The following is a 144,179-nucleotide window of genomic DNA, read 5'->3' on the forward strand; positions in this document are numbered from 1 at the left end:
GAAACTTTAAAATGGAAGCTAAGTATATTTTTGTTAACAGCTGCTGCTAGAATTATAGAAAGGAAGCTGCTGAAATGAGAAGGCCAGCAAGACAAACTGAGAGAGGAACAGAGAAACTGCTGCAGAAAAAAGAACATGAAATTGTCTTTGACACTTCTGACAAATATCTGAGGCTGCACGTGGTCAAAATCTAACTTAACTTCTGCCTGCCACCCACCCAAACCTTCCTTTATCCCAGGACACTCTTCAGCAAAGGGCATGTTGTATCAGTGGTTGCAAAAATGAACTCTAGCCAGGACCTGCTGATCCGGGGAAATTGGGACACTGATGCTGAGAAATTATTAAATAAGGCAGGGCATTGATTATAATGACCCCAAATAAGTGAGTGGCAATGAGGATGAGGGGAAGTTATGGTAGAATCATGATTTTCTTAATCACATAAGTCACTCACTTAAGGCATATGACTGAATCACTGTAGGATGCTTAGTATATTCACTGATATGTGAAACCACGACCAGAGACAATTTGAGTTCCCTCATCTCCAAAACAAGTCCTCTACCCTTTAGCTACTCCCACCCCCACCCCTGCTCTCACCAGTAAACAACCACTAATCTTCATCTCTCCAGATGTCCCTGTTCTAGATGTTTCACACAAATGCAGAAGACGTGCTTATTGTGACTGACTTTACCCACTTAGCAACATGGTTTCAAGGTCCATCCAAGCTGTGCCAGTATCAGTGCTTCATCCTTTTTACGGCTGAGTAATATTTCACTGGAAGGACAGACCACATGTGTTCAACCTTTCAGCAGTCGCTGAGCAATGGAAGGGGAAACTCTTGGCCTTTGTGATGAGCTTCTCCTACCCCTGCCCAGGAGCACCTTTGTTTATACTGATGGAAACCACGTAGGTCCTAATTAGACTCCAGGTAGGCTGGTGGGTCCCTAACCCATACATACTGCTATGAGGTATGCAAAAGCACATGGGGGGTGCGGAGTAGGGGGCACTGAAGCAAGAAAATGTCACCCAGGCTCAGCTTCAGCCAAGAAGGAGTAGCTGGTCTGGGTTCCTTCAAAGGACAAAGATATATTTTGGATCACAATGTCCACTGGGCCAGGAAGTCTCACTTGGAGACAGGGCTCCGGTCTATGACCAGGAGCTCAGTTGGAGCAATTCCTGGAGGATAGAATGGATGCTAGTGACTGTCTGAGGGCCCCGGGGCAGGCCTTGCCTAGCAACCCTTCCTGTCAATATCCCAGTGCTTGGGATGGATGGGGCATGAGAATCAGGTGCCACTGGAGAAGGGCGGACCGTCAGCATCCTCTCTTGAGATGGGGGCAGTCAGCAGGGCCATCCGAGGCCAGTTGGCAGCAGGAGTGGACCCTCGGGTGTTTTCCGTTTGGGATGTGACAGCATCCCGGGTTCAAAAGAGCCCAACCCGCTTAGTTCCTCCGAGAGGATCACGGCTGAAGAAGCATTAAGAGACCCAGGCTTTATGTACGTTCACTCACAGGATTTATTTGGGCTTGTGAAATTGAAAGCTGCCATGACAAAAGGAGAGAAAAGCAGATAGGATTCATTCTTGAATCAGCCCAGTTAAGGGTGAGTTTCTCGGTCGTATCTTTTCTCTAGGCTATGGCTTTTGACAGTCTTCTTTAGTCACTGTGGTAAAAGAAATAACAGGAAGATAGAAATGCTCCATTTTAATTGTTCATAAAAGCTGTCTAATTTTACCACACAACTACAGGTATACCAATCCATTAGTATAATAAGCCAGTTTAGGCTGTCACCATCTGTTCCTGTGCTCTGCAGAATTGTAAACCCAGGGTTTTGTTCGTTTTGATTTTGTTTTTCCTGAATCGTTTGGGATGACCACATGAAAAGGAAAGGCTCCACACGGGTGCTTACATAGGTCTTGTTTGCACAGACTCTCCGTTTGCCGTGGGTCAAGGAAAATCACAAAGAAGGACAAAGAAGGAAAGAGCCATGGGATAGGTGAAGAAGTAAATGGCTACCATTATTTCCTCCATTTTTGTCTGCACGGCAAGAGTCCTTCCAACAGTCCCCTGTGCATTTCCAAGAGGAGTCCCACAGACACATGTTCAAAGCCCACTCCTTCTGCCCTCTTCTCCAGTCATCACCTCAACACCAAACCGGTCCTCACCTGCCACAGGATGCCTATTAGTAAAGGGTGTCGTTACCCACTGTGTCAGAAGGGTTTGAGTCTCTGTGGTTCTCTTGTGTTCTAACCCACGTACATCATCCAGTCGCCACTTCCATCAAGTCTCCCTCCCTCACGTCTCTGAAATCTTTGATGGTCTCCCGTCTTCTCCAATCCTGCCCACGTCACACCTTCCCCGTGTGTTCCATTTCGCTAGTCTCCAGTTCTGACTGATTCTGACTGAATGTTCTCCTGATTCTTCCCTGTGAAACTTGTAGAGAGTGAACCATATCATGAAAAATCCCTTGCTTCCCACTTAAAACATATTTTGTGTTCCTATTCATATAGAGAAAATTTGAATCCCTTCCTGTGGCATATTAGAAACTTGTCTTACTTAGCTCATGATGACCCGTGAAGAGTATCTCTTTCAACATCCACACATTTTTTTTTTTTGTCTTTTTGTCCTTTTAGGGTCGCACCCACGGCATACGGAGGTTCCCAGGCTAGGGGTCTAACCCGAGATGTTGCTGCCAGCCTACGCCAGAGACAGCAACATGAGATCCGAGCCATGTCTGCAACCTACACCACAGCTCTCGGCAACGCCGGATCCTTAACTCACTGAGAGAGGCCTGGGATTGAACCTGAAACCTCATGGTTCCTTGTCAGATTTGTTTCTGCTGCACCATGATGCAAACTCTATCTGTCATCCATATGGTTTTTTTTTTTTTTTTTTTGTCTTTTTGCTATTTCTTTGGGCCGCTCCCTCAGCATATGGAGGTTCCCAGGCTAGGGGTCAAATCGGAGCTGTAGCCACCGGCCCACGCCAGAGCCACAGCAACGCGGGATCCGAGCCGCACCTGCAGCCTACACCACAGCTCAGGGCAACGCCAGATCGTTAACCCGCTGAGCAAGGGCAGGGACCGAACCCGCAACCTCATGGTTCCTAGTCGGATTTGTTAACCACTGCGCCACGGCGGGAACTCCTATCATCCATATGTTTTTAAATGACTTTTAAAAAAATATGTTAAGAGCACAGCTTGAGAAACAGGGAGGGCTGGGTTTGCGCTGCAGCCTCAATATGCTCCTGCTTTATGGCAATGAACGTCATTTAAGCAGGCTTTCTTACACTCTGTGAGCAAACTGTCAATTCCTTCTGTTGGTTCACCTTCACAACTTATTCCTAAGGCCATCTTTACTCCCCCTGGTCTGAGGTAACCTCCTTTCCCTCCTGGGTTATTGGGGTGGATCTCCACTAACTGCTTTCTCCACGTCTCCCCCCTGCCATCCAAAAGATGACTTTCAGCAAACCAGCCTTTTGAAGTTTAAGTCATGGGCTTGGCATCTGAATCCTTGAACGATTCCTCTTTTCCCTCAGAGTAAAGCACAGACTGTCCCCACAGCTTCCCAGGCCTGATGGGAGTTTGACTTCTCTGACCACAGCCTTCTTTCTGACTCTGCTCCAGATAACCCACATCACTGTTACTCATCAAACACTCCTGACTCTTTTCTTCACTGTATCATGTGCTTGAAAAGCTCCTGCTCAGACACGTGCCTGGACAGCTCTGCCAGCTCGATGCCTATGTCAGGTAGAGTCAATTTACAGCTGGGATGGAAACGCTCCCTTGCTATCTGTGGGGAGCCTGAATGTCTGGGTTCCCTTTTTGCCGAGATAAGGGCAGTGGGATCTATGACGGGCTGTCTAAAATTTAAGATAAGGAACCTTGAATCCTTGTGCATGACCCCCAGTGCTTGCCTATATTCTCTCTTGATGGGCTGGATCCTTCCCCATAAATAAAAGCCTTCCTTGAGTTGAGTTGGCTCTGGGATGGCAGGTGGCTCCTTTCAAATATCTAAACTGGGGAGTGATTTGCACCTCCTCCAATTCTTTGCTCTCACACCCCTTGCTCAGTAGGGCCTACTCAGCCAGCCACCTTTAAAACTCCTCTCCAGTTCCCAAGTACCCCTACTTCGCTCAGCTTTTCCACATGCCTAATCACCTTTCCCTGCACTGTGTACAAAATGCTTGTCACGAATGGAATGGATGCCTCAGCCACTGTGTCAAATTCCTGAGACAAGACCTTGCTCCAACCATGAAGGGCTGCTGGCAGGAGAAGACTGTGAAAAATATGACCAAAAAAAAATGTAAACGAAAGCAAGATATGGAATTCATGGCTTAGAGTTGGGAAGAAATCCAGGAATTGGTGCGTTTGGCCCATTGCTCTATGAGAAGATGACTGATGTTGGGTGGAGGTGAGGAATTGGAGTGTAGACAGCGTGATGATGAAACTGTGATCGGAGGACCTGAGAAGACAGCCAGCAGCCAAAATCTTCACCTAAGATGTGAGCCTTTAGTAAAGTGATCAGAGAAGAGGCAGAGCTTGGTCCAGGAAGAAAGAGGACTACTTTACATTGAGGGTAGGAGGGATCATGTTTTCCTTGGTGACAGTTAAGGGAACAGAGATGCACTGACTTTATTCTTGATCAGATCAGATCTGGCCGGGTAAATAGATGAACTCTCCACCTCACTCTTAGATGAGCTTTTCCTTGTTTTCCCTTTACGCTCAGTGATGTTTAGAAAGTCAAACATCACAATTTCTTTGCACATACGGGCTAGAAATTTGAACAACATGTGCAGAAGCCTACTTTATCCCATCTTAGGGTAACGGATTGTTCTTCTGCCTTCGAGGGTGAGGGTATTTAGCATCTTGCCTGGCATCTGCTAGGGCCTCGATAAATGTAAATTCCATTGCCCATCCCAGCTTATATCAGAAAAGACATGTCAACCTGGTGGAGTTCTTCAGCCTTTCAACCCTGGAGTCTGCTTGTCTTAAACTTGAACTCAGGAGCTTTCTAAAATGCTATACACATGGGGAATTATTTACATTCTTTATGTCTATTTTCTTAGTTCTAAAAGAAGGAGAACAATAGCCAGGGAGTTAGTGTTGGAACATAATTTGTATACATTTTCAGTTAGAAACTTAAATCTACCAATCCAATGCATGCCTGCTCATAAATATTTTAAGAACCTATGTCAAGGCTCTTTAAGAGTCATTTCTTATAACCAGCATGTTGGTTAATAAATCTGTGGCTAATATGAGTTGGCATTAAATGTTTCTAGATATGCATAAAATAAAACAAATACCAAATGCTTTCTGTTAGTCTTTCAGTCTATGATATTACCAAAGGGAGATCAGGATGATGAAACATGGGAACAGTAGCTGTCTTAGACTGAGATACTGGTAAAAAATATTCTTCAAAGTAGTTCATGAATCATAACCTTGTGCCCATAATGTGATTCCTTTACTTCACCTTTTACTGCAAGACAGGTCGCTTTTACTGCTGCTGGCTTCTGATGGAGAGCTAGATACAAGAAACAGAATGAGTTTTAAGGTTAGGAAGCACTGTCATTTAAAGTGGAGAAATGCTAAAAAAAAAAAAAAAAAAAAAGCCAGATTTGTACTAATTGCTTATTTAAGATGTACCAATACTTACTTTATTTCCCACGTCCCACTCAGGGATCATATGGTAAGTGTTTAATCTTTTTCTAGTGTTAGCCTAACTTTTAAATATGTTAAGCAGTTTTAAAATTTCAAAGCCCATCTATTACTTGCTTTTCTCTCTTTTGTCCACATCGAAGACAGGATGAAGTATTCACATAAATATGGTAGGGGTTCTCAAGGTTAAACAGATAATTTACATATACATTCTTAAATTATCATATCTTCAAGTCTATTATTTCCATCCAATGACTATGTGACTACTCATTACTTCACTTCTGTTCATGAGGTCCTTAAGGAGGCCTCTCATCTTCCCACGGTTTAGTTACACTTTTGTGCTATTTATACGGTCTCCATTTTTCCTTTGGCCCTTAGGCTCCCTTTCTTTGGTTCCTACTGAGGAGGAATGTCGTGGTGTCAAGTTCCTATGAAAGGATTACAAGTCTTTGGCCACAGATGATAAAATCAGGTTTGAACCCCTAACTCAGGACTATAAATCCAGACAGAACACTGGCTGCAATCAGATACACTGGCGCAACTATTTCCTTCTGTCTCGTGAGGAGGTGTGGACTAAGAGGCACAGGCTGTGGCCACATTATTGGGATTTGCATGTGCAAATGAAACTAGCAAGACTTGAGAGAGCTCCTCTGGGCCATGTGGGAGCAGAGCAGTCATTTTGGAGAGAATGGACATGGACATGGACAAGAAGAGATGATGTCAATCATACAGCCTTCAGGTGATGGCGCGAATGGCCTAGTTCCTGACCACCCAGTTCATTGTCACCCTTTCGTGTTTCCTCCCTACATCGTTTCTTGCCCCTGCATCCCTGAAACCATTTACTAGTGTTCTAAACTCTAGGCTGTCATGAACAGATTTTGTTATTCATGATCAAAGATACCCGCTATAACATCTCTTCCAAAAGTCAGGTTGATTTCTTGCAACGATTCAGATTTTTCATGAGATGCCTTAAGTCAGAGCATAGGAAGACTGATGCCCAATATCCTTCAATTAAGTCAGTATATAGCAATTTAATGATTATGTAAGTGTGCAAATGAAGCATGCAAATATTACCCCGAATTTAACTGGTGGCTGCTCACTTATTCATAAATGAAGTTAACTAACTTGGTGTTGAGTATAATTTTTATCAACATTTTATCACTGTCTACACAAATGACAAACAAAAATGATTTCCTGTAGTTCCCATCATGGCTCAGTGGTTAACGAACCTTACTAGTATCCATGAAGACGTGGATTCGATCCCTGGCCTTGTTCAGTGGGTTAAGGATCTGTTGTTGCTGTGAGCTACGTTGTAGGTCATTGTAGGTCGCAGACACTTCTGGGATAATATGTTGCTGTGGCTGTGGCATAGGTCAGCAGCTACAGCTCTGATTTGATCCCTAGCCCAGGAACGTCCATATGCTGCTGGTGTGGCTCTAAAAAGACCAGAAAAAAAAAAAAAAAGGAAGAAAGAAAAGAAAAGATTTCCTTTACAATGAGGAAACTAGACCTACCTATTTACCCTAACTTCTGCATTCTCACTTCCTAAATATTGACTAAGCCAAATTGTGGCTTTTATTGGGGGTACAGTAAAGAAAAAAGCTGTCTGTAAGTGCAGTAAGTCAGGCAGTGAAAGACAAATTATGACCCCACTTATATATGGAATCTTAAAATAAAAATTAAAAAAGAAAACCCTTATAGATACAGAGAACAGACTGGTGGTTGCCAGAGGTGATGGGGGCAGGGGGGAGTGTGAGCAAAACGGTAACGAGGGTCAAACTTCCAGTTATAAAGTAAATACGCCATGGAGATATAATGTACAGCATGGTGACTATAGTTGATAATAAAGAATTGCATATTTGAAACTTCTCCAAGAGTAGAACTTTAAAGCCCTAATGAGGAGAAAATCACATTTTTGTACCTATGTATGGTGAGACATGTTGACTAGAACCACTATGGTGATCATTTTGCAATATAAACATGTCAACAAATTATGCTGTATACATGAAACTAATATGTCATATGTTAATTATATCTCATTTTTCAAAAGACCTAATCAAGCTCTGTTCCACCAAAAAAAAGAAGAAAGGAAAAGTTGCACAGGTGCCTTAATTCTCATTTTAGGAGCATATGAGCAATATTAACTAAGTGTAAAATGAGCAGAGTCCTGGGTTTTCTCTCTCTCTTTTTTTTTCCATCTTCTATTTTCTTACCCTCCCCCAAACTCTGTGCTTTCCTGTCTCCAAATCTTAACCTTCCTCATACTTATGCTGCCCTGTCTCTATCAATCTTCTTGGTACAACCAAATGTCAGTGCAAGGAAAATGGGGTTGCCTGGGAAAAAGAACCTTCTAGAGCAACTACAGCCAATGTGGCTTTCCCTTTCCTTTCCTTTCTTTCTTCCTCTTTTTTTTTTTTTTTTTTTTTTTGCATTTTAGGGCTGCCCCTGCAGCATATGGAGGTTCCCAGGCTCGGGGTGGAATCAGAGCTGCAGCTGCAGGCCTGTGCCACAATCACAGCAACTCGGAATCTGAGCCATGTCTGCAACCTACACCACAGCTCATGGCAACATTGGATCCCCAGCCCACAGAGCAAGGCAAGGGATTGAACCTGCATCCTCAAGGATACTACTTGGATTCATTTCTGCTGTGTCACAACAGAAACTCCCCAACACGGTTTTCTATTCAAAAACTACTGAGGGTTTACTGGGTAACTTCAGTTGTTCCTGGGCCTATATGAACATGAGGGATACCAACCTACCTATATTCTGAAAAAAATTGGTATGTGCTAATACTCAATATTTCTAATCATCAAACCAATCCATCCAGGAATCCCTACTTAAAATGTCTCGAAAAACATTTGAATTTTCCCATAAAGCATTTTTAATATTAACTATATAATATAATGATTTAATTTACCCTTCACTTACTGTATCCTCTCTGTTCCAAAATATTTTCTTTTTATTCCATTGAAGAGCAATGACGGTAATTAGAATGAGCAAAGGTAGGAAAAGTAGAAACTGATAAAGAGGGTTTTTTTTGGGGGGGAAATACAACAGCATTTTACCAAAAATTCTACATTTTTACCTTAAAACATAAGTGGACTTTTTAAGTTTTTCAAAAATGACATTGAAAGCAGTTAGTAATTTGAACTATAAAAATTTGGGATCAAAGAATATAGTCATAAATTGAATAAATTTAAAAGTATTCTCCAATATTCTGTGACTATGTCTGAAAGTGCAGTATATATTTATGTAAAATATATATAGATACAAAATTTAATTTTAATTTTTACATGTATATTTAATATTATTTATGTGCTACATTCTAATGTATTTTATTCTGTCATATTCCCTTCTATAAATTGTTCCTTAGAACACACTAAATTGATATCAACTGATATTTCTTCCATTTTAAAAATAGAGCATAAAAAGAACTGTTCTACAAATTATTTAACAAAAATTATTGATGAAACTGAGACTAATTTTTAAAAAAGCAATAATGGTAGACTAGGTTAAATTTCTATAACAGATGCATAAGGTGATATTGTTTTAATTTTGACTCTATTAATTAGAAAAATAGATAACCCTCTAGGTATTATAAAGACATTACATGAAATTAGGCGATAAAATCTATGGAAATTTGGTCCAATTAAGCAGAAGAAATAAGCCAGACAACTGAAATACAAAAAATTAAATTAACCAGAATCACCACCAAAGCCTCTATGATGATATTAAGTATAAATGAAGCTAATGCCCCCTCAAAACCATGGAAGAATCAGTAAATTTGAAACACACACACACTCCAATTATGTGTCGATTAGAGCTGATTAGGTAAATCTAAAAGAAAGTGACTTAGGAAGTTGCATATATTTTCAGAAATAAGTTAGAAATATACACAAAATTTTTGAAAATAATCAAATATGCATCAGTCTTATGCTATGGTAGAACTCAACACCTTCCTGGTCTCATCCATCAGGAAAGGTCAACTCTCTATCCGTCCAATGTCACTCTCAATTTCATATTGGAAGTGGACTGAATTACCCCAAAGTCTGATTAAAGAAACTGAACCTAATTATTACTGGATTAATTGGGAGATATCCATTACTCTATGGCACAAAGGGCTTCCACTTTGGCTGTGATGAGATTATTCCATTCCGTGGTTTCCCACTCACCCTCTCATCATAGAAACAATAAAAACAGGACAAAACACATGAGGCGACTGGTTTCTGGACGCCAACAGGACAAGCAAAACTATAATATAGGAAGCCAGGAAAACATGGTGTTGACTTATGGAAAACCAATTCGATCTGTACAAAATTTAATGATCTCAGCAGAGAGAACTGGAGTCCTCGGTAGTGCACAGCATTCCCACTGTGACTGAGGAGCAGGTGACCGAGTTCACAGCAGCAGAAATGGCTGGCATCTTCAGAGTGCAGCACTGAAGATAAAAGTTGCTGTGTAGATTATGGACCCCAGAAGCATTACGGGCAGACTCCTAGGAGTCCTTGGCAGAAGAAGAAGGAATATATACCTATATGACCGAGTTTTAATTGCACTATTTGTTGTCTTATTGTGGGCTTGGGTTCTTTACAACTTCTGGAGACAAGTCTCCTATCAGAGATGAGTGTTGCAAGTATTTTCTCCCATTCTGCAGTTTGTCTTTCACATTCTTGGATATATCACTTGCAGCACCAATGTTCTTAAATTTGATGAAGTGCAGTCAGTCTATTGTTTCTTTTTTTCCTTATGCTTTGGTGGCTTTGATAACAGAGCCTATGTTGTGAGGTCTAAAGATTTGCTTGTGTGTGTTCTAAGTGTTTTACAGGTTTAGTTCTTCTTTAGACAGATTTCATTCACTTTTTATGAATGTTGTAATGTAGCAATAAAATTTCTGTCCTCAGCCTGTGGATATGTACCTGTTCCATCACTTGAAAAGACCATTGAATTGCCTTGGTATCAAAATTCAATGACTGTAATTATGAGGCTTTATTTCTGAACTCTCTGTGCTGTTACACTGAACTACATGTCTCTTCCTGTTCCTGTCCTTAGGACAGTATTACACTGTCTTAATTATTCTAGCTCTTTTCTTTCTTTCTCTCTCTCTCTCTCTCTCTCTCTCTCTCTCTCTCTGTCTCTCTCTCTCTGTCTCTCTCTCTCTCTGTCTCTCTCTCTCTCTGTCTCTCTCTCTCTCTCTCTCTCTCTCTCATGGCTACACTTGAGGCATATGGAAGTCAGGGATTGAATCCAACCTGTAGCTGCAGCAACGGTTGATCCTGCACCCGGCCTGGGATAGGACGTGGACTTCCGCAGTGATCTGAGCCACTGCAGTCCGATTCATAACCCACTGCAGCGCAGTGGGAATTCTCACTAGCTTTGTAATATGTACTGAGATTCAAAAGTATGGTTTCAGTTTCAAATTTTCTTGAAAACTGTGTTTTCAAAATTGCTCTTGCTATTCAGCATCTTTATGACATTTTCTGAAAAAAAAAAAAAAGACAGCTTGGATTTGTTAACGATTGTGTTGAATTTGTAGATCCATTTGGAGAGAATTTCTGTATTAACAATATTGAGTATTTCAATACACAAACATGAAATATCTTTACATATATTCAGATATTTCTTTCCTTTTTTTGTCTTTTGAATTTTTTAGTGTCTGAGTTCCTTGGTGTGTGTATGTGGTGTGTGTTTGACCTGCAACTTAAAATAGACATCTGGCAGTAGATGTTAAAATAGACAACCATCTGCTAATAAACATATTGTGAATTTCTATTTTCTTTCTCCATCACATTCAGCCATTGCACCAGAAAATTATGACGTGGACTCTTAATACCCCGAAGCACTCCACCAGCAAATGGCTTATACGCAGAGGAGAAAGTGCTCTTATAAAACCTAGGTCACCCGAGGCACGTTAAAAACACCAAATTTCTGGAAATAGAGCACAAGTAGGCAGAATTAGGCAGGAAGCAGGCTCCGAAGCCCCGTGCCGGTCACAAGCAGGAAAGTGCCAGGGGTCTGAGGCTGGGGCCTCCGGACTGGGAGGTGGGGCGGGGCCGGACTTGCAGACACACCTCCACCAACCCCGCCCCCTGTCGCTCTGCTTGTGCGCTCAGCCACCATAGAGCCCCGGGTCCCTCGCGACGGCTGCTGCAGTTTCCAGTCAACGGCCATCCCTGTGGCGAGGCCGGCCACACAATGCTGCCTTTCCTGCTGCTCCTCTCAGGGCTGAGCCAGCTGACATCCGCCGGCCATCGTAAGTGAGGACCCCTCGGCGTGGACGGGGCGGCGTGGCCCTCCTGGCTCCAGAAGCCCAGGCCAGGCTTCGCCGGGGGCCCATGGTGGGGTCACAGCCCGCCCTGTTTCAGAGCTATACTGGCCCTGCTGGTCAGGGGCTCAGTGCACACCAGGAATGGTTGCCCCTCCCTCCCTGACCCTGCCCGGCAGGAGGGGGCGCCCGCCTTCTAGCGGGTGGGAGAAGGAGGGAGCCCTGAAAGGGTCCTGGGACAGCCTTTCTTCCCCGACTCAGGGCTGAGGTCCATCATCAGCCCTGAGGGACTCTGGACGGTGGTTTGGTAATAACACTCCCACTTCCACGGGAGCCGCTTCCTGGAATCCTGCACGGGAAGATTTTGTGGTGAGTGAGTGAGTGTGTGTGTGTCTGTGCGCGCAGGGGTACAGGCTCAGGCGCTTGGAAGGTCGAAGAGTGACCTGATGTAACAGGTAAGAGAATTGGAAGGATGCTGCCATGAGCAGGGAATGCTCGCACTAACACCTGTCTTCCTTACTGCAGACTCTGAAACATCACTTCTGCAAATCACAGTGCCACAGAAGATTGGGACGAACACCAAGGACAGCGGGGCTTCAGACACAAATGTAATTAAGAAATCACTTTAGAAATATGAGAGTTTTATATTTACTGGACCGCAAGACCCAAATCGATTCATGCCTTCATGAACGAATGAAGGGTATCATCCCTTCATGAAATTTTGTGTTCTAAATGAGAGTTCAAGTGCCATTTTGTCTGAGGGAGGGCAAATGTTTTGTTTTGTTTTCATTACTCAACTAATAGGTGAACATTACAAAACAATTTTAAAACACCAACTCAGAAAAAAAAAATTAACCAGAATTCCTGGCCAATGGGTGGCCAATATACACCAATGGCATATGTAGTCTAATATATTTGCTATTTTTTCTAGAAAAGATGTACATTTAAGGATATATTCCTTGCAAGTGGGGTCATACTAACATTCACCTTGTAATGTGATTTTAAAATGATAATATATAAAGAATAGCTTCATGCTTGTATATATGCATATAATATATAAATCTTGGTAAAAATGAAAGTAATATTTTTGTTCTGATTCAATTTGTAAAGCATGTACTTTGTAAAATGAAATCTAGACAGTACAAGGAGTTGTTAAGTACACTCATTTCCCCATTGTCCAACTGTTGTCCACCTCATTTTCCAAAGGCAGTCAATTTGAATGAAGTGAAGTTTTAGAGATATGCCTACACACATGCACATATATTTTTTTTAATTGCCTGGCTTTTCTTTTTTTTTTAATTTTCTTAAGTTTTATTGAAGTATTGTTGATTTGCAAGGTTGTGATGATTTCTGCTGAACAGCAAAGTGACCCTGTCATACATATACACATATCCATTCTGTCTCAGATTCTTTTCCCATAGAGATTATCACAGAATAGTGGAGATTGTTCTCTGTGCTACAGCAGGTCTCTGTGGGCCAGTCATTCCACATACCTCAGTGTGCATATGCTGATCCCAAGCCCCCAGTCCTTCTCTGCCATACCACTCCCCCACCTGTCCCCTTTGGTAACAGTAAGTTTTTCAAAGTCTGTGAATCTCTTTCTGTTCTGCAAATAAGTTCATTTTTATCTTTTTTTTTTTTTTTAGATCCCACATATAGGTGATATCATATGATGTTTGTCTTTCACTCTCTGACTAACTTCACTTAGAATGATAATTTCCAGGTCTATCCATGTTGCTGCAAATGGCATTATTTCATTCTTTTATTTTATGGCTGAGCAATATTCCATTGTATATATATACCACGTCTTCTTTATCCATTCCTCTATCGGTGGACATTTAGATTGCTTCCATGTCTTGGCTATTGTAAATGGTGCTGCAATGAACATTGGGGTGTATATATTTTGGGGAATTATGGTTTTCTCTGGATAGATGCCCAGAGGTGGGATTGCTGGGTTATATGGCATTTCTATTTTTAGCTTTTTGAGGAATCTGTACTATTTTCCATAGTGGTTGCACTAATTTACATTCCCAACCACAGTGTAAGAGGGTTCCCATTTCTCCATACCCTCTCCAGTATTTATTATTTGTGGACTTTTTGTTGATAGCCATTCTGGCTGGTGTAAGGTGGTACCTCATAGTAGTTTTGATTTGCATTTCTCTAATAATCAGTGGTGTTGAGCATCTTTTCATGTGTTTTTTAGCTGTCTGTATGTCTTTGGAGAAATACCTATTTAGATCTTTTGCCCATTTTTTTTTTAAGGGCCACAGCTGTGGCATATGAAAGTTCCCAGCCTAGGGGTCAAATCAGAGCTGCAGTGCCAGCCTATGCCACAGCCACAGCAATGCCAGATCCCAACCATGTCTGCAACCTACACCACAGTTCACGGCAGCGTTGGATCCTCTAACCCACTGAGCAAGGCTGGGGATTGAACTCCCATCCTCATGGATAGTAGTCGCGTTCTTCACCTGCTGAGCCACGACAGAAACTCCTTCATTTTTTAAATTGGGTTGTTTGTTTGTTTGATACTGAGCTGCAGAAGGTGGTTGTATATTTTGGAGATTAATCCCTTATCAGTTGCTTCATTGACAAATATTTTCTCCCATGCTGTGGGTTGTCTTCTTGTTTATGGTTTCCTTTGCTGTGCAAAAACTTTTTAAGTTTAATGAAGTCCCATTTGTTTATTTTTGTTTTTATTGTCATTCTCTAGGAAGTGGATCTGAGAAGATATTGCTGCAGTTTATGTCAGAGATTGTTTGGCCTATGTTTTCATTCAAGAGTTTTATAGTACCCATTCTTTCATTTAGGTCTTTAATTCATTTTGAGTTTATATTGTCAAAATGAGGATACTACCCAAGGGAAACTACAGCTTCAAGGCAATCCCTATCAGATTACCAATGACATTTTTCACAGAACTAGTTCAAAAACATTTTAAATTTGTATGGGAACATGCAAGACCCTGAATAGGCAAAGCAATCCTGAGAGAGAAAAGTGGAGCTGGAGGAATCAGGCTCCCTGACTTCATACTATACTACAAAGCTACAGTCATCAAAACAATATGATGCTAGCAAAACATAAAACAAAAACAAACAAACAAAAAACCAGAAATGATAAGTGGAATGGGATAGAAATAAACCCAAGCACCTATGGCCAATTAGCCTCTGTCAAAGGGGGCAAGAATATACAATGGAGAAAAGGCATTCTCTTCAATAAGTGGTGCTGGGAAAACTGGACAGCTACATGCAGTAGAATGAAAGTAGAACATGCACATATATTTTTAATGATCACCTATGAGCATTGTTTGTCTCTTTCATTTATTTGTAAAGTTATGATTGACTTTTCACGGTAATTAAATACAGCTCTGTCATTATTTTTCCTCACTGCATGATATCTCCTTATATGGATGTTACATTGTGGAATGTTTCAAATTTTAGACATTGGATAGTTTCATAAATGCTCCTCAATAGGCAGCTCAAGAGGATCAGCAGGCAAGCCATTGTAAAACAAAACAAAAACAAAACAAAACAAAACAAAACAAATAAACACTGATAAATATTGCAAAAGATCTGCTGGAAATGTTGCATCACATCTGACTCCCATGAATAAAGTGTAGTGATGCATATCTTCCTGAGGCCTTTCCAGGCTGGCTTCAGTCTTCTCATCTTTGCTTTTTGTGAACATCATTCATAATTAATGCTTGACATTTAATTGGTATTTTGGGGGAAAGCCTTAACAAGAGATACCTTTATATATGTTGACTCTTTGAATCACTTTTTTAGTCGTCAGTTCCTTCCTGATTTTGACTTCTAATAAGAGTTAGCAGCTTTGGACAGGACACTTGGTTTTTTCAAGAAGGAAGAAGTGTTGGTATAAAGACAGACAGGGATGGGATGGGAATCCAGTGATTGGAACCTTAGTGGTGTGGTCTGAGAGGAATGTCAACAGCTGTCAACTGGAAAACTGCTAGAGGTTGAAGCAGGTTTTGGAGACTGAATGGTCTCCTTATGACTGTCTCACTGTGTGGCACCAACAAAAACCGGTGATTATGGATTTATAAATGTTATTATACCCCCAAAATGAATATCTGAAGATGTTGCAATGTTTAGGAGAGTATAATGTACACTGAGAAAGTGCTATGAAAAGAAAATACGAGTATCCATGATAGCAGCAAGAAAAAGACAGCATTTAGTAAATGCACGCATACACACACACCCAACACTATGAGATCTGCAGTGTTACTTAATAAAATGTTCAGATCAGAAGGAACATAGAACAATTAAAATATCCTCAGCATATGTCAAATAACTGATAGTACTACAGGGAGGCATTTTCAAATCCATTTCCAGAGAGAAATCTTAAAAAAGTTTTCTTTCTCAAATGTTGGTTGACAAATCATACAAGTCATCATAGCGATAAAGAAAGTTTGAACCATGAAGGTAAACATTTTATCAGTGGAAAAAATCAACCTGACTGATAAAGCTTATATATTGTGTTCCCCTTTCTGCTCTTTGGAAAGGCTCACTAGACTCTATAGGATATCACACATGAGGCTTTTATTTAATGATGGACCATGTGGCACAGCAAGAGTAAGAGAATTCAGGTAAATATCAGGATATCCAGGAAGCCTGCACAATGAGCTGGCTCCCCATGAACCCAGTTTCTGGGCTCCTAGAACATGCTGAGTTCCTGGCTTCTAGTAACAAGATTTACGGGAGAAATTTTGACTTTCGGAGAGCTCGTAACAAAATTTTCAGCGACACTTTAAGTAGCCAGGCCAGCCTTGTCAAACTAGTTAGGAAAACAAGGTAAGGAGCTAACCTTGGCCAGGGGTGGTTGTATGTGTCTGAGTGGTACGTGGTAAATCTCACTGCCATTATCTTAGCCAAGAATCAGAAACACCAGACTCGTTGGTGTCCCCAGAAATACATAGGGCTTTTCTGAACAAGCTTTACTTATGCTCTATCTCCATGGTAAGTCATGCTTTCCAAGAGTACTTCTAATACTTTTTAAGAATACACAACCTCCTTCAACCAAATTGACCACAGCAAGGAAAATAATGGAAATGGAAATATAGTGCAGAACTCATTACTGGCAACAATACAGCTAAGCTAAGGAGTTCCCGTGGGGGCACAGTGGAAACGAATCCGACTAGGAACCCTGAGGTTGCGGGTTCGATCCTTGGCCTTGCTCAGTGGGTTATGATCTGGCGTTGCCGTGAGCAGTGGTGTAGGTGGCAGATGCGGCTTGCATCTGGTGTGGCTGTGGCTCTGGCATAGGCCAGTGGCTACAGCTCCGATAAGACCCCTAGCCTGGGAACCTCCATATGCCGCAGGTGCGGCCGTAAAAGGACCAAAAGACAAAAATAAAATAAATACAGCTAAACTAAAACTCAACAGAAAGACTAAAAAATGTATTTGAGAGTTTGAAAGTATACTTATGTACATAGTCCATGGGTTGATGAATAAATCAGAACAGATATTAAATGATAAATAATGAACAAGAATGAAGAAACTACAAACAAAAAAAGGAGTCCCATTCTGAGGGTGGTATAGGATCATCATTTGTAACCCTCAAAAATTAACAAGCCAAAGAAAAAGTTGGAACTTTAAAGTCAGAAAAATAATTTATTTCTGTTCCATTTTTCAATTCTTTCCATTTTTCTTTTTCACTATGCCAGTCTACCTTGTTGATTGGATTTCACCTATTTTTTCAATTAAAGGGCCTGTTTCTTATTCCTGGAAAAGTGAAGGATGGTGTTTAGAATCCATTCTTTGCATGCTTGGTGTCCTAATTGCTAGTGGAGTGTTGCTTCTGGTATATAATTCAGTGGTCCAAGCCAGAAAATATGAGTGCATACACATAGAAACACTGATGTAGGTTGTATGTGCACATATGTGCGCATGGGTGTGTTGATATTAAAACCGTAAGTTGATATTGATATATCTAATTCCAAACAAAAGCTCCAATAAATGGGGAAAAAAATGAGGAAAGAACAGATAAACTATCCCCAAACCAAACAGCAGCAAAGTAATCTTGTATGATTAAATAATACATTTCATTAAAAATAGTTGGTGTGAACTTTGCAAATAAATTCAGAGATTGTCAAATTGGGTGAAGATACGAATGCTGACTCCAAGAAATGCCTTTCAAATAAAAAAGGCGCAAGTGGATGAAAAATTAAAGAATGGACAACTAGATTTCATTAAAATTCAAATCAAAAAGCAGCTAGATTGGATACATTGATTACAAGACAATGTAAACTGCGGAACGAGGATTTTACCTGAATAAACAGTGACATCTTGAAAGGGTCAATAACTTAATTTACTAATAGACATAATAATGCTAGCCATATTGGCACCTCATAAGGCACTGCATCAAAAACCATGAATCAAGAATTTATAGGAGTAAAAAATGGTAGACAAATTCAAAATTACAAGCAGAGATTTAAAAACTCTTCTCTCAGTAAATAAAAACATTTCCAAAGCAAAAAACTAAAAAAAAAATCATCAGGGCTACAGAGGGCTTAAAATATTGACAGTCACCTTGGCTTTAATTGACCTATGTAGAACACAAGAAATGGGTATTGAATTTGTCATGTTCCTTTTCTGTAATTATTGATATGGTTTGCTTTAAGTCTGCCATTCTTGATATTAGTCTCTCCCATCAATAGCTGGTTATAAATAAAGCTCAAAATCATAAAAGTATTTAAAGGCGTCAGATAAGTGGTTGACAACAGTCTGCTAGTCAAATGATGCTAAGGTTTTAGACAGTATTCAAGGAAAGAGGATAGGTATCTTTCAGAGATTACAACAGAGAATAAATAGAATATGAAAGTTACCTAATTTTTTACAGCATTTTATATCATGTTAAGAGTACATGTAACTTGATATATAGAGGACAAATAAGTTATGATGAGAAAAAATTGGCACCGACAAAGGATATGTAAAAAGCGAAAATACGAATAAGTGTAAACTATTATGACCAAGTAGGTTTCCTCTTTGTGGAAGGCTGTCTTTTCTTTTTTTTTCTTTGCATGGCTGCATCTGGATCCGAGCTGCATCTGTGACCTAGGCTGCAGTTTGTAGCAATGCCAGATCTTTAACTTGCTGAGCAGGGCTGGGGGATCCAACCCATATCCTCATGGATACTAGTCAGGTTCTTAACCCTCTGAGTCACAACAAGAACTCCCCGAAGACTGTCTTAATATGAGGGAAAAAAATGATTAAATTAACCACATGTTTTAGAAGTAAGTGCATGTATCCAGGAAGAGTGTTACAGAAAATCGCTATGTTACAGAAAATCACTCACACATTTACACACACACATGTACTCGCCAAATTCACACCCAATACTTCACTTTAGAACCTGCAACCTCATGGTTCCTAGTCAGATTCATTTCTTCTGGGCCACGACAGGAACTCCAAGCCTCAGTGTGATTTAAATGGATCTATGCAACAACAACATCACCAGCAAAAGCAGACTACAGCAAATATCATACTTACAGTTTAAATTATTTACGGCATTCATTCTAGGGTCAGAGTAATAGTATAGTGTGCCTCTTAATTGTAATTGTATTTGATTATTTGCAGCATTAAAAAAATCAAGATAAAAGAAATACAGGGCAGGGAGTTCCCTTCATGGCTCAGCTGTTAACGAACCCGACTAGGATCCATGAGGAGGCAGGTTCAGTCCCTGGCCTCGCTCAGTGGGTTAAGGATCCTGTGTTGCCTTGAGCTGTGGTGTTGGTTGCAAATGTGGCTCAGATCTCTTGTTGTTGTGGCTGTGGCTGGCAGCTGTAGCTCAGATTCAATCCCTAGCCTGTGAACCCCCATATGCCGTGAGTGGAGCCCTAAAAAGAAAAAAGAGAGAGAGAGAAAGAAATATAGGACAATAAATTTTTTTGCCTTGATTAACTGTATATATTGTCATGCTGCTATTACCTGATATGCAGACTGCAGAAGACAAAATATGCAGATTTATCCTCACACAAAAATTTATTCTGCAAATAGGATGAAGTAGGGACACGAAAACAGTGGTACTTGTTTGTCTACAAATATAGTTATGAAACCCACCACAAAATAAATAAGATTTAGGGACATCTTTATACTAATAAATCCCAAGAAATCACAGCTTGTTCTATCCTTCAGAATGCTTCTCTAAATTTAATAGGAATTTGAAAAGAAGTTTGAAAAACCCTTCTTGTTAAATAAAAATGGATCAAGAGTTAAAAATAAAGTGAACATATCAAACATAAACTGTTGCAATCATACGAATACTAAAGTAGAATTTAAAGTCAGAAGCAATTTTAGGATAAAAGACACCTTATTCTTGATAAAGTGACCAAGTTACCATGAAGCTATCACTGTACCAAGTCTATTTGCACCCAACAAAAAGGCTCCAAAATACGTAAGGCCAGAAAGTATGGATTCCAAGGAGAAAGAAACAATGTCCCAGTAATTTGGGGGGATGCCAACACACCTTTTTTTCACTAGCCGTACGGTTATAGAAGATTGAAAACAAGAAGATTTAAAAGGCCATATGCAGAAAACTGCACACAATGATGAAAGTCATGTTCTTTGCCCATGCAGAATGTTTTCCAGAATTAACCACATGCTTAAAGAAGGCATATGTTTCATGATGATATCACCAATTGAATTCTTTGGGATTCAATCTCTGAGAAGATTCCTGTGAAGATAGGTTCTTAGGATCTGTCCTTGGAATGAGCTCCTGTGGTAGGGAGAGAGAGAAGCCAGTGGGAAGAGGGAGACTGAACTGAAGCTCAACAAGGTGTGAAGCTGACATGGTCCATCAGAATACCTGGAGTTGGAGTGAAGGGACTTCTCATGAAACGGGGGCTGTCACAGCAAAACTGTATCTTGGTGTGAGGTGACCTTCTTTAGTTCCCTGGTCCTAGAAGATGGGGAGGGGAAGACTGCATGTCACACTCCCAGCTAGGGGGTACTTCTTGAATATTAAAACAGGGACTTGCTCTGTATAATTTAATTTTCGAGGTATTTGTTCTAGAAACTGCAAAAGGTAATATAATGCAAGTTTCTTCTAAGATTACTCAACATTTCTAAATGTAACCATTTTAAATTACAAATTGATTGATACTTAACTGCTAATGACAAAATGCTCTTACTTTGAAATAGATTTAGAGTCCCCTTAATTTTATTTAAGTTTAATTATGATTATTTCTGTCACAATTCCAAGATTGAACAGTCCTATAATCATCTATCTATCTATATCTGTCTTTTAAAATTTTGATAGACTCATGATACAATCTATGTTTTATGGATGAATACATGCATTTTAAGAAATTGGGGCTTTTGACCTTAAGAATTTGAAGTATGTAATTAATTTCTCTCCAAATACTTTGCTCTAGGTCACTTATGACATCAAAATTAACAGGAAAACGTTCACTCTCCATCTTGAAAAACAGTAAGTGGCCATTCTTTTCATACAGTTGTTTTCAGTGTCTTAAATTTTTACAATCACTACCTTAAATTGAGCCCAGGTTTAGAGCCTAAATATTCCAGTGTTTGGATATTATATTTATTTAACATTGTAAGTCTTCTTTGTGATTCGTGTCTGACTAGAATTTTGGGTCTTTATCTTTAGAATAAATCTATCATTCAGACTAAATTCTAAATTGATGATGTCAATATTAAAGTATATCAGAAAGTAAAATCATTTTGTGTAACTTCTTAAAATATATTTACAATTGCCACACTTAAGGGAATAATTTTATTTGTCTATGATGAATTTCGTTGATGTTTTACATACTAACATGATTTAAGCATTTTACTTGATATTACACTGTAGTTTTGTCTCATTTTGCTAGTATATATTTTTAATCTCTCCCACTTTCACTCTGTGAAGAAACCAATATCAATAACCTGTGTGTATCAGTCAATGATTTTCTGTTCAAAATTTTATCTTTATCTCAAGTCCAACATGTAGAACCTTACCAAAAAAAACCTTTTTCTTTCTTTCTTTCTTTTCTTTTTCTTTTTTTTTTTTTTGACACTAATGGAAATAGAGTTCTGCAAGTGTCAGGTCTTGTTTAGTGATGATATTTACATGCTTAATCTATGTGTATGTATTTTTACCCATTTTTACCAGATGAGGTCCCATCGTATGTAGTATTGGTAGGTAATATCCCATAGTATGTAATATTGATAGGTGATGGGCTATTTCCAGGGATTGTTACTATAGACTCCTGGAATAAACATCCTTATCTGTATTCTTACATAACAGAGATTCTGTTTCACAGACTTAATGTCAATAAGTGGGTGTCTGGATCAAGAAGATGAATGCTAATAAGAGTAGGCGATGATGACGATGATGAAAACAACAAAAATAACTGACATTTATTGAGCAGATACCATTTTGCAGACCATTTGCATGTAGTAACTCATTTAATTTTTATAACCACCTCTATGGTAGGCATTCTTTATTGCTCACATCCTGTAACTTGTCAAGATTTGGAGAGATATGGCCAGTTACTGTCTGAAAAGGCAGCCGCAGCTTAGATTTCCAAGAGCATACGTGATTTGCTAAAATATACCCCATCTTAAGGTCAGGTTGTATTTCCCTAAATGATTTCTTTTTTTTGTTTGTTTGGTTTTTTTTTGTCTTTTTGCCATTTCTTGGGCTGCTTTCTCGGCATATGGAGGTTCCCAGGCTAGGTATCTAACTGGAGCTGTAGCCGCTGGCCTACGACAGAGCCACAGCAACTCGGGATCCAAGCTGAGTCTGCAACCTACACCACAGCTCACAGCAACGCTGGATCCTTAACAAACTGAGCAAGGCCAGGGATCGAACTGGCAACCGCATAGTTCCTAGCCGGATTCGTTAACCACTGAGCCACGATGGGAACTCCCCCTAAGTGATTTCTCTAAACATTTCTGGCCATGCGTTTTCCTATATGTGGTTTGCCTATTCATGTAGTTTTTTTATTATTATTTATGAGCGTTTGGATGTACTTTGTTTTTTAGAACAGTTGTAGGTTCCAAGTAAAATTGAGTGGAAGGCACAGAAACTTCCCATATATCCTCAACCTCCACACATGCACAGCTTCCCCCATTATTAACATTCCACACCAGTGTGATATATTTGCTTTAATTGATGATCCTACATTGATACATCATTCCTTGGTCCGTGGTTTATATTAGCACTCTCCTTTTTTCTATTGCTTTTTTTTCTAAGAATGAAAAAAAAATTAAAAAGAAAAATTGTGAGAATAATAGAAACAGATTCTTACCATGAATGTTGGACACATAAACATTGTTCCTATATGTTAAAAAAAAAAAATGTGTACATGGCCACAACAGTGAAGTCTGTTTTTCCTATGCCCATGCCTCTTCAGTCTTCTCACTCCCCAGTGCTAACTACAATTATGATATAGACACATATTCTTCTGTCATATTTTTAGCTTCATTCATCTGTATGTCTAAAGATCATTGCAAATCATAGTATCTTGTGGATTCCTTTAAAGAGACATAAATGGCGCAATACTAGACATTCCATTACGTACTTTATTATGGTAGATCAGAAGGGTAGTAAAGATGGACCTTAAGAGGATGAAGCCCAAGTGTGACCCCAGGTCTTTACCTTTCTCTGTATCTTCACTCTTTGCCATATAACTTTTGTTCCTTGCATCAAGAGGTGGAACATGCACAACTCCCCAACCACCTCACACTCAGCCCCTGGATCTGAGTTTATCTACTCAAGGCCAACTTCATGGGTGAGGTGTGAAGGGCCCAAGGTTAGAAAGGCCCTGTGCTTGGTCTAATGCTCTTCTGTTGGTGTCCTGAGATTCTCAATAGTTTTGAACAGGAGGAGTCATATTTTCATTTAACCTTGGGGAGGGGCTTGCAAATTACTAAGCCCATTTTGTGGCCATGTCACTTACTTTGGCCAGAAAGCTATTAACTGACTTAATTCTTACAGAAACTTAATAAGCCTTTGTGCCTTCCTGCTTTCTAGCTTGTTTGTCTGTCATCCCCATGAAAATATGCTTGGGCTAGCTTCTGTGAGAATAAAGGCATATGAATTACAGCATGGTGCCCTGTTTACTTCTCCATCTGCTGAATCCTGACCAGGGAGCAAGCCTGGCCACAATTAGCAGAGCTGCCATGGCTACCCGCACATGACCCAGAAGTGTGGGCAATAGATATTTATTATTTTATCATATGTGGTTGTAGTTTTGTGGTTGTTTGTTATGAAACATTTTGCATAATATCACCTGTTGAGATACATTCATGGAAATGTGTGCAAAATGAGTTCATCTTTGAAGAATGCATATGTAGCCATCAAGTGAATATAGCTCATTATTTATCCACCCCCATTTACAGCATGAACAGCTGTATTGTGGACATCCTTGGCCATGACTTCTTGGGCATCAGTGAAATTGAGGATTATAAATAAGAAAATTCTCAAGTGCTATATGCTGACAATTTTTTTCTTCAAAAGCCTTACACCAGTTTTTACTCACACCAGTAATTTAAAAACATTTCTCTTTTCTACATTCTCAAGAAAATGAGTATCTTCACTCAGTTAATTAACAGATAGCAGATGCTATTTCATTGTTATTTTCACATGCACTTCACTGATCATTAATAATGCACAGTATCTTTTCCAGTGTTTACTGACCATTCTCATTTATTTGCTTCTCCAAAGCTTTTGGTTTTTTACTCTTTTTTTTTTTTTTGTCTTTTCTAGGGCTGCTCCCATGGCATATGGAGGTTCCCAGGCTAGGGGTCTAATTGGAGCTCTAGCTCCAGGCCCACACCAGCGCCACAGCAATGTGGGATCTAAGCTGCATCCGTGACCTACACCACAGCTCACAGCAACACTGGATCCTTAACCCACTGAGCAAGGCCAGGGATTGAACCTGCAACCTCATGGTTCCTAGTCGGATTCATTAACCACTGAACCACGACGGGAACTCTGGTATTTTACTTTTGGATTTTAATGTGTATTCATTTGTTTTGAGTTACTTCTTTTCAGTCAATGGCTTTATCTTGCTTTTTTTCTGTTGTTGTTGTTATTGTTGTCACCACTGATCAATTTGTAGGGAATTTTGTTTGACACGCTCTCTCCTCTTTGTTGCAAATATGCCAACTAGAGTATTGCTTGTCTTCTTACTTTGTTTTGGAAAAATATTGCTATAAAAATGAAATTTTCATGTAATCATTATATTCATATTTTCTGTTCTCGGAGTCTTCTCTTGTGTCTCTCAGATCCTGAAGTGATAGCATAATATTCCTATACTATTTAAAAAAATTATTTGTCCATTTAAATGTACATCCACTGCTTTCAGTTTCTTTAACGGAATTGCATTTTCCAACTTTCAGCAAGGCTTCTTTTTTTCTTTTTCTTTTTCTTTTTTGTTTTTATTGCAGCTTTATGCTGACAGGTATTGTTTGATTAGAATAGTTTCAAATTATTTTCTTCTGGTGGAATATGCAGATGGAGCATATCTGCAGATGTCTCTTTTGTTCTTGTAATTGAATAACATTTTGGCAATGTGTATAGTTTGTGAGTCATTTATTTTCTATAAAGTATTTCAATTTGATATAGTCTATATTTAGTGAATAATCCAGTATGTTTTTGTGTGGGTGAGTTTTATGTGTGTGTGTGTGTTACATTAATATTTCCTGACGTATCAGAGGTCCCTTAATTTTTTTATTTTAGTTTTAAATCCCTGCACCATTTTCTTCTATGGGAAACCTATGGAAATTTACGCTTTCATCCTGGGTCTTATTTCTCCTCCACATCATAGTTTTTTCTATAAATCTTTATTTTAATTTCTTTTTTTTGGGGGGGGTCTTTTTTTTTTTTTGCCTTTTAGGGCCACACCTGTGGCATATGTAAGTTCCCAGGCTAGGGGTTGAATCAGAGCTGCAGCTGCCTGCCTACACCAGAGCCACAGCAATTCAGGATCCAAGCCTCGTCTGCAACCTACACCACAGCTCATGGCAATGCCAGATCCTTAACCCGGTGAGCGAGGATAGGGATCAAACCCATGTCCTCATGGATGCTAGTCGGGTTTGTTAACCACTGAGCCACGTCAGGAACTCCCAAATCTTTAATTTCGATGTGCATTTTACCAATATTTGTTCTCTTTGTTGGCTAGGCCTAGACTTCTCTTCACAGTAAGGAAATTCTCTTTGCTACATTTATTGAGTCATTGAATATGAACTTTCTTGAATTTCAGTTTGAGGGGGTCCTTTTTTCCCTTGGAATGGTCTGCTTTGAAAGCTTATAGCTTTTCTTGAGATGAAGATGGTTTTTTTAAATCAGTGCTACTTCATTAGGATCTAACGTTTAAGTTTTGCCCTCTTCCTTTTTGATGTCCGTTTTCCTTTCATTGAAGGTTGTTTTTCTTTCAGTGTTCTCTTTGTATTTTCATTATGTCATTGACAAAGTCAGACTGTTTTGCTGTTTCATGTAAAGCAAAAAGTCTGCTTTTGGAAAAGGGCCCAAGAAAAATGAACTTGCAAACTAAATTTGTATTCTTTTAACAGTGCTTGTCAAATATCTGTTAAGGTTTTTTTTTTTTAACCTCTAACTTCTTCCTGGGATCTGCTTCTGGATGCAAATTCTACCACCTCAATTTACGTGCTTAGAGTTCTTAAAATGTGGCTCTGTCGCTATTCCAGAATTTGTGTCCTAGATGCTTGCACCTAAACCATCTCAGTCCATTTCTTGAGTTTTTCCTTGAATATATGTGGAATACTATAAACTGACAAATAGTTTTTCTCTGGAAAGCTGTCTAGTTTTGTTATTTGAATTGAAGGAAGAGTTTTCAGGAATGAGAGGAAAAAGTTATTGCAAGATATTGAATATAGTTCACTGTGCTATATATAGTAGGTCATTGTTATCTATTTTATCTATAGTAGTGTGTATCCATTAATCCCAAACTGCTAATTCATCCCTCCCTCCCTGACCCCCTTTCCCCTTTTGTTTCCTAAGTCTGTGAGTCTATTTCTGTTTTGTAAATATGTTCATTCATATCATTTGTCTTAAATTCCACATATTAATGATATTGACTTCATAGGATATTGTCTTTCTCTGACTTACTTCACAGAGTATGATAAAAGGCTCTGAAAAAGACTTAATCTGTATCCACATCTATAACTGAATCACTTTGCTGTGCATCTGAAATTAACACAGCGTTGTGAATCAGTTACCCATCAATAAAAATAGCTAGAGAAAAATAGTGAGAGGAGATATGAAAAGGAAAGCAGTGGTGAAAAGCATACTTTGTTAATGCTCTAGTTTCACTTCCATTCTGGTCTTCAAATGTGTCTTAGTGTTTGGAATCCTTGAGAAAGCCCCTAATACTGATATGGATTAGGGTCCTTGGGCTCTTTAATCAATAGAAATTGGTAAGTGGTCAGAGGAGGCATTCAAGCAAGACTTCACTGGGACTGGTGCTAAGGCAGGAGTGGGCGAGACCAAGTGCCAGTTCCCTTGCTCCCTCTACAAGGAGGGCAGGCTGGTTCCTTCAGTGTAGTGAAAGTGGGGGTGGATAGGTGGTCCACCCACCCCCTTGGTGGTGCTGTGTTCAGGGATCATGCACAGTCCCCTGCTTTTGCTCCTGGCACCTTAGAAGTAGCAGTTGGTTTGTGACCTTTTTGTATCTTATTGTTCATAATTGCCCAGACTGCTCATGTATGCAGGGTTTTGCTTTCCTTTGTATTCTGTTCCTCCAGGAGACATTTGTCCAGTTGCAAGCACGGCAGCCAAGGGTCCCAGGTCCCAGGTCCCATCCTGTCTCATCCCTATAATAAATAACAGTGTTAGATTGTTCCATGATAATCACCATCTATTTTGTAAGAAGAATAGAGCTTCATATGTTTATATCAGGTTTTCCACGGAAGTAACTTAAGTTAGGAAATTTGGGCAAAACCCTAGAATCCCACGTTTAAGCAAAGGTTTTAAGAACTCTCTTCTACAATTTTCCTCCTCCTGCTATGAAAAAAAGCCTATTTCATGAAGGGACCATGCCTTTGCCTAGGTCCCAGAATGGAGGCAGTATGGAGCTGAACCTGCAGTAACCTTGTGAAAAACATTCGTTATCATTTTAAGACCCTGGGAATTTGGAGGGTTTTTGTTTCTTTGCTTGTTTTTTATAAACACAGTGTAACTTCATGAAAACAAATTAATAAAATAATCACTTTTTTTGTTTATCGATCCATGGCTATTTGTTAGCAAACTTTAACAGATTTATGCCATGAGACGTATTGATGGCTGAATATACAAGAAAACTTTGCTGTGGGAATCTGGAAGACTTGAACATACTAGACATTAGTCTGTGTCATGACGGTGACCACACTGGTATTTGGTTATCCTGGTTATTATTTTCTCTCCTGTACATACTATGCTATCAGAAAGAAAGCTTGATAATCGAGAAAAAAACCCAATAAACTTTTGCATATTTGAGTTTATCAAATGGGAAGTAAATTTGCTTAATCTCATGATTCTGTAAGTTACTTTTGCTAATGCTGTTCTTATGTGAAGTATTCTTATTTTGGTTGATTAGGTCATTTTTAGACTCTAATTTCCTGGTATATTCATACAACAAGTCAGGGGTACTGTATCCAGATTCTTCATTTATAAAGGTAAGTTTTACTTTATGTTGTGTAGATTGATACTTTTCTGGGGTGAAGGAGGCCATTGGTGGGAAGAAGAATAATGTTTTATACTGCACAGAATTATTGGGCAAACAGATTGATCACAAACCCCAATATAATGTGGCAGTTGCTATGAAAGCATGTTGAATAGAATAACTACTTTTTAAACTGAGAACTCAGGAATCAGTTACCTGAAAAGGTCATATAAACATCTGGAAGTATTAGTAAGAGTTTGAGAAGGGGAAAAAAAAAGCGGGAAAAGGAGCTAAGAAGCCACTAAACACAGGGAGAGATGTTAATGGCAGTACCATAGGACCTGAGCAGTGGAAGGAACAGGGGGAACCCCTTCATAGAAAGAGCACAGGAAAGTGAACTTGCAAAAGCATATTGGCTACAGAATCTAAACAGGCTTACATGGGAAACACAAGAATTTGAATTCTATTCCAAAATGCAGAGAGGAGTCAAGAAACAGTCAAAATATGTGAGAAAGTTAGCTTTAGTGTCAGACACTTAGTTTGCCAGAATAGGTGATTGGGAAGAGGCAAATATGAGTGACTGGCCTGATTCTGTTGTGATGTTGCCATTGGGAGAGAATGAAATTTCTAATATGGTAGCAGGTATATTTGTCTTTCTCATCTTCCACAAGAAGAAAGCCGGACAGAATCTGTGAGGCACTTGTTTTCAGGCACTTGACAATTAAAAACCAAATCAGGATTTTCTCTCTTACAGAAAGAAAGCGAGTCTCACATTGAACCGAGCCCTCTGGCTGGGATATAATATGTCTGAACTGTAGCCCAAGGGTGGAACCAAGCAGGCCTCTCTAAGCATTTGGATTTCAAGGCTGCTGAAGCAGTTGGAACTTGCAGGACATAGGACCAGAGATAAAGAGGGGCTATGGGATGCAGGTTTTTTTCAGGGGAGAGGAATCATCCTTGTTTCCTTGACTAAGGATTAGGCTGCATATGCGGAGATTAAGAGTCTACTTAAAGGTAGAGTGTCAGGTGGAGATAATACTAAAGATGAATGAGTGCTGGGAGATGTTGGATTTTCAGCCTAGGCAGGGTCGAGTGGCCCTGCTAAAACCCCAGGCATTCACCTGAGATGGAAAGGCTCAGCTTTAGGAGGAAAGATCAAGTTCCAGAGTAAGAGATGCTCTTACCACCCCATTCTCTACTTCAGAGCCTAAAACCTGGCAAGGAGAGGATGAAGGAGCTTGACCCTTACTTTTGTGTTTTCCAGTTCAAACTGAGATACTCTCTAAAAGGTTAAAACCTAGTCAAGGAAGGCAATAATGCGGTCAGTTCAGAAATCCAAGAGATAGAGAAAGGAAAAAGAATGGCACAAGTGAAGCTCTGAATTTAGTTATTTGGGACTAATACAATCAATAACCCCTGGTAAGACTTGTTTAGATCAAAAGCAAACCCAACCAATATAGGGGTGAAAGGAGATATTTCTAGTCATACAGAAAATAAAATGACATTTTGGAGTATTATCAGAGCTTTATGCCAATAAATTTGATGATTTAGGTGAAATGGACAACTTCCTGGAAAAGTACAACTTATCAAAATTGAGAGAAGAGAATATCTCAATCGCATGAAATCGATTCTTAAACCTTGGATTCCTAAACAACCACTCTCTCACACAGAAACACCAGGTTTAGTTATTCTCCCACTTCGCCAATTGAGAGAGATTTGGGCTCTTTGCAGTCTTTAGGGATTGAAAATAATGCTTCTGTGAACATTCATGTGCAGTTCGTTGTGTGGCAGTGATTTTTTTTTTTTAATTTCCCTGGAATACATGCCCAGGAATATCATTGCCAGATCATATGGTGAACGTATATTTGTTTTTGAAAGAGATTCCCAATTGATTTTTCCAGAGTGGCCGTACCCTTGTGAACTTTCTACTGGCAATACATGAGAGATAAAAGACTATCTACATATTGCCATTGTTTTGGCATTTAAATTTAAAATTGAATTTTAGCCATTATGATAGATGTGAAATTTATCTCGTGTCATTTTGACCCACATTTCTGTGATGACTAATGATGTTGAATAGAGTTTCATGTACTTGTCTCCTTTTGTGAAGTATCTGTTAATGTCTTTTACCTGTTTTCTAGTTGGATTGGTTGTTTCCTTCCATGCTGTTTCCTGAGCAGTTCATATATTCTAAGTCCTTTGCCAGATGAGGTTTGCACATATTTTGTCCCAGTTTGTAATTTGTCCTTTCGTCGTCATTATAAGGTCTCTCATTGGTGAGAATTTAAAAATTTTAATCAGAGCTGATCTATCATCTTTCCCTTTTAGGAATGGTAATTTGGCTATCAAACCTAAGAAATCTGTGTAGTTCTAGAATTCCTGAAGATGGCATGTGTTTTCTTGCCCTAAATCTTACGGTTTTATTTACATGTCATGGTGTGTTCACTTGAGACGATCTTGTATAAAGTGTGATACTTGGATCAGCATTTATCCCTTTGACTAGGGCTGTGTAATTGTTCCAAAACTGTTTCTAAAAATGGCTGTTCTTTGTGCAATTGAGCTGCTCTGGCATTGCCATCAAAAAATCCAGGTGAGGGGGCCATATTTATGTGGATATAACTCCAGGTTCTTTATTCTGTGCGTGACTTCTATGTGTCTATCCTTCTGCCAATCTCCTACTGTCAGTTTGCCTGCCTAGTCAGCATTTTTGGAGACTACAGGGATTCCTCCCACTTTATTATTCTTTGTCAACATTTTTACATTATTCTAGATGTTTTCCTTTTTCTTGTAAATTATAGACTAAACTACCCTATGTGTATGAACAACCTTGCTAGCATTGGGACTGATATCATTCAACCAAAAGATCAATTTGGGGAGAATGGACATCTTTCTCTTTATTCTGTTGATTTTTCCAATCCATGAATGCAGAAAGGCTCTCCATTCGTTTTGTCTTTTTAAAACTGTTGTTCTTTAGCATTTTATATTTTTAGCATTCAGATCCTGTGCATATGTTTGTAAGTTTATTCCAAAGTATTTCAGTTTCTTTGGTGCACTTGTAAGTGGTATTTTATTTTAATTTCAGTTTGCATATGGTTGTTGTTATCTGGAAATGCAGCTTGTTTGTGTTGATTTTGGATCCTTACTAACTTGCAGAAGGCACGTATTAATTCCATACCAGTGTTTTTTGTTTTTTTTTTAATGGATCCTTTGAAAATGTCTCCTTAATTAGTCATGTCTTTTACAAATGTGGACTTCTTTTTTCTTCTTTTTCAATCTGTATACTTGTTGCCTCTTTTCTTTGCCTCACTGGCCTTGCTACAATTACTTGTATGTTATCAAGTAACAATACTGATGGCAGACATCCTCACAATTTTCCTCATCCCCTATAAAGAAAAAAATATTCAGTCATTCACCACTAAGGGAAATGTTAGCTGCCATTTTTGTTTTTGTTTTGTTTTTTAATATATTCTTTATAATGTTGAGGAAGTTCACCATTTCTAGGGAATTTTTGTTTTGAGTGTTTGTTTATTGTGTTTTTCAGCTTTAATATATATTACTTGTTCTTTTTAATGGTTTCTGTTCCTTTTCTTAGATTTTCTCTTCTTTCTATTTTTTTTAGGATAATTTGCAATTGTTCACTGAGGTGATATTATCACAGCTGCCTTAAAATCCATCCAATAGTTCCAACAAATGGCTCATCTCAAATGTTGGCATCGTCTGGTTGCCTTTTCTCATTTTGTTGTCATGTTTTTGGTTCTTGGTGTAGTGTGTAGTTTTCATGTGAGTCCTTGACATTGTTGAAGGAAGTCACCCAGATGTAAGTTCAGATTTCGTGTGGTCTGTTCTTCTTGTGAGAATTTAGCTTTGTTGTGCTTTTAGTGTTATTCTCTTGTGCTTTATTCTCCTGGCTCTGCTGGAGCTCATTGGATCTCTGCCAGTGCAGCCTATGGCAGTAAAAGTTTCTTTTCCTGAGCCACCTTGTATTGGTAGGTGATGTTGGGTGATGAAAGACCCATTGGATATCAATATGCTTCTCGCTCTGTCTCTGATAGGGCCCCTGGGTGAGAAAAGTTCCTATATAGGCTGCTTTTTGCTGCTTCAAGTTAGGGGTATTGGGACTTACTAATACCCCTAAGTTATTGAGGATCATTTGCTCCTACTGGGTGCAAGGCCAGGGGGTACAGAGACTGGAATGCTCTCTGCTTCAGGGTAAAGAGTCGGGACCTGGTTTCACACTCTACATCTTTGTGAAGACTTGTGGCATATTTTGCTGGCACCAGTACAGGCACATGTGGTTGCTGCTGTTGCTTGGCCTGGAGCATGGTATGCTCTGCCACTGTCAGTGGGTGGGAGATAGGAGGCAAGCCTAGTATTGAGATGAGTGCATGGTTACTGATGGAGCTGTGTGTCTGGGGGCTAATGACACATGAACACATTCCTAAACAATAGTATGATGACACCAAAGTTTTCATGGCATGGGATTAACAAAGGAACAAGACTGATTCTAGATATTACTAGGCCTCTAAGGGAAGAGAAGGAAATATTCACTGAAAAAGCATCACTGGGAAGACTAATGTTGTAAAAGTCCATGGAGAGGAGAGTTTGAACTAAGGATGATCAACATGGTGAGATATCAAGGAGAAAATAGTGAGGAAGTGTCAATCAGTGGGCAAGCAGAAAAAAATTTAATGAAATGTTCACTGTTGAAGTCAAATTAATGTTGGTAATTACATTGAAGTAGCATTTATAGACTACATGTTCAAGGAATGGGGCTAAGAAAGAAAAGATGCAGATTAGAGAGATGTCATCAAAAGCTTAGAATTATATATAGCAAGATTCATGTGGTAGAGGATGGGAGTTGTGATTATTTCTGGGCAGAAGAGGGTCAAGAGGAGGAGACTGTAGGTAGATAACAAGGAAGTGGACTATCTGGTAAAGAATTTCATGGTAGTGGCTAAATCTGAATGTTTGCTGATGTCTAGGAAGTAAGGATAAAACTGAAACTTTGATTTTCAAGTCATTCATGAATGTATCTTTATACGCTCCCCTGTAGGGTCATTGCTTTTATCAAGGGTATGCCGGAGAGATTCCAAATTCAGTTGTGACACTTAGCACCTGTTCCGGACTCAGGTAATGGCATATTCTGGAGATGTATGTGATTACAATCCTGTGTACCTTTTTCAGTTTCAGAAATTCCTTGAAGGGTCCAGGGAAGGCAAAGAAAATACTTTCACTGAGTTTCTTCTGATCTACTTTCTTTTCCTGCTTATCTTTTTATCATGTTCCCTATTTTCTTTGTCTGTCTCCTAGGTTTGCAGTCTCAAAATTGATTCAGAAAAAGCTACCACTAGTATGAGGTTTATTTATTTCTGAGCCACACTAGAACTCCAATGACTCTTTTTTTTTTTGTCTCTTTAGGGCCGCACCCATGGCATATGGAGATTCCCAGGCTAGGGGTCTTATCAGAGCTACAGCCACTGGCCTATGCCAGAGCCACAGCAATGCAAGATCTGAGCCGTGTCTGCGACCTACACCACAGCTCATGGCAATGGGGGATCCTTAACCCACTGAGCAAGGCCAGGGATTGAACACGCAACCTCATGGTTCCTAGATGGATTCATTTTTGCTGTGCCATGACGGGAACCCTGAACTCCAATGACTCTTAAATGCTATAATATATAGAGGGATGTATAAAGTTAGTTTTGAAAGTTAATCCAGTAAGATGAGATGATTCTTAGCTATTAGACTACAAAGACCACTATAAAATATCTGGTTTTTATTTAATGTTGATTTATGTTTACCACTGATAAATCTATATTTTTAATTTCCTTTTATGTATTTAAATATTCAGGGGATTATTGCAATTCGAGAACATCAGTTATGGAATTGAACCATTGGAATCTTCAGCTACATATGAGCATATAATTTATCAGATAAAGAATAATAAAAGTGATTTTTCTCCAATAGCAAGAAATTATTCTACAACCCAGTTTGCAGCTCAGCCCTTCAAAATCCTCGTGAAATCAGAAGTAAGTAACCCTTTTTATGAAACATTGAAATTTGTTACTTATGGAAAACAATTTTAAATCGATATCAAGTATAATAAAACAGCCTCGTGTGATATTCATTTTTAATGTATTTTTGTTTAGCCCTATAATGTTTAGAAAATGTAATAGATATAAACTTGTAAATCAAAAATCAAAATTATAGTTTTCCTAATTGCAATTATTTTTATGCAGGTATGCACAGCACTGTTAGTGAATTTGCATCCTAATAATATAATGGTACTAAATTTGCTGATTGTTATTATGGCAACATTTTTGACATGCATTTTTAAAAAGTTTTTATTTTGATAAAAAATTTAAAATTAGAATAGAGGCAAGAAATTGTCTCAGATCTCATTGTCTAGATGATATGGTAACCTTGGAGAATTTGTTCTAATTCTTTCTTTTTTTTTTTTTTTTTGGCTGCTCTTGGGGCATGTGGAAGTTCACGGGCCACTGAGCCACAGCAGCAACTCAGACCACATCTGCTGGTGCCTTGATCTTGAACTTTCCAGGCTCTAGAAATGTCAGAAATATATGTTTGTTGCTTAATCCATCTCATCTATGGTATATTTGCTATAGTCCTAACTGATTAAAATGACCCCTGAGATTAGGAATAAAACAAGCTTGTCTGCCTTCACTACTTCCAGTCAGCATTTTACTGGAGTTCCTAGATATTGTGGTTTCAAAAACAATAATAATAAAGGGTGTACATTTTTGAAAGGAAAAAATAATCCTCTTTCTTTAGTGACCTGCTTCTGCCCATAGAAAGTGCTATAGACTCTCCGTTAAAGCTCTCAGGACTAATAAGAGAGTCTAGCTAAGTCACAGGAACAAAAGAAAGATGTTCATTTCTCCCAAATTGATCAGTAAATTCAGCGTAATCCCAGTCAGAATTCCAGAAAATATTTTTGTAGAAAATGGTTCTTGCTTAAGTATAGGCAAATATCCCAGCAGAGTCAAACAGTTTTGAAAAAGAGAACAAGATGAAGGACTCATGTTACCTTTTTCCTAAGGAGCCAGATAGTAAATTTGTGGGCCACGTCATCCATCGCCTCTACTTCCCTCAGCCTTTGTAGCATTAAATCGGCATAGACACAATAGAAACAAGTGGGTGTGGCTCTGTTCCCATAAAATGTTTTTTACGAAGCAGGTGGTCACATGGGCCATGGTTTGCTGACCCCTGCTATGGTGATACGTATTGTGTTATTAATGTCAGTGTGTACATGTAGAACAACAGGACCAAATGGATCAGGTAAACCCATGTGCTGTTGCCCAGATTATTATCCACAAAGGTGCCAAGGACTTTGTGGTTCCTAATTGGATTCTTTTTTTTTTTTTTACTTTTTAGAACCACATGCACAGCATATGGAAGTTCCCAGACTAGGGGTCCAATTGGAGCTGTAACTGCCATCCTCCACCACAGCCACAGCAATGCCAGATCTGAGCCAAGTCTGCAACCTATACCACAGCTCACAGCAACACCGGATCCTTGACCCACTGGGCAAGGCCAGGGATGGAACCTGCGTCCTCATGGATGCTAGTCAGATTGGTTTCAGCTGAACCACGACAGGAACTCCACTTTTTCGAGGGTTCTAATTATCAAGAATATCAGATAAAAGCTTCTGATTTGTTCTTAACATTTTTATTCATAATCTCTCCTGCTCATTTACTCAGTATCGATCCTCTTATTTTTCTAATATCTATATCTTTTAGGTATCTCTCTCTGTCTATCCATCTGTATGTGTCTGTAGATGTATGTATAAAACAGTATAATGTACATGAAAGCTACAACACAGAAGGACTTTTTAATGTTCTATTTAATTCATGCTCTTTGTTTTGCAGAAAAAATCAGAGGTGCTGTTGAAAAGAATTCTGAAAATTCAAGTCATTATGGATAAAACCTTGGTATGCATTATTGATGTATTTCATTTTATCTTTTTGTATTAAAATTGAAAGGGTATACATAAAAGAATCATTAATTGTTTGCAATGCAGATATATTTTACTCTTTTCAAAATATTTATTTCACGGTAAAAACTGTCATCATTTGCCTTTACATTGGCATAAGGAAACCAACATTTATGGTATTTATTTCCCAATCAGTGTAGAATTCTAGCTATAATGTATAACTTTGTACTTAAGAGAATATTCTATTGCCCTGTGAATTATTGACTAGTTGCATATACTTCTGGATCTAGCCCAAATTGTGGTGAAACTCTTTGTTAAATCGATTTCCATTTTAAAACAAGCTATTTTCATTATTACTAAATTGAAGATCCTTCTTATTACTACTATCTTTGATAAGATTATTTTATGCCTTATAATTGCTTGGGTTGTCTAGAAGTTCCATATTTTAAAAGAGGAAAGACTAATTCATAGGAACACTATATATATATATATATATATATTATTTTGTCTTTTTTAGGGCTACACCCACAGCATAGGGAGGTTCCCAGGCTAGGGGTTGAATTGGAGCTGAAGCTTCTGGCCTTCGTCACAGCCACAGCAATGCCAGATCCAAGCCACATCTGTGACCTACACCACAGCTCACAGCAATGCCAGATCCTTAACCCACTGAGCAAGGCCAGGGATCAAACCTGCGTCCTCATGGATAGTAGTCAGATTTGTTTCTGCGGAGCCAGAACAGGAACTCCTAGAACACTAATTTGATTTTGGAACTTTTTGTTTATGCAACTAATTTTAGCAAAGACATATGGGCAGCAAATTAAAAAACCTGCTTTGTCCATTATCAGTGATGCTTTGCATGAGTGTCATGATGTTTTAATTTTTTTAATGAAAGGAAATATTGGGACCTTTCGGTAACTTTTATAAGAGTAACACCAGAAATTATGATGGATAAAATAATTCAAAAGTATCTGTAATTTTTTTAGCAGGCAATAAATTATGTATAGACATTGGTTGGTTTTAATATATAAACACATGTATGTATATGTTCATTTGGCTTTATTTTATTTTATATTATAGTTTTGCAATGATTTATCATATATTAATGAAATATATCATTTCAAACTCTGCAGGCCAGGAGTTCATGTTGTCTTACTGGAGTGAAGACAAAAGATGGCAGCCCTCTGTAGCAGACCAAAAAAAAAAAGACTTAGGAATTCAGTTAGAGATGAGAGTCTTGGTTCTTATCCTTATGGCTTTTGAAATCTTGGAACCTTAACTTTTGATCCTAAATGACTACCTGTGTGTGTAAAGAGGAAGAAAATCACAACCATCATATTTTAATAGTATTGACTAATATATACATTCCCTAGGTTTACACCTAAAACTTAGGAATCCCTTGACAAATCTTGATTCTACTTTTGACCTTTCACTTGAGCACTGCGTTATTTTCACATTTTTAGATCCATTAAATGTATCAGTTTAGTCATTTTCACTAGTGACTAAGAAGTACACTTTGTCTTTCAGTATGATTATATGGGCTCTGAAGTGGCACTTGCATCTGAGAAAATTGTCTATGTCTTTAGTCTTATCAACAATGTAAGTATTGATGTTCATGTTTCAGTAAGGAGCGTTACTGTTAATACAGTAGCATCATTTGAACAAATAGCATATGCACTTTTGTAAAAAGTATCATCCACTGGTTAATTTTGTCTCCCCAAAGTAGTCAATCAAATGTATTAGCATTACATTTAGAGATATAACATTATGTTTAGGACTATCTAAAACAATATATCTCATGTTTTCAGATGTTTTCCCAGCTTAAAATGACTGTTATGTTAACTTCTCTGGAGCTCTGGTCAGATAAAAATCAGATTTTAACTAATGGGGACGCTAATGAAATGCTACAAAAATTTGTGTCATGGAAAGAAAAGAAATTATTTCAAAGGTCCCATGATATGGCATACTTGTTGATGTAAGTAATTTATTTTCATTGGTATAAGGTGTATCAAATTATTTGTAAGTTAACTAACAAAATTATATCCAAAACTCATTATTTATAATGACAAGACTCCTCCAAAGAAGATTCTGTGAGTACTGAATTGGCAAAAATGCAAGCTGTGAAAAACATCATTGTCAGAGTGGGCTGCTTACCCATGGAACTGTGAAGAACTGAAAACATAAAAAGCCTTGGGAAAACCTAGGGCCTCTAAGGTTTTAACGATTTTCTTTGAGCTCAGTAATTGAATCCATTATTTTAACATTAAAGAAAACATAAGTTAACAAAATCCAATCTTTGCCTATAAAGCTGGTTAGGTTAACAAAACATGAATATAGGAATGTGGTGACCTCATGGTATTTCTATCCTAAGCTGGAGTTATTTAACTGCTTGCACTGTATCTTTCAAGAGTCTTTATATAGGTTTTTTTTTTTTTTTCTGACTTGATTATTTTAGGTGGAAATAGAAACCAAAACATGGTTCTGAAGATCTTAAGCAGTATGGAAGACATTTATAAATCTATGGGCATTCAGGAGCAGAATTCACAAAGGACTAAAGTCTCGACACGTTGCATTTCATCTCTGATTTTCCTAGTGACTGTGCTACATATTGTCTCTTTTGCTTTCTGTCCTCCAGTCCATTCCTTTCCATGCACTCTAAGGGGGTTTACTATGTGCAGATCATGGCAATAAGCTATCTTGATGCTACGTCTTAGAGTGTCACCTATCCAGTGTTGACAACGGTGGTGATTCATTTTGGGAAGCACTAGGCACTGCTGGATTTGGGGCTGTATATCATATAATATTAAAGTTGCCTTTAGAACTTAACTTTGTAGGGACTCTGAGAGATTACCCAAATATAAAATGATTAAAAGCATTAGACATGATATGTAATACTCATGTCTTAGAGAAAAAATCTTTACTGGGGAATACAATTCTTAAAAGGTCATTAAGTTATCAATAATATAAAGTGCTTTTATCCACATGAAAACTTTTCTTATTTAGTTATAGGGACCATCCTAATTACATAGGAGCAACATATCATGGAATGGCATGCAATCCCAAGTTTGCTGCAGGAATTGCTCTGGTATGCATTTTAGTCCCACCTCTTCATTAATTGTATCACAGTTTGAAAGCTGAATTCCACTTTAAGGAGCAAAAGTACATAGAGTACATTTGCCATTTTTATAAAATTTATGTTTTTATAAAATGCTGTATATTTGACTTTAAGTCTCAAGTGCTATAATTGTTAAAATGGTTTTTTATTGTGGTAAAATACACATTACATACAATTTACCATCTTAACTATTTTAAGTGCATTTGTTGTAGTGTTAAGACCATTTACTATTTTGTGAAAGAAACCCTCAGAGCTTTTCATCTTGCTTAAATGAAAGTTTGTACCCTTTGATGAAACGGTCCCATTTTCCACACCTTTGAACCTTGGCAACCATCATCCTACTCTCTGCTTGTGAGAGTATTAGATTTTTAGGCCCCACATACAACATTTGCCTTTCTGCATCTGGCTTACTTCACTTAGAAGTGAAGGTTCATCTGTCTTGTTGAAGATGCCAGGATTTCACTCTTTTTATGGCTTGATAATATTTCATGGTATTTATGTATATGTGAATCACATATACATTATAATATTACATATTATATACAAAAATTTCTTTTATGCATTCATCTGTCACTGACCACTTAATTTGGTTCCATACCTTGGCTATTGTGAAATAATGCTATAACTGGGAATGCAGAATCTCTTTGCGGTACTGCTTTCAGTTATTTTGGCTGGGTCATATGGTATCTCAATTTTTAATATCCCCAGAAATCATAATCATGATTTCTGTAGTGGTTCCACTATTTTATAATCCCACCAGCATTTCGCATTATATATTTTTTATTCATCACATCCTAACGGTTGTTAATTTTTGTTGTTGTTGTGTGTATGGTGATATCACAATGTGTTTTTGACTGCATTTTTATGACTCAATGATATTGAGCATCTTTTCATATGCTTTGTAGTGTTTTATGTATCATTTCAGGAGAAATGTTTATTCAAGACTTATGCCCATTAGAGCTCTTGTTTTCTTAAGGTGAATACCAGGGAGTGAAATTGCCAAATCATATAATAATTTTATTTTAAACTTTTTGAGGAATCTCCATCCTGTTTTCCATAATGGCAGCTTGAATTTTGTATTGACATGGAGCAATAGGAATTCTCATTTCTGTTGATAGGATAGAATGGTAGAGTCACTGTGCTAGACAGTTTGGCAATGTCAAAATTCAACAGTTTTACCATATGACCCAGCAGTTGTCTACTGTACATTCACAAAAATTAGTTGAAAACTTATATCCACACAAACCCCTGGACGTGATTGTCTATAGAAACTTTGTTTATAATTGCCCCAAATTGAAAGCAACCAAGATGTCCTTTAATCAGTGAATGGATCAAGAAACTGTGGTTAATCCATAACCCCAAGGAATAATATTCAGTGGTTTAAAAAATGAACCATGGGAGTTCATGTCATGGCTCAGCAGGTTAAGAATCTGACTAGTATCCATGAGGATGTGGGTTCAATCCCTGGCCTCACTCAGTGGGTTAAGGATTCAGTCTTGCTGTGAGCTGTGGAGTAGGTTGCAGGTGCGGCTCAGATCTGGCTTTGCTGTGGCTGTGATGTAGGCCAGCAGCTGCAGCTCTGATTCGACCCCTATCCTGGGAACTTCCATACACCACAGTTGTAGCCCTAAAAAGGACAAAAAAATAAACATTTTAAAAATTCCAAAAAAGAAAAAATGAACCATCAAGCAATTAAAAGACATGGAAGACTTAGATGCATAGTGGTTAGTGAAAGAAGCCAATTTGAAAGGGCTCCACACTGTATGATTCCAACTCTATGACATTCTGGATAAGGAAAAACTATAACGATAGTAGAAACATCATTGATTATTAACTAGGGCTTTGTGTGTTGCTTATATCACTACTTCTCAAGTTTTATTTTTTTAAGACAAGAATTCTATCTTTAGAAAAGAAAAGAAATTTTTTTTACTCTCCTAAAACTATTGCTGAAGTCAAAACTGATTGTCAATTAAATTTTTAAGTTTATCAGAATTAAATCAGTATGTGTCATGAAAATGTACAATAATATTACTCTTATTTGTTATTTGTCAGTGTCATTTGAACTGAAAGCACTGTTACTCAAAAAGAATAACAAAATTCAACTTTTTTATATTTCTAAAAAAATGATGAGCCTGTATACTAGTATTTTGTGTATATGCATTTAGGTAATATGGACACAATTACTTGAAAAGATTAAAGGTGAAAAAAACAACTTAAGCAAACATTTGTGTGTGTTTTCTTTTTCTATTTAGTATCCAAAGATGATAACCTTAGAAGCATTTTCAGTTATTTTGGCACAGTTGATTGGAATTAGCCTGGGATTAACATACAAAATTGACATCTACAATTGTTACTGTCCAGGAACTATATGCATAATGAATCCTGAAGCAATGTAAGTTGTTTTTTTTTTTTTTTATGAAATCTTTGTCTTCTTTTGGGAGGTATTTCTAGCCTTCCTTGATGTATAATTTCTTTCAATATAACTTGAATAAGACTATTTTAATTAAGTGCATGAGTTATTTTAAAGCTTATTAAAGGTAATGAGTATTTGATATTGTAGGAAGAGTGTCTATTTTCAGTGCCGTTGTATCAAAAGAAAGTGGAGGGAGGTTGGTAATGACTTTCTGTGGTGTAACAGAATCTTGGGATGAAATTCATTCATTCATTCAATCTAGTAAATTTTTAAAGCATGTACTGAGTCACACATATTGTGTTAGTTTGTCTTACAAATGGTGAACACAATTGAAAAGGGCTGCATATCTTATATTAGCCCATCAGGGACATACAATTTAAAAATGGACATAAGAATAAATAAAATTTAAACAGCTATGATAAGCAACAAGAAGGAAATAGGGAATCCATGAGAGGAGGAGAAACTTTCTGATAAAGTGGTCTAGGACATTTTCTATGAGGGAAAACTTATGTTGGGAACTGAAAGAGAAGAAATGAATCTGGGAGTTCCCTTTGTAGCTCAGCAGGTTAAGAACCCAACTAGTATCCATGAGAATGTGGGTTTGATTCCTGGCCTCGCACAGTGGGTTAAGGATCCAGCGTTGCTGTAAGCTGTGGCATAGGTCACAGATGCAGCTCAGATCCTGTGTTGCTGTGGCTGTGGTGTAGGCCAGCAGCTGCAGCTCCAATTTGACCCCAGCCCAAGAATTTACATATGCCATAGGTGTGGTCCTAAAAGCAAAAAAAAAAAAAAAAAAAAGGAAAAAGAACAAAGTGAATCTGGTCATGTAAAGAGCTTGCTGAAAACTTTTCAGGGAAAACAAGTCAAGCGATGCTTGGACAGTAAAAGTTTTAAACTCTCAAAAGACTGGAGGAAGGAGATGCAGGAGGATAAAACAAGAAATAAGCTGTTAGCTATAAGGAAGAATATTCTGGGCATAGAAGTTTTTAAAAGAAAAAAGTCAAACTCTATGAGGCTAAACAACAATGATTCAGAGGAAGAAGTCCAGGAGGTAATAGGAAATGTAGGACAGAGCCAAATTAAAGTCATGATGCAGAAATTGGGATTTTAGGGTAAAGGTGAGACAAAATTTAATTGATTTGTGTAGTATGGATAATAAAATTTATGTTGTAGCATGAATGTGAAATATATCAGAGAGAACATTATAATCTTACTATTACCAAATTAAGTTGTACTACATCTAGGTTCTCTGCCTGGGCAGGGGGAGGTTCTATTTTTGTTATGTTTGAGCAGCAGAATAGGGAGACCTAAGGTGAGATCTACACCGCACAAGCTTTATTGAGCGGATAGAGAGTGGAGGAGAAGGAACTAAATTCGCAAATCAACTTTTCACCCACAGGGTGAGAGAGATTTAATATGAAAGAGTAAAGACAAAAAAGGAGGAAGAATGAGAGTAATGACAGGGAGGCATATGCATTAGTTTACTGGGGAAAGGGCAAGGCTTTTTCAAGGGGGGGCATGACACCCTCTCTTTATCCTTTTATTCTTTTATGTCCAGTTATAGGCACCAGTAGGTGTGTTGTTTTCTATGCTAACATAATAAAAAATCAACGTATAATGAGACTCAGAGTCAGTTGGAGGTCAGATTCGTCGCTGCCTTAGTCCCAGCTGTTTCCCTCAGGGTTTTTTTTTGGTGTCTATAATTTCCTTTCTTATTGATGGACTCTTTACCTTAAAGATTTATTTCAACTCCTGCTAAAGGTGAGGGTGAGCAAGTTTTCAGCAAGGAGACTCCTGCCAAAATTGAGAGCTAGTGAGTTTTGAGGAAAGAGCTGGAGCAGCTCTGGCAACAATATTTGGAAAATGATGACTCTGATATTATCTACAGCAATTTCATACAATTGAGAGAATTATTTATGAGGGTTCTGGTTCAAGATGGTGAGTGAGAAAGAACAGGAACTCTTGTCTTCCCTCAGACAAACCAAATCTATGGCTACATTTTATAGATGGAGGACTATTGCAGAACAAATGTAGATGTAGAACAAATATAGATGTTAATTGTAGATGTAGAACAAATGTCGAAAGAGAAAACAGTTTCCCCAGAAAAAAAATCCTCCCCCAAACCAGAGTAGGATTCCTACAGATAGGACAGTGTCATCTCCTGTTTCTACATCGAAGAGAGTAGGAGAGGATAGGACCGAAATTCACCATAACTCCTACCCCCAGCAAGGTGGCCCACAATCAGGGGCAAACTCAATCCTAGAGATTCTCTTTGAGGATCAAAGGGTTTGAACTCTCATTGGACACCCTAAATTTGAAGACCTACAACTGAGAAAAGAGCCCCCAAAACATGTAGCTTTGAAAAACCATTGGCACCTCATACCAGTCAGAATGGCCATCATTAATAAGCCCACAAATAACAAATGCTGGAGAGGGTGTGGAGAAAAGGGAATCCTATTACACTGTTGGTGGGAAGGTAAATTGGTACAGCCACTATGGAAAACAGTGTGGAGGTACCTCAGAAAACTAAATATAGAACTATCATATGAGCTAGCCATTCCATTCCTGAGAATATATCCAGACAAAACTTTCATTGAAAAAGATACATGCACCCCTATGTTCATTGCAGCACTATTCGCAATAGCCAAGACATGGAAACAACCGAAATGTCCATTGATAGATGAATGGGTTAGGAAGATGTGGTATATATACACAATGGAATACTACCCAGCCATAAAAAAGAACAAAATAATGCCATTTGCAGCAACATGGATGGAACTACAGACTCTCATACTAAGTGAAGTAAGTCAGAAAGAGAACGACAAATACCGTATGATATCACCTACATCTGGAATCTAATATATGGCACAAGTAAACCTTTCCACAGAAAAGAAACTCATGGACTTGGAGAACAGACTTGTGGCTGCTGAGGGGGAGGGGGAGCAAGTGGGATGAATTGGGAATCTGGGGTTAACAGATGCAAACTATTGTCTTTGGAATGGATTAGCAATGAGATCCTGCTGTATAGCACTGGGAACTATATCTAGTCATTTGTGATGGAGCATGATGGAGGATAATGTGAGAAAAAGAATGTATATATGTGTGTGTGACTGGATCACTTCATTGTATAGTAGAAAATTGACAGAACACTGTAAACCAACTATAATGGGGAAAAAATCATTTTTAAAAAAGGAAAACAATTGGACTTATATAGATGAGACACACAAACTTCTGAAGTAGTGAACTGAGAAACAGATCTTAAAATATTGGACTGCCCTGCCACAGGGTCCAGGGCCGAGGCAGCCTATTGAGAGGCACCCAGACTTTATGTGAAAGGGGGGTATTTCCTGAAGCTGCAGTGTTGGCTAAAAGTTGAGGCATCTAATTGCGCAGACATCTAGGGGCTGGCTGCTGTACTCCCCAGAGATGGAGGCTGGTGGATTGCCATCCCTGTGCTGCCTCGCTAGGCTTGTTGGGTTCTCCTGAAAAGGAACTAGTCCCCTCCTCTGGCATCCCAATTTTTTTGTAGTAGTCACCCGGAGGACAGATCTAGATCACTGGGCTCTGGTGGCCAGTTGGATTTAAGGTTGCAGGTCCCACAAGATTGTAACAATGGAGGAATATTTCTTTTTTCTTTTTTTTTTAATTATTTATTATTATTTTTTTCCCACTGTACAGCAAGGGGGTCAGGTTATCCTTACATGTATACATTACAATTACATTTTTCCCCCAGCCTTTCTTCTGTTGCAACATGAGTATCTAGACAAAGTTCTCAATGCTATTCAGCAGGATCTCCTTGTAAATTTATTCTAAGTTGTGTCTGATAAGCCCAAGCTCCCGATCCCTCCCACTCCCTTCCCCTCCCCCTCCCATCAGGCAGCCACAAGTCTCTTCTCCAAGTCCATGAGTTTCTTTTCTGAGGAGATGTTCATTTGTGCTGGATATTAGATTCCAGTTATAAGTGATATCATATGGTATTTGTCTTTATCCTTCTGGCTCATTTCATTCAGTATGAGGTTCTCTAGTTCCATCCATGTTGCTGCAAATGGCATTATTTTGTTCTTTTTTATGGCTGAGTAGTATTCCATTGTGTATATATACCACCTCTTCCGAATCCAATCCTCTGTCGATGGACATTTGGGTTGTTTCCATGTCTTGGCTATTGTGAATAGTGCTGCAATGAACATGCGGGTGCACGTGTCTCTTTTAAGTAGAGTTTTGTCCGGATAGATGCCCAAGAGTGGGATTGTGGGGTCATATGGAAGTTCTATGGTATAGATTTCTAAGGTATCTCCAAACTGTTCTCCATAGTGGCTGTACCAGTTTACATTCCCACCAACAGTGTAGAAGGGTTCCCTTTTCTCCACAGCCCCTCCAGCACTTGTTATTTGTGGATTTATGAATGATGGCCATTCTGACTGGTGTGAGGTGATATGTCATGGTAGTTTTGATTTGCATTTCTCTTATAACCAGTGATGTTGAGCATTTTTTCATGTGTTTGTTGGCCATCTGTATATCTTCTTTGGAGAAATGTCTATTCAGGTCTTTTGCCCATTTTTCCATTGATTGATTGGCTTTTTTGCTGCTGGGTTGTATAAGTTGTTTATATATTCTAGAGATTAAGCCCTTGTCGGTTGCATCATTTGAAACTATTTTCTCCCATTCTGTAAGTTGTCTTTTTGTTTTCTTTTGGGTTTCCTTTGCTGTGCAAAAGCTTTTCAGTTTGATGAGGTCCCATGGGTTTATTTTTGCTCTAATTTCAATTGCTTTGGGAGACTGACCGAGAAAATATTCATGATGTTGATGTCAGAGAGTGTTTTGTCTATGTTTTCTTCTAGGAGTTTGATGGTGTCCTGTCGTATATTTAAGTCTTTTCAGCCATTTTGAGTTTATTTTTGTGCATGGTGTGAGGGTGTGTTCTAGTTTCATTGCTTTGCATGCAGCTGTCCAGGCTTCCCAGCAATGCTTGCTGAATAGACGAATATTTCTTAAATAGCTACCACCCCCAGTGCACAAGAGGCTACAGTCCTAGGAGCCACATTTTGGAGCATAATCTACTCCATGCCAACTAATGTTCAGTCTTTTCTCTAAAAGAAGCCTATTAGCTTCGTAGCTGTGGCCTGACGGTCAGGCTTCTAATTAAGCACACATCCAGAGGCCTACTGTGACCCTTTTTCATAGGCCTTGGAGGATGGGAACTCTCTTCAAGGTCTTCCTCTCCTGTTGCAAAGCACCAGTATTTCCAGGTGGGGAGTATTAAGAGGCTTCTGATGCCTTTGTTTTTATGTTATAGCTGGCTGTGAACTTCCTCTCCAACTACAACTGTTAACAGTCCCATGGGCACCAGGAGCACAAGTCCCTCTGGCCACCAGAGCCAGTGTGCTGCACAAATAGCAGACTGGAACACATCTCAGATGTTCTGTGAAACAGGCCTGTTTGCTTGTCCAGGGGCTTTTTCCTGAGCAGCAGGCTTCTTGTTGGCACACATCTTGGGGGGTACAGTGATTCTGTCAGTAAGCAGAGACTGATAGACATAATTTTTCACTCTCCCCCTGCCTTGCTCCAGCTCGTGGTTCTCTCCCAGAAGGAACCTTGCCTGGCACCCTAATTTTTGTTGCTGCTGCGAAGGAACATGTGTGGATTGCCTGGCTGTGGTGGCCAGCAGGACTTATTCTCCTGAGTACTATAGGTTGGTAACCTACAGAGAAAGACTTTCATTTGGTTACCACCTGCAGGGCACAGCAAGAGACCCAAGAAGCAAAGTCCAGTCTTTCTTTGAAAGAAGTCTTTTAGCTTACCTTCATAATTGCTACATGAGAGTCAAACTTGTGATTGAACACATATCCAATAACTGATCGTGATCCTTTCCAGAGGCCTCAGAGGCCCAATGCTATTGAAACTAATAGCATTAGGTCTGAACCCCAGCCAGAACCCAGATTGGGACTTGAACCCGCATGCAGGGACTTGAACCCAGCCAAAACCCAAATTGGGACTTAAACCCAATTAGAATCATTCACCCAGTGTCTGGACTTACTGAAGTTCAGGTTCTTTATGCCTCTGCACAGAAGGAATTCAGTGAGAGACCAAGTGATAGGCAAGAAATAGATTTATGAAGATAGAACACTTGTGAGAGATGCAAGCAGGCAGGCAAGGAGGCTCTGTCTCGAGGATTGGGTGGGCTAGTTTTTTCACCCAAGGGGAGTGGGGATGGGAAAAGACTGCCTCTTCCTCTTTGAGTAGTAGCTCCTCATTGGTATCCTGTCATGGTGCTTATTCAAATCAGCAGAAGGGTGGTCCTCAAACTTCTGCCCTTGGTCTGAATCTGAATGCAGGCCTCACCGCATCCCTCACTCAATGACCTGAGGCATATCTCATACATCCTCTAGTCAAGTCTTATTCTGATGGTCCTCTTGAGCAGTTATTAATTTACAGTGCTCTCACAAAGTCCCCCAGGTTTCCCTCTCTATCTATGGTCCCTTATTAGGACTTGTACAATTCCCTGTGCCTACTCCATCCCTGTCCCTATCACTGCAATCTCCTCTATCTGCTATACCCTAGCATGCCAGGGCCTTCCATAACGGAGCTTTTGCAGGTGTCTGGTGCACTGTTCTTTGTGGCTGTGGCCTTAGAGACACCCTTTGATCAGGTAGCTCTGGTGTCAGGGGAGCTTGTGTTCCTGGGTTTCATGGAGCTCTAACAGAAAGGCACATCTTGACTGGCTCCTCCACAGGGCACTGCAAAGACAGAAGACTGAAGACCGAAGACTGTCTCCAACTTTCTGTGAAAGGGCCTATTTGCTTGTCCTAGAGCTTTCATCTGAGGGGAAGCCTTCTGAGGTGGTTTGATGCACCTCTAGAGGACTACTGAGGTGCACTTTAGGGATAAAAGCCAGTGTATACCACCTTTGCATTCTCCCTCTGTCTCACAGCAGGTTCCTGGTATCATGACAATCTTTTCCAACTATCTGGTATCCTGGATCTTTAGAATGTCATTCGGCAGACTCCTGTCCATTGCTTGGCTCTGTTGGCCAGTGAAACTTTGCTTTACACCTCACAGGACTGTCTATATCTGCATACTTTAAAGGATGCTAACTTTAAAGTCTGGTTTCCAATCACCCTCATCCTAGGTACAGAGTGAAGTCCTTCTTTTTAGCACAGTAAATGGTCTTGACATTCCCTTATAATACAAAAACCACTATAAATGAAAGAGAATACTTGGAAAATTAGGGAAAAAAATTGGAGAGAAAAACTAAATCTAGGATAGGCTGAATGACCAGTTTCGTCTAATCTATGACCACTCCCTCAAGACTGGGAGAAATGGCCCTTTTATCTACTGCATAGAATTAGATTAAAAAAAAGAGAGAGAATTAAGCTAAATGAAGACAGAGAGGAATACATTCTAAAAAGAATAAGATAAAACATCAGAAGCAAAGACTTGTATCAAATGGATATGTGATTTATCTGATAAAGCTTTCAAAATATGGTCCAAAAATTCTGACTGTATCAGGAGAAGAATGGATGAATGGATGTGAGAACATCCCCAAAGATATTGGATATATAAGGAAATACCGAATTGAAGTCATAGGGCTGAAGAAGACAAACACTGAACTGAAATATTCAATAGAGTGTTTCAATAGTAAATGAAAAGAAGCAGTAGAAAGGATCAGGAAACTCAACAACAGTGCAGTTAATCTCATCCCATCAGAGCAGCAAAAGGAAAAACGAAAGAACAAAAATAAAAGGTAGGGGAGTTATGGGACATCATCAAGTGAACCAACATTCACATATGGGTCCCAGTAGAGAGAGAGAGAAAGAGGAAGAAAACACATTTGGAGTAATAATGATAGAAATGTCCCTCAACCTGGGGAAAGAACCAGATGTCTAGATTTAGGAAGCTCAGAATTCTAAATAAAATGAACTCAGTGAGACCCACACCAAGAAACATTATAATTAAAACCTCAGAAGTTAAAGACAAGGAGAGTCTTAAAAGCAGCTGGAGAAAAACAACTAGTTATATACAAGGGCACCCCAATAAGGACATGAGCAGCTCTTTCAGCAGACAGATTACCTACCAGTAGATAGTGGTGTGGTATATTCATTTTGCTGAAGGTATATGCATTTTGCTGAAGGAAAAAAAAAATAACTCTACCTGGCTAAATTGTCATCCAGAAATTAAGGAGAGATAAGAGTTTTACAGACAAGCCAAAGCTAAATAAGTTGATCACCACTAGACCAGCCTTAGAACAAATAATAAAGTGAAGAATTTAATCTAGAGAAAAGGCACTATTTAGTACTAGGGAAACATATGAAGTATGCATCTCAATGGTAAAGGTAAATACATAGCAAAATTCATAATACTCTAATATGTAAAGTGGGTGATTAATCATTTATAACATGGTAGGAAGGTTAACAGTCAAAGGTAGTGAAAATAAGTAACTATAATATTTACAGAAGATTCTACCCCAAAGTGACAAAACTCTTTTCAAGTGCAGGTGAAACACTCTCCAGGATAGATCATATGCTAGGCCACAAAATAAGGCTCCACAAATTGAAAAAAATAGAAATCATATCAAGCATCTTTTCTAACACCAATGGTATCAATGACAAGGAGAAATTAAAGGAAGAAAACTGGGAAATTCACAAATATGTGGAGACTAAACAAGATGTTATGAACAACCATGTGTCATTAAAGAAATTAAAGAGAAATCAAAAAGTACCTTAAAGAATTGAAATATAACATACCAAAACTTATGGGATGCAGACAAAGCAGTTCTAAGTGGGATGTTCATGGTGATAAATGCCTATGTCAAGAAAACAATAAAAAGAGCAGATAAGAAACCTAATTTATACTTCCAGAAACTAGAAAAAGAAGAACAAATGAAGCCCAAGTTAGTAGACTTGAAAGGAAAAGAGATACAAAAAGATAATAGCAAAATAATCAATGAAACCAGGAGATGGTTCTTTGAAAAAAAATTTTTTTAATTTGACGTTTAGCTAGACTCTTTAAGAAAAAGAGAGTACTCTAATTTTAAAAATGACAAACCAGAAGATATTCTTATATCAACACCACCAAAAAAAAAAAGGATCATAGGAGATTACTGTAAACAATTATCTGTGAACCACTTGGACAACCTAGGAGAAATGGATAAATTCCAAGAAAAATAGAACTTTCCAAGACTGAATCATGAAAAGATATAAAATCTGAACAGTGTGATTACTACTGAGAAGATTGAATCAGGAATCAAAAACCTTAACAGCAGTCAGAAGCTGAGGACCCACTCGTTTTCCTGGTGAGTTATACCAAACACTTAAAGAACAATTAGTAAAAATGCTTCTCAAAGCCTTCCCAAAAATAGAAGAGGAAGGAACATTTTTACTGAGGCCAGCACTATCTTAATACCAAAACGGACACAGATATCATGAGAAAAGAAAAATTATAAGCCAATATCCCTGATGAACATAGATGCAAATCTCTTCAACAAAATATTAGCAAACTAAATTCAAACAGCACATTAAAAGGATCATGTATCATGATCAAATGGGATTTATTCCAAGGATGCAAGAGTAGGTTAACATCTGTAACTAAGTCAACATGACATACCCCATTTGTAAAATAATATGATCATTTAAATAGATTTAGAGAAAGCATTTGAAAAAAGCTCAACATCCATTTATGATAAATATTCTCAACAAAGTAGGTATAAAAGCTTACATAATGAGAAACCACACCTAACAATACTCAATAGTGAAAAGATGTATAATTTTCCTTCTAACATCTGAAATGCAGACAAAGATGAATATTCTTGCCACTTTTATTCAAAATAGTATTCCTACCCAAAACAATTAGGCAGGTGAAAAAGATAAAGTCATCCAAATAAGAAAGGAAGAATAAAACCATCACTATTTGTAGATGACATGACTTTGCACCTAGAAAACCCTACAGACTCCACCAAAAACTTAAAAGTAATAAATTCAGTATAATTACAGGTTACAAAAAGAATGTACAAAATCTGTTGTGTTTCTACACACTAATAACAAACTATCAGAAAGAGAAATTAAGAAAACAGTCTCATTGACAATAGCACATAAAAAAATAAAATACCTAGGAATAAATTTAAAAACCAAGAAGGTGAAAGCTCTGAACTGAGAAACATAAGGCATTGATGAAAGATATTAAAGAATACACAAGTAAATGGAAAGCAATTTCATGCTCATGGATTAGAAGAATTAATATTATTAAAATGTCTATGTTATCCAAAACAATATACACATTCCATAATCACTACTGAAACTCCTATGACATTTTTTAGAGAATTAAAACAATCCTAAAATTTGAAATGAACTGCAAAAGACCCAGAATAGCCATAGCAATCTTAAGAAAGAAGAACAAAGTTGGAGAAATTGGGTTCCTAATTCCAGGGCATCAGACAAAATACAAATGAGCCTGGAACATCTCGTGGCAGAGTGATTCAGTGTTGTCACAGCTGTGATGCAAATTGCAAGTGGGGCACGGGTTCCATCCCTGGCCATGGCCAGGGACCTTCCACATGCCTTGGATGCAGCCACCCTCCACCCCAAAAAAGAAAAAAAAAAAAACACAAACAAAAATTTTTAAGAAAATGTCATTAGAAAGAAGATATTTACATGAAACTTCCCTCCAAATAATTATTAAGTGAAAAGGAAAGAGTGAAGTGTTAGAGTGAAGACTGGCAGACACATCTTAATCGAACAATTAAAGTGATTTTATCCAAATTATAAAAAATCGAAATCATGTGCTGTCTGTTAGAACACAGTGAAGTCAACTCAACACCACCTTTGTGATGAGGTTACCAAGATGCATAACCTCAGCCTATGGTGAAACATTTCATAAACTGAATTGAGGGACATTTTACCGAATAGCCTGTAATACAAAACTTTTCCATGTCACTAAATTCGTCACAAAAGGCTGTCAGCTAATCTAAGGAGACCTGAGAACTGAATGCAACGGTTGATTCTGAACTGGAACCTTTTGCTGTAAAATTGTGATGGAGGGAAATTTGATTGTGAGGATTAGATGTTAGTAACATTGTTATTATTTCCTGATGTTGAAGGTCTGTTTTAAGAGAATTCATTTCTATGTGAGAATTTATACATTAAGCTATTTAGAGTGATCAGAGCATCCCACTGGTGACTTACTTGATTTTTTCAGGAAACATATTTATTGTTTGTACTTTTGTGTCATTTCTCTGTTTGAAATTCTTAGAAATTTAAAAAAACCTATTAAATCATGTACTTAGAAATATAGAAATAACAAAACAAATCTAAGGTTTATACCTTTTATATACTTAGCATTTTTTTTTCTTGCTTTTTAGGGCCGCTCCTGTGGTATGTGGAAGTTCCCAGGCTAGGGGTCAAATCAGAGCTACAGCTGCCGGCCTACAGCACAGCCACAGCAACACAGGTTCTGAGCCATGTCTATTACCTACACCTCAGCTCACAGCAATGCTGGATCCTTAACCCACTGAGTGAGGCCAGGGATCGAACCCACATCCTCATGCATACTAGTCAGATTTGGATTCGTTTCTGCTGCATCACAATAGGAACACCTATACTCAGTATTAAAATATTTAAATTAATTTTATTACCAAAGTATTATTATTATTGTTTTTGCTTTTTAGGGCCACACTTGTGACATATGGAAGTTCCCAGGCTAGGGGTCGAATCGAGGCTGCATCTGCAACCTACACCATAGCTTGCACAACTCTGGATCCTTAACAACTGAGCGAGGCCAGGGATTGAACGTGCATCCTCATGGATACTGGTCAGGTTCATCACCAGCTGAACCACAATGGGAATTCCCAATCCTGACTTTTAATACACTCAAGCCTCATTTATTCCTTCAGCTTTGTGTATTATTCCTAGTATGTGTGATTTTTCTTAGTGATAATTAGTGTTCTTATAATAATTATATGATAATAATTAATATAAAATAATATAATAATGATTATTAGTGTTCTTATAATAATTATGATGATGATATTGACAATAATAATGAAAATAATGACATACTACTTAGAGCTTTTTGTGTACCAAGCACTGTTTTGTTTCAATATATTTTAACTCATGTCACCTTAATTTCCTCAACTTATTAGGTGTGTATGCTCTTGAATTACAATAGAAATTAATATTTGGAGTTCCTGTCGTGGCTCAGTGGTTAACAAATCCAACTAGGAACCATGAGGTTGTGGGTTCCATCTCTGGCCTTTCTCAGTGGGTTGGGGATCCGGCGTTGCCGTGGGCTGTGGTGTAGGTTGCAGACACGGCTCGCATCCCGCATTACTGTGGCTCTGGCATAGGCCAGCGGCTACAGCTCTGATTCGACCCCTAGCCTGGGAACCTCCATATGCCGTGGGAGCGGCCCAAGAAAATAGCAAAAATACAAAAAAAATAGAAATTAATTTTTTATTTACTAATTTTATTAAAAATAAGAACACTCTCCACATCCTGGCTCTTCCGTAAGTGAAGTAGTACAAAATTCATAGCATGTTCTTGAAGGGTGTTTGATACTGATTTTATTCCATTTATCTGAGGAATATAATTTCATTTTAGACGTTCCCGTGGTGTGAAGTTTTTTAGCAGCTGCAGCGTGGATGAATTTAAAAGTACAGTTTCACGGCCTGAATTTGAATGTCTTCAGAATCAGACAGTTCCCAAGGTGGTTCCCCAAGCAAGAACTAGATCTTGTGGGAATGGAGCTATGGAAGAGGGTGAGCAATGTGACTGTGGTGCCGTGGAGGTTAGTGAGAAACATTAATAACTTAGCTAAAGATTTGCTTTTATGTTTGTCGTGTGGTTTTATAAATACAGATGTGATATATAAGGGGTGGGTGTTTTTTTAATGTTGTGCCATTTAGTCAAAGATCTCAGGTGGGGAGATACGGAACATGTCATAACTCACATACTGAATCTGTAGCATTTGAAGAATTGAAGTACAGGGTAAGTGCAGCATGGATTAAAGAAGTAGATTTTCTTTATTGTGTAAACATGAGTAGTGATACCCCCCTTTCTAGATCATAACGATCAGTTCCAGCAGTAATATTGTTAATCACCTAAATCATACCTGAATTCCCCCAAAGTGACTCAATCGGATTCACTGAGCTGTTGGAGTCACTTGTATGCTGCTGTTCACCTCCTCCTCTCCTAACTTCAATCCTTGCATCTGGAGAGCTTCATGCGTTTTAACTTGGTTTCATAGAACTGAATTAATCCCAATCCTTGGCATGTTATTAGTTTATTTTATTTTATTTTTTTAATTACTCAAATGAATTTATCACATCTGTAGTTGTATAATGATCATAACAATCTGATTTCACAGGATTTCCATCCCACAGCCCAGGCACATCCCCTCACCCCCCAAACTGTCTCCTCCAGAGACCATAAGTTTTTCAATGTCTGTGAGTCAGCATCTGTTCTGCAAAGAACTTCAGTCTGTCCTTTTTTCAGATTCCACATGTCAGTGAAAGCATTTGATGTTGGTGTCTCATTGTATGGCTGACTTCACTTAGCATGATAATTTCTAGGTCTATCCATGTTGCTAAAAATGCTGGTATTTTGTTCTTTTTAATGGCTGAGTAATATTCCATTGTGTATGTGTACCACCTCTTCTTGATCCACTCCTCTGTCAATGAACATTTAGGTTGTTTCCATGTTTTGGCTATTGTAAATAGTGCTGCAATAGACATCGGAGTACATGTGTCTTTGTGAATCGTGGTTTTCTTTGGGTAGATGCGCAGGAGTGGGATTGCTGGATCAAATGGTAGTTCTATGTTTAGTTTTCTGAGGCATCTCCATACTGCTTTCCACCATGGTTGCACCAATTTACAATCCCACCAACAGTGTACTAGGGTTCCTTTTTCTCCACACCCTCTCCAGCACTTATCATTTGTAGACTTTTGGATGATGGCCATTCTGGCTGGTGTAAGGTGGTACCTCAGAATGGTTTTGATTTGCATCTCTCTAATAATGAGTGATGTTGAACATCTTTTCATGTGTTTCTTGACCATCTGTATGTCTTCTGTGGAGAACTGCCTGTTTAGATCTTCTGCCCATTTTTTGATAGGATTTTTTGTTTGTTTGGTATGGAGCTGCAGAAGCTGTTTATAAATTTTGGAGATTAATCCCTTGTCAGTCGATTCATTTGCAAAGATTTTCTCCCATTCTGTGGGTTGTCTTTTTGTGTTGTTTAGGGTTTCCTTTGCTGTGCAGAAACTTTTTAGTTTAATTAAGTCCCATTTGTTGATTTTTGTTTTTGTTGTCAATACTCTGATAGGTGGATCTGAGAAGATGTTGCTGTCGTTTAGGTCAGAGAGTGTTTGGCCTATGTTATCCTCTAAGAGTTTTATAATGTCTGGTCTTATTTCTAGGTCTTTAATCCATTTGGAGTTTATTTTTGTGTATGGTGTTAGGGAGTGTTCTAATTTCATTCTTTTCCATGTGGCTGTGCAGTTTTCCCAGCACCACTTATTGAACAAGCTGTCCTCTCTCCATTGTATATTCTTGCCTCCATTGTCATAGATTAGTTGGCTGTAGGTGCATGGGTTGAATTCTGGGCTTTCTCTCCTGTTCCACTGATCTATATTTCTGTCTTTGTGCCAGTACCATGCGGTTTTGATGATTGTTGCTTTGTAGTATAGTCTGAAGTCTGGGAGCCTGATTCCTCCAGCTCCATTTTTCTCTTTCAGGATGTCTTTGGCTATTCTGAGTCTTTTGTGTTTCCAAACAAACTTGAAAATATTTTGAGTTCTGTGAAAAATGTCTTTGGTAATTTGATAGGGATTGCATTGAATCTGTAGATTGCCTTAGGTAGTATAGTCATTTTGATAATATGAACTCTTCCAATCCTTGTGCATGGTATATCTTTCCATTATTTGTGTTACCTTTGATTTCTTTCATCAGTGTCTTAGAGTTTTCAGAGTACAGGTCTTTTGTCTCTTCAGGTAGGTTTACTCCTAGGTATTTTATTCTTTTAGATGCTATGGTAAATGGGATTGCTTCCCTCATTTCCTTTTCTGCTCCTTCATTGTTAGTGTATAGAAATGCCATCAATTTCTGTGTATTGATTTTGTATCCTGCGACTTTGCCAAATTCGTGGATGAGCTCTAACAGTTTACTGGTAGAGTCTTTAGGATTCTCTAGGTATAGTATCATGTCATCTGCAAATAGTGATAGTTTTACTTCTTCCTTTCCAGTTTGGATTTCTTTTATCTCTTTTACTTCTCTGATTGCTGTGGCCAGGACTTCCAGAACTATGTTGAAGAGTAGTGGCGAGAGTGGACATCCTTGTCTTGTTCCTTATCTCACTGGGAATTCTTTCAGCTTTTCACCATTGAGAATGATGTTTGCTGTGTGTTTGTCATATATGGCCTTTATCATGTTGAGGTAGGTTCCCGTTATGCCCACATTCTGAAGGTTTTTTTTTTTTTTTATCAGAAATGGGTGTTGGATTTTGTCAAAGGCTTTTTCCGCATCTATTGAGAGGATCATATGGTTTTTATTCTTCAGTTTGTTAATGTGGTATATCACACTGATGGATTTGTGGCTATTGAAGAACCCTTGCATCCCTGGGATAAATCCCACTTGATCATGATTTCCAATGCTTTTAATGTATTGTTGGATGCGGTTTGCTAGTATTTTGTTGAGGATTTTTGCATTGATGTTCATCAGTGAAATTGGCCTGTAGTTTTCTTTTTTTGTGGTATCTTTGTCTGGTTTTGGTACCAGGCTGATGGTGGCCTCATAGACTGAGTTTGGGAGTATCCCTTCCTCTGCAATTTTTTGAAATAGTTTCAGAAGGAGGGTATTAGCTCTTCTCTAAATGTTTGATAGAATTTGCCTGTGAAGCCATCTGGTCCTGGAATTTGTTTGTTGGAAGTTTTTTAATCCCAGTTTCAATTTCAGTTCTTGCGATTGGTCCATTCATCTTTTCTATTTCTTCTTGGTTTAGTCTTGGAAGATTGTATTTTCCTAAGAGTTTGTCCATTTCCTCTAGGTTTTCCATTTTATTGGCATATAGTTGCATATAGTAGTCTCTTATGATCCTTTGTATTTCTGTAATGTCCATTGTTACTTCTTCTTTTTCATGTCTAATTTTATTGATTTGAGTCCTCTCTCTTTTTTGATTGATAAGTCTGGCTAGGAGTTTATCCATTTTGTTGATCTTTTCAAAGAACCAGCTTTTCGTTTCATTGATCTTTTCTATGGTTTTCTTTGTTTGTTTTTCCTTGATTTCTGCTCTGATCTTTATGATTTCTTTCCTTCTACTAACTTTAGGTCTTGTCTGTTCTTCTCTCTTGAGCTGCTTTAGATGTAAAGTTAGCTTGTTTATTTGACCTTTATCTTGTTTCCTGAGGTGGACTTGTATTGCTATAAACATTCCTCTTAGAACAGCTTTTGCTGCATCCCATAGGTTTTGGAGTGTTGTATCTTCATTGTCATTTGCTTCTAGATATTTTTTAATTTCCTCTTTGATTTCTTCAGTGATCCATTGGTTGTTTAGTAGCATGTAGTTGAGTCTCCACGTGTTTGTGTTTTTTGCAGTTTTTTTTCTAGTTGTTGATTTCCACTCATAGAGCGTTGTGGTCAGAAAAGATGCTTGATATGATTTCAATTTTCTTAACGTTCCCGAGGTTGAATTTGTGGTCCAGGATATGATCCATCTTAGAGAATGTTCCATGTGCACTTGAGAAGAATGCGTATTCTGTTGCTTTTGGATGGAATGTCCTCTAAATATCTATTAAGTCCATCTGGTTTAATGCGTCATTCAGGGCCTGTGTTTCCTTATTGATTTTCTGTCTGGTTGATCTGTCCATTGCTGTAAGTAGAGTGTTAAAGACCCCCACTATGATTGTGTTATTGTTGATTTGCCCTTTTAAGGTTGTTAGCAGTTGCCTTATATATTGTGATAAACCTGTGTTGGGTGCATAGATATTTAAAATTGTTATATCATCTTCTTGGATTGATCCTTTGATCATTATGTAGTGACCTTCCTTGTCCCTTAAAATATTCTTCATTTTAAGGTCTATTTTGTCTGATATGAGTATTGCTACTCCAGCTTTCTTTTGACCCCCGTTTGCATGAAATATTTTCTTCCATCCTCTCACGTTCAATTTGTATGTGTCCCTAGAAGTGAAGTGGATCTCTTGAAGACAGCATATATATGGGTCTTGTTTTTGTATCCATTCAGCCAGTCTATGTCTTTTGGTTGGGGCATTTAGTCCATTAACATTTAAGGTAATTATTGATATGTATGTTCTTATTGCCATTTTATTAATTGCTTTGGATTTGTTTTTGCTGCTCTTTTTTCTTTCCTTCTTCTCTTGTTCTTTTCTGCCTATAGAAGTTCCTTTAGTATTTGTTGTAAGGCTGGTTTAGTGTTGCTGAATTCTCTCAGAGTTTGCCTATCTCTGAAGGTTTTGATTTCTCCTCCAAATCTGAACGAGAGCCTTGCTGGGTAGAGTAAGCTTGGTTGGAGGCTTTTTCCTTTCATTACGTTAAGTATATCATGCCACTCTCTTCTGGCCTGCAGAGTTTCTGCTGAAAAATCTGCCTAAAACCTTATTGGGGTTCCATTGTATGTGATTTGTTTCTTTTCCCTAGCTGCTTTCAAGATTTTCTCTTTGTCTTTAATTTTGGTCAGTTCGATTAGTATGTGTCTCGGGGGTGTTCCTCCTTGGGTTTATTTTATATGGTACTCGTTGTGCTTCCTGGATTTGAGTGAGTGGTTCCTTCCCCATGATAGGGAAGTTTTTGGCTATTATCTCTTGGAATATTTTTTCTGTCTCCTTCTCTCTCTCTTCTCCTTCTGGCACCCCTGTAATATGGATGTTGGTGCATTTAACATTGTCCCAGAGTTCTCTGAGACTCTCTTCATTTGTTTTCAATCTTTTTTTCTCTTTTCTGTTCCGCATTCATAATTTCTACTAATCTGTCCTCCACCTTGCTTATTCATTCTTCTGCCTCCTGTATTCTGCTGTTAGCTGCTTCTAGTGAATTTTTTATTTCAGTTATTGTATTTTGCATCTCTTCTTGTTGAAGTTTCATATCTTGTATCTCTTTGCTCAGTGTTTCCTGTAAGTTATCCATCTTTGCCTCCAGTTTATTCCAGTGTCTTGCATCATCTTCAGCATCAACAATCTAAAATCTTTTTCCTGGAGGCTAAGAATCTCCTCCTCACTTAGCTGTTTTTCTGGGATTTTTCCTTTCTCCCTCCTCTGAGTTATAGTTCTCTGTCTTTTCATTTTTATAGGTTTTTGGTGTGGCACCCTTCTTACAGATAATAAAGTTGTAGCCTCTTCTTACCTCTGGTGTCTGCCCCCCTTGTGGCTGAAGTCAGTATGGTGGGCTTGCTGTAGGCTTCCTGATGAGAGGGGCTGATGTCTTCCCACTGGTAGGTGGAGCTGATTCTAATCCCTCTGGTGGGTGGGGCTTAGTGTCTGGATAGGATTAGAGGCAGCTGTGTGCCTGAGGGGTCTTTAGGTAGCCTGTTTGCTGAGGGGCAAGGCTGTGATTCCACCTGGGTTTTTGTTTGCCCTGGGGCTTCCCAGCAGCTGACTGATGGGTGGGGCCAGATTTTCCCAAAATGGCCACCTCCAGAGAAAGGTATGGCTGCTGAATATTCCTGAGAGCTTTGCTTTCAATATACTTCCCTCACAACAAGCCACGTTCACTCTTGTTTTCCCAGGATGTCCTCCAAGAACCGCAGTCAAGTTTGACCTAGATTCCCACAGAGACTTTGCTTTGCCCTGGGACCTAGTGCAGGTGAAAGCCTGTGTGCGCCTTTTAAGAATGGGGTCTCCGTTTCCCCCAGTCCCGTGGAGTTCCTGCACACAAGCCCCACTGGCCTTCAATGCCAGATGTTCCGGGGCTTTTTCTCCCTGTGCCAGATCCCCACACGTGAGAGTTTGATGTGTGGCTCAGAACTCTCACTCCTGTATGTGAGTCTCTGTGAACCAGTTAGTTTCCAGTCTGTGGAGTTTTCCACCCAGGAGGTATAGGTTTGTTTATATCACGAAATCACCCCTCCTACCTCTAGATGTGGCCTCCTCTTTTTGTTCTGAGTAGGGTATCTGTTTTAAGGTTTCCAGTCCATTTGGGTGAAGAGTGCTCAGCCTTTAGTTGTGAATTTTGTTGTTTTTAGGAGAGAAGTTGAGCTCCAGTCCTTCTATTCCTCCCTCTTAATCCCATCCATTATTAGTTTATTTAGCACCTGGCTGTTAATATCTTTTTTCCAGGTGTACTTGGAAAGGTAGCTAATCATTGAATGTTGTTGTACCTGCCTTCATACACTTAGGCAGAGTGGAGGTTTTTTGTTTTTTTGTTTGTTTGGGAATTTTCTGTAACTGCTTGAGACTCTGAAAGATCAATAATGTTTAGGAACAAAACTCTGTATACCCTGATTATATTGCAATTTTTAAGTTAGTGATGCAAATCTTCTGCATTTTTAACAGTTTTGATTACCTGAACTCTCAGTACTTGAGAAATGAGATTGATAGTCCACGTGTGCAGTCGAAATTGCCTAATTTTCACTGTAATTTACTCAATTCATGCTTTATAAATTTTGAAGTTCTTCCACATAGTGCAAACTATTTACAGTTTTTCTCTTTCTAGAAAGTTAAGTTTTTACCTTCAGACGCCAAATTTCTTTTTTAAAGTTTCTTTCTGTTTTAAAGTCTATCTGGTGTGACATATCTATCTTTTTATATTTATCTGTATCTATATTTATGCAGACACTAGCTTCCTTTAATTGCTACTTTCCTGATACTTTTCTATCCTCATTTAGTTTATTTTACTATTAAGTTTGACAACTAACTACATGGAGTTTTAATTTATGATTTTGTGTATCTGGCTTATAAGACTATCCCCTTAAAATTATTATGATTAAAATATTTGCATATTTTAAAATTAAAGTTCATCATTTATTTTCAGATGATTGCATTTCAGATTTCCTTCGTTTTTACCTAATAGGCCTCTTTCTGTCCAAGGATACCTCATTATGTTTAGCTGTTGTACTCTTCTAGACTGCAATTTTTAAAACTTTAGTTGTTCCCAAATATTTATACTTTCTATGTTCCTTGTGCCACATTTTTTATTGAATTTTTATTTATTTCTTTTGATCTATGTGCTCTCTTTTCCTTTCTTCTGTTATTTCCTTCAGTGATCTATTGGATATATACCTTTTCTTTCCCTTTAGTGATGATTCTTGCATATTCACCTATACCTATTTAAGGTTTAATCATTTCTGGACAAACTTACCCCTAAATATCAGGTTTTATAACCCCATTAACTTACCTAATATTTTCATAAAAATTTTATTTCTGTCATCTTTACTCTTCCCAGTAGATAGCACTTTAAAGACTTTATTCAGAAAATAATTGCCTTATTTTACCTACCATTCCTTTTGTTTATTAGTGAATTTTTATTTAGAGGTTTTTGTGTATGTGTACATGTCAAAGTTTCCTCCTGAGGTCATAGTAATTTCCTTTTGAATTATATTCTATTTATTAAATATACATAGACTTTAGGACAATTCTTTTGATAGGACAGTTCTCTGCCCACTTTTGTTAAGCAATAAATACTCATGAAATGCTCATAATTTCATTGCAGTGTGTAATACACATAAAATATACACATGAAATATGGATGAAGAGTATAGTGAATGGACATTTAACAAGCACCAGAATAATTGGCCCAAGGTCACAACAAGCTTCATCTCTAGCAAAGAATTTCTTTTATGTTCCTTCTCCATCGCTTGTCTGTGCCTTCCAACCACTATTTAGAACTTAATCATTTCAGTGCTTTCCTTTTCATCAGTTTGACATCTTATTTTTTGCATCCTTACATGGTATAGTTGGACTATTTCCTACCTTTCTATAATTTGCAGTCATGTGGTTTTATAATTTTGTAACTTGCTCTAGTACTTATTCATTGTTTTCATCGATTTTAGTATTAATTTTGTAAATATTTAACATACATAAACATACATTCTACATCAACGAAAATTTAAGCTTGTTAAATTTTGCCTGTTAAGACTCAGGCATTTATGACTTTTCTTGCATGTCTCCTGCGGCATGTGCTTGCATTTCACTTGGGTGTCTATATATACCAATAAGTGAAGGTGCTGTGTCATGAAGTAAACTTTGAACTGAAGGTGTCTCATTTACTTTGGTTTTCTAATCCTTGAATGTTTTTGTCGTGTCCTTTACACATTTTTTCCTGTCTTTTCATCAGCATTCAGTTCTGTGAATTATCAGCAATTTTTCATTAGTGTGGTAGAAGTCTAGGATGCATTCTAATTTTCCAGTTACATAAGACTTCTCAGCCTGAGACAAGTTCTGTAGAGAGGGCCCGCAGTGATCTACTTGTTTAGGTAAAACTGGAGGTGGGCTATTTCTGTGTCATGCAGGTGGACAGCCTCCTGTTTATGGAGTTCACCAGTGTCAGAGGCCAATCTATTTATAGTGGCACTTTGAGGGATTTTGTCACCCAGTTGTTTTGGATTGTTTCATAAAGGGCATTTAGCAGAATGGGAATATTGGAATTGTATCTTTTCTTCTCTTAACTATGGATTAAAGTTACTTGGTTCCAAATTGCAGGAGCCAGTGAATATCAAAGGAAATTCAGGGCCAGTGGATGAAATCAGCTGTGTTAAGTGGTCAGAGATGCCTGTGGATGCAGAAGGTCCAAATCGCATATAGTGCCCAGTGGCCAGGCTTTTTCCCTCATTTATTCTGGACTGCTTTCAATAATTCTTGTTGCTGAGCTAGCTACACCTATACCCATTGAAACTTAGCTGCTTTTTGGATAACAATATTAGCAGCATGTCAAGCGCACTATTTGGATGGTAATATCTGTCTTTACTTGTGTATGTTTAAATGGCACACAAAGCAATCAATTTTCTCAGCTCATTATAAAAGTGTTATTATTAGGACACAATGTTTACATACTCAATAACATTTTGCCTATTACAAGAATTAGTATAATCAATAGTATTTTACATTTTATAAGAATTGGTATAATCCAGTGATAACACATCATGTGGGAGTCTGGGATGGGAAAGCTGTGCTCTAAGCCCTGCCTGATGAAATGAAAATAAGTTTGGCCAACTTCCCAGACCTACCAGATAGCCCACTGACCCAGGCTCCTATCAAATGCCTGGGTCCCAGTGTGCATGAGATTTTGTGTGTTCTCTTGAAGAGTAATGTTTCTATTTTCCCCAATCCCATGGGGCTCCTGCAGTGAAGCCCTGCTGGCCATCAAATTCCAAATGTTCTGTGAGTTCACTTTCCTGGTGCCAGACCCCCAGGCTGGGGAGCTCTAGGTGGGGCTCAGAAATCTCACTCCTGTGGGAGAACTTCTGCAATATAATTCTTCAGTTTGTGACAGGCTCACCCACCCAAGGGGGTATGGCATTTGGTTTTTAACATGAGTCCTCCCCTCCTACCTGTCTTATTGTATTCCTTGTGTTTTTTGTTGTGGAACATATTTTTCTGGTAGGTTCCAGTGTTTTCCCTCAACGGTTGTTCTCAGATAGCTGTGATTTTGGTGTACTTTGAGAGGAGGTGAGCACAGGGTCTGTTTACTCTGCCACCTTGGCCTGGGTTTGCTTTGTTAGTGTGAAGTTATTTGCATCTATGTTTGTCAGGGATGTTGATCTGTAATTTTCTTTTTCTTATGGTATTCTTGTCCAGTTTTGGCATCAGGATGATGCTGGCTTCATAAAATGTTTAGTACATGTTCCATCATACCTAATTTTTATGAATTTGAAAATGATAGATATTCAAAATTAGAATACTTGGTAGAATTTATCAGTGAAGCCATCTTTTCCTGGACTTTTGTGTGTTGGGAGATTTTTAATATTTTTGCTAGCATTTGTTCTATTCAGTTTTGTTTGGTTGTTTTGTTTTTCTGTTTCTTCATGACCCCGTCTTGAAATACTGTATGTTTCTGGGGATTTATTCATTTCTTCTAGGTTGTCGATTTTGTCAGCATGTTGTTTGGTTATAGTAGATCATTTGTATTTCTGTGGTATTAGTTATTATTTCTTCTCTGCCATTTCTGGTTTTATTCATTCGAGCCCTCTTTTTCTTGCTAACTCTAGATAAAATCTGTCAATTTTGCTTATCTTTTTAAAAACCCAGCTCTTATTTTCATTGACATTTTCTCTTGTCTTTATAGTCTATATATTTCATTTGTTTCTGCTCTGACTTTTCTAATTTAATTCCTTCTGCTAATTTTGGGCTTTGTATAATTTTTTGATTGAATGTATAATTGAATGTATCTGTAGTTCACTGGGATTGTTGTAGAGTTTTTCTTTGTGGGGAAATATGATAATGCATTTATCAATGCAATTATTATTGAACATTTAGGTTGGGGGGGTTAGTAAGGAAACTCTTTCTAAACAATATTAATGTCCAAGTATCTGTGTGGACTTCTGTTTTTATTTCTCTTGGTAAATATCTAGGAATAGAATTGCTGAGTCTTGTATTAATTATACTGTTACGTTTATAACAAAGTGTCAAACTGTTTTCCTAAGTAGTTGTGATATTAAACACTTCAACCATCTATGTCTAACATTGGCAGTTGATGTTCATCCTCACCAATTTTGTTATTGGCCGTCTTTTTCGTTTTTATCATTTCAGTTTGTGATGGTATCTTATTGTGTTTTTAATGTGTATTTCCCTGATGACTAATTATATCTGACAGTGTTTCATGTTTTTCTTAAATATCCGGATGTCTCCTTTTTATAGTGTAAAAATATCTTGCGTATTTCACTTGAGTTTTTTTTTTTTTCTGCGTAGTTAAAGGAATTCTTGATATATGCAATGCCTTGCTATTTTTTTCACACTATGTGGCTTAGTTTCATGTTTTCTTAATGATGTCCATCACAGAGTTTTTTATTTTATGAAGTCCAGTTTAATTTTTTTTTTCTTTTTTGCATTATGCTGCTTGTGTCCCATCTATCCTAAGTTTGGACTTTTTCTTATAAGTGTTCTTATAGAAGCTCACCAAATTTTGTTTTTGTGTTCATATGTATGTCTAAGAACCATTTTGAGTAATTTTTGTTGACTTTGTCATCAAAGTATATTTTTATCCATATATATATCCAATTGTTTTGTTGAAAACTGTCCTTTTCTTATTGAACTACCTAGGTGTGCTTATTGAAAAACAATTCAGGGAGTTCCTGCTGAGGCTCAGTGGGTTAAGAATCTGACTGCAGCAGTCTAGGTCTCTGTAGAGATGTGGGTTCAATCCCCAGCCTAGTACAGTGGGTTAAAGGATTCAGCATTGCTACAGCTGCAACTGCGTGGATTGCAGCTATGGCTCAGATTCAATCCCTTGCCTGGGAACTTCCATATGCCATGGGTATGCCCATAAAATTGAAATTAAAAAAAAGAAAAACAATTCATCACATGCTTTAAGTTGATTTCCGCTGATCTATATATCTATGCTTACCAATACTAGGTCTCAACACTAACCCAAAATCAGGAAAAATGTGGCTTCATATTTTTTGTACTTCTTTATCAAGATAGATTTAACTATTTTAGGTCTTTGCATTTCTATGTAAAATATTAAATCAACTTCCCCATTTCTACTTACCCTCCCCCTCAAAAAAAATATGAGCTCTATTTTTTTTTCTTTCTACAGTTGCACTTTTGCAGCATATGGACATTCCCAGGCAAGGGGTCAAATTGGAGCTGCAGCTGCAGGCCTACTCTACAGCAGTGCAACATCAGTTCTGAGCAGCATCTGTGACTGAGCAGCATCTGAGCTTGGGGCAATGCCAGATCCTTAACCCACTTGCATCCTAACAAAACACTAACCTGCTGAGGCACCACAGGAATTCCTGAGTTGGAATTTAATTGGGATTTTTCTGAGTCTATAAATGAATTTGAGGACAATTGACATAATCATAATGTTGTGATTTTCAGTCAATGAACATGATATGTTTTCCATTTTTAAGGCATCTTTAATTACTTAATAACCCTAAATATTTCATGTTTTTCAATGCTTTTAAATTTCAATTTCCAGTGTGCTTTGTAGGTATATAGAAACAGAATTTAACCATAAAACTTTTGGGGAGTTCCTGTCGTGGCTCAGTGGTAATGAACCCAACTAGTACCCATGAAGATGTGGGTTTGATTTCTGCCCTCTTTCAGTGGGTTAAGGATCTAGCATTGCTGTGAGCTGTGGTGTAGGTTACAGATGTGGCCTGGATCTGGTGTTGCTGTGGCTGTGGTGTAGGCTGGCAGCTGTAGCTCCTATTCAACCCCTAGCCTGGGAACTTCCATATGCCATCCACCAAAAAATATTTTTTTGATTGCTCCTGCACCCAGCTTAATGTTACTTTGAATGACTGATTCACATTTGAAAAGTATCTGCAGAATGTCTAAATAAAAATTATCAGCATATCACAGTATGTACATGAAAAAAAAGATTGTGTTTCTGGGGTTTATTCCAGAAATACAGAAACATTTCAGTATTTTTCAACATATATAATTGAATTAACAAAGAGATAAAAATTAAATGACCCTAAGTATTGAGGAGAAATTTGATAAAAGGTTGGGAAACTGGGAGTGAGTAAATACCCTTTTGCTTCTCAAATTTCTCCATGATGTAACACAACTATGTATTTTACAAAATTTGCGTTTCCAATCCCATGATGACATTCTATTCCTAAACAACATGTCTGTTTCTAAACCCAGATTTAGTCTAGGTTTCCCTCATACAGTGAACATTTTCAAAATATACTCTCCACTAGAGGCTCTTTGATTGTGGCCTCTGGAATTTTCCCTTTCATGTTACTGATTTTTGCTCTCTTTCTTCAATATTAATAGTTAGTGTGTGTTCAATATTCATTTTTTCACTAAAATCTTTATATTGTGAAAGATGACATAGTCTCCTTAGTTTTGAAACATGAAAATTAAAAAAAATCATCTGACATATAAAAATTAAAACACGATGTATAGTAATAAAGTTTTAATGTACTTTAATAAGAACTAATTTTTCAGTTGGAATACCTGAAAGTATTTTATAACATTTTATATAGGATGTTAAATGATAATCCAAGTATGACAAAGGATCAAGTATAAATTATTACTCCATAAATGCAACTGATAAATATGCTGTTTTCAGGAAATCATCCAGGTTACAGCTTCTTTCACAGTGTTATGTATATGTAATATTAACACTTTACACACAACATATACACTCATATTTACTGAGATTTTAGGGTGGAATAAAGCTTTACCCATAAACTCAAAGAACAAAACCGTGAAAAAGATTGTCCTCAGCTTTCATAATGGATTTCCATTTCTATGTAAAACAATATCAAAAAAATGACCAAAACAAAAAAAAAATACCTACCAAAACAAATATAAGTTATCATGACAAGTTATTCAATGTTATGAAATGTATTAGTGTCTGGGAGTTAGTAGCATTAACATAAAAGTGCTTACAAATGAAGGAAGTACACAGAAGACTACCTCAATGGAGATATAGGCACAGAAATATAAAATAATCAATAATGTGCAGATACATAACATTTCCATCATTAATAAAAAATAATAAAATGGAAAGAAAGGTAAACAGTTACTTGTGCCTATCTACTTTATTAATTTTTAAATATTGCTCTCAGTCTTGAGAAATACCACTCTTACACTAGATAGATAATCATAAAGGAAGAGGGAAATGAGAATATATTATAAAGTACTCTAATATTTGTAACTCTATCACCAAATAACTTATATAATTAACTTTTAATACGAAATCTTAGAGCTAAATGAGATTAAAAAATGTTCTTTGAAATGTTTGAATAATAAAATGTTATTATAATTTAGAACCTCTGTTTTGTCACATCTGTAAATTTTTGTGTATTCTCATAATGTATCCTGAGAATATCTAATAAGGTAGAAAAGTGCTTATGATGTAATAAAAGAAAAAAGTCTAAAAATTACCATGTACACATTTATGAACACAGGTAAGATTGAAATACATTGCATTACCTTTTTAAGAATTTAAATTTTTGAGCATGAAATCATGAATCATTTCTTTACCATCATCTTTCCTATATCAAAATATATTAAATTTAAATGAACTAGCGTTAAAAACAAATACAGACATAAAAATCATACCGTGATTGTAATTAACTTAGAGACATTATTTATTGTGACAATAAATACAAGTATTTATTTGATTAAAAATTTCTATTATTTAATTTGATTATATTTGCTTTTAGGACTGCATTTATACAAAATGCTGTGATGCTGCCAACTGTACACTGATTGGCGATGCAGAGTGTGGTACTGGGCCATGTTGTGACCCAAAAACTTGTATAGTAAGTATTCAAAATAGCGCATTATTTTCTTTAATGAAATTTTTGTGTTCTTGTGGGTGCATTTTTTTTTTTTGGTTTTTCAGTCTTACTTTACTCATCTTTCAAATATTTTGTTAATGTAAACACTCTTCACAAAAAATTGATTTCAGAGTTGAGAGGAGATCCTTAGGTCTTTTTCAACCTCCTTTTAGCTCTACCTCTCACTGTATTGTTTCAATCTCTACTCAAGACCCCTCTTGTGACTGCATTCAATAGCAGTCCCAGATAATTTGGGTTCTGTGAGTTCCTGTTGGTTGTACCTGAATGTAGCTCTTCATGGTCAAAACACCTTATGACCAAATACTAAGTAAGCTACCCAACACACACTTGATGCAATGTTTAAAGAAACAGTCAATAATACTTCATTTTAAAGGTAGCAAAAAAGGAATCCATGTAGAAGAGTCAGCAATACATAGTATATCTGATGTGGAAGATTAGATTTGGCAGGTCCGTGGAAGTGACTGAATCCTTGATTTCCCTTAGGAATTTTCTCCTTAATAGTCCCTCAGAGCCACAACTGAGAGGAGACTGGGTGAGATCTGTGTTCTAGGAATTGCTTCATTTTAGAAACTTACCTTCTTTATGTCATTTTTAGGAGTCTCTGACAAACATAAAAGCTGAAGGTTTTGATTGTTAGATTTTTTTTTTTTCTGACAATGACATCTCTTCCAACATCCTTCCTGTGTGTGTTCTTTTTCTCACTCTAAGCGCTGGGTATTAAAACCAATGGGCATTTGTTTTCAATGCACATTTTTAATGGAGAGTCTAGGGATTCTGCTTCTTAGCAGTAAACCTTGTTATTCTTTCCTTCACCAGAGGTCTCATCTTAGCCTTTGTCTCCAAATAAGTGAGATTGAGCAATAAGACTTTTCTGAACAACCCCTGCCCTCTACCTACATCCCAAAGCATAGTTCTTTAAATGAAGAGAATTGCTACATTTGGTCAAACCAAAATTCACAGTATAAGTTGCTAGAGAGGGCTTCAAGGTAATCGCTAAATGTACTATGCCCTCCATTAATTCATGTTAATTTTATTGTGTGTTATAGCTTAGAATTTGGCCTTTGATGGCATTTAGAGGCTCACAGGTGCCTTACACTCTGCTTTCTTTTACTAGTGGCCATAGATAAAAAGGTTTTCTATTTTCTTCTCAGTCTCCTTCAGTTAGGCTAGTTTTCACCAACATTTGTCTGAAATTTGGTGATTTGATGCAGTTTTTCCTCTTATAAATTTTCAACTTGGATAGATACAAGTACAAGCATGAAGACATGAAAGAGCAATAGTTTAACTGGCTGTTTTTCTGACACACAACAGTAATTAACATGTTTTTAGCCAGTACTCAGACACTCCTATATCAAATTTAAGAAATTGTGGCTGGTACTGCATAAGACCAGTTACGTATTGGTCAGTTTTTTCTTGATGATGAACAGCCAAGCAAAGCATAACAAACAAACACAGGAAGCTTAAGTAAGAGATGATTCTAGCTTAATGCTCAGATGAATCTCTTTAAAACAAGAAGAATAGGATTCTTACCCTGTATATCTGTCTGTTGGATGTCCTTGCCTTTTTGTTGACAGTTCTCAAACAGGCTTTTTCTGCATGTGATTCAGAGAGCTCAATACTGTTCCTTGCTGTTCTAGTCCAGAGTGTACAATATATCAGAAGAGCAGAGGGCCCCCTTCTTTCCTGACATCCATCTCTATCCTGGTAGTGGTGGAAACTCTGAACCCCCCACTCCACTCTAAGTTAAATTTCCCACCATTGTGTCTGGGGAGAGATGTTCCAATTATCATCCTGAGTCACAAGCAGTTTTATGTGATTTATAAACTCCTCATGGTGGAAGTGGAGTAGGTCCTGGAAGGAAAATTACTTGAAATGCAAAAAAGGATAGGAATGTCCATTAAAATTTTTTTTTGCAAATATGGCAGTGAGTTCCCGGGTAGCCTAGTGGGTTAGGGATCTGGTGTTGTCATTGCTGTGGATCAGGTCACTGCTCTGGCATGAGTTTGATCCCTGGCCTGGGAAATTCCACATGCCATGGCGCAGGCAGAAAAAAAGAAAGAAAGAGAGAGGAGAGAGAGAGAGAGAGAGAGAGAGAGAGAGAGAGAAAGAAAGAAAGAAAGACCAGAAATAAAGAAGAAAGAAAGAAAGAAAGAAAGAAAGAAAGAAAGAAAGAAAGAAAGAAAGAAAGAAAGAAAGAGAAGAGAAAGGAAGGAAGAAAAAGAAAGATGGTAAAGACTAGCATCTAGTTAGTTACAGTGTTTCAGGAGGCAATTAATTAATCCCCAAGAATCATAAATTGAATAATTAGTACACGTATTTTTATGTCAGATATTTTCTCTTTATCTTGAAGTAAATATTCAGGATAACCACAGCATTTTAATTATGAAAACTTTCACTACGGCCAGTTTTCCAACTGAAGTGGAAAAATGCACAATAAGAAATTAACTATTTTCAAGTAAACAGTTCAGTACCATTTAGTGCATTCACAGTGTTGTGCAACTACACCATGACCTCGTTCCATAACAGGTTCATCACCCAAACAGGAAGGACACCCCTGACCCATTATGCATTTGCTATTCTTTCTCCCTGCAGTCCCAGGCAGCCAGCAATCTGCATTCTGTCTATGGAAGTACTTTCTCTGGACATTTCAAATAGGTAGAATGATACAATGTGGCAGACCTTTGTGTCTGGTTTTCTTCACCTTAAACACAGTGTTTTCAGCTTTCAGTCGCCTTGTAGCATGTATCAATACTCCATTCCTTTATGTGGATGAAAACATTTGATTGTAGAGACATACTACAATTTGTTTATCCATTGATCCATTGATGGACATCTTCATTCTTTCCAATCTGTTTCACCAGAACTTTTAAGTAAATTCAGCATTTAACTTTAAATACTTACAAATGTGATAATAACATAAATGATAGTTACACATACAATTCTCCTAATTAAATTTTTTACATTTTTTTAACTTCTTTAAAAACAAGTATTTGTTTTTCTTTGTCTCACAGCTATCTCAAAGAGGAGTTCTATGCAGGCGAAGCACAGATCTGTGTGATTTTCCAGAATACTGCAGTGGGACCTCTGAGTTTTGTACAGAGGATATGAGAGCTGCTGATTTAGAAATGTGCAATAATAAGACTACCTATTGCTTTCAAGGAATATGCCGAGATAGAAGTAAACAGTGTTTGGAGTTGTTTGGAAAATGTAAATAGTTGTATCTTTTTTTTCTGCGGCATTTCTTTGCTTGTTTGTTCTTGACCACACCTGTAATATATGGAAGTTCCTGAGCCAGAGATCCAACACACGCTGCAGTCTCAACCTGCACTGCAGCTGCAGCTGCAGCAACGCCGGAGCCTTAACCTGGTACACCACAGGGGAACTTCCTTGAGGTTTATTTTTAAACTGTGTCTTTCTAAAGTCATTAATAGTCCTTGTAACCATAATGAAAATATTGTTTTCTTAAACTGAAACACAAAAGTGCAAGTCAAAGCAACTTTGAATTATATCAAGAGGTAAAATAGACCTAATAAGTACAGAAGAAAAAGATAGGATATTAGTCAATTGGTGTTTGGTGGGAAGAGGGTAGAGGATTAGAATTGTGGATAAGAGAACAAGTGATTGTTTGATTTCTCAATTAATTTTGCACTGTGATACAAGTTTTCGTGTTCTCCAGTGGGTAGTTTTTAGTATGAGTTTGTCCTTCTTATATAGCCATTAGATGCCATCAAAAAAATTTGTAGTAAATAGCACTGCCCAAGCATTGCTCTTGTTTCAATACCTTTATATTAATTTACTATACTTAGTTTTTATTTTCTTTAGCATGAGTAACACACTTTGTTTATGTTTTTAGTTGCAGAAAGTTCTTCTTATTTATGTACACAGGAAGTGAATATGCAATCGGATGTCTTTGGAAATTGTAATGGCGGGAGTTGTAATTTTGTGTCTGTATCTACTTATTTATTTACATTTTACAAATATGTCTGTGTGCGTTTGTATATGTGTGTCCGTGTGCATGTGCACTGCAAATAGTCACTTAATATAAATGAAATATGAACCTACTATATATAGATGAATTTATATTTTGCATTTCACTAGATGTTGTATGTTCTGAATAGCTTTGGTGTTATGATCTTAGTAACATTTTTGAATTATTCTTATATTTTGGAGTTTTGTTTTTTGCTGGTTTTTTTGTTTGTTTGTTTGTTTGTTTGTTTTTATCGACTCTGTTCTGTCCCTGAGACACATAGGCATTTTTTCCTTTTTTTTTTTTTTTTTTTTTTCATATTGGCAGTAATACCCTTTGTGCAAAGCTGGTTTGTCACTGGAAACATTCACAGATCGTACCAAAGACGGATTTTGATATTCAATATACTTACCTTGACGGCCATGTGTGTATGTCAGGAAATTTAAGAAATTCTTCAAGACCGGATCTTACCAAGGTGTGGGATGGCACCAAGTGTGATGACGGAAGGGTAAATAAAATTTGTACTTGACTCTATAATGGCGTGTGGATGTTTGAGTGAATGTGTGCATGTGTGTATGTGTTTGTGTTTATGAGAGAGAGGAGGCGGGGTGGGGGAGAAAGAAATATAGAGAAAGAGAGAGACCCTAAGATTTTTAATTTATAAATGTTTTAAATTTTGGTTATTCTCTAACAATTTTAAAATTCAAGGGGCAGAATTTGTTGAACAAAGGAATATTTGCTTCACTAGCTATCATTTTTATTGTGAATTTTACAATGGATTTTGGAACTTATTTTCTCACACTTGGAATTTAAGCCTTTTTGTTATAGGCAAGGATCTGGTCTTTAGTAGTTTGCGTAAACAAAGAACTGAATCAGATAATACACCTAAAAATAGATAAGAAAAAACAGAATAATAAGTAATGCAAAACAAGCCAATATTTAGTCTTTTGCAGTATTTGCCTAGGAAATTTAATGTGATTGTAATGAAAGTAAAACCTTTTTCATTAGCCTACTCCCCGAATTCTCTCTTCAAAAGCATAATATACTTGTTGAAAACTTGGCCTTCTCACAGGACACATTAATAAAATAGAGTGTGAGCTTATGTCTTTTTCTTTTGCTTAAATATTTTGATAAACATAACAAAGAATGTTTAAACTAGTACCATTTAAAAATTAGCGGACCATGGAATTCCCATTGTGTCTGGGTGGTATTGAACCCGACTAGTATCCATGAGGATGCCGGTTTGATCCTTGGCTCTGATCAGTGGGTTAAGGATCTGGCATTGCCCTGAGCTGTGGTGTAGCTCACAGATGCAATTCGGATTCTATGTTGCTCTGGCTGTGGTGAAGGCTGGCAGCTCTAGCTCCAATCTGACCCCTAGCCTGGGAACTTCATATGCCACAGGTGTGGCCCTAAAAAGCAAATAAATAAATAAATAAACAAACAAAAAGTAAAGTGGTTGTTGTTGATCGTTTTAACATTTTAGTTTTGTGATAATGGACAATGCCGACTTACCCAGGACTACCAAAATAGACCAAATTGTAGCTCAGCAGTGAAATGTGGAGGACATGGGGTATGTAATTGTTATTCCATTTTTATGCATATTAAAACATTCATGTCAGTAAGATTTTCCAGGAAACTAATAAGCTTCAGAATTATTTGTTGTGGAAATTTCTTTGGAAAATTAAAGTTAAATATGGAAAGCAAATGTCATTATTTATATGTACATAAACATGTTCCATGTATTTAATCAAATTGTTATGGGTGTCATGAGCGAATAAGTTTTGAACTTTGTATGAAAATGCAATATGAAACATAATTTACTATTATAATGCTAAATAAAGATTGTGAAATTTTGGAAATAGATTTGAGTTTTATGTGTATGTAGTTATACATACATATGTATAAATATTACTTATAATTATGTGCACATGTACTGATACATATCGATATCACAAACTTAACTATATTTATATTACACATACTACTCACAATCTAGTATTTTTTTGAGAACAGAGTTCCCTGTCCATTCAGATCTGTTTCAGACTTCAGTGACTTCAATTTATTTTTCTCTGTGGCTCTTCCATACTATATTTAAAAAGTCATTCACTGATAGCCTTTTAGATAATGTTAAATTTTTACTTAACTATTGTAAATAGTAGTACAGTATACATTGTCATACATTCATCTTTGCATATTTATCTGATTTTGTAAATCATTAGCTTTGAAATCTGGTAGACCAAATATCTGAATAATTTAAATTTTTATAAATACTATTTGTCTTTAAGAAATATTATATCAATTTTTGCTCCTGCCTATCATGTATGAAAATGTATATTTCTGCAAATTCAGGCCAGGCTAGCTTCTGAGTTTATTGATAACTTCTAAAATGTTAAATCTGTTGTTAATTTGCATTTATTTAGTGATTAGCAATATAGTTCTTAAGTATTTATGGTCACATTTGCCATTTGCATTTCTGTGTCCATTCATATTGAAATTATCTCCTGAACTATAGAAATTCTGTAAATTTTGTAATGTTTCAGAACATGCATTTGGCTTTAAATTTGTGGTTTGTGTCTTCTACCATAATGATACCTCAGATTTTATATAGTAACCTAGGAAAAAATGACCTACGTGTATCTTAAAATTTTCTCCCAAATCACGTGTCCTACTATTTACAGTTTCTTTTCTGTCCCATTCCTTTATTTAATTTTAATTTAATTTTTACATGAACCTATTCCTAGATTCTCTATTCTGCTTCTGACCCTTCTTTTGATTCATCCGTAAAATTGTATTTATGGATATTTTCTAGCCTTCCTCTTTTCTAGTAAAATAGATTTTGCCAAGTATACCTGAATAAGCTAGATTCACCTTTTAGTTTTTTTCCCTTGTGTTTGTAAATTGGTTCTTATCACAGCTCTTTTAAAAAAAAATCTAGCACAATTCATAGTACATTTCAACTCCCACTATACTTTCTAGCTTCATAATTTCTAGAAAAGGCATTTCTATGTTTTCAGTGGTATCAAGAATGTTATCTACTCTTATTTTGGTAACTTGTATTGACTAACAATAAAAAATAATGCATTAAATTTTTATGTTGTTCCTGAAATGTTCTTACTTATTATTTGGCTTTTGGTTTTAGCTTTGCAATACTCGGCTTAATTGTCACTGTGACGTGGGATATGCTCCTCCAGCGTGTGAACCAGAACCCTCATCGCCAGGAGGAAGTATCAATGATGGGTTTTGGATTGTGGAGGGTTAGTATGTAAATCACTGTGCTCCAGGAGAGCTTTCTGCACCTACAGCAATATTAGACATCCCCACGGTCTGTGTGGCTATTGAGCACCTAACCTGTGGAGATGCAACTATGGAACTGAAGTTTCCATTTTATTTCACTTTATTCCATTTAAATTATTTAAATTTAAATAAATAAATTTATTTATTTATTTTTTATTTTTTATTTTTTTTCCCACTGTACAGCAAGGGGGTCAGGTTATCCTTACATGTATACATTACAATTACATTTTTCCCCCAGCCTTTCTTCTGTTGCAACATGAGTATCTAGACAAAGTTCTCAATGCTATTCAGCAGGATCTCCTTGTAAATCTATTCTAAGTTGTGTCTGATAAGCCCAAGCTCCCGATCCCTCCCACTCCCTCCCCCTCCCATCAGGCAGCAACAAGTCTCTTCTCCAAGTCCATGATTTTCTTTTCTCGGGAGTAAATTTAAATAAATTTAAATAAAGCGACTTAAAGTGGCTATTTAAGTCACTTGTGGCTAGTAGCTGCAATATGAGATGACACAGCTCTAGATCATATTGTCAATCAAAATTTTGCATATGATTTTAATTGAAATCTAGAGATGAACATTTTAATAGACCTTCTCTTAATTTTAACCATGGTTCCCCAAACATTTCTATTTATACAGCAGTTTTCTAGATAGGTAGAGTTAAATTATAAACTAGGTGATAGTTTTATTATATAGTCTGAACATTCCAAGGGTACTAATGTTCTAGTTCACAGCAGACTTTCATCTTTAAAGCAAGAAAAAAGAATGTATACATGTATGTGTTACTGGATCACCATGCAGTACAGTAGAAAAAAAATAATGTATTGGGGAAATTTTTTAAAAATTAAAAATTAAAAAATAAATAAATAAAATGAACTCTGCTGTTGAAAGGTAAAAATTACAAAATCTTCCATATCCATAGTATATGGATAGAGGATAGCACAAAACATTTTTAAATTTATTTTGATGAACATTTGTGAACCAAATGGCATACATATTTTTTCTAAACTCCACAGTGTAAAAATCTTACAACAATATAATTCTGTTAATGCCTTTTCATCATTTGTACTTATGTCATGATATATATTATTTATTTGTATGTTGTAAACCTGACAATACATCATTGTATTTGCCTTAAAATCCCCAATAGAATGTTAAAGAACTTTAATGCAAATATTTACATTTACACAGCTGTTTATGGCTTTTGAGGGCTTTTCACTTCTCTTTAGCACATTGAAATTTCCATGTGGGTCATTTTCTTTCAGCCTGAAAACTTTTTTTTGTGTGTATCTTTTTGTGTGTACTTTGTAGTGACCAATTGTCTCAGTTTTTGTTTGTTTTTAAAATGTTTTTATGAGATATGCCTTGGTTTGTGAAGGTTATTTTCACTGGAAGTAGATTTCTACAGTGAGAATTGTTCCTTTCAGCAGTTCAAACATGGAATCTCATTGTATCCTGGCTTCTATTTTTTGATGAGAATGCACCTATGATTCTTATTATCCATCCCAATAATATAATGCTTCTTACATTCTTTGTCTGAGTTTCAGGCATATTTTATATCTTTGATTTTTCCGTAGTTTCACTATGATTCACCAAGATGTGTTTTACTTTGAATTTATCCTGCCTGGATTGGCTGAGATTCTCAAATGTATATGTTGGTATATTTTTGGAAATTTTGGGAAAAAATGATTTGCCATTATCTCTTTTTTAATATTTATTTTTATTAAACATATTTGGCTTTAAAATTTTATATACAGTAACATTTGCTCTGTGGTATACAGCTCTCTGAGTATTAAAAAGTTGTGCAAACTCTTGTTCCCACCACCATAGACAAGGTACACAATCGATCCATCATCTGAAAACTTACTCTGGCTGCCCTTTATATTTACTTATTTCCCACTGCTAGTTCCTTGCATCCAATGACCTGGTCTCTGTCACTATATATTTGCTTTCTCCAGAATGTCCTACACAGTATATATGCATTTGAGATTAATCCTCATTGACATATGTTTTAATAGTTCATTCTTTTTTATTGTTATTATAAAATTTTTTATTGCAATTACAGACGAACTATCTAGTTTGTTTATCTATTCACACACTAAAGGGTATTTGGGTTGTTGCTTGATTTTGGATCTAACTGTTGGCAATTTTGAATAAAGCCACTATAAATGGGTGCACATAGGTTAGAGTTATCTGCATTGAAGTTTTCACTTTTTGATGTGTAAATACCTAGGAATTTTTTCTAGATCATTTATTTAGCTTTAATGTTAGTATTAGCCATTACTTGGTATTACTTAGCATTTACCTAGTCATTTACTAAGTGTATTTTTTAAGTACGTGTATTTTAAATTTTCTAAGGAATAGTCAAGCTATTTTCCAAAATGGCTGTACTGTCCCCTCCATTTATCCATGAGAGCTCCAGTTACTATGCACAGATGATCCATACCTCACAAGCACTTGATATTTTCATTTTTGTTTTGCTTGAATTTGTTTTGCCAGTTTTAGATGTGTAGTGATATTTCATTGTAATTTTTAATTAACTTTTTATGTTGAAATAGTTTAGATTCGCAAAGAGTTGCAAAGAAATGTAGAGGGAAATTTGGTACACTTTACTCAACATCCATCAGTGTTACCCAGGAGAATACTATAGTAGAATATCAAATCAGGAAATAGACATTGGTAAAATGCACATGCCTAATTCAGATTCACTAACATTCATGTACACTTTTGTATATATATTTGTGTGAGTGCACATGTGCATGCATGTGTTTAGTTCTATGCATTTTTACCATGTGTTCAAATTCATGTAACTGCAATCAAAATACAGAACTGTGTCATAACTACATGGCCCCAAATAATATTATGCCTTCATATAGCTATATTTATCTCCTCTTTCCCTTATTGCTCAATTCTGGCAACTGCTAAGCTATTCTCCATTTCTCTAATTATGTTATTTCATGAATGTTATATAATCAGAATCATACAATTTGCATCTCTTTGATTTTGGCTTATTTCTTTTTCATAATTTCTGTGAACTTCATCTAAATTGTTGCACATATGAATACTTCATTCCTTTTATTGTTGATTATTATTCCTTTGCATGATTATATCATATTCATCCCTTGAGGGACATTTAGGTGGTTGCCAGTTTTTAGCTATCTTTACTACATCTGCAGTGAACATTCCTGTAGAAGGTTCTACGTGAAAGTTGAATATTAATTCTCGGGGAAACATACCCAAGAGTGGAATTGCTGGATTGATGGTAAGCCATTTATAGTTTTATAAGTAACTGCAGGAAGTGAGTGGGACAGTCTGGTGGGCCAGGCAAGCAGTGAGCTTTGGGTAGCTGGGATGCCAGGAGGACTTGGTGGTGGTGAGTTGTTATTTAGTAGTTGTTAGTCATTGTCAGTTGCTCTGTGGCAATGGCTGTGGTCACCAGGAAGGGTATGGGACGGCTGACAATGGTGATCACCATAGCAGTGTGTGTGCCCCTCAGGTATCTGCCTAAACTAGAACTTTTGCTGTAGACATTCTGTGTGGATTTTTCTGAAAACTTAAGAACCTCCAGTACAATTCTGAAAAGAAAGAGTGAGAGCAGACATCCTTGGCTTGTTCCTGATTTTAAGGAGGAAAATTTCAGTCTTTCACCATGAAGATATTGTACTTGGGTTGAATAGCCCTTTCTATTTCTTGATTGCTAAAAGACCCTAAAGCCTTAGGTTGAGAATTCTTGGATTAATGTAGTGTTGTTAGCAGAAGTCATATTGCTATGGACTGGAGCATGAATTGGCATGAGGACAAAGACTAAAGGGAAGACACCATGGGAAAAGGATATTTGAGGCCCATTCCTACAGAAAGAAAAGGAAGCAATGGCATGATGCCTAGAGTTTGAGTCAGTTAAACTGGAAATGTAAGAATTAGAATCTCAATTACAGACAAGACAGCAGAGTAGAAGGACTCAAGCTCACCTCTCCTTATGAAAACAACAAAATCACAACTAAGTGCTGAGCAACCATCAACAAGATAAACTGGAATCTACTGGAAATGCTGTATTACACCTGAAGATAAAGAAGACGTCATAAAAAGATGGTAGGAGGGATGCTTTTGTGATATAATCAATTCCATACCTGCTGAGGGAGCAACCCACACCACCAGAAAATAACTATCAAAGAACTCTCCCACAGGAGTGAGAATTCCACACCCCACTTTAGATTCCCCAGCCTGGGGGTCTAGCATCAGAAGGAGGATCCCCCCCAGAGCATTTGGCATTGAAGGCCAGTGAGGCCTGAGAACAGCAGCTTCATAGGACTTGGGGAAACAGAGATTATACTCTTGGAGGATCCACACAGGCTTTCATGTGCAGTGAGCCCCAGGGCAAAGTGGAGACTCCATAAAAATCTGTAGGGTCAGACCTACCAGCAGGTCTTAGAGAGTCTATCGGGAAAGCAGGAGTTGGCTGTGGCTCACTGTGGGGGCAGGGCATTGGAGGCAAAGGTCCCAGGAAATAATCATTGACATGAGCTCCCCTGGAGACTGCAGTTTTGTGACAAAACTGGCCCTGATCAACAACAGCCTGCTGGCCTCAGAAGAGCCAGGCCAAACAAATAACAGGGTGGGAACACAGCCACCACCTCCATTAGCAAACAGGCTTAAAGTCCTCCCTGGAACACAGCTACCTCTAATCACACTCAGAGACACAGCCCTACCCACCAGAGGGACAAGACTGAGCTCCACCTATCAGTTTGACAGGCACTAGTCCCTCCCATCAGGATGCCCACCACAAGCCCCTGATCAGCTTCACCCACAAGGTGGCAGACACAAGCACCAAGAGGCTACAACTATGCATCCTGCAGAAAGGACACCACAAAAACAGAAAGCTAGACAAAATGAAATGGCAGAGAAATATAAGCCAGGCAAAGGAACAAGACAGATCCCCAGAAGAACAGCTAACTGAAGTGGAGATAAGCAAGCTATATGAAAAAGACTTTAATGTGATGATAGGATGATCTAAGATTCCAGAAAAAAACTGGAGGCACAGATTGAGAAATTATCAAAAATGGAAAATTTAAAAACAAAGATGAAGAACACAATAACTGGAATGAAAAATTAACTAGAAGGAAATAATAGGAGGCAGAAGAATGAATAAGTGAGATGAAAGACATATTGGTAGAAATTCCTGACACATAATAGAGAAAAAAGAATGAAAAGAAATGAGAACAGTCTAAGAGAACTCTGGGACAACATTAAATGTATCAACATTCACATTGCTTGGGTTCCAGAAGGAGAAGAGAGATAGAGAAAGGCCTGAAGAAAATATTCCAAGAGATAATAGCTGAAAACTTCCCTAACATGGGAAAGGAATCACTCAGGTCCAGGAAGTACAACGAGTACCATATAGAATAATGGTATCATACAGAATAACGATTCCTCCAAGAAGGAACACCCCAAGACACATATTAATCAAAGTCACCCAAATTAAAGACAGAAAATATCAAAAGCAGCTAGGGAAAAACAAGAAATAACATACAAGTTTCATTGGTCTTATCTATGATTTGCTTTGTTTCTGTTTCATTGTGTGTTATCATCAGAAACTCTACAGGCCAGAAGGGAGTGCTGTGATATACTTAAAATGATGAAAGAAAAAGCCTACAGCCAAGAATCTACCCAGCAGGGCTCTCATTCAGATTTGATGGAGAAATAAAAATCTTTACAGACAAGCAAAAGCTAAGAGAATTCACCATCACCAAATCAGCTTTAAGACAAATGCTAAAGGAAATTCTCTAGGCAGAAAAGAAAAGGCCACAATGAGAGAGAAGAAAATTACGAATGAGAAGGCTCATCAGTAAAGGCAAACATATGCTAGAGGTAGGAAATCATCCACAAATGAATATGATACCAAAAAAGTGATAGAAGAGGAGGGTATGAATGCAGGATACTGAAAATGTGTTTGCAGTGAAGAGACCAGCAACTTAAAACACTCTTGTGTATATATATAGACTCCTATATCAAAACCTCATGGTAAAAAAACAGCAAAATTAAAACCAAATGCTGAACAACCTTCAATCAAATGGACTGGAAACTTTCAAGAAGATATCCTACAACAGAAGACAAAGAGAAGGCCACATCAAGATGGTAGGAGGGGTGATTATGCAATATAAGCAACCCCATACCCACCTGGTGGGCAGCCCACAGACTAGAAATTAATTGTGTCATAGAGACTCACCTATAGGAGTGAGAGTTCTGAGCCCCACATCAGGTCCCCACACCTGGGGATCTGGCATTGGGAGAAAGAGCCCCCAGAGTATCTGGCATTGAAGGCCAGTGAGGCTTGTGCACAGGAGCTCCACGGGACTGGGGGAAACAGAGACCCCATTCTTGAAAGGTGCACACAAGATTTCATATGCACTGGGTCCCAGAGCAAAGCAGAAACTCCATAGGAATCTGGGTTGGTCCTGACTACAGTTCTTGGAGGATCTTCTGGGAAAACAGGGGGTGACTGCAGCTCATTGTCGGGGAAGGACATTGGAGGCAAAGCTCTTGGGAATATTCATCAACGTGTATTCCTTTAAAGGTGGCCATTTTGGGAAAACAAAAACCTAACTTTACATCTAAAGCAGCTAGAGAGAGAAGAACATACAAGACCTAAAGTTAGTAGAAGGAAAGAAATCATAAAGATCAGAGCAGAAATCAATGAAATAGAAACAAAGCAAATCATAGATAAGACCAATGAAACTAAAATCTGGTTCTTTGAAAAGATCAATGAAATTAATAAACCTTTAGCCAGACTTATCAAGCAAAAAAGAGAGAGGACTCAAATCAATAAAATTAGAAATGAAAAAGGAGAAGTTACTATGAACATCACAGAAATACAAAGGATCATAAGAGACTACTACTTCATTATCAAAATGACTATACTACCCAAGGCAATCTACAGATTCAATGCAATCCCTAAAAAATTACCAAAGACATTTTTCACAGAACTTGAACAAAATATTTTCAAGTTTGTTTGGAAGCACAAAAGACCCAGAATAGCCAAAGACATCCTGAAAAAGAAAAATGGAGCTTGAGGCATCGGGCTCCTGGACTTCAGACTATACTACAAAGCTATAGTCAGAAAAACTGTATGGTACTGGCAGAAAGACAGAAATAAAGATCAGTGGAACAGGAGAGAAAGCCCAGAATTAAACTCAGGCACCTACAGTCAACTAATCTGTGACAAAGGAGGCAAGAATATACAATGGAGAAAAGACAGCCCCTTCAATAAGTGGTGCTGGGAAAACTGGACAGCCACACAGAAGAGAATGAAATTAGAACACTCCCTAACACCATACATAAAAATAAACTCCAAATGGATTAAAGGCCTAAATATAAGACCAGATACTATAAAACTCTTAGAGGAAAATATAGGCCAAACATTTTCTGACATAAACCACAGCAGCATCTTCTCAGATCCACCTTCTAGAGTAATGACAATAAAAACAAAAATCAACAAATGGGACTTAATTAAACTAAAAAGTTTCTGCACAGCAAAGGAAACCCTAAACAACACAAAAAGACAACCCACAGAATGGGAGAAAATCTTTGCAAATAAAGCAGCTGACAAGGGATTAATCTCCAAAATTTATAAACACCTTCAGCAGCTCCATACCAAAAAAAAAAAAACCATCAATAAATGGGAAGAAGATCTAAACAGATCATTCTCCAAAGAAGACATATGCTTGGCCAAAAAACATGAAAGGATGTTCAACATCACTCATTATTAGAGAAATGTAAAGCAAAACCACTAGGAGGTACCACCTTACATCAACCAGAATAGCCATCATCAAAAAGTCTACAGACAATGAATGCTGGAGAGGGTGTGGAGAAAATGGAACCCTAGTACACTGTTGGTGGGAATGTAAATTGCTGCAACCACCGTGGAAAACAGTATGGAGATTCCTCAGAAAACTAAAAATAGAATTACCCTTTGATCCAGCAGTCCCACTCCTGGGCATCTATCCAGAGAAAACCATTGCAGCACTATATACAATAGCCAAGACATGGAAACAAGCTAAATATCCATCGACAGAAGAGTGGATAAAGATGTGGTACATATACACAATGGAATATTACTCAACCATTAGAAGGAAAGAAGTAATGGCATTTGCAGCAACATGGGTAGAACTAGAAATTAAACAGTGAGACACCAACATCACATTCTATCACTTATATGTGGAATCTTTAAAAAAAAGGACATTATGAACTTTTTTGCAGAACAGACAGTGACTCACAGACTTTTAAAAATTTATGGTTTCCAAAAGAAACAGGTTGGGGGTGGCAGGGGTGTGCTGGGGGTTTGGGATGGAAATGGTATAAAATTGGGTTGTGATGGTTATTGTACAACTATAAATGTAACAAAATTCATTAAAAATAAAACATCATCATCATCATCATCATTATGGTAACCATAAGCCAAAAACCAACAATTGATACACATAAAATGCAATGCTAAAGATGGTCACAAACGAAAAAAGAAGGGAAGAAAAAAGATCAGCAAAAAACAAACGGTTGCAATACTTGACATTCTAGTGATATATGAATGACTCATTATTTCTGTCACTCTTCCCATACTTATTTTGTCATATTTGCAGAAAAAGTCATACACAATGTCCAAAGACACTGCATAGCCAAAAGCAATTATGAAAATACAGTTTTCAAGAAAATTTGAAACTGAAAAAATACTTTTAAATTTCAAAACATATTACAAAGCTAGTAAGAGTTCCCACTGTGGTGCACTGGGTTAAGAATCTGACTGCAGCAGCTCAGATCACTGTGGAGGCTCAGGTCCAATCCCAGCCCTGGTGCAGTGGGTTAAAGGATCCAGCATTGCTGCAGCTACAGCTTGGATTCAATCCCTGACTTCCATATGCCACAAGTGTGGCCATGAAAGAAGGAAAGAAAAGAAAAGAAAGAAAGAAAGAGAGAGAGAGAGAAGGAGGGAAGGAAGGAAGGAAGGAAGGAAGGAAATAAAGAAAGAAAGAAAGAAAGAAAGAAAGAAAGAAAGAAAGAAAGAAAGAAAGAAAGAAAGAAAGAAAGAAAGAAAGAAAGAAAGAAAGAAAAGAGCTAGAATAATTAAGACAGTGTAATACTGTCCTAAGGACAGGAACAGGAAGAGACATGTAGTTCAGTGTAACAGCACAGAGAGTTCAGAAATAAAGCCTCATAATTACAGTCATTGAATTTTGATACCAAGGCAATTTAATGGTCTTTTCAACAAATGGTGATGGAACAGGTACATATCCACAGGCTGAGGACAGAAATTTTATTGCTACATTACAACATTCACAAAAAGTGAATGAAATCTGTCTAAAGAAGTAAACTTGTAAAACACTTAGAACGCACACAAGCAAATCTTTAGACCTCACAACATAGGCTCTGTTATCAAAGCCACCAAAGCATAAGGAAAAAAAGAAACAATAGACTGACTGCACTTCATCAAATTTAAGAACATTGGTGCTGCAAGTGATATATCCAAGAATGTGAAAGACAAACTGCAGAATGGGAGAAAATACTTGCAACACTCATCTCTGATAGGAGACTTGTCTCCAGAATTTGTAAAGAACCCAAGCCCACAATAAGACAACAAATAGTGCAATTAAAACTCGGTCATATAGGTATATATTCCTTCTTCTTCTGCCAAGGACTCCTAGGAGTCTGCCCGTAATGCTTCTGGGGTCCATAATCTACACAGCAACTTTTATCTTCAGTGCTGCACTCTGAAGATGCCAGCCATTTCTGCTGCTGTGAACTCGGTCACCTGCTCCTCAGTCACAGTGGGAATGCTGTGCACTACCGAGGACTCCAGTTCTCTCTGCTGAGATCATTAAATTTTGTACAGATCGAATTGGTTTTCCATAAGTCAACACCATGTTTTCCTGGCTTCCTATATTATAGTTTTGCTTGTCCTGTTGGCGTCCAGAAACCAGTCGCCTCATGTGTTTTGTCCTGTTTTTATTGTTTCTATGATGAGAGGGTGAGTGGGAAACCACGGAATGGAATAATCTCATCACAGCCAAAGTGGAAGCCCTTTGTGCCATAGAGTAATGGATATCTCCCAATTAATCCAGTAATAATTAGGTTCAGTTTCTTTAATCAGACTTTGGGGTAATTCAGTCCAGTTCCAATATGAAATTGAGAGTGACATTGGACGGATAGAGAGTTGACCTTTCCTGATGGATGAGACCAGGAAGGTGTTGAGTTCTACCATAGCATAAGACTGATGCATATTTGATTATTTTCAAAAATTTTGTGTATATTTCTAACTTATTTCTGAAAATATATGCAACTTCCTAAGTCACTTTCTTTTAGATTTACCTAATCAGCTCTAATCGACACATAATTGGAGTGTGAGTGTGTTTCAAATTTACTGATTCTTCCATGGTTTTGAGGGGGCATTAGCTTCATTTATACTTAATATCATCATAGAGGTTTGGTGGTGATTCTGATTGATTTTTTCTGTATTTTAGCCATCTGGCTTATTTCTTCTGCTTAATTGGACCAAATTTCCATAGATTTTTATCACCTAATTTCATGTAATGTCTTTATAATACCTAGAGGGTTATCTATTTTTCTAATTGATAGAGTCAAAACTAAAACAATATCACCTTATACATCTGTTATAGAAATTTAAACTGGTCTACTATTATTTTTTTTACTTAGTCTCAAGTTTCATCAATAATTTTTTTTAAATAATTTGTAAAACAGTTCTTTTTTGCTCTGTTTTTAAAATGGAAGAACGTATTAGATAATATCAATTTAACATGTTCTAAGGAACAGTTTATAGAAGGGAATATGATAGAATAAAATACGTAGAATGTAGCACATAATCATATTAAATATACATATACAAATTAAAAATAACATATATATATGACATAAATATTTAGTGCAATTTGGGGCATAGTAAGAGAACACTGGAAAACAATTTTCAATTTATTCATTCTGTGACTATATTCTTTGATCCCAAACTTTTATAATTCAAAGTACTTATTGCTTTGAGTATCAGTTTTGAAAAACTTAAAAAGTCCACTTATGTTTTAAGGTAAAAATGTAGAATTCTTGGTGAAACGACGTCGTGCTTCTCAAAAAAAAGGCCTCTTGATCAGTTTCTACGTTTTGCTACCTTTGCTGGTTCTAATTGCCATCGTTGCTCATCAATGGAATAAAAAGAAGATATTTTGGAACAGAGAGGATACAGTAAGTGAAGGGTAAGTAAAGTCATTATTTTTTATATTTAATATTAAAAATGCCTTATGAGAAAATTCAGATGTTTTTTAGAATATTTTAAGTAGGGATTCCTAGATGGCTTGGGTTAATATTTAGAAATATTGAATATTAATACATACCAATTTTTTTCAGAATATAGGCAGGTAGGTATCCCTCATGTTTGTATAGGCCCAGGAACAACTGAAGTTACCCAGTAAACCCTCAGTAGTTTTTGAATAGAAAACCATGTTGGTGAGTTCCTGCTGTGGCACAGCAAAAAGGAATCCAAGCAGTATCCCTGAGGATGTAGGTTTGATCCCTCGCCTTGCTCCGTGGGCTGGGGGTCCGATATTGCCATGAGCTGTTAGGTTGCAGACATGGCTCGGATCCCAAGTTGCTGTGACTGTGGTGTAGGCCTGCAGCTGTAGCTCTGATTCCAGCATATGGGAACCTCTGATTCCAGCATATTCCAGCATATGGGAACCTCCATATGCTGCAGGGGCAGCCCTAAAATGCAAAAAAAAAAAAAAAAAAGGAAAGGGAAAGCCACATTGGCTGTAATTGCTCTAGAAGGTTCTATTTCCCAGGCAACCCCATTTTCCTCGCACTGACATTTGGTTGTACCAAGAAGATTGATAGAGACAGGGCAGCATAAGTATGAGGAAGGTTAAAATTTGGAGACAGGAAAGCATAGAGTTTGGGGGAGGGTGAGAAAATAGAAGATGGCAAATAAAGAGGGAGAGAAAACCCAGGACTCTGCTCATTTTACACTTAGTTAATATTGCTCATATGCTCCTAAAATGAGAATTAAGGCACCTGTGCAGCTTTTCCTTTCTTCTTCTTCATTTTTTTTTTTTTGGTGGAACAGAGCTTGATTAGGTCTTTTGAAAAATGAGATATAATTAACATATGACATATTAGTTTCATGTATACAGCATAATTTGTTGACACGTGTATATATTGCAAAATGATCACCACAATGGTTCTAGTCAACATCTCTCACCATACATAGGTACAAAAATGTGATTTTCTCCTCATCAGGGCTTTAAAGTTCTACTCTTAGCAAAATTTCAAATATGCAATTCTTTATTATCAACTATAGTCATCATGCTATACATTATATCTCCACCACATATTTACTTTATAACTGGAAGTTTGGCCTTCGTTACACATTTTGCTCACACTCCCCCCTGCCCCCATCACCTCTGGCAACCACCAGTCTGTTTTCTGTATCTACGAGGGTTTTTATTTTTAATTTTTATTTTAAGATTCCTTATATAAGTGGGGTCATACTTTGTCTTTCACTGCCTGACTTACTGCACTTACAGACAGCTTTTTTCTTTACTGTACCCCCAATAAAAGCCATAATTTGGCTTAGTCAATATTTAGGAAGTGAGAATGCAGAAGTTAGGGTAAATAGGTAGGTCTAGTTTCCTCATTGTAAAGGAAATAATTTTTGTCGTTTGTATAGACAATGATAAAATAATGATAGAAATTACAATCAACACCTCTATTTCCTGCCGGAGTCCAGTTCCAGCAGCCAGGGTGTTCGTGCAGGAATGGATGTTGTCAGCGGATGCACACGGAGACAACCTCTTTGTCCCTTCTTTCAGGGTGCTGGACTGCTCAAATTTTATTAGCATAAGTAGCAGTATATAGAGAGAGCTTAATTGTAATTTACATCACAGTGCTTAGATCATATTTTTAAAAAGCTAAACTTTTAGATTACATGGTACAGTAGATATACATTGTACTCTAAGGATTTTAAGTAAAACCAATGGATAAAATACATCATATAAAACTATAATGGGTACAAAACATCATGTGGGAAAAACATATGAAAATAAGGCAATTCAGTACAAAACGTCTTGTGGTTAATTTTAGCAAGCACCACTCGTTATTGTTTTAAGCTAATCTTTAACAACTAGAAAGGTCGCAAGCACAAGAATTTGACATTTACAAAAATTCATCTTTTAGATTAAAGCTTGGGGTACTAACTTCAAAGCATTATGGTCAGGGAACAGTATGAGAAAATATTTGTTATATCAAAGCAACTTAATTTCCTAAAACTTAAAAGCTTTCTACAAAATTCATTAAAAGCAAGATTATTATTATGTTTTTCCATGTATGTCTTACCTATTCTTAACCTATTGTACATTCCACAATTACCTAACTCTAAAACCTATTCTTTTTTTTTCCTTTTTTTTTTTTTTTGTCTTTTTGGCATTTATTGGGCCGCTCTTGCGGCATATGGAGGTTCCCAGGCTAGGGGTTGAATCAAAGCTGTAGCCACTGGCCTATGCCAGAGCCACAGCAACTCAGGATCTGAGCCATGTCTGCAACCCACACCACAGCTCACAGCAACACTGGATCCCCAACCCACTGAGCAACGCCAGGGATCGAACCCACAACCTCATCGTTCCTAGTCGGATTTGCCAACCACTGAGCCACGACGGGAACTCCTAAAACCTATTCTTACTTGTAACAAACTAATGAATCCTTTGTTTTTAACTACATTGGATCTGAATGGGGGAATTCCGCCAAGGTGAAGCTCTTATTATTTTATTACTGTTTCAATTTTTTGTTGTTCCAATTTTATTGTCACAAAACAATATAGGAAAATAACAAAGAGTAACAAACAAATAACAGGAAAGACTGAATAATAAGTAAATAACAGAAAAGACTGATTTTTCCAAGAAGCAATTTTTATTCTTGCACTGTTGTGCAAAGCCTTCATTTTGTTATTGTTGCTGTTGTTGTTGGGTTAGCAAGTGAGCCTCATTATTTTTAGAACTTGCCCTTGGAATGGTGCTGCTGGGTAAGCCCTTTCCCTATTTCTAAACCTGCCCTCAGAACTGTGCTGGCGAGTAGGCTTTTTTTCCTTGGTTAGGAACCCTGCCTTCAGAACTGTGCCATCAGGCTAGTTCCCTTCCTCAGCCTCCTGCATCTCCTCCCCACAATTTCCCAAGTTAGTTAACTTCATTTATGGATAAGTGAGCAGCCACCAGTTAAATTCAGGGTAATATTCTGCATGCTTCATATGCACACTTACATAATCATTAAATTGCTATATACTGACTTAATTGAAGGATATTGGGCATCAGTCTTCCTATGCTCTGACTTAAGGCATCTCATGAAAAATCTGAATCGTTGCAAGAAATCAACCTGACTTTTGGAAGAGATGTTATAGAGGGTATCTTTGATAATGAATAACAAAATCTGTTCATGACAGCCTAGAGTTTAGAACACTAGTAAATGGTTTCAGGGATGCAAGGGCAAGAAACGATGTAGGGAGGAAACACGAAAGGGTGGCAATGAACTGGGTGGTCAGGAACTAGGCCATTCGCGCCATCACCTGAAGGCTGTATGATTGACATCATCTCTTCTTGTCCATGTCCATGTCCATTCTCTCCAAAATGACTGCTCTGCTCCCACATGGCCCAGAGGAGCTCTCTCAAGTCTTGCTAGTTTCATTTGCACATGCAAATCCCAATAATGTGGCCACAGCCTGTGCCTCTTAGTCCACACCTCCTCACGAGACAGAAGGAAATAGTTGCGCCAGTGTATCTGATTGCAGCCAGTGTTCTGTCTGGATTTATAGTCCTGAGTTAGGGGTTCAAACCTGATTTTATCATCTGTGGCCAAAGACTTGTAACCCTTTCATAGGAACTTGACACCACGACATTCCTCCTCAGTAGGAACCAAAGAAAGGGAGCCTAAGGGCCAAAGGAAAAATGGAGACCGTATAAATAGCACAAAAGTGTAACTAAACCGTGGGAAGATGAGAGGCCTCCTTAAGGACCTCATGAACAGAAGTGAAGTAATGAGTAGTCACACAGTCATTGGATGGAAATAATAGACTTGAAGATATGATAATTTAAGAATGTATATGTAAATTATCTGTTTAACCTTGAGAACCCCTACCATATTTATGTGAATACTTCATCCTGTCTTCGATGTGGACAAAAGAGAGAAAAGCAAGTAATAGATGGGCTTTGAAATTTTAAAACTGCTTAACATATTTAAAAGTTAGGCTAACACTAGAAAAAGATTAAACACTTACCATATGATCCCTGAGTGGGACGTGGGAAATAAAGTAAGTATTGGTACATCTTAAATAAGCAATTAGTACAAATCTGGCTTTTTTTTTTTTTTTTTTTTAGCATTTCTCCACTTTAAATGACAGTGCTTCCTAACCTTAAAACTCATTCTGTTTCTTGTATCTAGCTCTCCATCAGAAGCCAGCAGCAGTAAAAGCGACCTGTCTTGCAGTAAAAGGTGAAGTAAAGGAATCACATTATGGGCACAAGGTTATGATTCATGAACCACTTTGAAGAATATTTTTTATCAGTATCTCAGTCTAAGACAGCTACTGTTCCCATATTTCATCATCCTGATCTCCCTTTGGTAATATCATAGACTGAAAGACTAACAGAAAGCATTTGGTATTTGTTTTATTTTATGCATATCTAGAAACATTTAATGCCAACTCATATTAGCCACAGATTTATTAACCAACATGCTGGTTATAAGAAATGACTCTTAAAGAGCCTTGACATAGGTTCTTAAAATATTTATGAGCAGGCATGCATTGGATTGGTAGATTTAAGTTTCTAACTGAAAATGTATACAAATTATGTTCCAACACTAACTCCCTGGCTATTGTTCTCCTTCTTTTAGAACTAAGAAAATAGACATAAAGAATGTAAATAATTCCCCATGTGTATAGCATTTTAGAAAGCTCCTGAGTTCAAGTTTAAGACAAGCAGACTCCAGGGTTGAAAGGCTGAAGAACTCCACCAGGTTGACATGTCTTTTCTGATATAAGCTGGGATGGGCAATGGAATTTACATTTATCGAGGCCCTAGCAGATGCCAGGCAAGATGCTAAATACCCTCACCCTCGAAGGCAGAAGAACAATCCGTTACCCTAAGATGGGATAAAGTAGGCTTCTGCACATGTTGTTCAAATTTCTAGCCCGTATGTGCAAAGAAATTGTGATGTTTGACTTTCTAAACATCACTGAGCGTAAAGGGAAAACAAGGAAAAGCTCATCTAAGAGTGAGGTGGAGAGTTCATCTATTTACCCGGCCAGATCTGATCTGATCAAGAATAAAGTCAGTGCATCTCTGTTCCCTTAACTGTCACCAAGGAAAACATGATCCCTCCTACCCTCAATGTAAAGTAGTCCTCTTTCTTCCTGGACCAAGCTCTGCCTCTTCTCTGATCACTTTACTAAAGGCTCACATCTTAGGTGAAGATTTTGGCTGCTGGCTGTCTTCTCAGGTCCTCCGATCACAGTTTCATCATCACGCTGTCTACACTCCAATTCCTCACCTCCACCCAACATCAGTCATCTTCTCATAGAGCAATGGGCCAAACGCACCAATTCCTGGATTTCTTCCCAACTCTAAGCCATGAATTCTATATCTTGCTTTCGTTTACATTTTTTTGGTCATATTTTTCACAGTCTTCTCCTGCCAGCAGCCCTTCATGGTTGGAGCAAGGTCTTGTCTCAGGAATTTGACACAGTGGCTGAGGCATCCATTCCATTCGTGACAAGCATTTTGTACACAGTGCAGGGAAAGGTGATTAGGCATGTGGAAAAGCTGAGCGAAGTAGGGGTACTTGGGAACTGGAGAGGAGTTTTAAAGGTGGCTGGCTGAGTAGGCCCTACTGAGCAAGGGGTGTGAGAGCAAAGAATTGGAGGAGGTGCAAATCACTCCCCAGTTTAGATATTTGAAAGGAGCCACCTGCCATCCCAGAGCCAACTCAACTCAAGGAAGGCTTTTATTTATGGGGAAGGATCCAGCCCATCAAGAGAGAATATAGGCAAGCACTGGGGGTCATGCACAAGGACTCAAGGTTCCTTATCTTAAATTTTAGACAGCCCGTCATAGATCCCACTGCCCTTATCTCGGCAAAAAGGGAACCCAGACATTCAGGCTCCCCACAGATAGCAAGGGAGCGTTTCCATCCCAGCTGTAAATTGACTCTACCTGACATAGGCATCGAGCTGGCAGAGCTGTCCAGGCACGTGTCTGAGCAGGAGCTTTTCAAGCACATGATACAGTGAAGAAAAGAGTCAGGAGTGTTTGATGAGTAACAGTGATGTGGGTTATCTGGAGCAGAGTCAGAAAGAAGGCTGTGGTCAGAGAAGTCAAACTCCCATCAGGCCTGGGAAGCTGTGGGGACAGTCTGTGCTTTACTCTGAGGGAAAAGAGGAATCGTTCAAGGATTCAGACGCCAAGCCCATGACTTAAACTTCAAAAGGCTGGTTTGCTGAAAGTCATCTTTTGGATGGCAGGGGGGAGACGTGGAGAAAGCAGTTAGTGGAGATCCACCCCAATAACCCAGGAGGGAAAGGAGGTTACCTCAGACCAGGGGGAGTAAAGATGGCCTTAGGAATAAGTTGTGAAGGTGAACCAACAGAAGGAATTGACAGTTTGCTCACAGAGTGTAAGAAAGCCTGCTTAAATGACGTTCATTGCCATAAAGCAGGAGCATATTGAGGCTGCAGCGCAAACCCAGCCCTCCCTGTTTCTCAAGCTGTGCTCTTAACATATTTTTTTAAAAGTCATTTAAAAACATATGGATGATAGGAGTTCCCGCCGTGGCGCAGTGGTTAACAAATCCGACTAGGAACCATGAGGTTGCGGGTTCGGTCCCTGCCCTTGCTCAGCGGGTTAACGATCTGGCGTTGCCATGAGCTGTGGTGTAGGCTGCAGGTGCGGCTCGGATCCTGCGTTGCTGTGGCTCTGGCGTGGGCCGGTGGCTACAGCTCCGATTTGACCCCTAGCCTGGGAACCTCCATATGCTGAGGGAGCGGCCCAAAGAAATAGCAAAAAGACAAAAAAAAAAAAAAAAAAACCATATGGATGACAGATAGAGTTTGCATCATGGTGCAGCAGAAACAAATCTGACAAGGAACCATGAGGTTTCAGGTTCAATCCCAGGCCTCTCTCAGTGAGTTAAGGATCCGGCGTTGCCGAGAGCTGTGGTGTAGGTTGCAGACATGGCTCGGATCTCATGTTGCTGTCTCTGGCGTAGGCTGGCAGCAACATCTCGGGTTAGACCCCTAGCCTGGGAACCTCCGTATGCCGTGGATGTGACCCTAAAAGGACAAAAAGACAAAAAAAAAATGTGTGGATGTTGAAAGAGATACTCTGCACGGGTCATCATGAGCTAAGTAAGACAAGTTTCTAATATGCCACAGGAAGGGATTCAAATTTTCTCTATATGAATAGGAACACAAAATATGTTTTAAGTGGGAAGCAAGGGATTTTTCATGATATGGTTCACTCTCTACAAGTTTCACAGGGATGAATCAGGAGAACATTCAGTCAGAATCAGTCAGAACTGGAGACTAGCGAAATGGAACACACGGGGAAGGTGTGACGTGGGCAGGATTGGAGAAGACGGGAGACCATCAAAGATTTCAGAGACGTGAGGGAGGGAGACTTGATGGAAGTGGCGACTGGATGATGTACGTGGGTTAGAACACAAGAGAACCACAGAGACTCAAACCCTTCTGACACAGTGGGTAACGACACCCTTTACTAATAGGCATCCTGTGGCAGGTGAGGACCGGTTTGGTGTTGAGGTGATGACTGGAGAAGAGGGCAGAAGGAGTGGGCTTTGAACATGTGTCTGTGGGACTCCTCTTGGAAATGCACAGGGGACTGTTGGAAGGACTCTTGCCGTGCAGACAAAAATGGAGGAAATAATGGTAGCCATTTACTTCTTCACCTATCCCATGGCTCTTTCCTTCTTTGTCCTTCTTTGTGATTTTCCTTGACCCACGGCAAACGGAGAGTCTGTGCAAACAAGACCTATGTAAGCACCCGTGTGGAGCCTTTCCTTTTCATGTGGTCATCCCAAACGATTCAGGAAAAACAAAATCAAAACGAACAAAACCCTGGGTTTACAATTCTGCAGAGCACAGGAACAGATGGTGACAGCCTAAACTGGCTTATTATACTAATGGATTGGTATACCTGTAGTTGTGTGGTAAAATTAGACAGCTTTTATGAACAATTAAAATGGAGCATTTCTATCTTCCTGTTATTTCTTTTACCACAGTGACTAAAGAAGACTGTCAAAAGCCATAGCCTAGAGAAAAGATACGACCGAGAAACTCACCCTTAACTGGGCTGATTCAAGAATGAATCCTATCTGCTTTTCTCTCCTTTTGTCATGGCAGCTTTCAATTTCACAAGCCCAAATAAATCCTGTGAGTGAACGTACATAAAGCCTGGGTCTCTTAATGCTTCTTCAGCCGTGATCCTCTCGGAGGAACTAAGCGGGTTGGGCTCTTTTGAACCCGGGATGCTGTCACATCCCAAACGGAAAACACCCGAGGGTCCACTCCTGCTGCCAACTGGCCTCGGATGGCCCTGCTGACTGCCCCCATCTCAAGAGAGGATGCTGACGGTCCGCCCTTCTCCAGTGGCACCTGATTCTCATGCCCCATCCATCCCAAGCACTGGGATATTGACAGGAAGGGTTGCTAGGCAAGGCCTGCCCCGGGGCCCTCAGACAGTCACTAGCATCCATTCTATCCTCCAGGAATTGCTCCAACTGAGCTCCTGGTCATAGACCGGAGCCCTGTCTCCAAGTGAGACTTCCTGGCCCAGTGGACATTGTGATCCAAAATATATCTTTGTCCTTTGAAGGAACCCAGACCAGCTACTCCTTCTTGGCTGAAGCTGAGCCTGGGTGACATTTTCTTGCTTCAGTGCCCCCCACTCCGCACCCCCCATGTGCTTTTGCATACCTCATAGCAGTATGTATGGGTTAGGGACCCACCAGCCTACCTGGAGTCTAATTAGGACCTACGCGGTTTCCATCAGTATAAACAAAGGTGCTCCTGGGCAGGGGTAGGAGAAGCTCATCACAAAGGCCAAGAGTTTCCCCTTCCATTGCTCAGCGACTGCTGAAAGGTTGAACACATGCGGTCTGTCCTTCCAGTGAAATATTACTCAGCCGTAAAAAGGATGAAGCACTGATACTGGCACAGCTTGGATGGACCTTGAAACCATGTTGCTAAGTGGGTAAAGTCAGTCACAATAAGCACGTCTTCTGCATTTGTGTGAAACATCTAGAACAGGGACATCTGGAGAGATGAAGATTAGTGGTTGTTTACTGGTGAGAGCAGGGGTGGGGGTGGGAGTAGCTAAAGGGTAGAGGACTTGTTTTGGAGATGAGGGAACTCAAATTGTCTCTGGTCGTGGTTTCACATATCAGTGAATATACTAAGCATCCTACAGTGATTCAGTCATATGCCTTAAGTGAGTGACTTATGTGATTAAGAAAATCATGATTCTACCATAACTTCCCCTCATCCTCATTGCCACTCACTTATTTGGGGTCATTATAATCAATGCCCTGCCTTATTTAATAATTTCTCAGCATCAGTGTCCCAATTTCCCCGGATCAGCAGGTCCTGGCTAGAGTTCATTTTTGCAACCACTGATACAACATGCCCTTTGCTGAAGAGTGTCCTGGGATAAAGGAAGGTTTGGGTGGGTGGCAGGCAGAAGTTAAGTTAGATTTTGACCACGTGCAGCCTCAGATATTTGTCAGAAGTGTCAAAGACAATTTCATGTTCTTTTTTCTGCAGCAGTTTCTCTGTTCCTCTCTCAGTTTGTCTTGCTGGCCTTCTCATTTCAGCAGCTTCCTTTCTATAATTCTAGCAGCAGCTGTTAACAAAAATATACTTAGCTTCCATTTTAAAGTTTCTTTTTCCTTTCCTCAACAGGCTATAACCTCACATTGTAAGAGTAGGCACACGGTTGAAGAAGAGTGCTTTTTTCTTGCCTTCTCAAGCATCAAGTTCAGTATCTTGATTTTTCCTTTTTTTGCGAAGATTTGCCAAAATGCAGTTTTAAGACACCGGTGGCACAATTTATTAGACAATTTCTTGTAAAAGCCATTTATAATTCTATTTTCCTCTTTCTCCTCCACTACAGGAAAGTCAAACATGTCAGAAAATTGTAGCAAGGACGAAGAAGTGACCAGGAACTGCACCAGAGAGGCAAATCTGGCTTATCTGCCCTTGTCAGCACTGCAGGATTTAAAGGATGTGATCTTAGTCTTAGGGAACCAGCAGAGGGCAGATGCTCATGCTTTTGTCTGCTGTGGTATCTACATTCTTTTGTCCCTTTAAGATCATTAATTACTGATAATTGTACAAGGCCAATCATTGTGGCCAGTCTTAGATTACCATATGGATTATGTCGAAAATGGCTTCTGTTTGGTCAAGAAAGCCGTGCCTGGTTCTCTTTCTCTGGGATCCCCCTCTACCCCTAATGGTTACAGAGGGGCTTGTATAAAGTCATTCTTTCTTGCCAGTTCTGAATTTCATGGAAGCATGGCTTTCAGGCTGGCGAACTGCCTGTGATTTTCCATGACAAAAAAAAAAAAATGTAGACATCTCCTGAACAGTGTCTCTCAGAAAGGGATAGTCACGTTCTTGTATTTTTGCTTAGACATGACATAACTGCATAAATGTACATTTTCCAATGCAGATTCAGCCCTGCTACTATTGGTTATAAATTGCCAGGTGGAGAAATTAGGTACATAAATATATCTCATATGTGGTATTTTTCCCCTAGTTCTTTTTTCAAAGATCAACTGAAAGGAACAAGGACCAGTATCAAAGACCAGTCCTCCTATTTCAAATTGGTATTTATTTTTCCCTCCTAGGCTTCCCGTGTCAGATATTTGGCACTGGCATTTTAAACCTATCAAAGATAACAAAAGAAACACCTTTCTCACAAGTAAAAGAGATTATTATTCATCCAAATTATAAAATTTCGGAAGGTGGTTATGATATTGCCTTACTAAAACTTGAGACTCCTTTGTGAATTATACTGGTACAGAGCATATTTGAGGAGAAACATACAGCTGAATTGTGTTGGTTTAAATTTTCACATCAGTTTGAATGAGAGGTCAGAGTCTAGATCAAAGAGTGTCATAAAAAGTGTTTTCTTCTGGAGTTCCCTGGTGGCTTAGCAGGTTACGGATCTGGCATTGTCACCACTGTGGTTCAGGTTGCCACTATGGCACAAGTTTGATTCCCAGGGCCCAGAGAACTTCCACATGTCATAGGAGAGGCCAATGAAAAAAATGTTTTCTTGTCATTGTTAAGCAGAATGGAAGATAAGTGACTCCAGATTCTAGCCCAGCACCTAGGCTCATTCTAATCTTACCACCTCCTCTGGAACTCAGTCTGTCTCAGAGATTCTCAGCCTTACCTTCAAGATCGTCCATACCTACTAGCACCTGCCTCTTCTGGGGTGAAAAGCCAGGAAGGTTGGATTTTGTCCTGCCAAGTGGAAGCAAAGAAGCCCATGTAACACGCAATTTTCCAGGAAGGGTTTTTTACACCTGATAATGGTGCAGCTTTTCATTGTGCCTCCTACCTTGGTTCCCTGGGCCTTGACACAGGGCTCCAGGCTGGCTGTGCAGGGCACACCTGTGGGGACACAACTGCCTGGGCACAGCTCCTTCGATAGGCTCATCACATGGCCTCCATGGAAGGTAAGGGATCTGCTTTGCTGGTAGCTTGGCGATATTGGGTTCTGCCACAGTAACCCAAAAGCAGTATTAGGTCAATTCATAGTAGTAGGAAGTAGCCCTGGAATGAATGATGGAAGTTCCTACAAAACACAAATTCCAAACTTGCCAGTAACCACCACAAGTGATACCAGATAGCTGGATAAGTCTGGCTAAGGGTTTATCCATTTTGTTGATCTTTTCAAAGAACCAGCTTTTCGTTTCATTGATCTTTTCTATGGTTTTCTTTGTTTTTCCTTGATTTCTGCTCTGATCTTTATGATTTCTTTCCTTCTACTAACTTTAGGTCTTGTCTGTTCTTCTCTCTTGAGCTGCTTTAGATGTAAAGTTAGCTTGTTTATTTGACCTTTATCTTGTTTCCTGAGGTGGACTTGTATTGCTATAAACATTCCTCTTAGAACAGCTTTTGCTGCATCCCATAGGTTTTGGAGTGTTGTATCTTCATTGTCATTTGCTTCTAGATATTTTTTAACTTCCTCTTTGATTTCTTCAGTGATCCATTGGTTGTTTAGTAGCATGTAGTTGAGTCTCCACGTGTTTGTGTTTTTTGCAGTTTTTTTCTAGTTGTTGATTTCCACTCATAGAGCGTTGTGGTCAGAAAAGATGCTTGATATGATTTCAATTTTCTTAACGTTCCCGAGGTTGAATTTGTGGTCCAGGATATGATCCATCTTAGAGAATGTTCCATGTGCACTTGAGAAGAATGTGTATTCTGTTGCTTTTGGATGGAATGTCCTCTAAATATCTATTAAGTCCATCTGGTTTAATGCGTCATTCAGGGCCTGTGTTTCCTTATTGATTTTCTGTCTGGTTGATCTGTCCATTGCTGTAAGTAGAGTGTTAAAGACCCCCACTATGATTGTGTTATTGTTGATTTGCCCTTTTAAGGTTGTTAGCAGTTGCCTTATATATTGTGATAAACCTGTGTTGGGTGCATAGATATTTAAAATTGTTATATCATCTTCTTGGATTGATCCTTTGATCATTATGTAGTGACCTTCCTTGTCCCTTAAAATATTTTTCATATTAAAGTCTATTTTGTCTGATATGAGTATTGCTACTCCAGCTTTCTTTTGACCCCCATTTGCATGGAATATTTTCTTCCATCCTCTCACTTTCAATTTGTATGTGTCCCTAGAAGTGAAGTGGATCTCTTGAAGACAGCATATATATGGGTCTTGTTTTTGTATCCATTCAGCCAGTCTATGTCTTTAGGTTGGGCATTTAGTCCATTAACATTTAAGGTAATTATTGATATGTATGTTCTTATTGCCATTTTATTAATTGCTTTGGATTTGGTTTTGCTGCTCTTTTTCTTTCCTTCTTCTCTTGTTATCTCCTCTTCTGGTTTGATGACTATCCTTAGTGTTGTATTTCCATTGATTTTTCTTATTTTTTTGTGTATCAATTGTAGATTTTTGGTTTGCAGATATATTGAAGTTTTGATATGAGTCTATATGTATATGAGATTGTTTTAAGTTGTTCTCTTAATTCCAAGTTCATCTCCAGTGTCCTGCATTTGTACCCACCTCTTCTCATGAATTCTCATTTTGGTGGCATAATTGTGCATGGATTATTTCGTATCTTTACTGTATATATACCTTTATCGGTGAGCCTTGTCATTTGTGGAATTTTTGTTTCCTGTTGTTGTCTTGTCTTTTCTGCCTAGAGAAGTTCCTTTAATATTTTTTGTAAGGCTGGTTTAGTGTTGCTGAATTCTCTTAGCTTTTGCTTATCTGTGAAGGTTTTGATTTCTCCTCCAAATCTGAATGAGAACCTTGCTGGATAAAGTAATCTTGGTTGGAGGTTTTTTCCTTTCATTATGTTAAGTATATCATGCCACTCTCTTCTGGCCTGCAGAGTTTCTGCTGAAAAATCTGCCTAAAACCTTATTGGGGTTCCATTGTATGTTATTTGTTTCTTTTCCCTAGCTGCTTTCAAGATTTTCTCTTTGTCTTTAATTTTGGTCAGTTCGATTAGTATGTGTCTCGGGGTGTTCCTCCTTGGGTTTATTTTATATGGTACTCATTGTGCTTCCTGGATTTGAGTGAGTGATTCCTTTCCCATGTGAGGGAAGTTTTTGGCTATTATCTCTTGGATTATTTTTCCTGTCTCCTTCTCTCTCTCTTCTCCTTCTGGCACCCCTATAATATGGATGTTGGTGCGTTTAACATTGTCCCAGAGTTCTCTGAGACTCTCTTCATTTGTTTTCAATCTTTTTTTCTCTTTTCTGTTCCGCATTCATAATTTCTACTAATCTGTCCTCCACCTTGCTTATTCATTCTTCTGCCTCCTGTATTCTGCTGTTAGCTGCTTCTAGTGAATTTTTTATTTCAGTTATTGTATTTTGCATCTCTTCTTGTTGAAGTTTCATATCTTGTATCTCTTTGCTCAGTGTTTCCTGTAAGTTATCCATCTTTGCCTCCAGTTTATTTCCAGTGTCTTGCATCATCTTCAGCATCAACAGCCTAAAGTTTTTTTCTTGGAGGCTGAGAATCTCCTCCTTGCTTAGCTGATTTTCTGGGGTTTTTCCTTTCTCCCTCCTCTGAGTTATAGTTCTCTGTCTTTTCATTTTTATAGGTTTTTGGTGTGGCGACCTTCTTACAGATAATAGAGTTGTAGCCTCTTCTTACTTCTGGTGTCTGCCCCCCTTGTGGCTGAGGTCGGTATGGGGACTTGCTGTAGGCTTCCTGTTGGGAGGAGCTGATGCCTGCCCACTGGTAGATGGAGCTGATTCTAATCCCTCTGGTGGGTGGGACTTTATCTCTGGATGGGATTAGAGTCAGCTGTGTGCCTGAGGGGTCTTTAGGTAGCCTGTTTGCTGAGGGGCTGTGATCCCACCTGGATTGTTGTTTGCCCTGGGGTTTTTCAGTGCTGTCTGACTGATGGGTGGGGCCAGATTTTCCCAAAATGGCCACCTCCAGAGAAAGGCATGGCTGCTGAATATTTATGAGAACTTTGCTTTCAATATACTTCCCTCACAACAAGCCACATTCACCCCTGTTTTCCCAGGATGTCCTCCAAGAACTGCAGTCAGGTTTGACCCAGATTCCTATGGAGAATTTGCTTTGCCCTGGGACCTAATGCAGGTGAAAGCCTGTGTGCACCTTTTAAGAATGAGGTCTCCATTTCCCCAGTCCCATGGAGTTCCTGCATACAAGCCCCACTGGCCTTCAATGCCAGATGTTCCGGGGCTTTTTCTCCCTGTGCCAGATCCCCACACATGAGAGTTTGATGTGTGGCTCAGAACTCTCACTCCTGTAGGTGAGTCTCTGTGAGCCAGTTAGTTTCCAGTCTGTGGGGCTTCCCACCCAGGAGGTATGGGGTTGTTTATATCACAATATTGCCCCTTCTCCTCTTGATGTGTCCTCCTCTTTTTCTTCTGGATTAGGATATCTTTTTTAAAGTTTCCGGTCCATTTGGGTGAAGAATGCTCATCCTTTAGTTGTGAATTTTGTTGTTTTTAGGAGAGAAGTTGAGCTCCAGTCCTTCTATTCCACCATCCTAATCCCATCTCCCCCCAGTAACTTTTAACAGTGCAAAGGAGTCCCACCGGCAGGTCGGATGGGCCAGGAGCTGAGGCCAACTGAGGACGCTGAGGTGGAGGGCATCTGTAGCCACTATGCTCCACAGCCTCCCACCAATACCAGATAGCTGGATTCAGTTCTGTTAAGCTCCCTTGACACCTATCCAGAATTGACCATTTATAACATATTGTATAAATTAAATAGAAAAGTAGAAAAGCAAAGTCCCTAAAGAGATTGAGATTTTCCTTTCATGCTCAAAGACACACCAAGTGTTAGAAAAGACTAAAAATGGAGCGGCCTGAGGAAAACCACAAGGTCTGGATAATTCACAAACCAAACAGCAGGAAACTGAAGAATAAATTGTTTACTCCACAAGTAAACTCACTTGTGCTATCTGGCTGGATTTCATGAAATAATTTTTAGAAAGAAATCCACAACTTCAACTTTCACTTTTGCAGGCAATAATGAAACTGGGTTTTGTTCTGTGTGGGTGGTATTTTATATTTAAAAGGAAAAAAAATAGCTTGCAGTGAAAATCTTTTTTTTTGTCTTTTTGCTATTTCTTGGGCTGCTCCCACGGCATATGGAGGTTCCCAGGCTAGGGGTCTAATCGGAGCTGTAGCCACCAGCCTACGCCAGAGCCACAGCAACGTGAGATCCAAGCCGCATCTGCAACCTACACCACAGCTCACAGCAACACCGGATCCTTAACCCACTGAGCAAGGGTGGGGACCGAACCTGAAACCTCATGGTTCCTAGTCGGATTCGTTAACCACTGCACCACAACAGGAACTCCTGAAAATCTTTCATCTTGGCTTTTAGTATTCTAAAACATGTTTGACTTAGGACTTTGAAGTGCTTGCAGAATAACCCTTGGGTTTTGTTGGTCAGGGAATGACCTCCTTTGGGTGAAACTGAGGAGAACTTTGAAATGTGGATGTCCTCTGGGGTATGATGATCATACCCCACTGTGTGTTCAGTATAGAGGGGAACAGAAGAGTACCTCACCGAGTAGGAACCTCCTGGGACAGGGACTGAGGGTGTACAAGAGGCTGAGAAGGTAAGAGGTCGGGATAACCTCACCCTCATGAGGGAGAGTGGACTGGGTGGTGTGGGTGCCTGGCAGCACTGTCTCAGAGAGAATGGTGACTGCACCCAGCCCGGAAGGCAGCACTGCTCTTACCCTGTGTCAGACAGCAAATTGTGTATCTGTAGAACATGCAACACATGGACACATCTGATAGGAGATTAGCCAAGGGCTCTGACATCTATCTCGCTCCTCAACAAGGTGTGGGAAACCTCCAGTTTACACATAAAGCTTTTATTGTAATCATTGCGTATCTGCTCACCAAACCATGAACCACTTTTATTCATATTGTGTATGAATAAAATGAATGAGTACATCTTTAGTCTCAAAAGGAAGCAATGGCAGCTCAAAGAAGTAGAGAGATTAGTTCAAGGTCACTGGCAAGGACAGAGCCAGGGTTAAGCTAGGCTATGTCTTCTAGGTCTGTACCATGGTGTCTCATACTATGAGAAGGTGAAAGATGACAGGAGCATTCATTACTTTCATTATCATCTAAAGCAGGGGTTTTCAATAAGAGAAACCCCTACCCAGGGGACATCTAGCAAAATCTAGAGACATTTCTGGTGGTCACACCTAGGCGATGGGAGTGCTAGTGGATAATAGCCAGGGATGTTGCTAAACATCCTACAATGTGCAGAACTGCCCCTCACAACAAAGAATTATCTGGTCCATACATCAATAATGCCAGGGTTGAAACCCTGATGGAAGGTCAGCATTAAAACCTTATCACGGGAGATCCCTGGTGGCCTAGCAGTTAAAGACTTGACATTTTTACTGCTAAGGCTCAGGTTCTATCCCTGGCTCAGGAACTTCATCATGCAGTGAGCACAGTCAGAGAATGAAAGAAAACAAAACGACAAAGAAAAAACCCTTATCATGAAAAGCAGATATTTCAGGAACAACAAGAAAGAGGTTGTACGACATAAGAATCCATGCCTTTTTTCAAAGCAAGTCCTGATAAGATAGAAGGAGCTCCAAGAGAAAGTTTACTGTGGCTGTGACCAAGAAGATGGCTGTCCACCACCAGAGTGCCTGTGTGGCTTTCCTTGTCCCAGATGGGATTTTAGGTCACCAGTGGTCCCAACTTCTGACTTTACTTGGGTTTCCGTAGACTAAGTTCTGGATTCATCCTGAAATTTTTGTCTAGTAATTCCTCATTTTAATTAATCTTCCAAAGCACTTTATTTCACTGGGGGGAAAAAAACCCTTTAAGATAAAAGCAGTCAACTTAGGGAATTCTCGTGATGCTCAGTGGGTTAAGGATCCAGCGTTGTCACTGCAGTGACTTGGGTCACTACTGTGCTGTGGGTTTGACCCCTAGCATGGGAACTTCCACATGGCATGGCTGTGGCAAAAAAAAAGAAAAAGGAAAAAAATTATTCAACATCAGAATTCTAAACTGCAATGCCTTGGTTGAAAAGAATTTTTAGAATATTTGGTGTCAGTGTGAAGAATAAAGTCCATTTAATCTCTAAGTGTTTCTATGTGGTTAAGGCTCTTAGTCTACTTTTATTTAAATAGACAAAAATATTTTGGAATCCTTATATTATTTCAAAGGCTTTAGAGATTTCACTAACTAGCTAGACCAAATTCAGGAAAATATTGGTTTCCCAATGAAGGATATCACTCATTAGCATCTTTCTGTTTCTTTCAATAGAGTGGGAGAGTTATCATTATAATCTTTTTATTGAAGCTTTAGGATAGAGATGGGATTTCATGGAGTAAATAATACAGGGATATAAGGACCTTACATAATTTCACATATCAATTTTCCAAGAAAAACTTTCTTGGCATAAATTTGCTATTCTATGTTTGAATGTCATAAAGAGCCCTGCATCATAAATATGTGAGTTTTGTGCAGCTGGAATATACTTCTAAAAGGGAAACTCAAGAAAGCTACAAGGACTCTTTATGCCAAGATGGTCAGAAAACATTGGTAGCAGATCAAATGAAAACATCTGTATAACTGCCCTCCAGATAAAATGTCACAATAGTTCCTTAGCATTTTGCACAGACTTCTTCCCAGTTCAAACTCCCCTTAACATTTCTGCCCTGTGGAACAAAAATGCGGCTTCTCTTGTATTCTCAAAAAGTGTCCAACTAGTTTATATGGGGCTAAGCTTCAAATTTACCTTTCCTCTCTCTCCCACAGTCTGTTCTCTTTTTCCCTGTAAGTTCCTTTCTGTAAGGGCTTTGAAAGGACTGTCCAGTGCTCCTAATCCTGTGTCATCATTCTACATAGGCATTTGGCAACCAGGAACTAAGTTTCTACACCTTCAGAAATCATTTAGATGATGGCAGCATTATCATATAGATGTAAAATAAGATTCTTTCTGTCTCCCAATATTGAAATATTGCAAGTAAGCTGGCAACATTTTCTAGATTTGGAAGGTCACAGTCATATCAGCAATATTGTCCCTGAACAGAGTACGATATTTCCTTTGGTATATGTCACTTCAGTGGGATGTCAAATGGGGGCAAATTTGTCATTTTATTTTTCTCTTTGTCTTCAGAATATTTTTTAAAAGTATGACTCCATTCATAAACCTAAAATCTCATTTTGCTTTTCTATGGAAAATTGTTTTATTTATTTAAAATTTTTTCTTTTTTTTTCTTTTTGTTTTTGGAATTTCTTTTCTTCTTTGAACCACACCATCTTTCTCTAAGATTTATTTAAATAGGACATATTCAAAAGGCTTTTAAAATTTTTATTTCCTCTAGGTTTCCGGAGGACTACATGCAGTGAAATCTTCAAAGCTAGTTAGAGTTTAATGTTCTACAAGAGGATCTTAAGTTTGGGGAGAGAATGCCCAGCTTGGCCAGGGAAGCACAAGTAGCTGGTATAGTGCAGGAGTCTGCTGCTTGAGTTACGTGACTAATAAACAAATAAATAGATCTGGGTAACGGAGATACCAATCTTGACACCCATAACTTTTAGCTGTTTTCACGGGAAGGCTCTGAATATAAACATAATGAGATGAAACCCAGATAAGTCTTTCACAGGCTTTCCTCTCTGTAACTGCAACAAATCCTACCACTAGGTGGCATGCTCTGGGACAAAGAGAACAGACCAGGTTTTTTGTTTGTTTTTTGTTCAGGGTTTTGTTTTGTTTTGTTTTGTTTTTTTGGTTTTTTGTTTTTGTTTTGTTTTTGTTTTTATTGTTTGTCACTCAACAGCCAGATAGTTACTTCCTAGTCTCCATTTGTGTCTCAGGGCGCTGAGGTCTAAAGAAAGCTATGAGGAGTTCCTGTCCTGGTGCAGCAGAAAAAAATCTGACTAGGAACCATGAGGTTGCAGGTTTGATCCCTGGCCTTGCTCAGTGGGTTAAGGATCTGGCATTGCTGTGAGCTGTGGTGTAGGTTGCAGATGTGGCTTGGATCCTGCATTGCTGTGGCTGTGTTATAGGATGGTGGCCGTAGCTCTGATTCGACCCCTAGCCTGGGAACCTCCATGTGACACGGGTGTGGCCCTAAAAAGCCAAAAAAATAAAATAAAATAAAGAAAGCTATGAAAGTCCCATATTTTTCTGTTTTTCAAACAAAACAAAACAAAACAAAAAACAACTTTAAATTAGACTTTTAAGTGTTCGCAAGTGGAATGGGCTTATTAGAATGAGTCCTGCCTACCCTGATAGTTCTCTGAGGAAGTAACAGTCTGTTAAGGGAAACTGGGATAGCAGAGGAGCAGAGCCTTTTACTTTCTACATGCCCCACAAACCCCCAACAGCTGAGTTTCGTTTCTCTGCTGTACTGCACATTGGCAAATCCATCTGACTGCCCTTGTTTCCTTTTTAGATGGGGTGAGTTGGGGGCTGGGGGTGGGGAGACTCAAGTTAGGCTGGAATTAATGATTAACAGTTGATATTTGAAACTGTGGTTAAGTGCAGCTTTGGCCAGCAGGTATACTAATTGTAAATTTGCCCAACTGCTAAGACAGACAGGCAAACTCAAGTTCTCCAGGCTTCTCTCTGTGTGTCACTTGTTGAAAACAAAGTAAAATAAGAGGAAAAAAAAGATGTATTGAAAAAGCAAGCGCCTTTACCAAGGTATGTGTTTGATATGCAAAGATTTTAAGGACTTTCACAGACATGCTGTACAAAGAGACCATGTTACATCACATGAGGAAGCAGTAAAAGTAAATATTAAAGTTAAGTGAACAGTACCTGTAAAAGCTCATTTAGAGAAGGATGAAGACCATTTTGGAAGAAGAAAAACATTAAGAATTGCAGCAAACAAGGTGTTTCAGGTATGATCTCAAAAGTTATTGTTTAAGGTTTCTCTTAAGCATTTATTGCTCGAAATGCCTTTTTCTACCATGAGCTTTGGTATTTTGAGGGAGGGGTATTTTTTTTATTTACAATAGCAAATGATTTTTAAAATGTGTCTGATTTAACATTTTGGAGGTTTTTAGTTAATATCCATGAGAAATTTGAGAGGAGGTGCATAGTGGAAGAGGACTAATAGCTTGAACTCAATAGCAAGTGTTTTACAAATTAAAAAGGTATTCAAAAGCAATATGAGGAGTTCCCGTCATGGTGCAGTGGAAACGAATCCAACTAGGAACCATGAGGTTGGGGGTTCAATCCCTGGCCTCTCTCAGTGGGTTAAGGATCCAACGTTGCCGTGAGCTGTGGTGTAGATCTGGCGCTGCTGTGGCTCTGGCGTAGGCCAGCAGCAATAGCTCTGATTAGATACCTAGCCTGGGAACCTCCACATGCCATGGACGCAGCCCTAAAAAGACAAAAGACCAAAAAAAAAAAAAAGCAATAGGAAAAAGTCAGAAGACTTGATTGGTCTCAGGTTTTTCTTAGAGCTGTTAGTTCAGTTCTTTGTGGGAATAAAACATTGATAGGAGAACAAGACAACCTAAGAATATATTGTAAGATAATTTTTTAAATAGAAAATTTTGTAGGTAGAAAATCAGTTATAGCTTTTTTGATAGCTACAGAAAAGAAAAACTTCAAAGATGGAAAGAAAGAAAATAAATTGGAAGAGAAGATAAGAATGGAAAAATTGGGGTAGAGAGAGTGTCAGATGCAGATGGTGGCCATGAGAAATTTCTGATTGACAGGTGAGCTGGAGGCAGCGGAGAAGGGTCGGGGAGGGGATGGATGTGGGGTGGGAGTGAGGGGTCCCTTCCCTCTCAGTCCTTGGCTCTTCCCAGTCACAAACATGCTGACCACTGGACATACAACAATGCTGAGGAAAATTCTAGGACTGGGGTGAAATAAAAGTCAGCATTATGATAGGGACTCTGTGAACACTATTGTGTCAACTATTCCTTTCCCTCCATATTTCTTGTAAATCTGATGTCAGTAAGTAAATTATAAATTCATATTTTATGTTCTAAATCAATGTGTATTTTTCTTTTTGTAGGATGATTTTATTATATCAAATGGTACATTTCATTTTATTTGCCTCAGTTTCTGGTGGTAAGTAGAGCTTTATCTTTAGTATTGACTGGAAATAATTTGATTCCTTGACTTATGGATTATGTTACAGGAGAGCATAAGCCCATAGAGGGAAATCACACTATTATCTCCATGGATGTGGGAGGATTCCTTGCAAGCACTCTAGGGAAGGAAATACAATCCTTTTTTTTTTTTTCTTAAGCCTTCAAGGTTTTTCAAAGCAGGAAGGAAACTGAGGTGAAGGAATTGTAAGTAAGAATCTATGTCTCTATCTATATCCACATCTGTACTATATTTATATCTAAATCTTCATCACACGTTTTAATGATATTTAAGAGCAACATTTAAAAGCAGCCATCTTGATTTGTCTCACTGATTATTTTCCAAAATAAAGTCAGTTCAATGCAGCACATACACACACAAACAATTTTGAACTGAAAAATAATATGCAAATATTCCTACATAGTTTATGTAGTTCAATAATTTAACCACTGTTGTGAGTTTGCCACTTTCCATCAGGTCCCCTAAATTTGTTTACAAATTACTTAATCAATATTCAGAAGGATATATCAGTACAAGTATTTTTAGCCCCATGTTTATTCTTTATTTAAAATGAAGGCTTAAGCATTCCTTTAAAAAATAACTTACATATATTACATTTAATTTCTGCTGTTGTTGCTAGCATTTAATGCACAGTAAACTTTTATTCTGGTGTATGTGAAAAATGGTAAGTCTAGGAAAGAGATTTAAAATAAAATAAATTTCACTACATTTCACAATTTCATTTTTCTTTGTGACAAATTTCATGTTCAGGTTATTATATTCCTTCATTATCATCATTATGAAATAGTATTGTAATTTAATTGATAGGTCAGTGCTAACTCAGTGGACATATTTTGAACATTTTGGAACATATACATATAGAACATTTACAAAAATTGACCACATAAAAGGCCCTAAAGCAAGTCTCAACAAATTTTACAGGATTAAAATTATACAGAGCAAGCTATCCAATTACAATGGAATTGAGCTAAAATATATGAAAAGACAACTGGAAAATCCCAAATTTTTGAAAAATTAAATAATGACCTTTTAAATAAATATAGGTCAAAGAAGAAATCACAATGGAAATGAGAAAATATATTGAATTGAATGATAATGAAAACATGGCTTATCAAAACTTTGGGATGTAGCTGAATCAGTGCTAAAATCAAGTATGTACACTTAGAGGTATATATTAGAATAGGAAAATGGTAAAAATTAATGACATAAGAATCCACCTTAAGGAGTTCCAGTCATGGCTCAGTGGTTAACAAATCTGACTAGAAACCATGAGGTTATGGGTTCGATCCCTGGACTCGCTCGGTGGGTTAAGGATCCAGCATTGCTGTGAGCTGTGGTGGGGGTCACAGACGAAGCTTGGATCTTGCATTGCTGTGGCTCTGGCATAGGCTGGCAACTGTAGCTCTGATTAGACCCCTATCCTGGGAACCTCCATATGCCATGGGAGCGACCCTAGAAAAGGCAAAAAGACATTAAAAAAAAAAGAAGAAGAAGAAGAATCCACCTTAAGAAGATAGAAGGAGAATAGCAAATTAAATGTAAAAAAGCTAGGAAGAAAAAATAAACAAAATAGAAACTAACTAAATGAAAAACAAACATGTTAGGGGAAGATTAACTTACGAATCTCTAAAACATTTTATAAGGTCAATGTAATCTTGATACCAAAACCTGGTGAGGATATTAAGACAGGGATATTATGACATTTTGATAAATCATAGGCCATTTTTCTTCATGAGCATAGATGCAATTATTAAAAACAAAAATTACCAAACTTAACCCATCAGTGTATTAAAATAAAAACAAAATGATGATTGCATTGTCACAAATTTGGGTTTATTCCAGGAATGAATAATTAGTGTTCAAAAATCAATGGATGAACCACTTTTAGGCTTACACCCCCAAAAATGAAAGCAGAAATTGAAAAAGATATATTGATAGCAGCATTATTCACAATAACCAAAGGGTAGAAACAACCCAAGTATCCATCAACGAATTAACGGATAAACAAAATGTGGTCTGTGCACACACTAGTAATGAAACATTATCCAGTTTAAAAAGGAAGGAAGTTCTGACATATGCCACAAAATGGACGAAATTTGAGGATGTGCTAAGTGAAATGAGCCAGTCACAAAACAATAGACACTATATGATTCCACTTTTGTAAGTTATGTAAAATAGTCAATCTCATAGAGATATAAAGCAGAATGATGTTTGCCAGGGCTTGGGCACAGGAAGGGTGGAGAGTAAGCATTTCATGGGTACAGACGTTCAGCTGGGGAAGATGAAAAAGTTCTGGAGATGTGTATATTGTTACAATAAAAATAATAATTTTAAAAATATGTGCAAGAAAGCATATGATAAAATTTTTTGTGATAAAAATTCTTAGCAAACCAGAGATAGAAGGAAACTTCCTTGTCTGTTAAAGGATGTATTAAAACAAACAGACTAAAATCTAAAACAAAAAGTTTTTAAGAAATCTAATACTTAATAGTGAAATATTGAAAATTTTCCCTAGAAATTGAGGATAAGACAAAATTGCTCAGCATTACTTACCTTAAACTTCACACTTGAGGTCCTTGTCACTGCAGTAAGAAAAGAAAAGGAATAAAAAGTAAAGGACTAGAAAGAAATAAAACTCTCATTGTTTATGGATGATATGATTATGTTTCTAGAAAAATCCAAAAAACTAGCGCATAAATTAGTTGAGTTGATAAATTCTATGAGTAAAAAGTCTGGAATAAAATCAATATTATACAAAAAAAGCACTTTCTAATTCATCCAAAAAAACAGGTAAACCACTTTTTACTGGCACTAAGAAGCTGTATTTGGCTTTTGAAAATCTTTCAGCCTTGTAAAAATAAATGACCCCATTGGTAGGGGGCATGTTTTCAGAAATTCCACACCTATATTAAATATATAAACTCTGTTTAATTTACCAAACTTCTTAAAAGAAACATTTTATTTACTTATTTATTTTGCTTTTTTAGGGCCACACCCATGGCACATGGAAGTTCCTGGGCTAGGGGTGGAATTGGAGCTGTAGCTGCTGGCCTATACCAACAGCCACAGCAACATGGGATCTGAGCAGCATCTGCAACCTACACCACAGCTCACAGCCATGCTGGATCCCCAACCCTCTGAGCGAGGCCAGGATGGAACCCTCCTCCTCATGGATACCAGTCGGATTCCAAGCCACAAGGGGAACTCCAAAAGTAACATTTTAAGATAGCGTGTTTCTTTGCTCCAAGAGGTGGGGTTTCCTGATCAGTGGGACCACTTCGAGGTGCAGCAGACCCTCCATTGATTTGAGGTTGCCCTCCAGGTCCTTTGGAAGCAACACAGAGCTTGGGGAGAGGAGAAAGTTTTACCCCCAAGAAGGTGGATTTTTAAGGAGAGTCTGTGGCAGGATCCTTGACTCTTCTTCCATGGATCCCTTTGGCAGACTAGCAAACTGGACTCCACCCTCAGAATAACATTTTCAAAGAAGTGAGGTACAAATTCACAGGATTACCAAAGAAATAAATTATATTGAAATATAGTTAATTAAAATGTAAAAAAAATTGATGTAGAAATAGGTGTTCTTTTTGCTTCTTATTAACACATTAGGTAACAGAATTTAGTGGTGGGTCTAAAACCGCAGAGCAATTACCATCAAACTAGTAATGAGTACAAATGGTGTTTTGAGATATCTGCAAAACTGTAGTGTTTTCTTTTTCAATTTGTGATTTTTATTATGACAAAGGTACACATACCGTGAACGCTATTGCAGTTTGTTCTTACATTAATAATGGAAAGATATGTCATATTTCAGATAGAAGTTAGTGAAAATGAAGATGAAATTTCCTACCGTCCAAGTCCATGGACTTCTACATCTTATAGGCCTCTAGTGATAATTTCAGTTGTTTTTTACTTGCATATTTTTCCACATATGTGTTGATTGTCACTACAATAAAAATTACTTATTTTTAATTTTATCGATTTTGTTGTTGCTAAAATAAATTTGTTGTATTTAATTCTGTCCAAATATATTTATTTTTATATTAAAAACACCAAGGGCTAGATTGTAGTATTTGTCAGTGAAAAGATAACAAGATTAAAAACTATAACACTTATATTCAGTGACTAAATAACAATGACCTAAAAATCCACAATCTGGAATATTTGATATCTCTTTCTAGAAAAAGAAGAAAATTTCAATTGTATGCAACTTAGCTTTGTTTGTATTTTTAACTGGTTTCAGTGGAAGGGGTTTCAGTGGAAGGGGCTTCATTTTTCCAAGAGTCTAAAGTTCATCTTACTAAAATGGCCCATTTATTTATTTGGTTTTTGTTTTTCCTCCAGTTTTATTACGATATAGTGGACATATAACACTGTATAAGTTTAAGGTGAACAGCATAATGATTTGACTAACATACATCCTGAAATGACCACCACAAAAAAATTAGTGAACATCCATCATCTCATTTAGATACAACATTAAAGAAATAGAAAAAACTAATGTTTTCCTTATGATGTGAACTCCTGGTATTTACTCTCTTAACAACTTTCATATATAACATACTCAGTGTTAATTTTATTTATCATGTTGTGACATTATGTCTTTAGAATTTAATTTATCTTATAACTTGGGGTTTGTACCTTTCACCTATCTTTATCCAATTTCCCTTTCTTCCAATGCCTGCCTCTGGTAACCACAAATCTGATCTCTTTTTTTGTGAATTTGTTTGTTTTTGAACTATAATTGGCCTACCACACTATATTAGGTTGTCCTAAAGAAAAAACAAAACAAATGGACAAACATAATGAAACGGAAACAGAGTCATAGAAACACAGAACACATGGGTGGTTGCTAGAGGGGAGGCTGGTAAGGGGGGCAGAGAAATAGGTGAGGGAGATTGGGGTACAGACTTGCAGTTGCAAAATAAATAAGTCATGGTTGTGAAATGTACAGAGGGGGGAAAGTAGTCAATAATTAAGTAATATCTTTGTATGGTGACAGATGGTGACTAGACTTGTCTTGATGATCATTTTGGATTGTACAGAAATATCCAATCACTACATCGTGGACGAGGAATTTATGTAGTGTTCTAGGTCAATTGAACTGGTCCATTTAAAATAGTGTAGTGATGTGGTACATTATCACATCCAGGGCCGTCAGGCCACCTGAAGATGATCACTGTGGAGCCTTTGTTTCATATAAACATGGAGGTTGGACACAGAGGAGCAACGGGGAAAGGGAAAAGCAGAGGTCATTCTAGATCTGGATGGGGGTCCCAGAAAGCAGTTTTGCCAGTTAAGATCTGAGAAATGAATCCGTTACCCACAAAGCACCCAAGTCCCCATGGCAATCATTCCTAAGCACTATCCCGTTGAGGCACATGTGCCATTTAGCGATTTTCTTTTCTTTCTGAGGCTTCTTATCCGATAAACTGAAAGTGTTGGTTGCCCTGATTTCCAAGTTCAGACGTATTTCCTGTTAAGCTTGCCCTTGTGAGATTATTACCTGATTAGCTATGTGCCCACTAAAATCTAAATAACACGTGTCATGTATTACATCCCAGAATGTATGACCAAGCTGTTCCAAGATACCTACTTTCAAGGAGGAGACATTGCTGTTGTTTCCACGCCCAGTGCCAAGCACTGCCAGGTGGTCTGCACCCACCATCCGCGGTGCTTGCTCTTCACTTTTATGGCTGAATCTGAAGATCCTACCAAGTGGTAAATATTTGCTTTTCTACATAGGGGAAACAGACTTTATACAACAATTGCCTACAATACATTGCTGTCTTCCTTTTTATAAAATTTAATGTGGCAATTGGAAAATACATTTCCTTCAGTTGAAATATTAAATGTATCAGAAAAAAAAAAGGATAGTGTTTAGGCAGATCAGCAGGAACAGACAGGCCCCTCACAGTGGACTTCCCAACCTCTTTTATGGTCTTGATATTAATGATACCATCTTGTTTTTCTCTACCTTTATGCCCCTTAGTCATTTTGGTTCTTTGCTTTTCAACTGCTTATTGATAGTTGATATTATTTAAAAGGGTGCTTTTCCCTCAATTTTTTTAATAGAAAAAAATTCATTATTTATAAAGATAATTTGAAAGGATAGTGCAGTGATTCCCTGTCACCACCAAGGCTTTTGGCCATTTTTGCTTTTCCATATCTGTACATATAGATGTCTAACCATTTGGAGTAATTTGAAACCGTCCCAACACTTCACCCCTAAATATCTCAACATACATTATCCTACACCAAAAACGTTACAAATTTCGCAAGAATCCCTTTATATCAACGTAATTGTCCCCCAAATAGAATTCATAACAATTAATAAAGATATTGCATAAATACTTATATAATCATATAAAATGTAAAAATATACAAACCGAGAGTTCCTGTTGTGGCACAAATGAAATCTGACTAGGAACCATGAGGTTTCGGGTTCAATCCCTGGCCTTGCTCAGTGAGTTAAGGATCTGGCGTTGCTGTGAGCTATGGTGTAGGTCACAGACATGCCTCTGATCTGGCGTTGCTGTGGCTCTGGCACAGGCCGGCAGCTACAGCTCCGATGAGACTCCTAGCCTGGGAACCTCCATATACCACGAGTGTGGCCATAAAAGGACAAAAAAGACAAAAAAATAATAATTATACACACACACACACACCCACACACCCACACACCATTCTTAGCTCATGAACTGTACAGAAACAGGCAGAGAGCTGCATTTGACCAACAGGTCACAGTTCCACAAACTCCTATTTCCTGTTAAGAAGGAGAATCTTATGTGATCTTTTATTTATCTTTTCTTAATCTGAGCAAATAATCTAATTTATCCTAACTACAGTGAGTTTCATATTGTACCTAATTCATGACTAAAGTTTTAAAATGAAAACAAAGAGGTCTCTGGTTTTATCTATCTACATGTCCATATGTGTATGTTACCTCTTTTTTTTTTTTTCCCATTATAGTTGGTTTACAGAGCTCTGTCAATTTCACATGTGATCTTCTGAATGTTGGGATATTGGAATGAAAACAAACTCACAGTCTTGCTGAGAAAATATTTGTTTTGGCTTGAGATAGAGGTGTTTGTTTCCTTCTCTGATTCTCTGTGGGCTGACCTAAAGACCCATCATTGTAAAACATACATTTTTACCCAATGAAGTTATTTCTTAAAAAACAGGTTTACTTGCACCCTGAAAGACAGTGTTACGGAAACACTGCCAATGCTGAATATGGCGGGAGCAATTTCTGGATATTCTTTCAAGCAATGCTCACACCAAATAAGTGGTAAGATGTCTTGCTAGAATTGATATATATGTATGAGTTTTTCTGATGTGTACATGCAGTTACATCGGGTATGGTTTTATGGTTGTGAAAAAAAAAAAACAATATGGGGCAGTAAAATCTCCTAATGAAGTTTTTTCCAGATAGAGCAAAAAACTAGCATATGCCCTATATAGTTCATTAAAATTTCTCTCAAAGGACATATCTAATGACATAGGCCATTATTTGTTTATTTTCTTTCTCCCTCCTGGCTTAAAGTTTTATATGGAAGTCCTTATTACACATTTAATCCACTTCTAAGGAAGCAGCTATAAAGGTTGAGATGACACTTGTCTTAATTGTGGAAAAGATATTAGAATAGGTTAATTAGTGAATCAATCAATCAGTGACGTTAAGGAGACAAGAGAGGCCAGTTCATATAATTGAAACAGAAATTTTTAAATCTAATATCACCACAGCAGGAGAAGAACATTGGCATTCTCTTACTGTTTCCATGTGAGAGTAGGAATTAAGTGGATTAAAAGAAAACTTAAGGGGGTTCCCTTTGTGGCTCAGTGGGTTAAGAACCTGACTGGTATGCATGAGGATGCAAGTTTGATCCCTGGCCTCACTCAGTGGGTTAAGCATCCGGTGTTGCCATGAGCTGTGGTGTAGGTCTCAGACATGGCTTGGATCTGATGTTACTGTGGCTGTGGTGTAGACTGGCAGCTGCAGCTCCAATTCAACCCCTAGCCCAAGAACTTCCATATGCCTTGGGCCTAAAGAGCAAAATTAATTAATTAATTGAAAGAACCTCTGGAGTTTCCTCAGGTTAAGGATCTGCCATTATCCCTCCTGTGGCTCCAGTCGCTGCTGAGGTGCAGGCTGGATCCCTGGCCGGGGAACTTCCGCAGGCCATGGGCACAGCCAAAACAAAAACAAAGCCTAAAAGACTTCTGAGGAAGAGTGGTGAAAGAGTTGAAAGAATAAGTCTGGAAGGAGAGTTGATAAGATAAGAACTATCAGACTTGCACCCGGCGTCTGGAAGATAACCGTATTCTCTGATTTTATTTCCAGCTTGCAACACAAATGTTTATGTAGACCTAGACATGAAGGGCATGAACTATAACAGCTCTGTTAGCAAGAGTGCTCAGGAATGTCAAGAAAGATGCACCAATGACATGCACTGCCACTTTTTTACATATGCAACCAGGCACTTTCCAAGCATCACGCATCGGTGAGTGAGCTGCAGGCTGAGCCCAAGGACCTTAGTTTATCCAGTGGAAAACAAAATGGGATTTATTAAACTTTTTCCATCAGCTTCATGCCAACATTTACTTCTAACCCCTACGAGATGTTCTATAATAAGTACTTACAGTTTCCTTGATGGAAAATGCATTTGAAGTCCAACTTGGATGCATTTCTTTTTACAGCACGGAGTCTGTGTTTTAATCATGCTTATAAAAATGTTTCATCCATCTCTGAGCTAATTTAAAGGGTACTACATTTTTAAGTTGGCAATTTTGAAACACTTACAACTGGTCTGAAAGTTCCATTCCCAGCCAAAAGGATGCTATAGTACGAACATACAGAATCAAAAAAAATATATATATATACTCAAATATGCTTCCAAATAGCAGTTCCCCACCTGAGACAAAGAAACTGAAATCCACGCGAAATATTTTGAAATCTGCCCCCTCCTGGATTTTGAAATATTCCAGGGATAAATCCGTTGTCTAAGAATATGAAAAGACTGATCTGTAATTGATCAATCTCTTTTCTCTTAAAAATATTTTTAGGGAAAAATATCATTAACTTTTTCACTTGGAAATATTTGAGGAGTTCCCATTGTGGCTTAGCAGGTTTAGAACCTGACTAGTATCCATGAGAATGCTGGTTCAATCCCTGGCCTCGCCCAGTAGGTTAAGGATCTGGCGTTGCCGTAAGCTGTGGTGTAGGTCACAGACGTGGCTAGAATGCCACTTTGCTATGGCTGTGGTGTAGGCTGGCAGCTGCAGCTCCAATTCAATCCCTAGTCTTGGAACTTCCATATTTTGCCAGTGTAGCCATAAAAAGAAAAAAAAAAAAGGAAATACTTGAGATGTTCTGGATTTGTATAGGAAGCTACACTTATCCGAAATCTAATGAGGACAGACAGGTTCAAATGACTAGTATTTGGATTTTACCATTCTGCTATATCATTCATAAAAAGGAGATGAATAGAAATAAAGCATCAAAGATTTATTTAAAGAATACCAATGATAACACAAAATGAAATCCTCAAAATAATAATGAAGCTGTCATGGCTTGTCTTTAGCTCAGCTCAAGCTACATCCTTTTACATGCTTTACATCTAGGACTCAACACAACGTGCACAGCAAGGCAGGAAATTGGGAGTTGCTAGGCATTATAAAAAAAGTTAAAACACTGGAGTTCCCTGGTGGCCTGGTGGTTGTCACTGGATCCGGTGTTGTCACTGCTGTGGTGCTGGTTCAGTCCCTGGCCCTGGGAACCTCTGTGTGATGTGGGTATGGAAAAAAAAAAAAAAAAAAAAAGTTAAAATGCTGAAATTGAGAAGAGCTGGAGAAGTCATTCGTTCCCACTCTCCTATTCTTCATATCGGCATCCATCTAAAGCTGTCATCTTACTGATGAAAAAATAAAGTTGACCAAATTCATAGGATTACCAGATCCTAGCAGAGCAGGGACCCAAGGTCAGCTGTCCAGTCTCTCACATCAAGGCTATTCAGAACAATTCTTTAGCTATCATATCCAGGCCATCTGTACATGGGAATTTCTCATTATCTTATGTTTTTCCCTACTTGCATTAGGAGGGATAAAAGTGTTTTTCCACTTTTGTCTTTATTTAGCAACGTTTGCCTATTGAAGTACACCCAAACAGGGATACCAACCAGTATAAAGAAGCTCACTGACGTGGTGTCTGGATTTTCACTGAAGTCCTGTGCACTTTCTAATCTGGGTAACTATTACTTTCCTAACAAGGTACTTTGGCCACTAAATAGTAAGTGCTGATGTGTACGCCGGACCTACCTGCAGATACCAGTTTGTGTTCACTGATGAAATGGACCCAATGATCTTTCACCTTCTTCATGTGAAATATTTTATTATATTCTATAAGATTAAAGCTTATATTTTAGGAGTTCCCATTGTGACTCAGTGGCAACGAACCTGACTAGGAGCCATGAGGATGTGGGTTTGATCCCTGGCCTTGCTCAGTGGGTTAAGGATCCAGCGTTGCCCTGAGCTGTGGTGTAGGTTGCAGATACGGCTCCGATCCCGCGTTTCTGTGGCTGTGGTGTAGGCCTGCAGCTACAGTTCCGATTAGACCCCTAGCCTGGGAACCTCCATATGCCGCGGGTACAGCCCTAGGAAAGACAAAAAAAAGACAAAAAAAAAAAGATCTTACTTCTTTAATGCAATTTTAGGTTCACAGCAAAATCTAGGGGACATTGTAAAGGTTTCCCATATTCCCCTGTTTAGACACACACAGCCTCCCCCGTTGTCAGCACCTCCCACCAGATGGTACATTTGTTACAGCTGATGAACCTAAGCTGACACATCATAATCACCCAAAGTCCACAGTGTACATTATGATTCCCTCTGGGAGTTGTACATTCTGTGGGTTTGGACAAATATATGATGGCATGTTTCCATTGCTAGCATATCATTCCGAGTGTTTCCAGAACCCTAAAATCCCTGCATTCTGCCTATTCACCCTTTGCTCATCCCCAACAAACTTTTCACCTGGAATTGACAAAAGATGGGATTTTACTGAGGCTACTGGTGAATCGATTTCCTTAACATGCTTTCTTCTGTGGTACAGCTTGTATCAGGGACATTTTCCCTACAACGGTGTTTGCAGACCGTAACATTGACAGTGTTATGGCTCCGGATGCCTTTGTCTGCCGTAGCATTTGTACTCACCATCCCAACTGTTTGTTTTTTACCTTCTTTTCTCAAGAGTGGCCAAAAGAATCTGAAAGGTAAGGAGCTAAGCTTAAGTGTCGTGTGTTGTCTTTTAAAACCGCTCATCAGGAGTTCCTGTTATGGCTCAGCGGGTTAAGAACCCAACCAGTATTCATGAGGATGCAGGTTCGATCCCTGGCCTCACTCAGTGGATTAAGGATCTGGTGTTGTCGCAAACTGCGATGTAGGTCGAAGAAGGAGCTCAGCTCTGGTGTTGCTGTGGCTGTGGCGTAGGCCTGCAGCTGTGGCTCCAATTTAACCCCTAGCCTGGGAACTTCCATATGCAGCAAGTGTGGCCCTAAAAAGACAAACAAACAGACAAACAAAAACTAAACAATTGTACAACTATAAATATAACTGAGTCATAAAAAATTCTATAAATAATAAAAAAAAACAGAAACACTCAACCAAACCGCCCCCCAAAAAAATAGCTGATCAAAACCCATCACTAAAAATTCTGAGCAACTACAAATTTCATCTAGATGCCTGCATAGGGTAGATGAAAGTTTCAAAAAAAGAGTAACTAACCCCTCTTTCTTTCCATTCTCCACCTACTGATAGCAGAGCCAGTGTTACCTGGGACTCTTGCGTTTCTTTAGCTTAGGAAGGTCTCTGCCTTCAGCTAGTTCTGAATGGGATGAAGAAAATAAGAGTGGTCATTAAGAGGCATCTTAATCCAATGCTTGGTTGAAGAGTCTTGAACATGGAATAGAAAGAGCTCAGAATATCAGTGATGTGGCAAATCCAAAGTGCAGAGGGCTGGAGATGACAGCCTTCATCAACTGAATTGGGTGGAAGGGTGGAGGGAGGTCTGAGAATTTAGACCCTGTTTCCCTATGAATGGGTATTAACACAGGAAACCATAATAAAGCACAGGAAATTGCTGTGATCATCAAAGGGATATTTGCTGGGGTTGCTTCCCCCCATTAACCAAATTCACTAAAAAAAAAGAAATCTTAAGATTGTTGGCTTAAATATTTTGATTCTATGTGTTGTCTGAATCTGAATTGTCAGAGCTCTCTGCATTTGCTTGATATGGCTATTTACTGTTGGGGAGAGGGTCCCCGGAGGTAGGCCCTTGAGTTCCTGTCCATCAAGCAAGACTGATTTTTTTTTTAATTGAGTGAGGGTATAATTCAAGAAGTACTAGTTTTGTCACATGGCACTATATATTACCTTCATTTTCCCAACATGGGTCTACATAAGGGGATACCATTAACAAACTAAATAGATAGAAACCCTGCCCTCCTTGGACTAGAGTGGAAGGAAAAGAGAGTGATCAGACAGGGATATGCTGTCAATGTAATGCCAGTAAGATTTGCCGATGGATTTATTGCTGGCTATGAAGCAAAGAATCAGTGCTAGCTCCAAGATTTTTGGCCCAAGAAAATTGGAAAGATAGAAATGGCAAAGAAGAGATGAGGAAAGATTTCCTAAGGAGTTGAGAGCAGAGAGAAATGCTAACTTGAGGGTTAGAAAGAGAAGTCCGGAATTATGAGAGGTTTATGCTCTAGATCTGTGCTTGGGTGTCACCAGGATACAACTGTGAGTAATGCCATTGAAACTGGTGAGACCATCAAAGAATGGAACACAGTCAGAGATGAAAGGAGGTCAAAGATGGAGCCTTGAAGCATTATAAATTTAAGAACTTAGAAAGATGCCTTTGTAATGGTTATTTTGTCTTAATCACTACTTTTTATTTTTCCTTCTTGTTTTTATAAAACTGCCAATCAATACCTATAAAAGGAGCAATACATCTGATCCTCATTACAGGGTGAAAGAGGAATATGGGTACTGCAATCCAAGGCTCGGCTTCTTAAATTTAAATGAATAAATATTAAATAAAACTAAACTTTCATTTCCTCAGCTGTATTAGCCAGTGTATGGCTGCCTAGTGGCTAGTGTATTAGCTGCCATAGACATGGAATATTTCTGCCATTGCAGAAAATTCTACTGGAAAGCTCTGCTCTAGACTATGATTTTTGTGCTAATTAGAAAAGTTACTTCCTCCCAGAAAGATACTGCCTGGTGTGGAGCCTGTGCTGGATTTTGCTTATCCCTGTCTAAGCCAATAGCAACTCTAGGCAGCATGAAAATTTTTGAATGTTTGACATTAACTGGGAGAGTTGCGAGAAAAAAATAAAAAAGGAAGGTGCCAGGAACAGTGACGTTGATTAGAGCAAGCTCAGAAAATTTGTGTGGAGGCAGGTGGTTTAGTTTTGAAAATGTGTCTACAACCTATGGATCATGGAGTCTGACAGTGGTTTAAGAAGAGTCCTCTCAAAATGGGAAAATCTTCCATAGTAAATGCCAACAGGAGCTGACATCTAAATGTGCTATAAAAATTTCTTCTTTGATATATTGTATATGATCTATCTGTATTTCCCTTTTTTACTGTTAGAAATCTTTGTCTGCTTAAAACATCTAATAGTGGATTGCCAAGCACACGCATTAGGAAGAACAAAGCTTTTTCTGGTTTTAGCCTACAAAACTGCCGGCACAGCATCCCAGGTAAACAGTGAAAACTCTTTGTCCTGCTTGAGGTCAACAAATGGGGGCTGGGAGCTCTCTGTAGCTCATTGGGTTAAGAACCTGACTTAGTGTCAATGAGGTTGCAGGTTTGATCCCTGTCCTCGATCAGTGGGTTAAGGATTCTGCTTTGCCGTGGCTATAGCGAAGGCTGCAGCTCCAATTCTATTCCTAGCCCGTATGCTGCAGGAATTTCTGTATGCCACAGGTGTAGCCAAAAAAAGAAAAATAGAAAAAAAAAAGGGGGGGGCTAAGTTTGTGCATCTCACCTCAGATGTGTGCTTTGCTGCCTAGTGTTCTGCCATTCTTCATTCTACCATGACACTGAATTCCTGGGAGAAGAACTGGACATTGTTGGTGAGAACGGGCATGAAGCCTGCCAGAAAACATGTACCAACACCATCCGTTGCCAATTTTTCACCTATTCTCCATCTCAAGAATCTTGCAACGGAGGGAAGTAAGACATATGACGAGTTCCATAGATGCTCCTGCCCCATCTCTTTGAGAGGTATTTTAAGAGGTGCCTTATGTTTATACCATTTTGTTTCCAACCTGCAGGGGTAAATGCTACTTAAAACTTTCTTCAAATGGATCGCCAACTAAAATACTTCATGAGAGAGGAAGCATCTCTGGATATACCTTAAGGTTGTGTAAAATGGATAATGGTGAGTTTGATGTCAGGTGAAAAAATACACCTGAAGGAGTTATTTTATACCAAATATGTCATGATTTAGAGAGTCAATAATAGCCACGGCAAAATTCAGTCTTTGACTAAGATATATTTTGTAACTCAAGGAAAATTTTTTAATTATATTTGATACTGAAATCAAACTTTTGTTTTCTGGTTTAAGTGTGTCTTCCAATTTTAAGATGCACTAGTTCTATACATAGATGTTCTTGTTTTACATAAAACTTAGATATGAATAAAAAAATAATAGCCACAGAAGGAAGAAAACCAGTAAAATAAGGAATTTAAGTGCAATTTCCTGTTATTTTCACTACTATCACCCCAGCTGACCTGTTTTAAAGATAAATATTGGGCATTCCTGTTGTAAGGCAGCAGAGATGACTAGGAACCATGAGGCTTCGGGTTCTATCCCTGGCCTCGATCAGTGGGTTAAGGATCTGGCGTTGCCGTAAGCTGTGGTGTAGGTCACAGGCGCAGCTCAGATCTGGCATTGCTGTGGCTCTGGTATAGGCCAGCAGCTACAGCTCCTATTTGACCCCTAGCCTGGGAACCTACATGTGCCGCAGGTGTAGCCCTAAAAAAAAAGACAAAAGACAAAAAATAAATAAATAAATATTGGACCCTGACTAACCTTTGCATTCCCGAGTATTGATTGAATGTGTTTTATTTGACATCTGACTTCATCGACACAACCAGTATATCCTGGGGGGACTCAGGCACAGGCACAATTTTTATGTCTGATTCTTGTTATCAGGGTCAACGATCTTTCTGATTATCCTTTATGATTAAAATATCAACCAGCATCTTGATTAATCAGATGACTCATTTTTTTACATTGGCTGTTACTTAATCTTTCATCGAAATATAAATAATCATCACGTGTGTGGAAATTTCCATTATCTATTGAAGAAACAGTCAAGTAGCTCCTTCTCCAGGGCTTTAGATTTCCTGCAAATAAGTGTTCTTTCTGCATGCTTATTATTAGCCAAAGTTACAGTAAAACCTCATTAATTTGTAGCGATGAGTATGGTAGGTTAGAAATAAAAAGATTGTCTGTTATCAAACAGGACCTATAATAACATAAAAATGATAGTACACATCAGCTTAGCTCTGCTTCCATTCCAGTAGCTAATTTTTGAGCCTGGTAGAGAAGACAGTTGGTAGCCAAGCAACATTGTCAAAGGGGTGAAGCAGGAAAGAGCCTAACACACACTCTTCCCTAAATTATTGTAATAACCTATTACAACTTTAATACTCATTGATTTATATAGGTTGTATGGTTTTAGAGTTTCATTGCTCGCTGCCCAACATTATCATGCAGTATAAACTAAGTTGCCACTGAGATTTAATGAGTGCAATGGAAGTGGTAATTATGCTTTGTAATAGTTTTCGAAGTGAAAATCTTTGGTGTCAGAAATATGGGTGAGGTGAATAAATCCTTAACTTCTGAGAACCTGTTTTGTAGAGCATACCATATTATATTGTGTCCACTATTACCATCCTGGCTAGGAAATTATGCCTTTCTAGAGTTTAGAGGGGCTCTGATGGGAACCTTGGGGGAGGGCCCAAGCTTCTTTAAAAAGACAGTCAAGCTGCATGCCATGCATTTTTCTTACAATAAACTTACCCAAGACAAGAAGGAGCATTTACAATAATTCTATTGTCTTGGTACTACTATGCAATAGAAAGGATGCAGCAAATTCTCTCGTTAGTGATGTTGATGTAGCTTAAAAAATGAGAACCAGTGCTTATCCCTTAAATTTTAGAATCCATTCTCTACTTTCCTTCCTTATTTTGTTCTTTTCTAACGAATCTATGGACTCTGGTCTCTAGAGGTTATAGAATAGATAGCTTAGATGGATAGCTAAAGCAGAAAATATAAGATATAAGAAAATAAAATCTTGTGTCTTTTTAGTGAAACTTCTGAAATATGTGAAACCAGATAATTAGGTTTTGCTGCACTACATTAGACAAAATAACACTGTAATATGAGAGGGAATATCTGACTGAGATGTTTATCTTCTCTTGTACTGTCATCAGTCTACGCTGTAATTTCTGAAGGCACAGAACAATTGCCATCCAAAGAAGCATCTCCTAACACAAAACCTAAGGCTATTTTCAGCATTTTGTTTGAACTGAGAAACACATGTATTTTCAGGATTTTGTTCGACCTGAGAAATCAAATAGAATGAACAGCAAGACCTATAATTCATCTCAATAAGGTCCTTTTTTTTTTTTTTTTGGTCTTTTTAGGGTCCAAGGCATATGGAAGTTCCCAGGCCAGGGGTCGAATTGGAGCTGCAGCCACTAGCCTACACCACAGCCACAGCAATGCCAGATCTGAGCCACATATGTGACCTACACCACAGCTTGTGGCAACACCAGATCTTTAACCCACTAAGTGAGGCCAGGTTTAGAACCCAAGTCCTCATGGATACTAGTCGGGTATCCCACATGGGAACTCCCAATGAGGTCCTTGATGAGTTGTTCATAACATATTTTAGTGGCTGATAACCTATTAATTTTTTAAAACAAGACAGAAACAGAGGGGATGAATTTGAATCAGAGTCCTTGGAAATATCAAGAGTTGAGCAGAAAAACCCCAATCTGTCAACAAGATCAAAGGGCAGAAGCAGTTCACAAACCGAAGAGCAGCCAGGCTTGGATGTGGGTGGAACAGGAGCGACTGGGACCAAAGGGCAGCCTGAGCAGAAGGGGATGGAGAGGAATTAGACAAAGGCTCCAAACTTAGTGGGAGGTGCTGACCTTTTCTTTGTAACTGTAGTTCTCCAATGTTGGCAGGGCTGATTAAAACTCAAATGACTGGAGTTCCCTTCACGGCTCAGCAGTTAAGGAACCTGACTAGGATTCATGAGAATGCGGATTCAATCCCTAGCTTCCCTCAGTGGGTTAAGGATCTGGCATTGCCATGAGCTGTGGCGTAGGCTGGCAGCTGTACCTCCAATTTGATCCATAGTCTGGGAACTTCCATATGCCTCAGGTGCGGCCCTAAAAAAACAAACAAACAAACAAACAAAAAACCACTCAGATGGCTGGGGTCCATTAATAGAGCTTCTAATTCACTAGGCTCCAGAATTTGCATTTCTCACAAATTCCCAGGTGATGCTGTTGGTCTGGGGGGCACCCTTGCCACCACTGCTTTAGAAGAACCATTGGCATTATCATCATGGGGAGGGTAAGACTGTCTCTTAGTCCCAGATGAGGCATTTGGGGGTGTGCAACTACAAGGTGACTCCCTCATTCAGTTTTTATCTGTATGTTGTGCTTTGCCAATTTGATTCTAAACTGTCTCCATGTCAAGGGCATGGTAGATGATTGAATCCAGGGAAGCTTTTCTTCCCCGTGTGCTTGAAGGAACATAACTACTGATGACCAATGAAGAGCTAGGAAGTTACTCATGGAAGTCCTTCTATTGTAGCATGTACAACCAAAATCAAGCCCAGAATTGTTGGAGGAAACAAGTCTGTTCTTGGGGAGTGGCCGTGGCAGATAACTGTGCACATCACATCACCCACCCAGAGACACCTGTGTGGAGGCTCCATCATTGGAAACCAGTGGATATTGACAGCTGCTCATTGTTTCAACGAGTCAGTACGATTACTGTTTTACTCATTCACAGGCTCCCACATACAGTAAATCGATCCCTAGTGTTTTTGTACATCTTTAAAGATGTAAATTGTCCTATTTGCCAAATGAGTTTTCTGTCTTTAGTGGGGGAAAAAAAGCAAAAAGAAAGAGCCACTCTTGTCCATTGGCATCAGAACAGGTGCAGGAATATGGCTGTTTGACAGCACACTCTTCCACGTTTCCATTTCCACGCATACACCCCCCTCCCAGGGAGTTCTTATCTCCTATTAAGGGCATCCCATCTTCTCTGCACTGTCTTGAGAATGGGTCCCGAATGGAACTCCAAGAGAATTCCCCATTCCTGGGATCTGATTTCACACTTATTCTCCCTCTCCTTCCCTCTCTGCTTGCCTCACCTTTGCCTCCCCCTCCTCCCTTCTCTCTCTCTCTCTCTCTCTCATTGTCTTCTGAGTTGTTCCCAGACATAATTGTGTGTGTTTGTAAGTTCAATTCATCACTATGCATCTTACTCATATTAGAACTCAAAGGTACATTTGAGGTCAGTAGGCTCCTTTACCTTTGACACATGGGAAAATGGAGTACCAGAAAGTTCAAGTTCAGTTCAGTCATAGCCCATCAACAATAGAGTTCAGCTAAAACCCAGAACTCTTCATGGGTGGGTGTGTGTGTGTGTGTGTGTGTGTGTGTGTGTCTGTCTTGGAGGGCAGAAAATGTATTGATTTTCATGTGTTTTATATAAAGTAAATGTCAGCCCAGGACCTTCCATATAAGAGGAATATGTGACTGAAAAATCAGCATGAAATCACTCCTTTCCACCTAAAAGCCCACCACGGCAGAAAATATTAGATAGTTAGTCAGTTAACTAGCAATGTCCCTCAAGTGCCTGCAAATTATTTGGTAAAAAGATTTTCTTTTCCTCGATTCTTTCCTCCTTAGGGTAGAGTCACCTAGAGTTTTGCGTGTGTATAGTGGCATTTTAAATCAATCAGAAATAAAAGAGGATACATTTTTCTTTGGGGTTCAAGAAGTAATCATTCATGATCAGTTTGAAGCGGCAGAAACTGGATATGATATTGCCTTGCTGAAACTGGAAACAACCATTAATTACACAGGTATGGAATATTTGAAATGGAAAGTCACCTACAGTAATGACGTGGAGATGATGTCTCACACCACCATGGTTCATGGCTCAACCGTGGCGATCTCCCCAGGTGTCATTATCGTGAAAGGCAAATGGGCTGCAAAGCTAGTCTTAAGACTGACATGCAGGGGCACAGTGGAAACCAATCCAACTAGTATCCATGAGGATGCGGGTTCGATCCCTGGCCTCGCTCACTGGGTTAAGGATCCAGCATTGCCGTGAGCTGTGGTGTAGGTTGCAGACAAGGCTTGGATCCTGCGTTCCTATGGCTGTGGCATAGGTCAGTAGCTATAGCATCAATTTAACCCCTAGCCTGGGAACTTACAAATGCCGCTGGTGTGGACCTAAAAAAAAAAAAAAAACCTGACAGGCTTTCCTGGGGACTGGATCTTATTTTGGGATGTGGGTGAAATGGTAAGTTTTCTTCAGGCTTCTTCAGATGCACAGAATGGCCTACTTTTACAATCCACTGGAATTTGAAAGATGACTGATAGCCTCCGGCTTCAGAAAGCCAGGACTTCAGGTCACAACAATGAAGCTATCTCCACAAGGTCACAGACCTCATGAGAGGGGTGGTGATAGTGGAGAAGGCATGGCTGGTCTCTTCCTCCTCCCCTCCTCCTGGAACATGTGACAGATGATGCTGAACGTGAGCAATGGCAATGTATAACAAGGAGGCAGAAGCCAAAGATAAGAAAGAACACATTAAATATTAGGAAGTGCAAGAAGAGAGTCTGTCTTGGGAAAGAAAATGTGCTTGGTTTCTGATCACTAAATTGTGATTTTTTTTTAATTTAGATTCTCAGAGACCCATATGCCTACCTTCCAAAGGAGATAGAAACGTGATGTACACAGATTGCTGGGTGACTGGATGGGGGTACACAAAATTAAGAGGTAAGCAATGATGTTTCTCTCTGTGCTCCACCGAAAGATCCAGAACACAGCATAATCAGGACCTTTTCTGCGGTCCCAAGTCCTGCGGCTAACCGGAGAGTGAAGCTATAACATTTCTCAAAGGCAGGAAGCTTCTTAATAAAGAGGCAGGGACCAAAGCACTCAGGTGAAGATGAAACCACATCTGTTTGATTGGAAGCTTTAAATACAACAATCTCAGAGTTCCTGTTGTGGTGCAGGGGAAACCATCCAAATAGTATCCATGAGGATGTGGGTTCGATCCCTGGCCTCGCTCAGGGGGTTAAGGATCCCCTGTTACCGTGAGCTGCGGTGCAGGTCACAGACATGGCTTGGATCTGTGTTGCTGTGGCTGTGGTGTAGGCCAGCAGTTGCAGCTCTGATTCGACCCCTAGCCTGGGAACATACATGTACATATTTGACCGCTAGCCCGGGAACTTGCATATTTGCCCTCAAAGCAAAATAAATAAATAAATAAATACATAAACATGACACTCTTTTAAAATACTCATTATTTTTAATGACATTTAATTGGAAACCTGGCATGTTTCAGTAAAAGCCCTCTCCTGTTAGCCAGTTATTTTCTCTGAGAGGTAATTCCAGTTAGAGCCATAATGAATTTTGAACTTAATTAACGTTCACAAAAGGGTACCCATCAGAAGTGAGAAGAACATCATCTCTAACTCTAATTATAAAAGGTCTATGAGATAAACCTAACATTTTTTCCTTCCTAGATTTTTAGGTAGGTATGGTTTTGATTCAAAATACATATATCTATATATATATGGTTATCCCATTAACAAACCCCCATTTTTTTTTCAGACAAAATACAAAATACTCTCCAAAAAGCCAAGATACCCTTGGTGACAAATGAAGAATGCCAGGCAGGATACAGAAGCCACAAGATAACCAATAAGATGATCTGTGCAGGCTACAAAGAAGGAGGGAAGGATGCTTGTAAGGTAACACTGTTCCTAACCAATGGAATATATTCAAATTAGAGTGTTTAATGCCCTTTTTGGGCCACACCTGTGGCAGGTGGAAGTTACCAGGCCAGGGATTGAATGGCGCCACCGCAGTGACAACACCAGGTCCTTAACTCGCTAGACCACCAGGGAGCTCCCTGTTTAATGCATTTTTTTTAAAGCAGTGATCTGGGGACACAGTGGATTGGTTTTCCTTACTCTGACATCTGATGTGGAAAGACTGGGGGGAAAGTAAGTGATCTGGTTCTCTAATGTTTGTTCAAGGGCCGAGAGAGAATTTTAGGCGACATCCCTCTTAAGAAAATATATTTAAGATGAGAAATGTCTGAGCTGATCAGTGTGCCTTTTCTTTTCCCCCTCTGTCACAGGGAGATTCAGGGGGCCCCCTGTCCTGTAAACACAACGAGGTCTGGCATCTGGTGGGCATCACAAGTTGGGGTGAAGGCTGTGCTCAAAGGGAGCGGCCAGGTGTCTACACCAGAGTGGTTGAGTACGTGGACTGGATTTTGGAGAAAACGCAAGAAGCCTGAGAGTGTCCCCAGAGGTCACTGGACTCCCTGAAGGGTCACCCAGATTATTCCCTGGAAGAGGGTTTGGATTTCCCTGGAGAGCTGCCCCTTCATCTTCCTCCATAGGTGAAGAATCAGAGACAGTAACAGACTAGAGGGGCTTGGCATTGGTAAGAACACACCTAGAGGACATAAACAGCCATTCTCTCAACTCCCATCCTGTGACCTTCAGAGCCTGTTCTCAGCATCCAGACTCTTGCATTTTGGTTACACCATTCAGCCCTACAGAGATTGAAATATTTGACGATGAAAACCTAGCCAGACACACAGGAAAAGAATCAAGTCGTGGCACCAAGGGATCAGGTAGAGCTGCCCCAAGAAACTACCATCAAAAGATTTGTTAACTGAAAAATGGGAGTTGGAGGAAATGGCAGCAAGGACGGTCAGCATCAAATGCCAAGATTCCATGCTCCACGCTCCCGAATGCATCTCCTTTTGACTGAATTAGGCAGCAGGTTTTCAGAAAAGTCAAGAATTCTTGGAGTCCCCTTCATGGCTCAGTGGTTAATTAACCCGACTAGGATTCATGAGGATGTGGGTTTGATCCCTGGCCTTGCTCAGTGGGTTAAGGATCCGGCATTGCGGTGAGCCGCTGTGTAGGTCACAGACCTGGCTTGGATGCAAAGGATTAAGAGTAGTAATTTGCCTGGCACTGGTACCTTAGGGGACGAATCTTAAAGCCATACTTGCCTAGAAAACTGTTTGTGTGTAGATTTCATATTTATTAGGCATAGTTTGAGATGGAGGAGGCTGATGAAGATGAGGGGAGTAAGCTAAGGACTTCCTAAGACGAGCTGCCCCTGTGAGTGTGGATTTACATATCTGTTTATAGATAATAAATGTATTGAGTGGAAATCAATGTAAAGTCCATCCATACTACAGGGAAAAATGACTTGGGGACAAACAGATGGTGACAGTAGAGCCCTCAGCATCTACAAAGCAGCTCCCTGAGTACATGTATTTACCTAGTTGTTTCTGATATAGTTTAACAATCTAGAATGTGCAGTGTCTACACCAGTTTTCAATCCATGCCAACAACTTGTGTCCATAGTCAGTGCAATCTTCATAGTATTTGTTGACAGGGAGCTGGGGGGATACAGTGATGAGCCAATAAATATCCCCCTACCTTCACGAAGCTTCTAGTCTAGTTAGCATGAGCCATAAAAATAAAATAATTAAGTATACTTATAATTAAGTATGTCATTTAAATGGAAATGAGATGGAGGCAGAGGGTTCTAGGAGAAGGAAAGGAAGGAGAGGGCTGGAGGCAAGTTCCAAGATTGAGGTAAAAAGGAATTGCGTCTGAGAAAGACATAATCAAAGCAAAAACGAACAAACAAAAGCCTCAAAACAAAAAGACTGGTATGGCATTAAGGTCTCAGCTACTGTCCTGTCTCAGTAAAGACTCAGGGAAACTTTGATCCACTTTGCTGAAGAGCCCCGTCCCCAACTGGTGCTGTTCAGACCTCCTTCATCCTCTGCATCCGCCTCATCCTCTAATACTCCTGTTATGTTCTTTCCCCAGTTCCTATATCAATCTGGGTCAGAATGGGACTTCTCCTGCTTTTGTGTGGAGAATTTTCCACCTTCTGGTTAATGTCCCCAAAATTAACATTTAGAGAATTTGCCTACTGCCCTGAGGCTCCAGTAGCAGTGACTGGTGGTCCTATGCTGTGGTCCTTTGCTGTGGTCCCCTGCTGTGGCAGTTGTTTCCTCTCTCACTGGCCTTTCTAAAGGTGTCCTGAAGCCACCTGCTTCCCCAGGAGGGATACTCTGGGTTCCCCCAGGAGGTGGCACCCTAACAGCCTGCTTCCCATGGTCCATGAGCTCCCAAATTCCAACCCATTTCCTTCACATGGTTCATAGATGGTGCACATTCTCATTCACTAGAGTGGGGCCAGCTTCTCTCCTTCTGTCTTTCCCAAGGCCATCCACAGACTGAAAAGAACTCTTCAGGACAATTTTCCTTTTTTTTTTTATTTTTGCTTTTTAGAGCCTCACCTGCTGCATGTGGAAGTTCCCAGCTCAAATCAGAGCTGCAGCTGCTGGCTTACACCACAACCACAGCCATATCGAATCCTTAACCCAGTGAGCGAGGCCAGGGCTTGAACCACATCCTAAGGGATACTAGTCGGGTTCTTAACCAGCTAAACCACAGTGGGAATTCCCAGAGCAATTTTTCATTTAAGAATGTGCATGTATGTGAGAAAGAGAGAAAAAGAATGAAAAGGATTATTTCTCATAACCCCAACACTTAACATTCTCAGCTTCACTGCCTCCCTGGGTCTTAATGATCCCTCACCTGCAGCTGCAGTTTTAATTTCCTAGGGCTTCTACAACAAATTGACACAAACTCAAGAGTGTTCAAACAACAGAGGTGATATTTCTCACACTCTGGAGGCTCGAAGCCTGATATCTAGGTGTCAGCAGGGCCATGCTCCTTCCAAGGCCCCCAGGAGAAGGTCCTTCCTTGCCTCTTTCAGCTCTGGTGGCCTCAGGACTTCCTTGGTTTATACAGCATTGCTCTGATTTCTGCCTCAGTTTTCACTCGGTCTTCCTGCCTGTGGCCCCCTCTTCATAGAAGGACAGCCGTCATATTGGATCAAGTGCCCACCGAACTGTATAAAAATAGGCACTGCACATACTATATAAATTATTGTCCTTATCCATTTAATTCAAACTTTCCAAGAGGAGATTATATCCAAAGTGCCCCCAACAGCAATAGGCAAAAAACTGATATTCTAGAGATAGTGCCTTTCCCCTCACCCATTTTTTTTGTCTTTTTGCCATTTCTTGGGCCGCTCCCATGGCACATGGAGGTTCCCAGGCTAGGGGTCGAATCCGAGCTGTAACCACCTGCCTACACCAGAGCCACAGCAATGCAGGATCCAAGCCACATCTAAAACCTACACCATAGCTCACGGCAATGCCAGATCCTTAATCCACTGAGCAAGGCCAGAGACCAAACCCGCAACCTCATAGTTCCTAGTTGGATGCGTTAACCACTGCGCCACGATGGGAACTCCAGCCTTCCCTTTTTGACCTCGGGTATCAGACAGTTTTATGGCAGGTGTAGTGGTGATGTGGTGGGATTCCCACATGGCAATTTTGACTGTGGTGTCTGTGTTTGCTCTCGAAAAAACATTTATCTTTTATCGACTGAGGCAGCTTCCCCACTGCACCCTACACCCCAGGGAACGTGTGCACACTTGGTAACCACAAGAGACAAGAAAGACAAGAGACTTTCAGAGTCACTGTGCGGTGCCCAGGCAGAAATGTCTCTATGCTGGGAGGATCTGTGGCTATATCCATGCTCGGACATCATCAGAATAGGCAAGCAACACCCATGCCCTTGATTGGGAGGCAGCTTCAAAAAGAATACAAACCCCTTGTCATTACATAGAAAACAGTATCAAACACAAAGACAGAGTTTTCCCAATAAGTTCGGGCTGCCACGATTTAACATCATTATCTGGAGTTTCCACTGTGGCTCAGTGGGTTATGAACCTGACTTGTATCCATGAGGATGTGGATTCGATCCCTGGTCTTGCTCTGTGGGTTAAGGATTCGGTGTTGCTGTGAGCTGTGGCGTAGGTCACAGATGTGGCTCAGATCAGGTGTTGCTGTGGCTGTGGTGTATTATTGTTATTATTATCCTCATTATAAGGATGATGAAGCAGGAAAGAGAAATGAAGACAAAAATTTTCTTTCCTTGGAAATATCTACATCATGGAAAAAATCGATATGTGACTTATGAATCTCAATGTATTTCTCAGATCATCGCATCCGTTGGTTAAGGGAAAGGTTAATAAAGATGTTTGCGAGTGATATTTTTGCATCACATGTAATTCAATGTGTTTGTCAGATGGCAGAAGGGAGATAGGACAATTTTTCTGACTTTGAAAGTTAATTTCTCTTCCTTCAGATTCTACTCAATAAATGAGAACTAAAATGAGAAATCTGAGATGTGATGTGCAGCCGTTCACACCCTTTATTTAAACTCATGTATGAGTTTCCTTGTGGCACAGCAGGTTAAGGGCCTGGCATTGTCACTGCAGGGGCTCAGGTCGCTGCTGCAGCAGGGGTTCAATTCCTGATCCTGGAACTTCCACACGCCCCAGAGGCTGCCACAAGCAACCTCATGCAAAGAGTCACCTCAGCCCCCCTGGAGGATCAGGATGTCAAGGTTGGAGTTGCTCTAATGTCTATTCAGTCAGTTCCTTTTGATTCTTTGTCTTCACCAAAGCACCATTCCACTTGCATGAGACCAGATGGAAGTGATGTTTGGCATGTGAATTTTGGGGACCCACAACTGTTAGGAGGACAGAAGCTTCAGTGGTCATAGCCACAGGAAGGAAACAGGGCTGCAAGGGGACCTCTCCCAGCTCACCCCACGAGTTAGGGAGGGAGCTGAGCCTAGAAAGTCCAGGGCTTCTAACCACCATCCTACTTCTCCTGGTGCCTGCTTAGTGGGAAGGCAAGTTGGAATGTAGGGTGGATGAATAAGCAGCCCCTCCTTCAGGGCGTGTATTTCTTTGCTGCTACGTTCGTATTTGGAAGAAGCATGTTCTCTAAGATGCCACCCTGAGTACTTAACAGGCATTTTTACCTTCAGTTGCTGTTGAGTGTCCACTCAGAGCCCTGACCTTGAACGTAGCTACTGTCCTCAGAGTCAGGACCTGTGTGTTCTACCCCGCCTCCCCCTGCCCCCGTTCCTCTAAACTCCAGCAGCTTCTGGTACAAAGTCAGGGAATAGCACAGGTCGAAGGTGCTTCTTGAATGGCCTTTTAAACAATCCCATGTGACCATAAGGATATCATGTATATCACTATCATTTCGTTCTATCCAAAACGACTTAAAATGGACATTCTCATGTTAAGTGAACAGTTTGTTACGGGCTGAATAGTCCTAGACTTAAAATTCAGGGGGCCCACCTATTAGTGATTAGTAATGCTCATAATAATGGGAATATCAATCTGATGAAGCAGAATAAAAAAAGAGTGCAAGTAAGAATATCACACTATGCACCTCCTGGGGAGCACCTGCTGTGTGCTTTACTCCTTTTAATACCTCATACTCTTTGTTACCTCCGTGCAAGATAATGTATGATTCTTCCCATTATAACATAATGTCGTGTTACCACTTTTACAGGGGAAAAAGACAAAACATCTTGAAAGTATTTTCCACTCGGTTCCCCACTTGCCCTCTAGATGGCACCTTGATACCTCCTTTCCCCACACTTTAAACCATAGCGTCTGGACTGAATGCACTTAATTTATAATATATGTAAACAAATTCTATGTGTATATAATATCTGGAAACATTAAATCAAATCAGCCATTTCAATTCAAATTCACTTGACTTTGCAAATATAATCGTTGTAAATATTTAGTCCCCAGATAGTAGCTTCTCCTTTAAACCACATGCTCCAGAGTCCCCCAGCTCTAGGGACTTCAGTTTCCCTTAGTGACTAACTATGGGAGGCCCCAGCAGTGGGTGACCCTGGGTCCTAGTTACCAAGGTGTGCTCCCTAAGACCTGCAGGACCACAGAGGGAGAGCTTACCTGTCTTCCACCAGCCAACCCCGTTGTCACTTGTCATCTGGCTGAGTTGCATGGCTCAGCCATCTCGCTATGGTTTCCTTTAAGCTGTGGAAGCCCTTCCCACCTTTTTCCCCATCTAGGCACTCTTGCTTCTCCTCCACGCCTGTGTTTCTCCCTGTATGAACAGACGCCCTCCTCTCTTGAGTGTCGCAAAGATCACGTTGGAATATTTAAAACAAGCAGAGAGCAAAAACTTTTGAATTCTGAAAGCTTGATGATAGAAAAAATAGACCTCCCCTCAAAACACACACACACACATCCTACATCTGGAAGTGGATAAACATACAATTAGTCCAAGATCCCATGAGTCAAGTTCCTCCAGGGGAGGGGGGGTCGCTCCTATGGGCTGTGTGTTTGCTTGGCCCCACAGCTCGCAGACACCAGTGGGCTTGGGGCTGAAGCTTAGACTATTTAGTGACTTTGACAAAGAAATCCTCTTGGGGTAGAATATCCATCAGAATAGGGGTTTGTCCACTACATGTGAACAGAGAGAAAGCCTCAGGTATGAATATTCCGTGACTCGTGGATGGTGTTTAATAAGTTGGCCAGCCGGCTAGGGACTTGAAAAAAATATAAAAACTAGTGGGAAGGAAGTTCAGGGAAGTGGGATATGGGCATAAGTCGTGGAAAGGGCACACTGTGAAATCATCAGCGTTTCCATGTATGCCCACCAGAGGGCGCAGTCATTCTGTAAACAGAAGGCTAATTCTTGACTTCTCAACTATAGACGATAACAGAATCTATAGTGGAGAAGTTTCTTGACGCTTTAAAATATCATTCCCTTCTCAGTCCTACCTTAGCCTGTCTTCAATTTGTAGGCCTCAAGATATCAAAAATTACTGGCGTCCCTTCTTAGCTTGTGCATCCTGTAACAAAATTGCAACCCTTACCAGCCAGAGATAGCTGAGTTCTCCAAGTTCTCTAACTTGTCCGAGTTCCTGCTGTGCACAGTCCCTGAAAAGTTTCAGGACCCCCACGAAGCTCTTTAGAAACTTCTGCCCCCCAGCTATGCCTGGACATTGCAGGAATGGGCTGAAAGCGCCTCCGCCTGTTGACCGTTACACCATCCAACTAAAATCACCATCTGTGGAAGAAAAACAATAGATCCCTTCAGAAAGTGAGGCTGGCAGACGGCGCCTTGGGAAGAGGGGCCCGTTGGGCAGATATTTATTTGAGAGGTCCCATTAGAGGGAACTGAGGCCTTCTAAAGTCAGATTTTAATCAAACATAAGCTTTTAGGTTGTTTATCTAAGGGAGAAAGTATATTCTCTGTTAGAAAACCGAGCAAATTTTACATGCGATTATTATTTCAGAGTGAATTTCTGCTCTAGAGCTCCCTCCTAAGGTTACCCCCAAGCAATAATCGCTAAAAAGCAGAGGACTCAAAAGTTGTAAATACCCAAAAGACTCCTAGAGACTAACAAAATGCACTGTTGCCAATTATCCAATTCATACAAGAATAATCATTACAATTGATTTTGAGGCCTGTAACTGTCATATTTTATTACTGAGACTAGGAGATGGGAAAGAAACTTTTAAAACGCAATTGTTAATTATATAAATGAGACATGTTGAATGATGCTTCATTAGGAGAACTTATTAAAATGCCATTATATTTCAGATATTTTAAATTTTCTTTAAAAAGTCATGGGTGAATCCAAATATAACTAATTCATAAATTTTTAAATAACGTCAGCTTCAAAAAAAATTGGGGGTTGATGTACATCTAAAACTATGGTTATCTTGCTGTCAATGGATCAAATTATATAAAAGGATTTTAAAATATTTTATGTGTTTAAATGCTGAAAAGCTTTCTGTTCCTAACTAATGGAAACTTTGGGCCTATGTTCATGTTCAAATGTTCAAGCATAACCGTTTAAACAGTTTTTTAAATATTTAGGAATTTCAATGGTATTTTCTGAGTGTAAATACAAGATATGCTGCTTGAAGAAACTTGTAAAATACATCAAAATGCAGAGATATACTAAGAATCACCTCCAAGATTCCTATGCACAGCCCACATTCTGACAATTTTTTCCTGTCATCTTTATATTTTCAGAACCCAAAGATAGCTTAAAAGGGAGTAATGTCGTATTTTAAAAATGGATGGAAAAAATCCAACATGAAACGCAAGCACAAAGAATCCAGATTTTGGAGTTCCCATATCATGGCATGGCAGAAATGAATCTGACTAGGAACCGTGAGGTTGCGGGTTTGATCCCTGGCCTCTGCTCAGTGGGTTAAGGATCTGGCATTGCCTTGAGCTGTGGTGTAAGTCGGAGATGCAGCTCAGATCCCCGCTGCTGTGGCTGTGGTATAGGCCAACAGCTACAGCTCAGATTGGACCCTTATGTCACTGGTGGGGCCCTAAAAAAAAAAGACAAAAAGACCAAAAAAAAGAATCCAGATTTGGATAAAAAGTGAGAGAAACCATCTTGTTAGATGTAAATGTCAGGTTCTTTTGGTAAATAGTCCCCATAATTAGAGGAAAGTTATTATAATACACCTGCTGTTCCCACTCGCCCCCTATAAGATGATTTGTGACAGAGAAAGTATTAAGCCAAATTTTGCCAAACATGCTGACTTCAGTCCAGTGAGACTGATGGAGACTGCAGACCTCCAGAAAAGTGAGATGATAAATTGGTGTTGTTTCCAGGCACTAAGTTTCCGGTGATCTGCTTAGAGCAGCAATTAGGAAACTAATTCAAATGATTTGAAGAACTTCCCTCCAGAAGGTGAGCACGGCTTTTTTGCATAAGGCCAATGAACATGCAAATACAAGAACCTTTGTTTGGGGGATGGGGTGTGGGGGGGTAGGGGGCGGAGAAAAAAAATCTGTTGCTTCTAAAATTCTCCCCTGAAGGTAGACAGGTGCTACCTTTGCCTTGGTTTCCCCTCTTGGAGTCTCCTCCAGGCCCCCCTCCCCTTGACCTGGACCTATGCCCTCCTCTCAATCCCTGGTCCAAGGCAGAAGTAAAAATAAAGCAGCTCCGTATTTATTTAATTACCCTCTTAGCCTGTCTTTTCCTTTGCAATGCATTTTTACTCATGTTTTAGACCTAATATTACAAAGTGCTGAGCTGAAGGGAAAACAATAAGAAAGGAAAGCCAAACGCTTTTACCTGATCAGTATGACTCCTCAGCGAAAAAGGCGCTTTCTCAGGATCATTTCCTACTCTGTGCTGCAGGCTGCCTGGCGTTCCTGCCTGGCGCACACCTCTATCTAGAACTTACTGAATTGCATTGTAAGCAGAGGCTTGTGCCCACTACTCCTGGGCTCCTTATGCACAGGGATTGTGCCCTCTTCCACCCAGTGCTGCTTCAAACAGTTAGACTGGGAGTTTGGGGTTAGTAGATGCAAACTATTATATTCAGAATGGATGAACAACAAGATCCTACTGCATAGCATAGGGAGCTATATCCAATCCCCTGGGATAGACCATGATGGAAATGAATAATTTTTTTTAAATGTATATAAATGCATGACTGAGTCACTTTGCTGTATGGCAGGAATTTGGCACGACATTGTAAATCAACTATACTTTAATATAAATAAATAAATAAAAAACAAACAAGCAAACAGACAAGCTCACAGTGTTTGGCTCCCAATAAACACTTAATAGAGGTTTGTCTGGTATTGCATACAAGCTTGCATGCAAGAAAAAAGATCTGCGAATTCTAAAAACCAGAACGGGCTCGGTGGTAACGAACCCGACTACTATCCATGAGGATGTGGGTTAGTTAGATCCCTGGCCTCGCCCAGTGGGTTAAGGATCCAGCTTTCCTGTGAGCTGTGGTGTAGGTTGCAGATGCTGCTCGGATCCGGCATTGCTGTGGCTGTGGCGTAGGCTGGCGGCTATAGCTCTTATTTGATTCCCTAGCCTGGGAACCTCCATATGCCTCATGTGCGGCCCTAAAAAGGTCAACGGCAACAAAAAAAATTTGCACAGAGATATTAGTGCAACTAAAACAATAAGAGCTTGATTATTTTGAAGTGTCCAGTGATGAATGTATAATAAGTTTTTCTTAGTCTCATTTTAGCTTCCGTCTTCCCACCGCTTTGAGAACAAGGAAAACAATGTCCCTTGAATTTCGATTAACTCCCTCCGTTTTGTGTATTAAGGTAGGCATATACATGTCCCAGGAATTAATGGGCAGAGAGAATTAGAAGAACCCTCAGCTGGCCCATAGGAAGCTAAACATCAGCAAGGCAGCCTGGTAAGATGAAATCACCTTTTTTTTTTTTTTTTTGGTCTTTGATTTCATGGCTTCTAGAAATTTATGAGGCACTCCATAGGTTAGACATCAGCACCAGCTTTAGGCCCTTTATTTTATCTCAGCCAATATTGCTTTAATTCCCTCCAAAGTGGCATTGTTCACTAGAAATTTTGGCAGGGATGGAAATATTTCCGGGGCAGCAATTGCTGGCCTCCCAAGGCTGTTGAGCATGTGAAATGTGACTAATACAACAGAAGACCTGAGTTTTAATTAAGTTAAACTAAAATTGAAGTTGAAATAACCTTTTGTGTCCAGAGGGTACGTACTGAACAGCACAGCTCTAGAGATTAATGAATATTATGCTGTTCTCTCCATGTGTACTAGCCTCCCTGGACTGCACATGTTTGCAATGCAATGAACCAGGTCTTTTCTTTTTTCCTTTTTTGCCCATGCCTGTGGCAGGAGGAAATGCCCAGGCCAGGGATCCAACTCGAGCCACAGAAGCGACAATGACAAATCCTTAACCGTTAGGCCACCAGGAAACTCCATTGAACTCCAAGACCTGTCTTGCAAATTAAAACTATTTTGACCTGGAGTTAGCATGTGCCTAAATGTGTTTATTATAGCCAGGACTATAATAAGCATTCTATTATATGTGTATAATTGTATGTAAATGTATGCATATGAAAGTCAGCACCTGCTACCATAATAAAATATCCTAGACTGGGTGTCTCAAACAAAAGAAATTTAGGAGTTCCCGTCGTGGCGCAGTGGTTAACGAATCCGACTAGGAACCATGAGATTGCGGGTTCAGTCCCTGCCCTTGCTCAGTGGGTTAACGATCTGGCGTTGCCGTGAGCTGTGGTGTAGGTTGCAGACGCGGCTCGGATCCCGTGTTGCTGTGGCTCTGGCGTAGGCCGGTGGCTACAGCTCCGATTCAGCCCCTAGCCTGGGAACCTCCATATGCCGTGGGAGCGGTCCAAGAAATAGCAACAACAACAACAACAACAATAATAACAACAACAACAAAAGACAAAAGACAAAAAAAAAAGAAAAGAAATTTACCCCTCATAGTTCCTGAGGTTGAGAAGGCCAAGATCAAGGTGTCAGCATGGTCGGGTCATGATGAGAGCCCTCTTCCAAGTCTGCAGATGGCCAGTTTCTTACTTCAGCCTCCCATGTTGGAGAGAGAGTAAGTCTGGTCTTGCTACCTTTTTATAATGGCACTCATCCTCTCAGGAGGACCTTACTCTCATGACCTCATCTAAACCTGATTATCTCCCAAAGGCTCCATCTCCAAGCACCGGCTCACAATTCAGCCCATAGCAATACACACACACACACACACACACACACACACACACACCCTGTAAGTTTAACAGTGTCCTATAAAGTGTAACAAAGTGCTATAAAGTTCTAGTTTTTTTTTTCACGATCACTATTCCAATGCAGTAGCAATTTGATTTAAAGTCATCTAATAAACAATTCTTTAAAAAGAAAAACACGGGGAGTTCCCGTCGTGGCGCAGTGGTTAACGAATCCGACTAGGAACCATGAGGTTGCGGGTTCAATCCCTGCCCTTGCTCAGTGGGTTGAGGATCCGGCGTGTAGGTCGCAGACTCGGCTCGGATCCCTAGTTGCTGTGGCTCTGGCGTAGGCCGGCGGCTACAGCTCCGATTGGACCCCTAGCCTGGGAACATCCCATATGCTGGGGGACCGGCCCAAGAAATGGCAAAAAGACAAAAAAAAAAAAAAAGGAAAACACGGAGTTCCCCTTGTGACTTGGTGGTAGTGTACCCAACTATCCATGAGGAGTCAGGTTGATCCATGGGCTCTATCAGTGGGTCAAATGACCCGATGTTGCTGTAGCTGTGGTGTAGGTTGAAGATGCACCTTAATTTGACCCCTAGCCTGGAAACTCCCATATGGCATGGGAGCGGCCCTAAAGACACACACACACACACACACACACACACACACACACACACACAGAAAGAAAGTTGCTCCTACTGCGCCAGTGCTCACTGGCTAAGCTGGCACTGAGAGAGCTCAGGGCAGAGCAGAAAGCTGTGCAGTGAGATCTGAGGGATCCAGAAAAACTCCCCTCTGAAAATGCCTCCTTGCATGGGGGTTATGGAATGCAAGGTGGCTGATTAAAAATGTAAGTGATTTCTAGAGAGGATAATATAAAGGTCCATTTATCGTCTCCCAGAATCTCAAAACTCTCAGAACCATCTCTGTTCTCTCAAATGGATTTTTTTAATCTGCAAAAACTTTCTTTTAGAACAATGTTGCATGGAAGCCTGTCATAAAACTGAAATGGATACAGAACTGAGAGGCAGGAACAGAAGCTCCAGCACCACGTGTCCCCGGAACAAAGGCTAAGAAACTTCCAGGACACTTTGGAAACTGACTTCAAACAAAAAATATTCAATATGTGTAAGAAAAAAAACCCAGAAAGATCCCAGGGTTAAAGAACAGTAGGGCCTGGTGGTCCCTCTGCTACACCCAAGGCACTGCAGGGAGTCAACCTGCCATGTCATTCATCTGTGGAATAGATCTACATTTTCCATTATATATAATATCTATAGATTATATATGGAATATATAATCTATAGATATCAATATATAGGGTGGAATATTATTTAGTCATAAAAAAGAAAAAATCATGTAATTTGTGACAACATGGATGAACCTTGAAGGCATTATGCTAAGTGAAATAAATCAGACAGAGAAAGATAATTACCGAATGATCTCATTATATGTGGAATCCCAAAAAAGCCACACTGATAGAAGCAGAGAGCAGAATGGCGGTTTCCAGGGGCTGGGGGAAGTAGGGAGATATTGGTCTAAGTTTATAAACTTCTAGTTGTAGGCAGTAGAAGTTCTGGGGACCCAGTGGACAGCCTGGTGACTGCTGTTAAGAATGCTGTAGTCAGAGTTTCCTTTGTGGCACAACAGAAATCAATCTGATTCGTATCCACAAGGATGTGTGTTCAATCCCTGGCCTTGGTCAGTGAGCCAGGGATCTGGCTTTACCGTGAGCTGTGATGTAGGTCACAAACATGGCTTGGATTCTCTGTTG

General features: G+C 38.9%; 2 protein-coding genes across 2 annotated transcripts; both read left to right on the forward strand.

Annotated features, from left to right (window-relative positions):
- Positions 1 to 11,765: 11,765 nt before the first annotated feature.
- Positions 11,766 to 93,587, forward strand: LOC125121899 (A disintegrin and metallopeptidase domain 3-like). Its single transcript, XM_047770207.1, has 20 exons — positions 11,766 to 11,902; positions 12,440 to 12,522; positions 21,300 to 21,355; positions 28,470 to 28,548; positions 33,589 to 33,665; positions 34,387 to 34,564; positions 36,425 to 36,487; positions 38,014 to 38,085; positions 38,295 to 38,461; positions 39,490 to 39,571; positions 41,854 to 41,993; positions 54,602 to 54,788; positions 69,285 to 69,383; positions 72,434 to 72,629; positions 73,276 to 73,366; positions 73,717 to 73,897; positions 74,876 to 74,962; positions 76,532 to 76,646; positions 87,758 to 87,923; positions 93,392 to 93,587. Exons 1-20 carry the CDS (start codon positions 11,845 to 11,847, stop codon positions 93,585 to 93,587), a joined length of 2,373 nt encoding a protein of 790 aa, XP_047626163.1. The 5' UTR covers positions 11,766 to 11,844.
- A 14,488-nt stretch (positions 93,588 to 108,075) lies between these two features.
- Positions 108,076 to 131,511, forward strand: F11 (coagulation factor XI). Its single transcript, XM_047770381.1, has 15 exons — positions 108,076 to 108,361; positions 109,492 to 109,547; positions 115,151 to 115,307; positions 116,771 to 116,877; positions 117,931 to 118,090; positions 119,723 to 119,832; positions 120,697 to 120,856; positions 123,241 to 123,350; positions 123,663 to 123,825; positions 123,927 to 124,033; positions 127,496 to 127,664; positions 128,602 to 128,777; positions 129,605 to 129,700; positions 130,541 to 130,680; positions 131,073 to 131,511. Exons 2-15 carry the CDS (start codon positions 109,493 to 109,495, stop codon positions 131,232 to 131,234), a joined length of 1,872 nt encoding a protein of 623 aa, XP_047626337.1. The 5' UTR covers positions 108,076 to 108,361; position 109,492; the 3' UTR covers positions 131,235 to 131,511.
- The last annotated feature ends 12,668 nt before the right edge of the window (positions 131,512 to 144,179 follow it).

The sequence above is a fragment of the Phacochoerus africanus genome, chromosome 3 (assembly GCF_016906955.1).
Source record: "Phacochoerus africanus isolate WHEZ1 chromosome 3, ROS_Pafr_v1, whole genome shotgun sequence".
Lineage (NCBI taxonomy): Eukaryota > Metazoa > Chordata > Mammalia > Artiodactyla > Suidae > Phacochoerus > Phacochoerus africanus.

Excerpts from the sequence above, each read along its gene's own strand:
- F11 (XM_047770381.1), top strand. The coding sequence starts at position 109,493 with ATGATTTTATTATATCAAATGGTACATTTCATTTTATTTGCCTCAGTT. Across the intron at positions 120,857-123,240 it reads TGGCCAAAAGAATCTGAAAG|AAATCTTTGTCTGCTTAAAA; the intron begins GTAAGGAGCTAA and ends TTTTACTGTTAG. Across the intron at positions 124,034-127,495 it reads GTTGTGTAAAATGGATAATG|CATGTACAACCAAAATCAAG; the intron begins GTGAGTTTGATG and ends CTTCTATTGTAG.
- LOC125121899 (XM_047770207.1), top strand. The coding sequence starts at position 11,845 with ATGCTGCCTTTCCTGCTGCTCCTCTCAGGGCTGAGCCAGCTGACATCC. Across the intron at positions 39,572-41,853 it reads TTGCTGCAGGAATTGCTCTG|TATCCAAAGATGATAACCTT; the intron begins GTATGCATTTTA and ends TTTTCTATTTAG. Across the intron at positions 76,647-87,757 it reads TGGGTTTTGGATTGTGGAGG|GTAAAAATGTAGAATTCTTG; the intron begins GTTAGTATGTAA and ends TTATGTTTTAAG.